The sequence below is a fragment of the Emys orbicularis genome, chromosome 10 (assembly GCF_028017835.1).
Source record: "Emys orbicularis isolate rEmyOrb1 chromosome 10, rEmyOrb1.hap1, whole genome shotgun sequence".
Lineage (NCBI taxonomy): Eukaryota > Metazoa > Chordata > Testudines > Emydidae > Emys > Emys orbicularis.
Window position 1 is genome coordinate 86,847,183 of NC_088692.1, and position 124,804 is coordinate 86,971,986.

The 124,804-nt window shown below is 42.3% G+C and overlaps 2 protein-coding genes across 7 annotated transcripts; one reads left to right on the top strand and one right to left on the bottom strand.

Annotated features, from left to right (window-relative positions):
- Window positions 1-13,831: 13,831 nt before the first annotated feature.
- Window positions 13,832-98,474, top strand: PIAS1 (protein inhibitor of activated STAT 1). 6 transcript variants are annotated; one of them, XM_065412134.1, is made up of 16 exons: window positions 34,601-34,656; window positions 35,623-35,715; window positions 36,465-36,662; window positions 52,783-53,227; window positions 78,179-78,263; window positions 78,952-78,999; window positions 80,388-80,478; window positions 81,398-81,532; window positions 84,715-84,820; window positions 87,245-87,318; window positions 92,791-92,951; window positions 94,352-94,482; window positions 94,880-95,057; window positions 96,474-96,616; window positions 96,960-96,997; window positions 98,011-98,474. In XM_065412134.1, the coding sequence occupies exons 4-16, from the start codon at window positions 52,786-52,788 to the stop codon at window positions 98,302-98,304; spliced, it is 1,926 nt and encodes a 641-aa protein (XP_065268206.1). In that variant the 5' UTR covers window positions 34,601-34,656; window positions 35,623-35,715; window positions 36,465-36,662; window positions 52,783-52,785; the 3' UTR covers window positions 98,305-98,474. The 6 variants fall into 6 exon arrangements, with proteins under 6 accessions (XP_065268205.1, XP_065268208.1, XP_065268204.1 ...); XM_065412135.1 differs by lacking the exon at window positions 36,465-36,662 and adding an exon at window positions 39,658-39,735; XM_065412131.1 differs by lacking the exon at window positions 36,465-36,662 and having other exon boundaries at window positions 34,600-34,656.
- A 7,410-nt stretch (window positions 98,475-105,884) lies between these two features.
- CALML4 (calmodulin like 4) lies at window positions 105,885-111,974 on the bottom strand. Its single transcript, XM_065412623.1, has 2 exons — window positions 111,827-111,974; window positions 105,885-105,982 (listed from the first exon to the last, which is right to left on the bottom strand). Exons 1-2 carry the CDS (start codon window positions 111,972-111,974, stop codon window positions 105,885-105,887), a joined length of 246 nt encoding a protein of 81 aa, XP_065268695.1.
- Window positions 111,975-124,804: the final 12,830 nt, after the last annotated feature.

Genomic DNA, 124,804 nt, shown 5'->3' on the forward strand with positions numbered 1-124,804 from the left:
CTTGTACAGTTTTTTTTCCCTGTGCAAAGTGGGTATAAAATACTATCCTGGCAGAATAGTACTGAGTTTGCACTGGTTTAAATGACAGCACAAGGTGCTGAGAAATGATGAATCAGGACCATCATATGACCCAGGGATCTCTGGGTGCCAGCAGGCAGAAGACACAGAGGTTGTATAGGGGTTTTACAGGGATCCCCTTGGTCAGATAGAGTAGTTCATAGTACTTAATACATACGTATATAGTAGTTCACCAAAGGGGGGCATGTGAGGTCTCTAGGGAGAGCCAGTAGCCTACTGGTCATCATAATCATTGCAAAATGGATAATATTTAAGAAGTTCTCTATCTATAATGAAAACTGTGTTCTTAAGGTCTTGGAGTTAAGGCAGGTCACCAGGAAGTGACATGTCCGGGGCAGGTTCCTTTCAGGCAGGAGCCAACAGACATTTACCTCCATGTCTGGTCAAATGTATATTGTCTGCCTCCCCCTGGAGGGCTATTTGCAGACCGAGTCCAATGCCAGTCAAAAGGCTGAAATATCTACAGAAAGAAACAAAACAGAATAGGGGGAGCGTCCGATTTATGAATAAAGACAATGGATAAGACTTGTATATCTTGGGAGGTAAAGGAATGCACTGTGTCCTTCACCTAGGAGATAAGCTGACAGCATGTCTGTCTCAAGTCTAGCTGCAAAACCCTGCAAGGACTTTGGGTGAGCAATACCCTACAAACCATGAGAATATCGAGGTAATTAAGTCTAGGCTATAGAATATGTTTTGATTTTGTTTTATTCGTAACCGTTTGTTTCTAATACTTCTACTTGCTGTTACTTGAATCTCTGCGCTTTGATAAATAGGCTTATACTTGGTTTCACTATAAACATATCTAAGTGCTGTGTGCTAGGCGGAGCGGTGATTTGAAGTGGAACTGATAAATTGGAGTGTGCTGTTTCTTTGGAAGCAGTGAATTTGGGAATAGTGTGACAGTCCAGTGGACCAGAGGTTGGATGCAACAGGGAGAGGATTGGAGTGGGCCTGTTGCTAACCTGAAGAGAAGAAACAGGGCCTGTGTAGACATAATGGGGAGCGCTTACGTTTCCCTTGGCCGGTGGAGTTTGAGAGCAGATGTCTGGCAGGCACAGATAAGGCTTCCTCACACTAAGGGCAGGTGTTAGCAAGGTGCCTCACAGCCCTAGGTACCTCTGGGAAGCATTACATCATACTTCCCAAACTAAGACAATTCCCTCAATGTTTCAGCTAAAATCAGAGGAAACGTCCTGCAGTTTTCCACACTTCTTTCCTTGCAACTTCTTGCTTGTTCCAGGACAATTCCAGTCCTCTGAGCCATCCAGTCACCTAGTTTGTATTGAGTTTTGAGACTCATACTCCACTGTTCATCTTAAACCTCATTGTAAATTGGTTATGGCCCATAGCAATTGTTTCACATTTATCCTTCCCCTTTTTTTCTTGCGTTACATCGATGGTATGAGACTCGATAATAAAACAATGATAAAAATCACATCTAGACATTTGCAGCCCAGTGAAGCTGCATGTTGTTGACAAAAGCTGGATTCAATCCAGCCAGAGCAGGAAATGCTCTTACATGTATAACCAAATATCTCAAGAATCACTGCTCGTCCTTCCTGAAGAAAACGTTCCTAAAATTCTTCCTAAAAAGTGACTCTTTCCTTGTCAGAGCTAATAAAAGCCTGAGTTATGAACCCTGTAGAGGGCTAAATCCTTATTATATCCACTCACCAATGGGAGTTTTCTGGAATAAAATCTGAGTAAAACCTATCAGCCTGCAGGATACAGCCCATTGTTTTCTCAGCTAGTGCTGGCAGGAAGTGATTTATTCATCTTCCTTGTCAATGGAGAAGGCAGTTACCCTGTAGCCTGACGTCCATCTAGTACAAATAGTCTTTGATGAATTGCACAGATTATGGACCCTATACATTAAATAATTAGTCAAGACTTTTGTTTTCCTTTGCATGGAACCCCAGTTACTTGTCTACAAATAACCCTCCAATCTCTTTCCTCTTGTACATGGGAACCTTTTTTTTATGTAGAACAGAGGTGTGCGAGAACTTTCAAGGAATCAATCATTCAGAAGCCAAATATGAAGATAATCGCTGGGGAAGGAGGAGGTGTAGTTGACAAGTATACTGGCTTTTTTGGGAAGACCTGTCTTCAAAACCTGCTTTTGGTCCTTACCGACAATGAATTTGGGGGCCTTATCCTGGTCTATTTTGTTCAAGACAGGTGTAAAATAAAACGATTATGGCCGGTCAGGCCTGAGGGACACTGGCAGAGCCATGTGAGTGAGCTTGCAAGGCACTGACCAGGTCAAATCAGTGCTAATAGTCACTTTCATAAGCACTAAATTCACCCATGTGATATTAAGGGGAAAAAGAGGCTAAACAAATAATACAAAATGGGCTAATTGCGCTTCATGTAACTCTTGTCCTGAAGCAGTAATAACTTGTGCAGCAACAAAGTACTCCAGGAGCTGGTTGATTGGAATCGGAATGCCTGTAATTCAGGCAGAGAAAATATTAACACACACAAAGCATTCAAGTAACATCAACAGTGTGATTAAAATATGCAAAAGTTACAAAAACAAAAATAGAGCTGAAAGCTTTTTCTTTTCCCATTGCACCTTGATGGAGCTCGGTTTGGAGTCTCCTTGATGTAGGTAGGTTTGGAGTCTCTGGCTTAACAAAATATAGCTACGCAAAAAAACGATGTGAAAAGAACATTAAGTTGAAGGAGGAAGGCCCAAAATGAAGGTTGCACATATGACCTTGTAATACATTCTCACAAGGGACCAGAATTACAATAGTCTTTAATTACATGCTCGGACACTACACCCTTCTCAAGTAATGCAATATAAAACTTTTTCTACAACCTTACATACACATATGCAGTGCCTTGCAATATTTTTCACTCTTGTATATTTACATTATTTTCATTGGCAACATGGTCCAATATATCTTAGCTGACTTAGGTTTTTTATATGGTAAATTCTCTGTCATGCTTTAATAATTTAGGCAGCAGCCATGGATTGAATGTTCTCTTTTTCAACTAGGAACGTACCCTTCCTTAGCCCCCGTGCAGGGGATGAGGCAATTCACTCATTTAGTAGTGAACTTAGCTGGTTTGTATATGCCAGCGAAACGTCACTATTAGTCCTATGTGGTTAAATCTAAGCTGTAGCTTATTGTGGAATTCCACATGTACTTTGTATATAAAGACTTGAATGGACTTGGTTTATCTGACACAGTGACTGGTTCACAGATCTGCTCGTGTATCAAAGCAATTTTCACCAGAATGCTCTTCTACATACTTCTCAATAACACCTATTTCAATGCCAAATTTTAATGTCTATATGCCCACCCATTCCAGCTGTTAGAAAAATAAGTTGCAATTGTTTGTTTCTAATGGGAACCAGATTGAGTAAAACAAAAAATTCTCAAAAATGGACTAACTGGTTTTTACTTCATCTTTGGGCAGAAACCAAGCCTGGAAAATGAGAAAGGGGACAGTGTCAGGAACTCCTAAATTGATCAAAATAGAGTGTTAGAACGGAGACTGGGAGGCAACCTTATTTATAATGGTCATTCCTACTACAATATGCTGCAATCCCAAGGCTTAATATAGGGTGAGTAAAAGGAAGCGCAGGAGCGTTGCCTGTGACTTTGCTTGCTGCTGTTGGTGGGCTAGACTAGAATGTGACCTGGTGTGTTAACTGTCTGCGTAATATTCCCATCTCTCACTAGTGTGGGGGAGCCTGATTTTCCCCTCTCAATGGTTTTACAACAGTGTAAGTCTGTTAACTTCAGTGGAGTCACTACTGATTTACACTGGCATGAGTGGGAGGAGAATCAGGCCTCCAGCATAGAACAAACCTGATGCTCACTGGGGAGAGCCCAGAGGTCACCTATGCTAGCCACTGTGGATCTATTATATATACCTCTGCAGTGCTCCCATCTCCCTGAGCAGAGCACAGGGGTAAGTTACCTATGTCACTCAGCTAGCCCTATTGACCTACCATATCATAGAATTATCATAGACTATCAGGGTTGAAAGGGACCTCAGGAGGTCATCTAGTTCAACACCCTGCTCAAAGCAGGACCAATCCCCAGACAGATTTTTGTCCCAAATCCCTAAATGGCCCTCGCAACGATTGAACTCTCAACCCCGGGTTTAGCAGGTCAAAGCTCAAACCACATATATACTCACCGAGCTTATCTATATTACAAAATGTTGTGTCTGAATATGATTTTCAACAAATGAGTCAGATGATACCCTGCTGACTCCACCTTAGCGGTCAGTGTAGACCAGCACACATTTTCTGCAGGGTGTCAGCTGATTAAACCCAGGATATATTTATGATGAGTCAGTTTATGATGGCGTGCACTGAAATTGTATTGATCCTAAAAAACAGCATAACTGGTTTTCAAGAATCCACTTTTTTTACTCTCAAAAATGCTTACAAGTAGAGCTGCTTGGAGTTTTTGTTGTCTGAAACATTCTGATGAAAAAAGTCTTTATAGTAAAAAAAAAAACACACCTTAATTTTCATGAGAAGCTGTTGATTTTTTTAAATTTCCCAGTTCATTGAAACTAAACCTAACTTTTCAAAACTTCCTCAATGTTGGGGGAAAAAATAGAGTAGGAAAGAAAAAATTAAACTAACTCTGCTACTGTGTAACTTTTACAAAGCTGAGAAAGTTGGGAAAAGAAAAGTTTCGGAGTAGCAAAATGTTGCGGGGGGGGGGTAAGGGTGTACTCTGGATATAATTTTATTGCACTATCGCAATAAGAAAAGGAGGGGAATGAACATTCAAGATTTTGAGTGTTTGAAATTTCTAAAACATGATTTTTTTTTTTGGAATTTAAAAAAAAGAAAAAGAAAAACAGAAGAAAAATTGTTCCATTTCTGAACCCTGAAAAATGGAAACCATTTCAAAATGAACAACATTTTTTTCTATTTGTTTTGACCAGCTCGGTTTACGAGCCACTTGCAATATCAAAAGTGCAGGTCTAAGGACATGGAGGTAAAAACACCAATGGCTAGTCTACACTAGTGCTCCACCATTAATACTATCAGTGGAGCTTCAGCCATGTTAGAACAACCATGCAAGAATCTCTGAAAATCCTCAATGTGTAGACAAAGCCTTTTCTTGCCCACGAATACCAACTCCTAAGTCTGAGGGGGAAAGAGGAGCCCAAATTAGTTGTATATAAACAATCCTTACCCATATATTAAAAAAGAAACGTTTTTCATTTATACTCCAGTATATATGGTATCTGTAATACTAAAATGTAGTTATATTAAGGCCAAACTGAGAAATAATGGATCTGTATCAGCTTTGTCTGCAGGAGGACTCAGAGATACAAAAGGTGTCAGAAAAGCTAAATACTTTGGTGTAAGTAGCAATTTGTTATGTTAATGGTTCAGCTGCTTGTCATTTCAGAAAGGGTTGTGCTTTCATTTAACACTGTATAACACAATATCCCCCCACCTCCATCGGTCAGGATGAAGTGATTGTTGCAAATTCTTTTACTGGGTATTACAAGTTTCAGAGTAGCAGCCGTGTTAGTCTGTATCCTCAAAAATAACAGGAGTACTTGTGGCACCTTAGAGACTAACAAATTTATTAGAGCATAAGCTTTCGTGGGCTACAACCCACTTCTTCGGATGCATTCCGAAGAAGTGGGTTGTAGCCCACGAAAGCTTATGCTCTAATAAATTTGTTAGTCTCTAAGGTGCCACAAGTACTCCTGTTATTTTTGGGTATTACAAGAAGCTCTGGCTTATAAGGTTTTTTTTTTTTTTTTTTTTTTTTAATATAAAGTCAATTGCCTTTTCATTGACAAGAGATCAACACATGGATATAAAAAGGTACAAAGTACACATGAATATACTGTATTCAAGGATAATCCCGCGTTTTGGCATTTAAACTTTCTTCACTCTTCCATTTATACTTGCTTCCTTTCTTTCCTACAATTGCGGAAGCTCCTCATACAGGCTATAGTCAATACACTAATATTAAAAGCAAGGTTGCATGTCTTAAGAGAGGACAATAAGCAGGTTTTGGCTCCATCTCAGGCTTGATGGCATTATGCCCTGATTCAGCAAAGCACTTAAAGCACCTGCTTAAAATCCAGGGAGTTCAGTGGGAAGCTAAGTGTGTGTGTGGGTGAGGGAGGGACAAGCCTCTAAAGACACAAGCCTTGAAAGAGGGATTTGCATGTTGCTGATGGACTCGGCAAATGTCTTTTGAAAGAAACAAGTGACTGGATTATATATAATTCCTATGTTTAATGATTTAATTATATAATAACCCTTAAAATAAGGGACTGCAAATGGGGCTGGTTTAGTCCACTGAAATAGCTAACTATGGAGAGGGGACAATGGTACATCTGGATGGACAGGTCATCTCCTGAATTTGTTTTAGGGCCTTGTCTTCCCATTTTCTTCAGGGAACCACTGTTGAGTGATTTCTAACTGAGCAGGGCATGCTGTATTTGGCTAGATAGGCTGCCTTAGGGTCTGTCTACACAGCAAAAAAAACCAACCCCAAAACCCATGGGAGTGAGTCTCACTCATAGCCTAGATCAACTGACTCATGCATTGTGGCGCTCACGCTGCTGAGCTAAAAATAGCAGGTTAGTTATACAGGCTCAGGCTGGAGCCTGGGCTCCGAAACCTGGCGAGGGGGGCATGGTTTAGGGCATGGTCTGGAGCCCGGGCTCCAGCATCTACATGCTATTTTTAGCCCTGCTGCACCAGCCTGAGTCAGTTGTCCTGGGCTCTGTGACTCACTGCTGCGGGGTGGGTTTTTTTTTTTTTTTTTTCCTGTGTAGATATACCCATGGAGACCTAAAGTGTAAGGCCAGAAGGGCCCACCAGATCATGTAGTCTGACCTCCTGTATACCACAGGCCACCAGTCAGCACCCGCCCACTAAACCCAACAACTGAAATAAGACCAAAATAGCATAGCCTACAGGAGACTCAACTGTTTTGTGCCTCATTTGCTCTAGAAGTCATAAGGTGTGCCGAGAACAAGGCAGGAGCTGCAGCAGGAAGAGAACAGATGCTTTTGTGGCTGGCACACAGGATTCAGTTCTATCTTGGCCTCTAGGACGGTCTTCCAATGTGATGCTGAGCAAGTAATTTATCCCAAAACCACTAATTGTTCCTCATTTTTCTGGGAGCCTGACCCAAGACACCTGGGTGCTTGATGTGGAGAAAAGCCAAACAATCAGAACTGCAACTGAAGACAATGGGAGCTGTGGATGCTTAGAACTTCTGCAATAAGACAGTGAGGTCTGGAGAAATGCACATTATGTTGGGAAAAACCTCTTTGAAGCTGGTGAGTGTAATAACTGCCTTCCATTCAGTCTAAATGAGGGGAAAATTTAAGGCCCCATTGTTAGAGATGTCTGGAATAATAGGAGTCACCACCCAGCTCTAGGCACCAGCAAAGCAAGCAGGTGCTTGGGGCGGCACATTTCTAGGGGCAGCATTCTGGCGTCAGCCATCATAGACACCGACTCCGTGGCATGGAGAAAAAGTGCCCCCGCTGCCCCAGCTCACCTCCGCTCCGCCTCCGCCTGCTCCCCTGAGCGCGCCGCTGCCGCTCCACTTCTCCCCCCTCCCTCCCAGGCTTGCCGGGCACAAAACAGCTGTTTCGCGTAGCAAGGCTGGGAGGGAGGAGAAGCCGAGTGGCGGGGCACTCGGGGGAGGCGGTGGTGGTGGAGCGGAGGTGAGCTGGAGCGGGGAGCGGTTCCTCTACCCCCCCCCCCCGTTACTTCCTGGGCCCCCCGGTTACTTCCTGCGCCCCCCACTCTAGTTCACCTCCGCTCCATCTGCTCCCCTGAATGCGCCACTGCTCCGCTTCTCCCCCGTCCCTCACCTGAGAGGGAGGGGGGAGAAGCGGAGTGGCGGCGCGCCCGGGGGAGCAGGCGGAGGTGAGCTAGGGCGGGAGGTTGCGGGGGGGGCTGCAGGAAGCAATGGGGGGGAGAAATGCCGCACCCCCGGGGGAGGAGGCAGGGCCAGGGATTTGGGGAAGGGGTTCGGAAGGGGCGGAGTTGGGGCAGGGCTGGGGGAGGAGGGGCACGAAAAAAAGGGGGGGCAGTCAAAAATTTTTTTGGTTGGGGCAGCAAAAATCCTAGAGCCGGCCTTGCTGGCTGAGCACTGCAAACTCGATTCTTGCCCTGGATGGCGGCACTCAGAAGCAGTCTAGTCCACACAGACTCCAGGAGGCAGAAAGGAGGTGATTCTTCTCCCAAGAGCAGTATATTAAGCTCTGACTGGGGAGGGGGCCATTCTCTAGCACCAAGTTATAAACTGTACAATTGGTAGTATAGTATTGTACAGTAATAGTCTGAAACACTACAGCTTCCAATAATTTCTAAAGTATCAGGGATTATGGGTGCAGGATGTTTTGTTTTCATAAAGCCAAGATTTTCAGATGATCAAGAGGGGAAATGGGTAATTTATACCCATATTTTCCATTCACAATTAAAATCCTTCTTTGGAGGGCCCTGCAGTGAAAAAGCACCTCCAGTTACCATGAGCTCCTCCCTGTGACCTCCATGCATGAGAGGGGCCTCCACTTCCCAGAGACTCCTGTGGCATACACATGCCCTAGCAGGTAGATCACATCCATGTCTGATCATTTTCTCGATATCACATAGAAGGGGGCCATATGTGGTCTCTACTAAAAGCTAAGAACTAGCTCATTGTCATGGTTATTGCCAGGTGTTTGTAAAGGAACCAATTTTAGGATGTTGTGTTCCAGATCTGTTTGGAGTGAAACATCACCTGAAGAGGGGGAGTCTGGGAGCCCAGTCAACATGAGAACAATGGACAGGGGCCAGTTTGTATTTACTGTCTGGGGAAGAGGCAGCCTTACCCTTAAGCATGTTTAAAGACACAGGAACCCCAGGAGAGTTCTTGGAAGAGATGGCCCATAGGGCAATGAGCCAATAGCCTGTTTACTACCTAAGAGAAAAATGACTGATTATCCATTACAGAGGAGTGGCAAGAGGTTGGCTCATGAAAATTGAATCCCAGCTTTTGGGACTGGACACGTGCTGCAAGGAATGACCTTTCGGTGAGAGAGACACTCCTGTCTAATAAGTATCAGGGGGTAGCCGTGTTAGTCTGTATCTACAAAAACAACAAGGAGTCTGGTGGCACCTTAAAGACTAACAGATTTATTTGGGCATAAGCTTTCGTGAGTAAAAAGCTCACTTCCGAAGAAGTGAGGTTTTTACTCACGAAAGCTTATGCCCAAATAAATCTGTTAGTCTTTAAGGTGCCACCAGACTCCTTGTTGTTTCTGTCTAATAAGGTAACTTAAGTAGAGGCTATAGATTACATGTTTTGTTTTACTAGTAACCGTATGTTTCCAAATCATTTTACTTGGCTTTATTTTGAATCTTTATCTCAAGCTGTTAAATAAACTTCAGTTTGATTTTAGCAGAAGCCTCTCTAAGCGCACTGTGCTGAGAAGGGTGTTGAATGGGGGTGCACTGCTTTCTTGGACGCCGTGGATTGATGTGCATAGTGGGACTAGGGTGACCAGATCACCCAGGTCAAATATCAGGGCGCGGGGGGGGCCCAAAAAAAAAAAAGGTGGCAGAGCAAAAAAAAAAAAAAAAAACACAACACCCCCCCTCCTCCTCCCTCCACAAGCGCTGGAGGGAGGCCCCGGAGACGCAGGGGGAGCACGGGGCCGGGGTGAGTGAGAGTCCGGCCTGGCCCCGAGCGCAGGCAGGACTCAGTTGGGCGGTACCTGGAGGGAGAATTCGTTCCCCTGTGGGACCCGAGCGGGACGGGGGGGCTGGAGCCTGCTGCCCCCACTCCGGGGCCGCCCGCGGGATTGCACCAGCTGGGCAGCCAGCCCAGATGCGACTGGCCAGGGGCTGGGCGCAGTGTGCGCGCTGCTGGGTCCCCGCAGCAGGCCCAGGCTCGGGGGGTTCGGGCCCGGGCACCAGAGCCGCAGCCACCGAGCTTGGCCATTGGCCGCTTCCTCCCCCCGCGGCAGTGGGAGCTGCAGCAGCGGCTGCTCCCGAGTCCCGCTGCCCAGGGGGGGAGAACAGCCGCCGCCTGGCCCCGCGGGCCGCCCCCCTCCTCTCCCTCCTGGTACCGCCCGACTGAGTCCTGCCTGCGCTCGGGGCCAGGCCGGACTCTCACTCACCCCTGTGTCTCCGGGGCCTCCCTCCAGCGCTTGTGGAGGGAGGAGGAATGGGGAGCCTGGGGAAGAGGCAGGGATTCGGGGAGGGAGCCAATGGGGGGGGGGAGGGGGCGGAGTCGGGGTGGGGGCGCGAGCACTTCCGGGCTCCGGAGCATTTCCTTGTTTGTCCAGTGTCCCGACCTAACATTGGTCGGGACGGGGGACAAACAAGCAAATATCGGGACAGTCCCGATAAAATCGGGACATCTGGTCACCTTAAGTGGGACGGAAATTGCTAGCCTGCACTGGAAAAGGGCGAGGCTTGTGAAGCCCAGAGCAGAGAGCTCGTGTTGCCCAATAACCCGTAATTGTAATGAGGTTTCCCCTGGTGGGCGCATACAAGGCTCCCTCATATTATAAGCAGGTTGTAGTGATTTACCACAGACACCTTGGGTAACCCTGAAAATCATCACAACTCCTCAATAGTAGCAGGACTTAAAATGGGATTAGCTTTTACTTTCACATTGAAACTCGGAGTGCCCCATTTGGGTGTATGCAAGAGTCTCCCAGGGGTGTCAGGGCTCCTGTTTCAGCATTCACAGGCAAAGTTTGTAGTATCTGTGACAACTTCCGCCAGCCAGATGACAGCTCATGTCAAAGGCCCAGGACAATTCACTTGAGTATTGGTATAGATCAGGGGTGGACAAAGTTTTTGGCCCGAGGGTCACATCTGGGAATATAAATGGTATGGCGGGCCATGAATGCTCACAAAATTTGGGTTGGGGTGTGGGAGGGGGTGAGGGCTCTGGTTGGGGTTGTAGGCTCCAGGGTGGGGCGGGGGAGGTGAGGTATGTGTGGGGAGGTGAGGGCTCCGGCTGGAGGTGGGGGCTCTGGGGTGGGGCTGGAGATGAGGAGTTTGGTGTGTAGGAGGGTGCTCTGGGCTCCGACCGAGTGATTCAGAGGGCGGGGGGGATCAGGGCTGGGATAGGGGCTTGGGGTGTGGGAAGGGGTGTGGGCTCTGGGCTGGGATTGAGGAGTTTGGAGGGCAGGAGGGGGATCAGGGCTGGGGCAGGGGGATGGGGTGTGGGAAGGGGTGGAGGCTCCAGCTGGGAGTGCAGGCTCTGGGCTGGGACTGAGGGGTTTGGAGGGCAGGAGGGCGATCAGGGTTGGGGCATGGGGAGAGGCTCAAGGGTGCAGGCTCTGGGCAGCATTTACCTCAAGCGGCTTCCGGAAGCAGTGGCATGTCCCTTCTCCGGCTCGTACACGGAGATGCAGTCAGGTGGCTCTGCACACTGTCCCATCTGCAGGTACCGCCCCTGCAGCTCCCATTGGCTGCGGTTTCTGGCCAATGGGAGCTGCAGGGGTGGCACTTGGGGCAGGGGCAGCGTGCAGAGTGGAGGCCCCTGGATGCCCTACATGTAGGAGGTGGGGAGAGGCCATGCTGCTGCTTCCAGGAGCCGCATGTAGCGGCCCCTGACTTTGCTCCCTGGCTGGAGCGCCGGAGCGGGGCAAGCCCCAGACTCCACTCCCCAGTGGGAGCTCGAGGGCCGGATTAAAACGACTGGTGGGCTGTAGGTTGCCGACCCCTGGTATAGATCAAAGTGATTGTTAAATGTACGAGTGTATTTGGTGTTTAAACTTCATGAAAACTAATAGGATGTTACATGCAGTGTTTTCACGTATCTATATCCTGTTCTAATGTACTAGCAAACATTGACGCTGTATAGACCCCCGTAGCTAAATAACCCATCCAAGGAAAAAGAAGCCTTGCAGAATGCAAATGAAAAACTTGAACAGAAAAGTTCTTATTTCAAAGCAAGTGATCATTGTGTGTGATGATTAGAGGTCAAACACTCTCAGTGCATTCCTCGCTCTGCCATCAAAGGAAAAACCATGTGGGTAGTGACCCTATCAGCTTGTTTTCCATGAGAAGAAGCTATATGTATGGATTCAGGGAAAGATTCTTCATCTTTGGACTTAACTATTACAGGGAAGCATAACATGCAAAGCAGAGATCCCCCAGAGACAATCTGGGAACCCTGAAAAGACTTTTGGGAAATTGGCAGTTTATTATATCACTGCCACCATTTGGAATTACAAACTGTGATTTATTCCTGCATATATTTTACCTGCTTTAATCTCTCAATAGCTCCCACTTCTTCTTAGCTAATAACCTTTAGTTAGTTTACTATAGAACTGGCTACCAGTGTTGTCTTTGATGTAAGATCTAGAGTACCAGTTGAGCTTGGGTAAGTGACTGGCCTCTTGGGACTAGGAACAACCTGATGTGCTGTGATTTTTGGTATGTGTCCTTTTATCATAACGTCCAGTTGGTCTGGGTCATAAGTAGGGCCCTACCAAATTCCCGGCTAGGAAAAATGTGTCACGGACCGTGAAATCTGGTCTTTTGCATGCTTTTACCATATACTATACAGATTTCAGGGGGGAGACCAGCGTTTCTCAAACTGGGGATCCTGACTCAAAAGGGAATTGCAGGGGAGTCACAAGGTTATTTTTTTGGGGGGGGTCACAGTATTGCCACCCTTACTTCTGCGCTGACTTCAGAGCTGAGCGGCTGGTGTTGGCTGGGCACCCAGCTCTGAAGGCAGCGCCCCGCCAGCAGCAGCGCAGAAGTAAGAGTGGCAATACCATACCATGACACCCTTACTTTTGCAGTACTGCCTTCAGAGTTGGGCGGCCGGAGAGTGGTGGCTACTGACTGAGGGCCCAGCTTTGCAGGCAGCAGCGCAAAAGTAAGGGTTGCAATACCATACCAGGCCATCCTTCCTTCCTTCTGTGCTGCTGCTGGCAGCGGTTCTGCCTTCAAAGCTGGGCTCCCGACCAGCAGCTGCCGCTCTCCCGCTGCCCAGCTCTGAAGGCAACGCCGCCACCGGCAGCAGTGCAGTAGTAAGGGTAGCAGTACCGCAACCCGCCCTACAATAACCTTGTCACCCTCCCCTACAACTTTCTGGGGGTCAGGACCCCTACAATTACCACACCGTGAAATTTCAGATTTAAGTAGCCAAACACATGAAATGTTCAGTTTTTAAAATCCTGTGGCCGTGAAATTGACCAAAATGGACCGTGAATTTGGTAGGGCCCTAGTCCTAAACTAGACTGACAGGAGCGTCTAAGGCAGAGGTGGGCAACCTTCGGCACGCGGCCCATCGGGGTCACGCGCTGGTGGGCGGCGAGACATTGACCGTCTGCAGGCACGGCCCCCCCCGCAGCTCCCCGTGGGTCTTCCCTCCTGAGGACTGTTCAGGATTTAACCCTTTCCTCCTCCATCCCCGCACCCCCTGCCCTGTCTCCCCAATACCCCTCCCCCATCACCTAGACCATCCCACCCCTGCCCCCCCCGTGTCCTCTTCCCCCCCCCCCCACATGCGTTGCCCCCGGCTCGGGCTGCGGGGCTGTTGCACTGCGGGGTAAGGGGCCGGGCCCTGGCCCCCTCGCGGGCGGGAAGAGGCGCAGAGCTCCGACTCCGGCCCGGCTGCGGGGGTCCAGCTGCGGGACAGACACGCGGCGCCCCCCGCCCGCCAGAGCCGGGGGGAGGGGGGGCGGGGACAAAATGGCGCCGTGTGATTCAAACGCAGCGCGGGGCGTGCGGGGCGGGGTCCCGGCGGGGTTCATTGCGCCTGCGCCCGGAGTTACAAGATGGCGGACAGTGCGGAACTAAAGGTAAAGCGCAGCTTCAATTCCCTGCGCGATCCCCCCTCCCCGCCCCGCTCGGGTCGCCCGCGCCGGGCCCCTCTGCGGCGCCGGGCTCGGCGGGGGGCGAGCGGCCCCCCGGGCCCTGCCTGCTCCTGGGGAGGCTGCTGCCATCGCACCACCCCCCCCCAGCAGCAGGGACTTGAGGGGCCAAGTCTGCTGGGGGGACCGGTCCTTCGTCCCCGCCTGGCTGGAGCTGCTCCCCCCAGCATCGGGGGAGGGGGCTGCCCTTCCCCTCCCCTCCCCCATCTGCCCCCTCAGCAGCTGCCTTCGGCCTCCTCCGCCTGTCCCCACAGCCCGCTCCTCTCAGGGTGGGGAGCTGCCCCTCCCCCGCCCCTCCTCAGCAGGGGCTGAGCCGGGGGGGGGGGTAAATCTGTCCTTTGCCCCTGACCCGGTCAGAGCTCCCCCCCTCCCCAGGCCCCCCTCTTCTCATCGGCCGGGAGGGGTGGCGGGAAGCTGCCCTGCTCCTCCCCTCAGCACAGCAGCAGGGGCCGAGGGGGCTAGGCCAGATGGGGGGGGTGCTGTCTTTGACCCCCAGCCCTCTCAGCTACTGCCCTCCCTCCCAGCGGCCGGGGTGGGGGGAAACCCGAGCCCCAGAGACCGTGCCCCCTGCGCTGCTGCACAGCCAGTTCTGCCCCCTAAGCCCTCCCTGGGGTGGGGGTCTCGAAGGGCTGGGATAAGGAGGAAGCTGGGGCTCCCCTCACCTAGGATTAGTGTGTCCGTCCCCTCAGCCACAGCCCCCAGGGTCCCCACTCCCATCGTGGGGGGCCGGGGGCGGATTGTGTTGTTGTAATCACATTGTCTTCATGCTCCTGCTGCGACTTTCCCCCTCCCCCAAATAGATGCAGTGTCTGAAGGAGGTAGCTTATCCCTGCACCCCAAATATCTAGCTCCCAATGGGGAGGAGAGGGAGACCATTTAGTGCTGTATGAAGGGCTATAGACATGGGGTAGAGGGGCTCTGCCTCAGGAAGTAAACACAAGTGGTGGTGGTGGTGGCGTGTAGTAACGTTGGTTGTATTTTCCTGGAGGCTTTGCTCAGCTAGAATGCAAATAAAAAGGCTAAAGAGAACCAAGTGAGTGATTTAGTAGTGATTACAGCAGGGTGCCTCTCTCTCTTTCAAGTATCAGAGGGGTAGCTGCGTTAGTCTGTATCCACAAAAACGATGAGGAGTCCGGTGGCACCTTAAAGACTAACAGATTTATTTGGGCATAAGCTTTCGTGGGTAAAATCCCACTTCTTCAGATGCATGGAGTGAAAATTACAGATACAGGCAGAAATACTCTTTCAGTGTCTCACTGGGGAGGGAGGAGGCTTGCCAGTGCCATAGATCCTCCTCTCCATGCTCACCCTTCCCCCATCCCTGAGCACTTAGAAAAGTTTTTAAATGGACCCCTATGGAGAGATGCTTTAGTTAGTACAAGAGGGGGAGGGAATCTGGGGGATTGGATTGCTACGTATGTTATGATGAGGCTGGAAAAGGAACTGTCCTTTAATATCCCTGAATTGGCAGCCTCCCTTGCTTTAGAATTAAAGTCCCCAATTGCTCTCAGAAAAGGGGGGATAGAAGGAAACCAAGGTAGTGGGTGTTCCCTCTCTTTAGGAGAGGAAAGAACTTGGAGAAAGTAAATAAGGTGTTGTTTACTCATAACCCAAAAATAGGGGTCACCAAATGAAATTAATAGGCAGCAGGTTTAAAATGAACAAAAGGAAGTATTTCTTCACACAATGCACAGTCAACCTGTGGAATTCTTTGCCAGAGAATGTTGTGAAGGCCAAGCCCATAACAGGGTTTAAAAAAGAACTAGGTAAATTCATGGAGGGATATGTCCATCAATGGCTATTAGCCAGGATGGACAGGGGTGCAAATCCATGCTCTGAAGTGTCCCTAGCCTCTGTTTGCCAGAAGCTGGGAATGGGCAACAAGGAATGGATCACTTGATGATTACCTGTTCTGTTCATTCTCTCTGGAGCACCTGGCATTGGCCAGTGTCGGAACATTTGACTAGATGGACCATTGGTCTGATCCAGTGTGGCCGTTCTTATGAGAGAACCTTTCCTCTCTCCCCTCACTTAGATGTGCCTGTCTCTGAGTTTGATAACTTGAATTAGAGAGATTATTTAAATGAGAGTTTTAAAGTCTCATTAGAATGCATATTTGCAACCAATCCTTTGAGAGATTTCTGAAAAATCCGCTCCAAAATGAATCCTAAAATGAGGTACTTGGTATGGGTTCAAGTATCAGAGGGGTAGCTGTGTTAGTCTGGATCTGTAAAAAGCAACAGAGAGTCCTGTGGCACCTTTAAGACTAACAGACATCATGTGTGGGCATTCACCCACAAAAGCTTATGCTCCAATAGATCTGTTAGTCTTAAAGGTGCCACAGGACTCTCTGTTGGTGTGGGTGGATCCTCTCTCAACCCCAGTGCTGTGGTCAGTCAGAGATCATCATAGGTTTGAGGAGACAGTATAACTTTATTTGTACAACACATCCAACCTGATATTTGTAGTAGTAACAAAAGAGAGAAACCAAACACCTTGCTCACAAACTTAGTCCATTTTTTGTATTATATCAAGTTCTCTCAAAAGCTGCTGTTCACTCTGACTCTTTAAAATAAAAGTAAAGTGCGAATAACTTTGAGGATCAAAATGGAAATCTTATATGTTATGGAATGTATATGTATTTGTTTTCCCCTTTTCTTTCCTCCAACCCCTATGTATTTCTGATCAGCATGAAGCATCATGAGGTCCGCAGTAAGAGGTTTTAGAGTATATAACATGTAATGTTTATTATGTGTCCGAGGGAATTCCCTTTCCTTAAAATGTCTGTCTTTTCCCTCTTAGTGTCCATCTAGTTTTTGGGTGTATGACCCAAATACATATACTATATGTATATAGTAATTGTAGGAATTGTATGCATTGTCAGGTTGTCAAGAGTTTTTGTGTTTTTAACATTCTGTGCCTGTTCAGGAAGGCGATTAGCTTCTTTGGGGTCTGTGTATGCAGTGATGGTGATTCTCTGTGCCTGTTGAAAATGAATGAATCCTGTTAATATCCTCCACTGCTTCTTGTTTTCAGGGGGATCTTGCGGGTGATATTGCATGAGACCTTAGGAAGCCCTCCCCCCCAACCTTCTACAAATTATGCCATCTACATAATATTAAAGATAAAAGGTTGAAGTTTGTTTTCCCTGCTTAACTACTTAATTCATCTTAGTGTAGAAAATACAGGAGTGCATGTTGCTGACTGACTCTAACAACAGTGGGCTTGGTTGATATGTTTAGTAGTGAATGTGAATGTTTTTTAGGTTGGTTGATTTGGATGGATTGAAAAATTTGCCAGCCAGCCAGAAACTGATACCCAAGATTTTTTTTTGGATGGGTGAGAGGTGGCAGGGAAGGGGGGAGGAGGACTAGGATACCTCAAAGGTCTGATACATTTGACACTCCCATCCTTTGCCATCTCGGAGCCTCCTGAGACTGTGTTTTTGGAGAGATGGAAGGGGTGTTGTTTTAGCTGCTGAAAGAAAGGGTAGGAGGACTTTCCTACTGTTTCTTCCCTAGCTTCCCAGTTGCTGTCAGCATAGGGCTGTATTTGTATCCATTATTCTTTCCCATCTCCTGTCTTCTGTGTCTATTTTTGCCTTCCTCTCTCTTTCCTGTTTGTTGGCCTTTTCCCATGCCAGCCTCTTCTGCTGCAGATCATTGCTTTCCCAACCAGCAGCAGAAAGAAATTGAGAAGATTCTTTTCAGTTTCACTGCTGCCTTAAGGGTTCTGAATGATAACTGTGAAACTGACTAGTGGCTTGTTAATTTCACTCTGATGCTGCTTAGGAAGGCCAGACCTGAGAGGGCAACACTGCATTGGTGTACATTTGCAAGATTATATTTGTAGCTATAAGGGTTAATGTTGTAATTTATAAACAACACCATCTTATAGTCTTTACAAATTGAAGGACTAGGGGCTCCCTATTTGCCATGGAAAGCTTTCCATGTGCCAAGGTCAAATACATTTTTTTTCAGGCTCTATTCTCCCCGTTCATCTTTTTCTTTGAATGTTGTGAAACAAGAAACATCAGGTGATATCAGATCTGTTTACTGAGTTATGGGTAGATTACACCTTGGGTTGTAACCCTCCTGAGAAATCCTATTATTTAAAATGCTAGATGGAGCAAATCTTTACAGGAAGTGTGTTAACAGTAAGGTGTCATATGTTATGTTTGAAGTTAGGTGAAATAAATATATTAAGTAAGAATATACCCCAAGAAAACAGTTTTCCTCATTCTATATTTGAAGTTAAAAGGGGATTTACGTGAATGAAAACTCTCAACCAGAATTTAAGACACAAATTAAAATTTCTGTTTGTGAAGTGAACAATGAGTTCCTTTAGCATTTTATTTTTATCAGGCAAAATTTTTGTCCTTTTCTCTCATCCACAGACCAATTAAAGGACTACCATCAACTTGAAATCTAGTAAACTTAAACAAAACACCAACTTAAGTAGTTGCAAGGTATCTGCCTCTGAGCGTCTCATACCAATTTTTGTCTTGAGATAACATTTTCCTGTCTTGTTTGTGTGAAGGATCTACAGAATTATACAGAGAAAACAGTGACCTTGATTAAATATTTGGCAGCACTATATCTATAAAGTAAAATTGGAAAAAAATTAGAACTATTTTTCTCAGTCACTTTTACTTGTAATAGGTACAATTTTTAGACAAAAGTGTAAAGCATACATTGATGTCCTATTTCCTAACTAAGATGTAAAGGACTGAAATATTCTACATGACTTGACCATTTTTGTGTTGTTAGGAAAAACATTCATATAACATCAAATGTCTTTTGCAAATCTTGGGCATAGGATTACCATATTTCTTGGTGTATTAAAAGTTCTGAATAAATTGAACCAGTATTTTGTTTTAATCCCTTCTCTATGAAACATGGTGGCTTTTGAAAGTCTATTCTAGTCTGTTTTACTTCCCTAACTCTAAGAAGAGATGTGTGTGAATTTTCCTATTCTTAACTACCCGCCCCCCCATCTCCCATACAACTGCATGCAGACTCTAATTTATCTCAAGGTATGCTATTTAAAGCTCTTTCTAATTGGAGGATGTATACTTGGGTGATTAAACCTTTCCTTCAGTATTTCTTCCATCTCTTTAAATTGGTTATTAGATTGTTCTGATCTTTGCCTGGTACTCAAGTCGTTTGGTAACCATTACACAGTTTTGGATAATCAATTGTTATACAGGGATCAAAGAATAAAAAAGAAAAGCTTGTACTTTAGTATTGTCTGTCTTGATGTTGTCCTAAGAAGCTGGTTTGGAAAGCGCATGCTGGGAGGTTTCCTCCTTTGTTCTCTCTCATTTTTTAAAAGTGCCTTTGGGTATTGAACAGATCCCTGGTGTGTTCCTTGTTGGATACGATTTCTATTTTTAAAAAAAGTGAACCAAGAGTTAGAATAAAATACATAATAGCATTAACACAAAAAATTGAGTGGGTACAAACTGATTTAAAAAAATTCAAATAGGAAATACTCTTTTGCTACATGTAGGGAATGTTATAATGGGGACACATTAGTAGCATAGCTTTCAGGTAGTAATAATAATGATATACGGGTTTCCTAGCAGTGGAAGTGCTGTATGGAAGTTAAGTTAAATTGCATTGTCAGTGCTAATAAACATAAGCTACCTATTTCAATGTTAGATTAGAATTTTATGTACAGAATGTTTTTATGACCGGCATCTTTACTTTATCCTTTTATATTTTGGCTTGCACGCTTCTGTGCTTTTAAGTTTGTCTTTCTCACTTGTGAATCAATAGATCACATTATTTTCATACTGTACTTAATTTTGCCAGCGTCAGTAATGTATTTGAACTGGGTATCTTTCTTTAAGCTTTTACTCACACTGGAACTGCAAAGATCAAATGAATAAAATGGGCGGCTGTGCATCGTTGTTCCACTGTAAAAGTCCACCCACAGCATTTCATTATATTGCATACGTATAATGTGCACATACTTGTGAAGAGCTCATACTTCAGTAGAGGCCATCCTAAAGTATTTGCAGAGAGGTATATTATTAGATTCCAAGGGCAGAAGGGACTGTTGTGATCATATAGCCTCACCTCCTGTATAAAAGAGGCCAAAGAAGCTGCCCAAAATAATTCTTAACGCATACCTTTAAAAAAAAAAAAAAAAAAATCCCTGTGATGGAGAATCCACCACAACCTTTCGTAAATTGTTCAAGGGCTTAGAAACAGAATTTTTATTCATGGACTTTTGAGGGAAGGAGGAGGAAAGGTGTAGAAGCCAGTCATTATTTATAGTAGTTTAATAAATGCTGATGAGTTATTTTTTTGCATGAAACTTCTAGTTTATTTCCCTTTCGATTGTACAATCAAGATATCAGGTGCTATGGTAATACAAATCATATGATTATTAAAAGATTAGAAGGTGTTTTTTTTTTTTTTTTAAAGTACAGGTAAAAGATATCTCAGTTAGCCTTACTCTGTGGGTCGGGGTAACCAATTATTTTTTGTCAAGGTATTGTCAAGGTCCATACAAAACAATAACAATAATAAATAAATAAAAAGATATCGCAGTCTGTTCAAAAGTGTCTGGAGGTCCGGGTCTGGCCCATGGTCTGCCTATTGACTACCCCTGCTCTAGGTTGATTTTCCCCCTTCCCTGACTTTTTTAGAGGACAGAGAGAGGGTTCCAGCTTATTTGGCCATTTGTGAAAAAGGTTGTGGGACAGACATGTCAGGGAATCTTTTTAAAGGGTATCCCATAAAGCAGGATGTATACACAACAAATAGATACTATGCCTCTTCATTCTTAGCAAAAAACAGGTATTTGTTAGTCTTTTAATTTGATTTGTGTGACATGAACTCTGACCTGCCTTTATGTGAAGCGTGAAGATAAGTGCAGACTTGTCACAACTGTGTTTAGCATGGTTGTTTTAGTCCCTGTAACCTGTTTTTATAGAGCCCAACATTTTGATTAATATTTTCCTTAGCACCAAACCCCCAAACTTTTCAACAATTGAGGTTTAAGTATTTTGTGTAATTATTTTGAAATACCCTCATCCCTTCCATTCCCTCTGAGTTGTTGGCCTCTCTATTTCCTTAAGTATCTCTTGTAATCCCTGTTTGCAATAATGCTTATGAGTCCATAGCAGAAACTACTTTTCATGCTGTGAACCAAGGACTTCAAAAGGGTTATTTTGTGGGGGAGGAGAAAGCACTCTGGAAGTTGAGATCACCCAAGATCCCAGAGCGTTTGTGACGGAAACCGGTTCAGCGCTCTACTTTCCTTTCACCTCAGAATACTGGTATTCAGCCCTTTGGCTCTGTTTATAGGCAGAATTTTTTTCTGCACTTAAACTTGTATCAGAAATGCCTGTGTCTCTCTTTTGCCTGTTACTGCTGCGCTTTGGGTGCTGTGGCTCCAATGCAAGACATTGAGGTGCCTTTCTGATTTGAAGGCTCCTCTGTATCTGGGTGTATAGAAGGGAATCAAGACCTTATGAGAACTACAAGGCTGATGTAGAGTGTAAATGTGGTTTTGTCTCATAAGGGTGCCACTGAGTACCTGCTATACCTTTCATACTTCAAATGCCTGACCTACTGCTGTTCATTGTGAGTAGGAACCTTGATTCCGATTTTTGTAGACACATCTGAATTTTAACCAAAGAGAAGCTTTCCTTTTGGGAAAGTGCATGGTTTGGCTGGCTACTTTGACACGTGCTTGCACAGTGGAACCCTAAAGAATCCTCTTGATAAAACTCAGAATTTGCCTCTGACTCTCAACCGTTACAGCTCTCAACAGTTGTCTACTTTTGGAATTTCAGTCGTCTTCATCAGTCGACATAAATTAGTCTTTTTTGGCTCTCGTGCTTAAATATAATGACTGCCAAAAAACTTGATTAATGCAGAGTTGAGGTTGTCTAGTGCTGTCTCAGAACACACAGGATGCTAAACTTAAACCTTTGAAAACAAAAAAAATACAGTTTAAAGCAATGTCTCCCATGGCATGTCTCCACACAACTTTCACTTTCAAAGGGGTAGCCGTGTTAGTCTGGATCTGTAAAAAGTGACAAGGAGTCCTGTGGCACCTTATAGACTAACAGACGTATTGGAGCATAAACTTTCGTGGGTGAATACCCACTTTGTCAGACGCATGTGGTGGAAATTTCTAGAGGCAGGTATAAATCTGCAGGCAAGAATCAGTCTAGAGATAACGAGGTTAGTTCAATCAGGGAGGATGAGGCCCTCTTCTAGCAGTTGAGGTGTGAACACCAAGGGAGGAGAAACTGCTTTTGTAGTTGGCTAGCCATTCACAGTCTTTGTTTAATCCTGAGCTGCTGATGTCAAATTTGCAAATGAACTGAAGTTCAGCAGTTTCTCTTTGGAGTTTGGTCCTGAAGTTTTTTTGCTGCAGGATGGCTACTTTTACATCTGCTATTGTATGTCCAGGGAGGTTGAAGTGTTCTCCTACAGGTTTTTGTATATTGCCATTCCTAATATCTGCCTTGTGTCCATTTATCCTTTTACGTAGGGAGTGTCCAGTTTGGCCCATGTACATAGCAGAGGGGCATTGCTGGCACATGATGGCGTATATTACTTTGGTGGATGTGCAGGTGAATGAACTGGTGATGATGTGGCTGATCTGGTTAGGTCCTGTGATGGTGTCGCTGGTGTAAATATGTGGGCAGAGTTGGCATCGAGGTTTGTTGCATGGATTGGTTCCTGAGTTAGAGTTACTATGGTGCGGTGTGTGTGGTTGCTGGTGAGAATATGCTTAAGGTTGGCAGGTTGTCTGTGGGCGAGGACTGGCCTACCTCCCAAGGCTTGTGAAAGCGAGGGATCGTTGTCCAGGATGGGTTGTAGATCACTGATGATGCGTTGGAGAGGTTTTAGCTGAGGACTGTAGGTGATGGCCAGTGGAGTTCTGTTGGTTTCTTTCTTGGGCTTGTCTTGTAGCAGGAGGCTTCTGGGTACACGTCTGGCTCTGTTGATTTGTTTCCTTATTTCCCCGTGCGGGGACCGCATTTGCTCCAACCGCTCAGACAGAGACCAACACCTACAAGATCTTCACCAAGCATTCTCAAAACTACGATACCCACACGAGGAAATAAGGAAACAATCAACAGAGCCATTCATGTACTGCTGTGCATCCTCTGCTCTGCATTGTTTACTCCTGGGGGAATTTTGCACCACTGCACGTACGCAGAATTCACGTCCCCTGCAGATTTCTTTGCTTCCTTGCAGAAAAATGGCTTTCTGACAGGGAATCAAAGGGAAGCTGTAAGAGCAGTCACGCACCATTCCCTAGCAGCGCAGGTACATCGTTTCAGGCACCTGGAGCAGCCGGTGGAGAGGTAAATCACCTCAGGGCTGGGGACACCCCAGCCACTGGCTCCTACCCTGAGCCGGGATCAGCTGCTAGTCCTGGCTGGGCTGGTGGCAGAAGAGGATGGGACTGTGTGCAGAATTTTTTAAGTTTTTGGTGTAGAATTTTTAATATTTTTGTGTAGAATGCCCTCAGGAGTAATTGTTTATCGGGGGGAGGTTCTACCAGTCTGCTTGCACACATCAGAGGGTACCACAGGGCTCAGTTAGGGAACCAAAGGTGATGCCTCAGGGAACCCTTAGGCCAAGGATGAACAGGTATTAACATCTGGCAAGTCTTTGGGGGTTTGTTTGGAGTAAGTGAAGTGATCGAGTGGAGGTTAGGCGTAGCTAGCTTGTGTTCACTTGGCCCATCCTAAATGTGATTTTTATCCTGGACCTCTATGTGCTCTGAAAGGAAACAGTTTTGTTTTCTCTGACAGATGAGTTGGGGCAGAGAAAAGATTGTGTGTGGGTGTGGTGTGGGAAACATTAGCTTAATTCTCCTTCCTGGTTTTCAGAGGTTTAAGTTTAGCCACCTTCCATGTTCTTAACACACATGAGGCAAGGCTAGACAACCTTAACTCTGCATTAATGAAGCTTTTTTTTGCAGTGAATTTCCCTTTTTTTCTGAGGCAGTGGCGGTAGTGAAGGGAGCATGACTGAGGGACACAAGGGGAATTTCTGACACATCACTTATCTGTCAGGTATGCCTTCCTCCTGGCCCCACCATGCCCCTACTAAGCCTGCAGGGGCCACTAATGGGAAGGAAGGTGGTACCGATGGGCTGTGAGGAGTTTATCTGCCAGGAGGAGACAGCGAGGGAGAGGGGAGATGACTCATAGCTAGGCATGGCAGAACTTGATTTTTATATTTTTTTAAAATAATTTTGCTGGATAATACCGATTTTTATTTTTAATCATTTTTCTATTTTTATCTTTAAATTTTCACAGTTGCAGGGAATTGGGGGGGGGGAGGCAGACAATTATTTAATGACAGTAGGTGTTCAGATTCAAAAAGTTAGTTTTAAAACTTAAAACACAAAGTATCAACATCATGCTAAAATATACAAAGTAAATATCCTTAACTCAAGCGTTTAGTTATCAAGCGATATCTTTCTTACTTTCCCTAGCTGTGAATTTCAGTTATCGATGGAAATATCCTTTTGGTCTGTGTGTGTGTGTGTGTGTGTGTGTGTGTGTGTTGAAATTGATGTTTATCAGCACTTTTACAGATTAAAAATCTAATCCTTCTGAGCCTACTCCTAGTCCTCACTCCATTTTTGGCTGGTGTGTGGGAAAGGCTGCAGTACACCTTTCTGCAGAATGGGAGGCTCACAGAGGTATGAAGTATTTCATTCATCTCAGTAGGGGTTCTCCCTCCTCCCCTGATCTCATCACTGAATGCCTGTTCCCAGCTCCCAGCACAGACCTGATCCGTCATGCCTAGCAGGAGAATTGATCCATGCATAGCAGGAGTTCAGTGAGCCTCTCCTGTCACAGAACTGATTTGTCCTTGCTGGGTCCTCTGTGTTGGCTTCTCTGGTGTCATTTTCAATGTGGTAGCTAGTCATACTCAGGATGCTGCCCCACACCACCATGTCACATGCCATACTAACCACCAAACTCCAAGGGTGAGACTTGGGCAGATGCATTGGGCATACAGTTGTGGGATGCTGAACTGCCTCCGAGTTGCACACACTACTCAGGCTTGCAAACGGAGTCCAGTTGTGGCCCCAGACACCGAAAAAAGGTGGGTGGAGAGCACTAATGTGCAAAACGTGCAAATCTCCTGATGAGGATTTGAACTCAAAGGACCTTCAGTTCAAGGGGCAGTACCTGTTTTCACCTAAAACACTGTGTATCATGCATAAAGAGTTCTTGAAGAAACAGTAGCTCGTAGAGGGGCAAACATGGTAAGCAGGGTTAGTAAGAGTTTTGTAGTGTAATATAGAAATATTTCAAAACTGGTACCATTGAATAGCTGAACTCAGGGTCATGCGTCTGACGAAGTGGGTATTCACCCACGAAAGCTTATGCTCCAATACATCTGTTAGTCTTAAAGGTGCCACAGGACTCCCTGCCACTTTTTCAGATGCATGGAGTGAAAATTACAGATACAGGCATAAATATACTGGCAAATGAAGAGGAGGGAGTTACCTTACAAGTGGAGAATCAGTGTTAACAAGGCCAATTCAGTCAGGGTGGATGTGGTCCACTCCCAATAACTGATGAGGAGGTGTCAATACCAAGAGAGGGAAAATTGCTTTTGTAGTGAGCCAGCCACTCCCAGTCCCTATTCAGGCCCAAATTGATGGTGTGAAGTTTTTACCCATGAAAGTATATGCCCAAATAAATCTTAGTCTTTAAGGTGCCACTGGACTCCTCGTTTTTGTGGATACAGACTAACAGGGCTACCCCTCTGATACTTGTATGTCAGGAATTTCTTGACCACGTGACTCCAAATTTTATAACACAGAATCTATCCTTGTTGTCAAGTATCAGAGGGGTAGCCGTGTTAGTCTGAATCTGTAAAAAGCAACAGAGGGTCCTGTGGCACCTTTAAGACTAACAGAAGTATTGGGAGCATAAGCTTTCGTGGGTAAGAACCTCACTTCTTCAGATGCAAGTAATGGAAATCTCCAGAGGCAGGTCTAAATCAGTATGGAGATAACGAGGTTAGTTCAGTCAGGGAGGGTGAGGTGCTCTGCTAGCAGTTGAGGTGTGAACACCAAGGGAGGAGAAACTGCTTCTGTAGTTGGATAGCCATTCACAGTCTTTGTTTAATCCTGATCTGATGCTGTCAAATTTGCAACATATCCTTGTTGTGGCATGCCAGTTTTCAAAACAGTCGTCTTACACGTGTAGATTATAGAGCACTTTGAGCAAACCTTTTTGTTTAAGAGACAGTTTTTCAGTCTTAATTTGGGGACTTACAAGTGCTGCTCCATAACATAGCCTGCACTTCGGGCAATATTTCCTGAAGAACTTCTCTTCAGTCTGAGTGTCTGGTATGCACAGTACTATTCTCAGAAATCAGCTGAGGGCAGGATTTGTATTCAGTCTTTGGGTAGTGCTCAGGTACAAGGGCTACTGTTTGCTTCCTGGCGGGTAGGGTTTTTTTTTTTACAGTGAGCTAGCCAACACATTAAAATCCTAGTGTAGGTTGGGCAAGTTGTAGTTTTACCTCACTGTAGCTAATCGAGGTGGTACTTCAACTCAACCAGTATTATTGAGGTAAAACTGCAGCCTGTTCTGTCACTGCTAGGGTGTTAATGTGTTAGCTATCCCATTGAAGACTAGGGGTGTATTTACCTAATCTAGACCTGGCCCACATACGTGTGTTATGAATTGAGCTCCTTTACATGGTTGACACAGTGCACTGCACCTGGTTCAAGATGCCCCAGTCTCACAGTACGTTTGTGATGGGATGCCCTGGGTGAGTTGTCAGCAGTGGGGAGCAAAGCTAGAACCTCTGGATCTAAAACCATGCGACTCTTCTGCCGGAGTTAAAGACCCAAGTTTGTTAGCCAAGGCCGCAGCAGGCCCAGCCACCATTAGAGTGGGACAGAGCACCGTAGTCCTGAGACATGTCTGTCTTCACCCCACCCCTTAATCTGATCTCTTCCCCCTGAGAGTCCAAGGTCTGGTCAGCATTGCGGGTCCCTTCCTGCTCTCTTTCCCTCCAGCCCCATCTTCTGAGGTGGTGGATGGGCCCTCTTCTCAAAAAGCATACCCTTCCTTAAAAACAGTCTCTTATCCCCTTTGGTCATGTACCTACACTGGGTAATTCCAATTCCAGCCAAGAGAGTCCCCATGTCAAGAAATCCATTGTCCCCCGAAGTGGGCCAGTGGAGAATTAGTTGATGGCCCTTGAGGATACTCTCATTGGTGATCGTCACTGGGGTGTCCCACACTCTTCTGTGGGAGGGCAGTGTCTGGAATAGACTGACCTTGACTTTTCAACACTGAACGCCAAATGGCAGTTAGCACACAAAATGGGAGATCGTACAAAAGTGGAAATCACAAAACAAAATGGAGTTCCCAGTTTGATGGAGACCTGTCCCTTTCTTTCACACGCATCCCACTCTGTCACACAATGTACCGAGGCCAAATTCAATTGGGTAATCTCAATTTTGTCCAGATCAGTGCCATAGTCTGTGCCACAGAAATGTGCAAAAATGTTATATGGATGGGAAAAATGTACTGGCTGGTCCTCCCTATGCGCTGTATCTCAGGAATCCCTTGATGAAATGATCCCAGATTTGTATCAGCAGCTCTATCCCAGCCTCTGATGAGAAATAGCAGTTTGCAGGACTACTTGAGTAGGCATGTAGATTCTTGAGCATTTTGAAAAATTGGCTGAACCGGAATCTCTGCTCGCCCTCTAACTGTGCATTGCTAGCACTCCATGATTCTGTCATTTTTTTGCAAGTACTGCAGAGGAAAGTTTAATTCTAGAACTTTTCATTGGAATAAAAACAAAACACTCTTTATCCTAGATTTTGTAAAACCTTGGAACCTAGGTTGACCTGGCAGCATCTCTTCAATTAATCTGCTGAAGCATCTTGCTGATAGTTCACAAAAAGCTATCAGAAGATGCTACAATTTCAGTTTTGTTGCAGGCATTTCGAATAGGGACCCCTATAGTTGAGCTTGAATAAGTGTTTTCATTCTAAAGGGTTATTTTCAATTGCTTGTAACTTCAGTCTTTTTTTTTTTTTTAATCGTTTTCTGGCTGAAATTTGAGATACTTTTCTCAGTTTAGAGTAAATTTTTTATGAACACTTGAGTCAATTGTTCAGTAGTTTTGGAGAAATGGTGAAAGAAAAAATACTTTTTATTTTAAACAGCTCAAGCACATTGGTAATAGATGGTAGCAACTTGAAATTTGGCAGAGTTAGGCATATATGATTTGGGGACTTCTAGTGCTCTGGTTAAAGCTAGTGATTTATCAAAACAATAAGAGTATATACTTCATGCCTGCACACTGGCTTTTGTAATCTTTTAGTGGCATGCTAACTTTCTATTTTTGCACATGCATGTGTAGCTTTGGAAAGTTTAATAGGCAGTACTGTGTCTTACTGGTTAGTGAAGGTGTTTGGGAAAGAGGCAGGACTCAAAAGGAACTAATTGAATATTAAAAAGTTAATAGTATTTATTTAATACAGAAATGCATTATAAAAATGCTCAAGTCACAAAGTGAAGGATTTGAGCAGAAAGTGACAAAGTGAAGATTGCTTGTGCTATCTTTATTTGTCCCCTTGTGCCTATGATGATATGCTTTTTATCTCCTTCAGGACTGTCACTTTCTGTTTGCACCTGAGTAGTGTTGTGTGGTGAATTGGTTTAAGTCCAGAGCGTCATTGTCTTAATCACAGTGAAAGGTGAATGTGACAGGAGCTTACTATAAGAGGATGAATGGACTTGTGGCAACAGAAACCCAGGAGGTTTGAGTTCTGTTCCTCTCTCTGCCACAGTCTCCCTGTGTGATCTTGCGCTAGTCACTTAATTTCTCTGTGCCTCAGTTCTGCATATGTGTAATAGGGATGTTGTGGGGATAAATTAATTAATGTGTCTGAGCCACTCAGCTAATACGTTGATGATCACTCTGGAAAGATTTATTAAATGAGAAATCCTTATTCAGTGCAGGATTTGGATGTGTACGACAAATGAAGTAGGGACCATACGCTTAACAATAAATATGAGAAGAAATACTGCACAGCTGTTTCATTCACTGAGCACCATCCATCTTGTGCTCTGAATGAGGCAGGGATCTGGGATGTTAAAAATAGCATGTGAGAGTAGAAAAAGGCTTACTTACAAGGGGCCGAGTTAAAGTTGCACAAGCCATCATAACTTTCTAATTTCCCGAGTGCCTTACTTTGCACCCTTCACATTTTTGTAATGTAGTTTTTGTACTTTCTCTTTTCTATGGAAAGCTTGACCAAATAGCTTTGATGTTGAACTATGACCTTCTTAGACTGCTAGTTTGTAGCAGTCATTAGTGTGGCTAAAGCTGAGCTAAATGCAATATCTATTCCAGGGGTGGGAAAACTATGGCCCGTGGGCAGGATCCAGCCCACCAGCCATTTTAATCCGGCCCTTGAGCTCGCGCTGGGCAGCGGGATCTGGGGCTTGCCCCGCTCCGGTGCTCCAGCCAGGGAGCAGGGTTGGAGGGCGCTCCACGCAGCTCCCAGAAGCGGCCATATGGCCCTGCTCCGGCGCTCTAGCCGGGGAGCAGAGTTGGGAGCCACTCCATGTGGCTCCAGGAAGCTGGGTTGGGGGCCACACCACGGCCCCCTGTGATGTTCCCCTCTGGTGTTACCTGGACTGGTGATCTGCTTGGTCACTCCAGTCCTCGACTCTGGGAGCCAGCCTTACCCTGCTCTGCTGTGAGAACCCCCACTCCTGGGCTGTTCACGCACAGCCTCTGGCATGTAAGCTGCTCCTTGGATTGTGCAGCCGAATGACACTAGCCAAAATCTCCGATCCCAGATACAACCCCAGGAACCTCCGTCTTGCAGTGTCCCGTTATGCCCCCTGGACGCTGCGAGCTTATATGAGTTCATCAATTTACCAAAGAAGTTTTTAACAAAGCGAGTCTCTGACACGCTTCAAACCAAATGCACTGCTTCAGGTAGAATAAACAAACACATTTATTAATTACACAGATTTTAAGTGATTATAAGTTAAAGCACAATAAGTCGGATTTGGTCAAATGAAATAAAAGCAAAACACATTCTAAGCTGAACTTATCACTTTCAGTTCCCATACAAACTTAGATGCTTCTCACCACAGGCTGAATGGTTGCTCTTCAGCCAGGCTGTTCCCCTTTGATCAGCGCTTCAGTCACTTGGTGGTAATGTCTGTAGATGGAGGTGGAAGAGAGAGGAAGAGCATGGCAAACGTCTCTCCCTTTTATCATGTTCTTTCTTCCCTCTTGGCTTTGCCATACCCCCTCACCCCCCTTCAGTGTCAGGTGATCATTACCTCATCGCAGTCCCAAACTAACCAAAGGAAGGGGGGTGACTCACTCGAGAGTCCAACAGATCCTTTGTTGCCTAGGCCAGTGTCCTTTGTTCCTGTGAGGCTGGGCTGGGTTTGTTCCATACGTGCCCTGATGAGGTGTGAACTGCCCCTCTGCTCTTGGAGAGTTCTTGCTTTAAGCCATGAGGACACATAACTAACATTACTATAACAACAATGCTCAGTACATCATGAGCCCGCCGAAGACACCCGACATGACAAACTTTGCATTAGATAGCACACAGTCATATTATAAGGATGAACATGGGAGTGTAGGGTGTTCACATGAGGTACAGAACGTCACCTCCTCCCCACCCCCCCGGCTCCTACGCGTAGGGGCAGCCAAGGGCCTCCGCTCTGCACGCTGCCCCCGCCCCAAGCGCTGCCCCTGCAGCTACCATTGGCTGGGAACCCCGCAGCCAATGGGAGCTGCAGGGGTGGTTCCTGTGGGCGGGGCAGTGTGCAGAGCAGAGTCCCTTGGCTGCCCCTATGTGTAGGAGCCAAAAAAGGAACATTGAAACTTTTCACAGGGGAAAAGACATTCCAGACCTAATGTGTTGTATGAAACGGGAAACTCAGGCACACTACCATATTGCTTTCATGGCTAAATGCTAAGATTCCTGTACTATGAACAACATTAATATCTACATTGACTTGATGTTAATTGGGTTCCAAACATTTGCCAGAGCTTGTATGGATAAAGTAGCTGTTTTCTTTAGCTCTTGGCAAGATCACATGAGACATACAGGAACCATGCTGCAAGAGCAGATCCAATCCACTGTTGTTCTAACCAAGTTTTACCTTAAGTTTGTAAAGAGATTCAATCATTTTGTTGAACATGACTTTGATAAACCATTTATTTTATACACTGGTATGGCTTCTAACCCAATACTAGCTGTAGTGAAACAGACCCAAGGATGGGGAGCTCTTGGGATGCAGTCAGTGATGTTTGTGTCATCCCTTCCTGCATCAATTTTGCGTTGGGGGTGTCACGTTATTGATTTGAACTGGGACCATATAGAACATGGTTGCAACCAAAGTCCTATGGTGGCACCACATCTTGTATAAAGGGGGTCAAATGAGGTGTCTAAGACAAGGTTCTGGGTTGCTGGTTATGATTATGCTGTCTATATGTGTGTATCAGTTTTGTAGTTGAAGTTATGAATATTGGCTCTATACTGTCTGTATTTCAAACTTATGCTATGCTTCTGGGAGACCTCCCAGAAAAGTTGGTGTTCGTTCTGCCTAGCCTGCTTGATGGCCCATTAAGGACCATCAGCTATACAATTGACCCATTGAGAGAAGGCAGATACGCCTTGTAACTCAAGCGCTGCCCGGAGCCTGCACCCTTTTCCACACCCCAACTCCCTGCTCCAGCCCTGATACCCCTCCTGCCTTCCAAACCCCTTGGTCCCAGCCCAGAGCACCCTCCTGTACCCCAAACCCTTCATCCCCACCCCAGAGCCTGCACCCCCAGCTGGAGCCCTCACCCTCCCCAGAGCCCCCTCCCGCACCCATAACTCCTCATTTCTGGCCCCACCCCGGAGCCCGCACCCCCAACCAGAGCCCTCACCCCCACCCCAATTTTGTGAGCATTCATGGCCCGCCATACAATTTCTATTCCCAGTTGTGGCCCTCAAGCCAAAAAGTTTGCCCATCCCTGATCTATTCTGTAGTCTGTTTTTAGTGATTTTTAACTTGTGTATTTTAAATTTGGCATATAATTTTTTAGCTAGAATGCAGAGTTTATTTCCATTGGGTAGAAAATAAGTTAAATTAAGGTAATCTTTTCTTTTTATTATGAAATAAATGTAGTGTTTGAAGGAGGGAATGAGGGAGTGCCAGATTAATGGTGCTGAGAAGTGAAATACTCCCTCTTCCTGCAGAACAGCTAACCCTAACTTAGAACAACCATCTTTATGGGCATTGTCTGTAGTGGGGGTGGGGTAGGGAATGAATGCATGAACATGTAAACAACGTTAAATGTGATTTTTTAATACAACACAACTGTCTTTGTCCACTCTAAGGCAAAATCATATTTAAAGCTGTTACATTAGTTAAGATTTTTCTATTTATGGGTTAATATACTGCACTTTCCTAAAAAAACAGGAGTACTTGTGGCACCTTAGAGACTAACAAATTTATTAGAGCATAAGCTTTCGTGGGCTACAGCCCACTTCTTCGGATGCATCCGAAGAAGTGGGTTGTAGCCCACGAAAGCTTATGCTCTAATAAATTTGTTAGTCTCTAAGGTGCCACAAGTACTCCTGTTATTTTTGCGGATACAGACTAACACGGCTGCTACTCTGAAACCTGCACTTTCCTAGTATAGACAAGGCCTAACGATGAGAGGATGATTCAGTCCTTGCCTCCTACTGAGGCAGCCAGCGAATGAGATAATGTGAAAACATGAAATAAATGTCTGGTATATTTTTCAAGTCCTTTTCGGCAGCAAGTACTTGAAAAATATACTAGACACTTGCTACTCAGAGCGGCTGAGACATAAGATGTCAAAGGCATCCACACGGTCTGGGGAGGGGGAAATGCTCTTTGGTCAGAAGCCCCTCACCCCGAGCTGAGATCCTTTGGACCTTGCTCAGGGAAGGGAATACAGCTTCTGTTCCATTCAATGGCTGATTAGTTTCTGATAAATTTGAAGGCTGCTTTCCTTCCTTCCTCCCCCTACCGTTGGATACTGGAAAGGAGAAGCATCTCTAGGCTCCTCACCCCTTATATGCCCTTCAACCCAAAGTCTCCTCTTTTTTTGGAGAAAGGAAGGGGGGAGAAGCGAATACTCTGCTGGCTACTGTGAAAGTGTTGGGTCACCACTACGCTTCCTACCCCTCCGTTTCATTTCTTAACCTCTCGCTTGCCTAGTATACAGATCTAATTGCTCGATTGCTGCACATTCTGTTTTCAAGTATCAACAGACTGAAATTGGCATGATTCTTGACAGTTTCACTGCTGCCTTAAATAGTTGAATAGCAATCCTAGAAGTGACCAGTGACTTGCTAATTTTAGTAAATGGGAAATCTGTGCGCAGTGCCAAAAGCACTGGAGTTGTCTGCAGACTTTCATTTCACTGTCTTGATTTACTTTCGGTTTGAAGGTTTTTTTGCAACTAAGGGTGAAACCAAGACTTATGACTTATGATTTTTGAGTGCCTGAATTTTAGAGGATTGGTGCTTAGCACTTTGTGAAAATCAAGGCCTTTTTAGGTATATCAAGTTGGTCATTCAAAATCACTTTTTAAAATTTTGGCTTAAAATTGTCATTGAAGGAAGAGCATAAACTCTGCATAAATTGATGGCTTAGTCCTTTTTCTCTCTTTCACCAAGAACATGTTTTCCTCCCAACAGTTGTGGGTAGTGTAACTGGGCCTCAGTGGGCCACAGCTGAGGATGCCAAATTCAGGACAAACTGTTGAGAAATAGGGCAGATACACCCTAAGACTCCTGGCTAATCCCCCATAGGATATACCAAACCAGCAACAAAAGTGTAAACTTCTGCTTCACCACACTAGCTAAAAAGAAGTCCTAAAAGCAGTTTCCTTAGGCATTCCAGTCCTTGTATTACCACCGAAAACACTAGACTTAGAGATGAGGGGTTCTTTAAAACCAATCTTTTCAAAGAAAAGGTTCTTCTGATCCCAAAGAACCGGATCCAAGTCAATATATAACTTAGATCTTCCCCAAAAATCACGCTGATGCCAATCCTTTAGTATCTAAAATCTAAAGGTTTATTCATACAAAGAAAGAAAGTTGAGAATTAAAATTGGTTAAAGGAATTAAATACACACAATAATTGCAAAGTTCTTGGTTCAGGCTTGTAGCAGTGATGGAATAAATTGCTGGCTTAAGTCAAGTCTCTGGCTGCTTCCAAATCATTGGAAGGTCCTCAATTCCTTGGTTAGAATGCTTCCATGAATATAAGTTCATAGTCCAGAGGCTGGAGCAGAAAAGAGGCAAAATGGAGGGTTTCCAATGCCTTTTAGATCTTCTGCCATGTGGAGGGAACCCATTACTTCAAACAAAGCCCTCAGCACAGCTAGTGGAAAATTATAGGTGATAAGATAGTGATTGGAGTCACATGGGCAAGTCACATATCAGGCATGAAGGTGTGGACACCGTAGAAGCCATTACCTATACTTCACACAGCACGTTTGCAGGACAGTCCATTCAGTGTAGATGGGCGTCTCCCATGGTCCATTGTCCGTTAAGTGTTTCTTAATGAGCCATTTAATTTCCTTGTTGTTTAATTTGAATAGTCCCTCCAAGATGTGCTGGCTAACTACCTTGTGGGCGTTACCCCAGGAGCAAACATTTGAAATCCAGGTATAGATTTCAATATTCATAACTTCAAATACCAAAAATGATATATGCATACAGACAGCATAATCATAACCAGCCAATCATAACCTTTTCATAGACATCTTACATGCCACAGTTTGTACAAGATTTGTTGCAAATATATAAAAGTGGTTGCAACAATGATCTATATGGTCATATTTTAATCAGATAACATCACAGGTAGGTGCCACCCCTCCCATCCGAAGCCCACTGGGAATTGTACTGATTACCAACAGATCTTATAAACACTGAAATGGCTGATAGTGCCCAGTGCCTATCATTTTGAACTAGATTTGAACAAGTGACCTAGAAGCGAAAGGGGCTTGCATCCACTTATCAAATCTATTTTATGCTAATGTTTAATACTGGAATATTTAAATACATTTCGTTGTTTGGCTCAAAATCAGCCATGAGAAGTTGTGATTTTTTTTTTTGAAAATTGTGTTACATGTTGATATAGTAAAAACAGGAGCATTTGGAACACTGGATGGCATGGCTATGATATTGGGACCTTAATATTATGGATATTGGGTAAGATACAGTGTATTATGCTAACAACATGGAAGTGTGTAGATATGAATAATGTTAAACATTGAAAGGGCTGGGTGATGATGGCAGCAAGGTTGGAGGACATGGAACGACAGGGAGGTGTGAATCGCTGTTACTTTCACTCTGAAAGTGTAATAGATGACTGGGAACCAACTTGGTCTTGGTGCCTGGACACTTTTTCTGGCAGTTAGTGAGGGAGTGATGTTGAGAAACGGTAGAGACCACAACAGTATGTTACTGAATCAGGACCATGCTGGTGTCCTGCCCTCCTGCTGTCCCCAGTCATCTCTGGGCTAAAACCTGAAATCAGCTTTGAGACAAACAGTGGAAATTGACATTTCTCAGCATCCTTGGGGTTAGTCTTATTATGTGCTTATATATTGGCACTTTCACTCTTTTTAGAACTGTGAACTTTCCAAATAAGACTACATCTGAATGAGACTTCTGCCTATGAGTGTCTGGATCCATGTACATCCTGGTAACCGTCATTACAAAGTCAGTAAAAAGGTTTTTGTTTAGGTTTGTTTCCTGAAAGTTACGTTTTCAAAGGATCAATTATAAAATTCCATATTTTATTTAAAACATTGGTAATAGTACATAGTTCATTAGGGTTTCCTCCCCCCCCCCCCCCACCGGTTCTCTTTCCAACAGTAAGTCTAATTTAAACTTTAATATGTATTTAGGAGCAAGGGAATAGCTAAACTGGATCAGACCCATAATCCATCTGCTCCAGTATCCTCTCTCTGATGGTAGTCAGCAAGAAACCCTGCAGTAGGCAGATATGGGATAATCTGCCAATCTAATAGTTCTTGTCTCCCTTCTCTGAACCTCTCTGTAAAGTGGGGGTAACAATACTTCTGCATCTCTCAGGGTTGGTATGAAAACTATGAAGCATTGATACTGTACTGAAAACTGTATGAGAAAATTAATTGGATCTTCATAGCAGTAAATAAGGCATGGGTCCACATGTTGAAAAACAAAATATTGCTTACCTACTCTCTAAGTAAGCACTGTCCAGGATGGGTTCTGTTTAAAAAAAAAAAAAAAAAGTATGTGCTCCTGTAATTAAAGACTGTATCATAATGCAAGAGGGGGGTGGGGACCTACAACCTTAATTCTGTCCTTTCTTAACTTTTGAGTGCTTGATTTTGCAACTGTAATGTCTTTTTAATGGAGGGTTTGTCTTGGGTGCCTAACATCCTGTTTTTTTTTTTTTTTTTTTAAACGCAAACTGAAAAAAACAGAAATTCCATTGTGTGGCATCCTATTGACACTAATATGATTCATCAGCTTGGTTGGAACCTTTGGATCCACAATGCAAACTTCTGCCACTTGAGCTAATGGAGGAGGATAGCATGTTACTGCTATGTGGACCAGCACTAGCGGGATATGGAAAACTTTGACAATGGGTTTCACAGATATATGCTAATAGCAGAGAAACGGTGAGACTCAGAATTCTTGAGTTCTGTTCTAGGCTCTGTAGGGGACTACGCTCTAGTGGGCATAGATTCTTCTATGTCCCCACTCTGCCCTGTCTCCTTCAACCTGTCCCAGTCCTTGCTCTTCCTTACCTAGCCAGTCCCAGTCTCCACTCCTCAGGCTTCTCATCACAGTCCAGCCTCCTCTTCCCACTCACTGTCCCAGTCTCCTTGCCCAGCCAGTCCCAAATCCGTGCCCTCCGTTGCCCCAGCTCCTTGTCTGAAATCTCTCTCGTTCCCTACCTTGGCCTCAGTAGTGGAACCACAAATGTTATTTTGAGTCATCCCAAGGAAGTGAATGTCAAAAAATATTTTCATCATGCTGTATATTGTACCCAAACTAAAACACTTCTCACATCTTTTTTTTTAAAAAGATACATTAGAAAAATCTGTTCCACTTTATAAAGATGGGTATTTTAAAAAATGTTACATGTTTGAAAAGGGGTAGCTGATTAAATGGCTTAATTAGAGGTAACTTATCATGCTTCTTGGAGATCAGAATTAGTGGTGACTTGGTCCCTCCCCTCTTCACCCCCCCCTCTCGGATTATCTCATTTGAATAGCTATGCCTTTACTAGTGTGGCTGTTTTTGTGTGTATTACATCTTTGTATGGTGGAACTGGCTTCTTTTCATTTAAAATATTTAGAAATCACTGTTTTTATTTGTGTAGTTTTCTGCTTTGCAAGAACAGGTCCTACTGATGAATAAAACAAATAGATATTTAAGACTTCCAATAGGTCTTTTGAAATGACTCTTTGGATAATCTTTGATTTAAAGGAATACTGACAACTTAATATATAGTCCATTTTAATAGGTTTAAAAGTGGTTACTGGTACTACACCTGTTCTGCCCCCGAGTCTCCTTGCCAATTTTTATACATTTTTAAAAAATTCTTAAATAGTTTTTCCCCCCTCTCCTCTGTTGTGTGAAAAACCCAAGGGAAATTGACTATACAGATGCAACAGAAACTAACACTAGACAGTGCTGTCAAATGACTAATTATAGTAATCTTCCTTGTGACAAAAGTTATTTATTTTTAAGCTAAGGGTGAGGTTGTCCCTAGGGAGTATTTTGCCTACTGGAGGCTCCACATTCATGCAGTGGAAACACTGAGAATGGTATAAGCAGTAATGTACTAAAGGGCTGTAATATTAAAGAAAAATGCTTCTCTGTCTCATACAAGATATACATGCATGGGCAATGCACTTCCCCCTCCCCCCCCAGAAAGGCTTAATTAACTCTAATACTGTGTGGCTACTGTAGTAATGGTACTTTCTAAGTTGGCTTTGTCAGTGCTGTGAGCAGTGTCAAACAATCTCCTACATCTGGCAGGGTGCGTGAACGTTCTTGTAAGATCAATTGTGTATTTTTATCCCATAGTACTTGGTTCTGCCTTAACAAAGCACTTGGGTATGTCCATACTTGGTGCTATCCCAATTAATTCCATATGTGGGCACTCTTATTCTGGAATAGTTAATCAGAGAACTCCATGTGTAGACAAGCCTTTGACAAATTAGAAACACTCCCTTTTGTATCCCTATTGGTGAAATCACAGGGGGAGGGAATTAATATTTCAGAGGGAGGAGATCTTGTGAACAGGGATGCCACAAAAAGCCAGAAAACAATTCTGTCACTTATTTTCTTCTTGGGCTGATAGCAGCGAAGGAAATGAACATCTGTTTGCTCGTGTCTGTCACCCACCAGGGTATAGGCATGGTTACATTGTGGGGGTGTGGCTTCAGAATGCAGTTCAGTATCTAGCATTGACATGAACTTTAGATACTGAGCTGGAAGCAGAAACTTGTATAGATATCTCAAGTAATGAATGACAGTGCAGTCTGCTGCTATCTCCTATGGCGTTGCCTGGGAATTTGTGACCATGGAGTGCAAAGTCTACTGTTGCAAACTTTAGGTGCCTTTTGGTGTGTCTTATCCTCTTTCTAGCTGTTTGCACAATTTACACTTTTATTAAAATTACTGTTTCATTCCATTTCATGTTAAACAGTAAGCAGTAAAAAATTCAATATCCTGCTCTGATTTGTAAAGGATAGAAAAGTGTATACTCTTCAGGGGATGAAGAACTGATCGCTTTGCAGCTCTCTAAAGTAAAAGAAAATATTAAAAAAGATGTTGAATTTTTCTTTAACTTGAAGGGGCATAAACATCTGTGCTACGGAAACAAACTTCTTTACTCAAAACAAACACTTAATTTGGCCGACAAGGCTGAAGAGAGGGACATGTCTATTGGAGTTTGAAGAGGTTTAAATGACTGCTATCAAAACCAAGTAGCAACAAAACTGAGTGCAAAAATCGTCTTTACCTTGAATTGCTTTAATTCTTGCACTTAACATATTCCACAAACAACTTCCGGCGGTCCTCTCTTTCCTTCCCCCTCCTCCCCCAACACAGTATGAGTACATTAATTAAATTCCACTTGCATTCTATTTCAGTATAAGAAATCTTAGTCCATCTTTTCTTTTAAAAATTGACTTCTAAAAGCTACTTGGGTATATATCTTCTGCACTAGATGATACTTACAAAATAAAAACACAGCTTCCATCTCTAGCCAGTGCTGTAGTCAAGAGTTCTTGCTAAAGTGGCACCTCTTGTTTCATATATGGGATTTCTTGTTCTGCAAATCACAATTGAATACTTGTAGCTGTGTATTTGGGCATTAATTTTTCAAGTGTGCAGAAGCTTAAATCTGGAAATCAAAAGGTGGAAAAATGGATGCTTGTCTTTTTTGCTGCATTGTGATTTGTAAAAGCTACCACTTTGATACTTTTTGCTGGTTAGACTAGAAGGGAAAATGGGATAGACAAAAGTTTGAATTTTGAATGCTCCATAGATGACCAGACTACTAGGCGGCTTGATTTCACAGATACCATGGAATAGTTTCCCCATGTTATCCTTCGATATACAGTAATTTGGTCAAGGTCCAACCAGTTGTGTTTGTAGCCCTAGGTGGACTCTAGTGAGGCTTGTTACACATGAATTAAAACCGTCCCATCAACCAGCTGGAGGACTTAGTCAAGGGTAAGAGCATTTTTAATAAAAAACAAATTTGTCTGACAATAACCCTATCCCAAATCCTTGAAAGCATGTCTTATTTATTACCTGCCTCATTTGTCTTTACCTATAAAAGCTATTTTATTCTTGTCACAGACACACCATTGCATATAAAAAAACTGTTAAATTAGTTTTTTGTAATTACTTGTCTTTAACATTATATTAATGAATAGCACTATAAAACAAGTCCCATCTGCAAGACTAAATACACTGGGGAAAATTAAGCTCAAACGCCCTGGGAAGAAAATTTGAGTTTCCTACAAATAAAATAAAGGTTACCACCATATTGTACAACCTTTAATGCCAGTAGTAATAACTTAATACACCTAGTGAATAAAACCTCTTGAAGATAAAGCTTCTGGAGTGGATTAAAATCAAACGTGACTTGTATTAACTGAAGTGCAGCTTAAATATGGCTAAATGGCGATTTTATGGTTGTATGGCATAGCAAATTCCACAGATATCTCTGAAAATCATGGAACACCTTTAAAGATGTTGGGAGGGTGGCCTTCAGAGTCCTAAACTTTTGGCAGATAGCAATGGCAGATAGTCATTCACTGGAAAGAAAATGTATTTTATCACATCATCATATGTCTTCCTTGCTATCAAGTGAATGTTGATATTTGTTCTCAGAGTGGGCTTTCCCGGCCAGGGCTTTCCACTAGTTTTGTCTCCAGCTGGTGGTAGGTGTCCCTAAAGATCTGCAAGTCAAGTTATTGATATAAGATTAGATATGGTCTCCTGGGCCCAGGGAAACAGCCCTGTGTGATCCTAAGTGCTGCTAGTCTCTTCAAAATTCTCCCTTCTGTGAACTTGGAAAAACTGGAATTGCTTTAGGCTGAGACTAGTACTACTACTACGTGTGAGTACTGATTACTCTAAGCTTGATCTTAATTATTTTCTCTGAATCCAATGCAATATATAGACTTTTGCCTGTTTCCAAGCACAGCATGTTTATATCCTTTTATATTGGCGCTAGTTGTTCCACAGATGTCAATTGAGAGCTGATGGAACTTGCTACTTCCTGGTTATGGTGTATTCTGTAAAGGCATCAAATGAATTAGATACAGAAGCATAATAGTATTAATGGCAAGTTTTAGGGCCTCCTGTGCGTACTCACTTTTGAAGTAAAATGCTGCTGCTTAGAGGTTCCCTTTCAGTGTCCAAGGCCTTCTGTTAAGTATGGTTAGAAACCAGTCATCAACTTATTTCCTCACTTTTGGGTAGGTTGATTCAAGGATCATAACATCTTAGAAATTGTTTTCTTCAATAAAGGAAGCTTTAAAAAATGTTCTGGCTTCAAACAACTGACCACACAGAGATGATCTTTGAATAACATTGAGCATATCTATTAGTGAGAAGAGATTCCAGACAGAATGTCAGAGCACCTTTTACTTGCAGCACAGTTCAGATGGAAATAGAAACAGTCATTCCCACATATATCCATCTAGGTACCTATTTGCCCCTATACTGAAGATCATTTAGGTACAGGTGAGTGTGTCCTACCTTAGTCCAAACAGCGTTGAGGCCAAGATTTTCAAAAGTGACTAATGATTTGTGTGTGACCTACTTGAGGCACTCTAAAGGGGCCTGGTTTTCAAAATATAGATGCTTGGTGCTTTCTGAAAATCAAGTCCTTTTATGGTGTTGTGATGGGGTGTACCAGGCCTTTGTGGCCCCCTGCTGGAGGCCCTGTGGTGCTACTAAACCCTGCCCCAGAAAAGAGCAGTGGAGGAGAGAGGCCTCGAGGAAGCGGCTAACTAGAGCCCAGCAGGCTTAGATAAAAGGAGCTGCAGGGCCATAGCAGGTTAGCTGGATGTAAAGGACCCAGAGGTGAGGCTGATGCACTGTGTTGAACTATTTGCTACACCGGAAGTGGTCCATTGCTCACTGTGTGATTTTTAACTGGAGGGCTGAGCTACTGAAGACCTGCCTAGCAAGGTTGGCAACTTGCAGAGGGTGCCAGGAGCAGGAAAACAACTGCAGTACCACACCCAGCAACTAGCAGGACTCAGGAGTGAGTGCCCCTGTCTCAGGTTTCTTAAGTTGGGCATTTGGATAACTAGAAATTGCTATCAAGTATCAGGGGGTAGCCGTGTTAGTCTGTATCCACAAAAACAACAAGGAGTCCGGTGGCACCTTGAAGACTAACATTTATTTGGGCATAAGCTTATGCCCAAATAAATCTGTTAGTCTTCAAGGTGCCACCGGACTCCTTGTTGTTTTTTTGTAGAAATTGCTAGTGACACTTGAAAAATCTTGGCCTTAAACCACCACCTACACAATAAGTTGGGTATTTTCATTTGTTTATTTTGATTTATTTTGTTTGTTGGCCAAACTGCGCCCCCCCCCCCCCCAAAAAAAAAAAAAAAAAAGGTTTAGAGGCTATTCCATTACTATCCACACTCCAGTAATATATTGACAATGATGTACTCCCATGACATCTTGGAATTTTCATTAGCTGCTGGGTCCGTTATAAACAAGACCACAGGTTCTAGACATCAAATACAGCTCATTTCTGAGACCTTAAAACAAAATGATGGGAGTTAATCTATAATAAATCAGTAAGCCACTGTGCAAGAAAGATGTTTTTTCTATTCTTAGATGTCCAAACAGAATTTTTAATAACTCTGAAGTGCTAAAACTGTTTTTTGAACTGATATATTAAAAGGTTTTCAGTGGTATTATTAGCAAGAAAACTGACAGGCGTTGTGTGAGAACATTATACAGTAAATGGTATTTGACTTTTGAAGCTGTATGTCATACTTTTGCCACTGGAGTGAGAAGCCTAGTACAGTATTAGCAAATCAGAACCATGAGCTAGGTGGTGGTACATGTGAGCTGCTTAAGGTGACTGATTTAGAAGAGAGGGAACTAGCACACTGGATCAATCCTAGTTTAATTTTTTCCTTGCAGTTGCAGTATGTTGAAATCACTTGGATAGCAAATTATTTTTAACAATAAAATAAGGTTACCTGAAACTTTTTATTTGCAAATTGGACCAGTGAATGAATGTGTTTGTTCAAAATGAATGATTATGAACTGTTCTTCTCAGGGCATAAATACATAAAATAAGGTTTTCCTCAGGTAAGGATGCTACATCATCACCTGTGTATTACAGGAATATCTAATTGGCACCTACTTATTATTTTTAGGGCTGTCAATCGATTAAAAAATTAATCACAATTAATCGTGCGATTAATCGTGCTGTTAAACAATAATAGAATATTTACGTGCCAGATGTGCTAAAGATTCATATGTCCCATGATGCTTCAACCACCATTCCAGAGGACATGCATCCATGCTGGTGATGAGTTCTGCTCGATAACAATCCAAAGCAGAGCGGACTGACGCATGTTCATTTTCATCATGAGTCAGATGCCACCAGCAGAAGGTTGATTTTCTTTTTTGGTGGTTGGGGTTCTGTAGTTTCCACATTGGAGTGTTGCTCTTTTAAGACTTCTGAAAGCATGCTCCGCATCTCGTCCCTCTCAGATTTTGGAAGGCACTTCAGATTCTTAAAGCTTGGGTCAAGTGCTGTAGCTATCTTTAGAAATTTCACATTGGTATCTTCTTTGCATTTTGTCAAATTTGCAGTGAAAGTGTTCTTAAAACGAACAACATGTGCTGGGTCATCATCCAAGACTGCTATAACATGAAATATATAGCAGAATGCGGGTAAAACAGAGCAGGAGACATATAATTCTCCACCAAGGAGTTCAGTCACAAATTTAATTAACGCATTATTTTTTTAACAAGCGTCATCAGCATGGACATGCATATGTCCTCTGGAACGATGGCCGAAGCATGAAGAGGTGCATGAATCTTTAGCGCATCTGGCACGTAAATATCTTGTGACGCCAGTGCCATGTGAATGCCTGTTCTCAAGACGTGGGCAGCATTATCTCCTGTAAATGTAAACAAACTTGTTTTCTCTTGGCTGAACAAGAAGTGGGACTGAGTGGACTTGTAGGCTCTAAAGTTTTACATTGTTTTGTTTTTGAGTGCAGTTATGTAACAAATAAACTACATTTGTAAGTTGCACTTTGATGATAAAGAGATTGCATTACGGTACTTGTATGAGGTGAATTGAAAAATACAATTTATTTTATAATTTTTACAGTGCATATATTTGTAATCAAAAATAATAATATAAAGTGAGCACTGTACACTTTGTATTCTGTGTTGTAATTGAAATTGATATATTTGAAAATGTAGAAAAACATCCAAAAATATTTAATAAATTTCAATTGGTATTCTATTGTTTAACAGTGCGATTAATCGTGATTAATTTTTTTGAGTTAATCACCTGAGTTAACTGGGATTAATCAACAGCCCTAATTATTTTGTACATTTTTTTTTTTTACACCACTTTGGGAAAACATTGCTTGGGTAACACCAGAAAGGAGCTGAGTTTTTCATTATGAATAGCAATATCCTCCATAAAGGTTATAGTGTGTTGTATATTTATTACTGTACTTTTCTGCTTTTGCCTCCCTTCCATATTGAATTACTGTAACTTCAGCCTTTTAGTGTTCTGTATGCATTAGACAGATGCAGGAAGTTACAACCTGTCATGGAGGGGCTTGAGGTTTCCATGAATTTTTTTGGTCTTACTCTCTCTTGCAATTTTTCAATTGGCTGATTACAATTTTTATAGTTCTATCTTAACAGCATGCTAGTCTTACAAATGGGATTTAAGATTAGGGAATGTGGCTTCATACAGAGAAGGAATATGTTGTTCTTCCCGACATCCTTGCTAATATTTTCATAAATCTTACTGTGATCCTGGAATTCCAGTAGTTTAGTCTGTAAAATCCCTGAAGGGATGAACAAATCTTAGCCATACATGAGGTAAAACCTCATCACCTGCAATCGTAAGATTTTACCAGAACACCCAGAGAGACTCTTGTTCCTAGGGTCAAAGAGCTATCTGGCAGTGAAACAATGTGTTAATACTGCTGGATGCTGTAGGTATAGTGAGATTAATGGAGACCCTTTCTGTACTATGATTTAATCCTTTAGTATGGTTTTCATTGTGAACAAGGATTAATTTTTGAGGACCTCAGTTAGAACCATATTTTAGAACCATGCTATAAACTTGTTAGAGTAGTAGTTTATAGCTTGAATCACAGAAGAAGAAAAAATGTCTGTCTGTATTTGTCTGGGAAACAATTGTAGAACTCTGCTAACACTAAATGTGTCTGAATCCTTAAGGCTCATCTAAACAATAACTGCCAGTTCTCCGTATCTATTCTAGTCTAGTCTACATCTAAAACTTAGATCGATCTAGCTACAGGAGTGTGAAAAATGTACACTGCTGTGAGACATAGTTAAGCCGACCTGAGCTCCGGTGTTGGTATCGGTAGGGCGATGGAAGAATTCTTCCTATAATCTGTCTACTGCCTCTCAAGGAGGTCGATTTACTCTAGACAGAAAAGCCCCTTCCATTGCTGAAGCAAGTGCTTATACTACAGCAACAGTAGTTGCATGCAGCACTGCAGCTGTAAGGATTGTAGTGTAGACTTACCCTCAATACCTCTGTGATGGAAGCCCTTACAAAATCTTAGTGTAGACTGGCCCTTGCCTTCCACTCTGCGCAGAGTAGAGCAAAGACCGCTTTCCTTTTTAATTTTTGTTTTTGTAAATCATTAATTATTTAAATGAATATACAGATAATGTCAGAGGTTCCTGCTTACAGCTAGCATAACTTGGACTTTTATAAATCAGGCTCAGGTCCTCCAACTTTTAAGCATATAAGTAGTCCCAGGTAAGTCAGTGGAGCTACCCAAGTGAGTAAAATTATATATGTGCATAAGTGTTTGCAGGATCAGGTAATAATACAATAAAAGTCTTCAACTTGGTATCTATACAGATACCCCAAATTATTGATGTCTTGTTTCTCATGCCAGTAATAAGCACTAGAAGCTATTCTGAGCCTTCTAAAATCCATTTATATGCCATTGGGACTTTGTGTGACTTCCATCAGTTATATATTTAAAAGAAAACTTTGCATTTCCTTGGAATCAGCACCAGGGCTGTTAGCTCTGATGATTTTCTGTTATTAACTGTGTATTTCCTGTTGGAAACTCAATAGAAATTCTGCAGCGACTATGATTTATGGTTTTGGAGAGGCTTTTGTTGGGTGTGTGTGTGTGAGAGAGAGAATAAGTTAACATTTAAAAAAAAATTAACTCTGAACGGGAAGGAAGAACCACCCCAGGAAACAAACTTGTGTTCTCTTTCTCTTCCCCCCCCCCCATCCTTGTTTTGGAGACATTTTATAACTATTGCCACTTGTTACATTCCTGGCAACTTAAAACAAATTCTTTGGGATTTTAATCTTTGATTTTAGGTGGGAAAGTTCTCCTAGTGGTGGTACCTTTCCCCTCTTCCATTTTTTCCCATGCTGTTGTTTTTTCTGCTACTTCCCTGTCACTTCTAGCTAATCTTTAAGGTTATAGTTTTCCCCCCACTTCCACTCTACCCTTTGTCTTTATCTAGCTTCCCCCTCCTTTCTGTTTTAAAAAAATATATATTTACTTCCTTTAAAAGATGAATAAGGTATTCAGCTTCCTTGGTACTGAGTAAGACCTTTTAGAATAATGGGTGGAGCATCATAAAGGTCTTTGTGTGGCTTTAGGCAAAAAGTGTGGTTTGGTGCCCATCCAAATACATATTTAAAAGTGTCTGCCAATGCAGTAACATTCCAGAGAAGGGTCACAACTTTTTAGTCCGCATCCTGGACTAATTTGTCCTTCCTGACTTCTCTAAGTATGCCACTTGACCAACTACTGTGATGTAGAAATACTCATTTGCTGGGTTGTGTCTTTCACATATTGAAATGAGTGTGTTGGCCAATGTGGGAGCTTTAGGCAAAAATCTCCTTCCTTGCTCCTGCCCTTAAATGCACCTAGATGTTATCTTTTTGCCTTTGGTGCTTGTACAATCTTTACTTCCAGTGTTTGCTAAAACTCTGGCTTAATTTAAAAGTAGTTATTTGTTTGGAAAGGATTGGGGAAGACAGAGACCTGGAGGCAGCACAAATGGAAGAACATCCTTTCCTGTTAGGAGGGAAATAGATGTGTGCAACCATGTCAGAGTTGGGGTGGAACAAGTCCATGAGAGTCATAAAGCCAAGAGGGCAAATTTTGAATAATACTTGTAGAGTGCTCTTTTCGAAGTGTTTTAGTCTGCACATCACTCACACTGAGATACAGAAATTAAATGACTCGCTCAAGGCCATCAGTGCATCTGTGTCTTAAAGTGAAAAATGAACCATGAGATACAGCACCGGAAGACCAGGGTGAGATTTTTATACGTAAGATAATTCTCCTTCATGACTAATGCTCCACACTATTACACAGGAGCATATATTTGTGTGTTATGTAGCCAAACAAGAAATATCAGATTTATATTTTCAGGTTAGATCTAGCCTCTAGTGTTACAAGGTCATGACTAATGAGTCAAAATACAGATACTTTCCTTACAATGCTTGTTTATCATCTTACCCTGATATTCACTTTGAACAGCCCTTAAGCTGTCCTAGGCCCTTTGTGTTTTTTGACTTCGCTGCTTATACTCTGCTTTATGACATGTACTATATTAAAATGTGTCTGTGCTAAAGGAGTTTTGCCTGTATAGCCATATCAGCAAAACATTGAAGTGTAGATGAGGCTGGAAAAAATCAGAGAATTATTTTTTCTGATTGTTTACTTTGCTTGACAGCACTTGGTGTATAGTCAGTGTTTCCTCACTATAGTTTGACTATATCTACACTAGGAATGCTTTTCTGGCAAAGGGCTCCTAGTGTGGATGCAGCTTATACTGGCAAAGCTGGGGTTTTCTTGCATAGCTTACTCCACCCCCTCACCTCCCAAGCAAAACAACCTGTACTAGTAAAAGCACAGTTTTGGAGGTGTAACTCCATCTATACTCGGAGATTCTGCCAGCACAGTTGTGTCAGTCAGGGCTCAAACCTCTTCAGACCCCTAACTGACAGCTAGCTTGGTGGAATGCTAGTGTAGATGTGGCCTTAGTGAGTTCCCATATTTTTCCTGTAGCTCTTATGCTACAACAGGGAAGGAGGGATAAAATCAATAAAATGGGAAAACATCATAAAACTACAAAAATCAATAAGAAAATACCTGAAATCTAGTTTGTTTCAAAAATCAACTTTAAAATAGTTTCAAGTTGATTGAGTACACCTGTTTAAGGGAACACCATGTCACTTTTAGCTTCTTAATGTTGCAAGTATAATCCAGTGAAGAATGTTATTTATTTTGGTTAATGAAGTTTGTTTATGCTATGGATCATGCTTTCATCATATCAGTACTTACTACAAATTTTGGGTGCTTAACCTTTAAGGGGAAAATGCCTATTCATGGGGTGTCTCTCTAGTTGGAAAACTTCCTTATCCAGTCTGGGTTTCCCCAATGTTTCCAAGAACTGAATCTGTATATTCTTACCAAAGCAAGAAAACTGCAGAATTATGAGGGATTCTAGCCACTGAGGAAATGGTTATAGTAGTTGTTTAAACCCTTCAGCTTAACAAATGGGTCTCTTTAAACACAAGGAAGATTTACATGTTGTATTTCAGTGTCTCAGATGTACTTAAATGTCACTTTCTCTCTCAGTTGTCAACACTATATTGTGAGTGACTGAAATGTTCTAAGACACCCTCTCTTTTTATGAAATAGCTCATCTGCTCTACTTAAGTAAATCCATATAAAGAAATACCCTTTAGCTAGAAGAGGAGTATAGAGTAGCTGCACGTGTAAAAGATGCTAATAGATCTCTCAACTGAGCCTAAACCATGTGTACTCTGCACCGAGCTGGCCCTAATTTCTGCAGCATGGTCCTTGGTTCGTATTTGTCTGTTGCAACCCCATGGTCTGGGCATCCCTAAACCTCTGACTGCCAGAAGCTGGGACTGGACGACAGGAGATGGATCACTTGATAATTGCCGGGTTCTGTTCATTCCATCTGAAGCATCTGGCTCCGGCCACTGTCAGACAGGATACTGGGCTAGATAGACGTTTAGTCTGACCCAGTATGGCCATTCTTATGTTAACAGAAATATAGAAATTCTGTGACAACTTTATTTAAATTAAAATGAAGGTATTTAAATATTAAAATGAATTATATAATCAGTACAGTAGCTAATTTTTTTTATATTGTGTTCCTTCGGTTTTTAGTCCACCACAGACTCTTATATTGACAATACCTACCCACACTGTAGAAGATTTCATGCAGAAAGCTGGAGGTTTTAGGAGCTGGGTAGGGAACATTTCAGACTCTTGACATCTAGGGAGTTGGGGAAGATTGGTTGGGTTTGTGGAATAAGCATGTTTCTGCTAAAACAACAAGTAGTGAGAGCTCTCTATAATATGGTCATATTTTAGGTTTCAGAGTTAATTCATTAAGTGAGTGAGGCAGTATACATATCAGAACTATTGTTTTGGTGGTTTGAAGAGTTTGGGAATACAGCAAAGCATCATTTTATACTCATTTTGCATCTCAAGTTACCTTCATAGCCATAGGTCGCAACATCTTTTTTTTTTTTTTTTTTTTTTTTTTTTAATGGAATCTTAGATTTTTCATTATACTAAGGCAGCAAATGGTGGTAAGGAGTGGACTCCACAGCAGTTCCCATGTTTGTGGAAACTCAGAAGCCTGATGCTACCTGCCTACAAAATATAGCAGTTATTTTAGGCCTCAACTTATACTAATTACTCCTCAAACCCAATGAATATTATCTTGAAATTTATCATTGTAAAATGACATCAGAAATACTGAATAATAAAGGTAGGGTTTTAGAAAATTCCATACAAGAAAAAACAGGTGGTCATTTTGGGACTATGGGCTTTTAATTTCCCATGCATTTCCAAAATTCCCCTGCAGGAAAATCCTTCAGAGTGGGGTCACATTGGTCTGTTGCTATTCTGAATAGAACTCTTCCCCAGTCATTGGCAGAGATTCCAAAGAGAAACTGACCAGAGCCTTGTTTAGAACTTTGTTTCTACTGGGGCTGTAGGGAAGTACTGTATGCACAGAGGATTCTCAGTTTCATTTAGTACACACAAGTCCTCTCGGTTCCCTAAGAGAAGTGAAGCAATCTAGACTTGTCATTGGTTTCATTCAGCAGGCCATCTTGGGAAATAGAAGGAGAGACTATGCAAGAGTAAAGAGACCAGAGGATACAATCATAAATGGAAAGGAGAAGCCTATATATAATGTTTTGAGTGTTTGAAAAGGAAAATAGAAGTGAATTGCTAATTTTAGATTGGAAATGGCATCTGAAAAATTCATAGTAATTCAGCTAACAGTGATGGTCAATGCCTATGGCCCTACCAAATTCACGGTTCATTTTGGTCAGTTTCATGGCCATAGGATTTTAAAAATAGTCAGTTTCACAGTTTCAAATGTTTTACATATGAAATTTCATGGTGGTGTAACCAGTGTTCCCTCTAATTTTTTACGCCCATGTACGGAATGTATTTTGTTATGTGCACCAATATGGAGGTGACGTGACACACATCACCTTCATATTGGTGCACATAACAAAATTCATGTAGTGGGGGTGGGGCCAAGGGGTTCGGAGTGTGGGAGGGGGCTCAGGGCTGGGGCAGAGGGTTGGGGTGCGGGGCGGGTGGGCTCTGGGGTGGGACTGGGGGGTTTGGGGTGCAGGCTGCCCCGGGGTTGCGGTCAGGCGAGAGGACTCTCCCCAGCCCTCTCGTTGCAGCAGCTTGGGGCTGGGGAGAGACACCTCTTCCCGGCCGCGGCAGGTCCGGAGGGGCTCCTCTGCCTGGCAGTTCCACACTGGGGCCGGCGGGGAGGGGCGCCTCTCCCCCGGCTGCAGCCCTGGGCCCGTGCCTGGGGTTTAATAGGCAGCTGTGCAGCTTAGAGGGAACTTGGGTTGTAACCTCACCCAAAAGGGAGTTGTGGGGGTGGGAGGTTGTAAGGCTATTGTAGAGGGGTTGTGGGATTGCCATCCTTACTTCTGCGCTGCTGCTGGCAGGGGTGCTGCCTTCAGAGCAGTGTCTGCTGGCCAGATGCCAAGCTCTAAAGTCAATGCCAGTGCCAGCAACAGAGCAGAAGTGCGGGTATGGGGGGATGGGTTACTATATGTCTGGGGTTTTCCCTGCAGCCTCTCTGCCCAGGTGGGGGGCTGACAGTTTGGGCCTTGGAGCTTCCTGCAGGTGGGGGAGGTTTCTGGAGGTGAGTCTGACCCAGGATTGAGAGCGGCCCCTGCAGGGGAAAAGGAAGTCCTGTCCCTCCTCACCCTGGGTTGGGACTAGCAGCTGGAGCCCGGCCCATGGTCTGAGCTCCCGGCTGGGGCCCCCTGAGCCCTACCCCTCCCCTACAATAGCCAGATTTCACAGGGGAGATCAGATTTCATGGTCCATGACTTGTTTTTCACAGCTGTGAATTTGGCAGGGTCCTATCGATGCCAAATGAAATAAAACCTCCTCTAAGTATTTTTGAAACCTGCAGCTTTTTTCCCTCCCCCCCCCCTTTGCCCCAAATGCACACTCTAGTTCCTCTTTGCCATTTGATGTAAGTTCTGTCACGCCTTTTGAAAATGACAGTATCACCAAACTTAAACACTGTCAAATGATTTGGCTCTCTTTTTATCCACCTTGCGGGAGGTTTTCTTTACATGTAAAAACTCCCACCCCAAAAAATGAAGTCCAGCACCAGGTAATGCTTTTGATGTAAGTGGCTAAGAGAAAATGGATCTTGAGGCAAACCAAGGTGATATGTCCTTCAGAACACTTAAATGGCTTAGACCATAAACACATGTACTTGTTAATTTTAAAAAATAATATACATTTTATTATTCATTCCTGTTTAGAGGAGCCACTTAAGGTAAACAGCGTAAACAGAATGCATTTTAAAAAACATAGTATTTGAAGTTACCTCGATGAAATGTAAGATTTTTTTCAAGTTTGGAGTATACTAGTCCTTGATAGCTGCTAGCTATGGTGGCTAAGGTAGCTGCATCTTATTTTGCCTTCACTTAAGTTCTCTCTCTTTTTAGTAGGGATGTGGGGGAGAGGTATGACTGACATGGGGGTTGAAAATTGACTAGCAGAAGTGGAGAAAGAGGGGTGAAAAACAGTGACAACAAAAGAAACTCACGGTTAAAAGCAATACACGGACTACTTCAGTAATTTCTTCTTCTAACTTTAACATATTTTGACTATGCTCAAGTATTATGGTGATAGGCAGCAGTGTACAGCCCTAAGACTAGGAATCAAGTAAGATTGTGGATAACAAAATATCCTTCCAAATAACTGTCTTGAATACAGTGCAAGCTTTATGCTGAAGTTATTTTATTAGTATAGTCCATTGTGATAGTTGGTACTTGTCAGTTAACGGGCTCTGAATTTTAGAGATGGTTTCTCTCTCTCTCTCTTTTTTTTTTAAATTAACGGATTTATGCTCTGCTGTTTCTTTTTGTTGTAAACACTACTCTAAATTTCCATGTAGCACAAGCTAATTCAAAATGGTGTTTTAAAACTTGTGTCCTGCACTCCAAGCACTCCCTAACATTTTGGTCACATTAGTGGAACCAAAATTATTAGACCATAAGTGCATTTACTGAAATGTACAATTAAAAGAAAAATATTAAACTTCTGAATAATATACCGGTATCTCACATTACAAATCTTCCCCCTTCTCTCCCTCGCACCTCCCGGGTCTTTTTCTGAAGCTGGTCTGCTTTTTCCTAAAATTTTCACTCCTGCCATGATGGTCTTGGATCATACTTAGCAAATGAAAGTTCAGTACCTTTAAAGTAAAAAGGCTGTTGCAGACTTTCTAGATCTAGATTGCTACTAGTACTCAATAAACACAATCACATTTTAAGTTGTGTTTTAGATAGTCAAGGATGGGATAGAAATGTCAGCTTCTAAATAAGCTATGATGAAAAAGATTAACAGAAAAGTATTAACGCTGCAGAGGTGGTAACTGTAATACTAATATTTATGAATTTTGTTTGTCTTCAAGCAAATGGTTATGAGCCTTAGAGTTTCTGAGCTGCAAGTACTTCTGGGATACGCGGGGAGGAACAAGCACGGACGCAAACACGAACTTCTCACAAAAGCACTGCATTTGTTAAAAGCCGGCTGCAGCCCTGCTGTCCAAATGAAAATTAAAGAACTCTATAGGCGGAGGTTCCCTCAGAAAATCATGACACCTGCAGACTTGTCTCTCCCCAGCGTACACTCAACTTCCATGCCAGCAACTTTGTCTCCATCTACCATTCCACAGCTCACTTACGATGGCCACCCTGCAACGTCACCATTGCTTCCTGTTTCTCTTCTGGGACCTAAACATGAACTGGAACTTCCCCACCTAACATCCGCGCTCCACCCTGTCCATCCAGACATAAAGCTTCAGAAATTACCTTTTTACGACTTGCTGGATGAACTGATAAAACCAACTAGTCTAGGTAAGGCTATAATGTTGTTAATTCTATATTTAGCATATCTCTTCAATAATAATATGGGGGTGCGGGGGGGGGGCTTCAGCTTCTAGCATATAAACTGGCTTAAATGTTAAATCAAGGCAGGATTTAGAGAACCAATATTTCTAGATACAAGAAATGATTGCCTCTTGGGACAGCTTGTTCTGTAGTTCACAAGAACAGACACATCATCTTAAGTAACACCCATAAGTTGGTTCAAATAGTAACTATAGTTAAGACACTAAGTACTGCTGCCTCCAGTATAAATAAATTCAACATCCTCATTGGAAGGAATGGGCAAAAAAACAAGCACTGTGGCTCTAAGCTTTAGAAAATGGAACTTAAAAATAAGGAAGTCTGAACAAGGAAGAGCAGGTGGTTAAACCAGAAAGTTGCACAAAAACTTGGGCCCAGCAAAAACAAAAAAAATTCTATGGTCTGTGTTATGGAGGAAATCAGATTAAATAATCATAATGGTCCCTTCTGGACTTAAATTTACTAACCTATGAAAGATCTGCAAACTTTTGTATTTAAACTGTCTTGTGGTTATAATCTATAACATTTGTGTAGCTGACTAGAATAATTTGGAGTCTTACAGAGGAACACAAATTGCTATGTGCTGCTGTTCTGGTCCCTGGTTCAACAAAGCACTTTCTTAACTTTATGTGCTTACGTGGTCCCATTAATTTCAGTAGGACTCCTGGCATGCATGTGAGAACCAGTCCTTTTGGTTTCTTCTTATAGTGCAGGGTAAATAGTAATTGTCTAGTCTTTAGCAGAACTGACTACAGGCGGTATGGGGGCATTTTGAAAAAAAGCCACAAATAAGAATGCATACTAATGCTTTTTTATGTCAGTGAGGAAAAAACCCACTGGTTTAGCAATTGGTAGATGTAAACACTTGATTCAGCTTAAAAAAAAAACACGTTAAAACTTTGAAAAGACTTTAAGTAACTGGGTTACAAATAGGTAGTTCTAAATCAGGGGTATGCAACCTATGGCACGCGAACCGAAGGCGGCAAGCGAGCTGATTTTCAGTGGCACTCACACTGCCCGGGGTCCTAGGCACCAGTCCGGGGGGGCTCTGCATTTTAATTTAATTTTAAATGAAGCTTCTTAAACATTTTAAAAACCTTATTTACCTTACATACAACAATAGTTTAGTTATATACTGTAGACTTACAGAAAGAGACCTTCTAAAAATGTTAAAATGTATTACTGGCACGCAAAACCTTAAATTAGAGTGAATAAATGAAGATTCTGCACACCACTTCTGAAAGGTTGCCGACCACTGTTCTAAATGTAAATACAATTGAGGACCTGCCTTCCTTAACAATCACTGTGCCACTAACTACGGTATAGAAAAAGGCTGTGTATTAATTTCTCTACTTTATTAAAGTAAAATATTTGTTTTATGCTATTGGGTACATGGTTGTTTTTGTTAATGTCTTAGGTTATTTAATGGATGTTTGCCCCAAATGATTCAGGTATCCCCTTCATTGTTGCAAGGAAGTCCTCCCTCCCCCTCAAAGTGTGTTAGTCGTCTACCACTTGCTTTGTCTCCAAATGGCTGATGCACGTTCCAGGCCGTAGTGATTTCTCCTGTTTTAAATACAGCCTGCACTGTTGTCTTTTGGTTTCTTTTATTCCTTGAACCATTTATAGGTGAATAGGAATTTTTTGATTTCATCCCCCTTTTCCCATGATGAGACCAGCCTGGAGACTTTAATTGGGATTCAGAATGACTAGCTCCCTGCTTCTCACAAATGGAACCTGTTGTCAGTCTCTAGTACTGGTCAAAGACTTTTCTTGAGTTCTGTGCACCCTAATTTATTTAGGTTTCACTTAATCCTTTTCAGAGTAGTTACTCGGTTACATATATTCTAGAAAAGGCTCAGATCTTTTGTTTATCATTCCCAAAATAGAATTATACCCTTTGTACTCAAATATTGTAGGTAGCCAATGTGATTACCAGGTAGGCAAATGGAATTTACCAGCCATTTTTTCTATTGTCAAGAACAAAAGAAGGCAATGGATGTAAGTCTCTTGTCACTTGTTTCCTCAGAATGTAGCTCCAGACTGTTAAAATATCTTCTAATGTAGAGTAAACGAGACCGCGGGTCAGGGAAATAACCCACTCCCTTCCCTGATAAACCCACCCATGCACCTATTCGCTACACCAATACTGACTTGGACTCTAAATACATTCTATGGGTGGTATATCTGAGATCACTTATTCATTGACGCTTTGAAAACTCCCACACCCCAATCTGGATCTATGCTGGTTATCTACTATGTATGTATCTTGTGAACCTTGTAAGCGATACTTGTAATCTCTCATCACTCAAGCCTGACCCCAGATGTACAGTACCTTCGTTCTTAACTTGTGTAGACTTGATTTGAAACATTAGCTTTAATACAAGTTTTTATGCCTGTAAAATGGGCAGCATTGATTAGAAACTGGAATGCTAATTACTTCCCCCACAATTGAAGACCTTCCATTTAGAGTAGCTGCAGCAACTCCTGGTGCTATGTTCTCTGTGACAGACAGCCAAGGTTAGAGGGCTATACAGAAGCTATTCAATCACTGTTTACCTTCTCTGGGCTTGTAATATACCATATAGCTTGCAGTAGTGAGCTGTACCAGTGCAGGGACAGTATATTCACAAAGCAACATTGGACTTGTAAATCTCAATCTACATGGCTAGTGTTTTACACTAGCTGTGTGTGCTCTTTTTGAGAACTCAAAATAGCAGACTCCACAGCACAGAGTAGTGGAATTATCATTTCCTGCCATTGCTCTATTCAATTGCAGATTCTCTCATTTTCCTTTCAGAGCATTTCCAGTGCACAATTCTTGTTTAGCTTTTCCACAGCCCTGCAGTTAATAAAAAAAGATTATGGTTATATTGTCTGTTGCATTGAGACTTGAAGGGATTTACAACGTCCCTTCTGGCCCCAAGAGGGCTGCCTATAGGCTTGTGGAGGTTTGTTTTGTTTTTGTTTTTGTTTTTAAATGAGAAGAGGAGATGTCTGGTCCCAGCTCAGCAGTATATGGAACACAGTTGATTTTTAATAATGTTAGGTGTTGTAAAGTCAGGAAAGCATCTGTATTGGACGATGCACCTGATGTAAACCGATTAGTATAATCTATAATTAAATGTGTTCTAGCAGTGCAGATTGGTCATGAGTAGGCTTAGAAGGATTCGATTTTTGGTGAATGTCAGTAAGCATCAGTTTCACTGCACATACACAAACCAACAAAAATATATTTCTATCAATGATCATCAAAGTTACAGCTAGGCAAAGAAAGAAAAATGCTGCTTGATAACTTGAGTCAAAATCCAGTCATTTAAAAATGTTTGAATTAGGCTCGTTACAAATGGACTAGTGAATGAATAGCAAAAACGGGGATGATTTGATGATTTAAGGATATTTACTTTCTATATTTTGACATGTGATGAGGGCAATTTGTATGTAAAGCGTTGACTTTGAATCTCAATGTCTCCTGACATTAAATAATTGTCAGACCTCCCATTAATAATTTCTCATAACTGAACATTTAAATCAATAATTTTTTAAAAAAGCTTAAAAATAATCAATATTAGCTGTTGAAATTATTTAAAAAAAATACAAACTTAATTCTGTCAAGCCTAGTGATAAGGCTTTACACCAAACCCTCAAAAGCATTGTTCTGTAATAAATCCCAATTCTTATGTCCTTGTGACATACCGTGGCACAATCTCGACTAATGGGGGCCATGTCACCCCTGTCCTGTATCATGGGGTGCCCTTTACAATGCCTTGCTGCTGTAGCCACCAACCTGGACTGCTGACAGCTTCCAGCATGTAAGTTGCTCCCAGCTAGGACTGTGTGTGCTGCAGCCAGCCAGCCAAGTCTCTGCCCTTACCAGCCAGAAAGATTAGCACAGGGTGACCTCAACACTCCCAGTCCCAGATTTTCCCCTAGAAATGTATGTCCTGTACTGCCCAGCCCTCTCCTGGACAGTACAAATATATTAAATCTGTTATTCCTTTAAGGGAATAGTATACACACTGCTTATTACCCCAAATGGAGTTACTTGAACACTTCAGGTTGTGCACTGGATTAGTGAAAACAATTAAACAAGTTTATTAACTGTAACAAAGAGATTTTAAGTGAGTACAAGTAATGAGGCATACAAGAAAAATATAAAGTCCTTACTAGTGTCTAACTTAAATTATATTAGATTCAAGCAATTCTCACCACATACTTCCAGCAAGATTACTGACAAAACTGTTCAGGTCAGGACCCCTCCCCCAAAGCCCAGTGGCTGTTTCCTTTTGTTCTCTCTGGTGCAGAGAATGTGATGGGTGGGGAGTGTTTTGGGGTGTCTGCCCCTTCTTTTTATAGTCCTGTCCCCCCTTTGAGAAGCATTTACAGCTGGGAGCAAGGTCACAGGCAGCCTGGTGAAGAAAGGAAACTTCATGCTGTTTCTTTGCTCAGATGTAGATTTTTGTCCCTGCCCCCTTCCTTGCCAAAGAATGGCCACTTAGCAGGTAATGGTCCATCAGCTTTGTTGCTTGCCCTTTGTCTCTGAGGAACTGGTTTAGCCACTCCCTAGACTTCTCTGAGGCCTTGGCTACCCTGGCGCTGTACAGCGCTGCAACTTGCTGCGCTCAGGGGTGTGAAAATGCGCTGGCGGCGCGACTACACTTGCCAAGTCCTGAGTGTAGCCAAGGCCTGAGAAGCATGCTTGAGTCATCCTTTCAGCTTGTATTCATAACTTTGCATATAATATTGCTATGTGTATTTTGCCATGGTATTATTGATCAGCAAGTTGAGTTTTTGAATAATACCTTGCAAGGCATAACTTGTACAAACATTATTAGAAGTTTCAGAGTAGCAGCCGTGTTAGTCTGTATCCGCAAAAAGAACCGGAGTACTTGTGGCACCTTAGAGGCTAACACATTTATTTGAGCATAAGCTTTCCTGGGCTACAGCCCACTTCTTCGGATGCATATAGAATGGAACATATATTGAGGAGATATATATATATACACATACAGAGAGCATGAACAGGTGGGAGTTGTCTTACCAACTCTGAGAGGCCAGTTAAGTAAGAGAAAAAAAACTTTTGAAGTGAACTTTTTTCTCTTACTTAATTGGCCTCTCAGAGTTGGTAGGACAACTCCCACCTGTTCATGCTCTCTGTATGTGTATATATATATCTCTCCTCAATATATGTTCCATTCTATATGCATCCGAAGAAGTGGGCTGTAGCCCACGAAAGCTTATGCTCTAATAAAATTGTTAGCCTCTAAGGTGCCACAAGTACTCCTGTTCTTTTTGCGGATACAGACTAACATGGCTGCTACTCTGAAACGTTTAAAGAGTGCACAGTTTTTGTGTTATATTGGCACACCTAACTATGTGGAAATTGTTAGGCTGCTAGCCTGTTTTTGGTCTGTCAGAATAACTCTAAAATACCTGAATATATTTGAAAACTGTATCAAAGGCTTTTTAGCTTCAAAAGGAATCGTATCAGGTCATGTGAAAGAAGCAGTTAGGAAAGGTTATGAGGAACTGATCTTCGTAACTTTATAACACGGAAAAGTGGATGTCTGTCAGACTAGTCAGATGTGTGTGCGCACAAATCTTGCAAAATTTTACTTTGTTACTACAATGAATACTGAAGAAACACTTCGGAATAAAACGCTTTTTATGCAGATAGGCAGGTAATTGGTGGTCATCCCATTTTCACAATTGATTTGGTAGATCTGAAAATAAGAGAACATGCATATGACAAACTAATCTTTGCTTTGAGGCTTAAAACTGACACACATGAAACTGAGAAAATGGAGAAGTTGATGTGATGTCAGTTACAAATGTCAAACCCTTATCAAACACATTAGGCGAATAGTGCATCAGCTATATGCTCTTAGTGTGCAAAACAGCTGTAGTTTGTGATGTAAAAGCTAAACTTTAAGCCATTTACTCAATTAAAAAAACCCTAGGTTTTTGTGGTAGTGATTTTAGTATATAATAAGCTGTCAAAATCGAACTGTAACATGAAAGGACTAATGCTGAAGCCGTATATTAGTAGTAGTGGCTCAAATTTGCCTGCTGGAGATCTCCCTGCATATAACAGGGCTATGTGGTTGACCAAACGTTATTTAATTAGTTCTGAATTAAAGAAATTTATTTTAATTTGAACTGATGATCACAGGACTTACTGTAGAATGTGATGGTTGCATTAAACGTGATTTTTCAGGGTTTTTCTAATTAGATCTTAAATTTAAATGTAAGCTGATTTCTGGTACACTAGGATTGACAGAATCCTCACCAATCTTTAAAATATATTCACTTTTCAAGTTTAGTAGTTTTGAGAGTTCAAAACCTCAAACTGTGCTTGTTTAATAAAATCCACATCATTCAAGATCAGGATTAGAAGTGGAGAATAAAATGCAAGAACTGAAGACCAAAACAAAATTATATCGAACTAGAATGTTGTTGTTAAGTCAGCAAATGCAGCCAGATCTGTGCTACAGAGGCATAGCTATTGCACTGTATCTGTGCTGCTGTAACCCTGTAGTGTAGATGTAGATTACTGCGATGGGAGGGATTTTTCCATCGCTGTAGAAACGACACCTCCCTGAGTGACAGTAGCTAGGCCAATGGAAGCATTCTTTCATGGACCCAACTGTGTCTATACTAGGGGTTAGGTCAGCATAGTGTAACTCACACACCTCCTGGGTGGGGTGTTCTGTCCCATCTAGTGGCACTGAGACCACTTAGAGAGAGAGAGAGACATATTAATGAGTCTGCTCTACAGCCTTAGCTAACAGCCATATGGCTTTTAGCTCATGCAGTAGAGGCTCATGCATGAGATCCCAGGTTCTGGGATCCGCCCTGCTGACGACGGGGATCTGTCGGTGTTACAATAGCTCTGGTGCTCAGGGGTGTAGGCCTGTATTTTGAAAAGTTTAAAGTGTGTGTGTGTGTGTGTGTGTGTGTGTGTGTGTGTGTGTGTGTGTGTGTGTGTGTGTGCGTGCGCGCCATTGATTAAACTATGGGGGTAAAATCTTGACCCTATTGACGTTAGTAGGAATTATTGACTTGAGTAGAAGCAGGATTTTCCCCAGTATAACTACCCAATAAGCTATCAAATGGGTAAATACTGTATATACTTTTTGTTTTACCCCAAGGTTAAAGAGTGTACGTTTCAGTGTGCATACTTTGGGCCTGATCACTCAAGTACTGAGTGCCCTCAAATCAGGATAACCAAATTTGAATTCACTCAGCAACAAGTTATAATGGAAACAATAGTTAGCCTTTTTGCAATTACGTTAGCAATTATGTTTGAGTATTTAAAGTATTTGAACTATGAGCGACCTAGATATTTCTCTCTAGAGTGATTGTGTGTGTCTATCCTATTTGAAAGGCAGTTTCTGGGATTCTAATTGCCTGTTTTTATGTTACATTTAGAATTTATTCCCTATGCTAAGGCTTACAAACTAGCTCTTTCTGGTGTTTAGCAGTGGGAGATGATTGATCTTCTATAACTTTGTTGGTGCTCAGATACCATGATGAAGGCCACATTAGAAATAGCCACGTCCATTTCTTACAACAAGAAGATGGTATTTATGTGTGTTTGTAACTGTGAATTTTGAACTTGCTTTTTACGTTAAAAGGTAACAAGTACTGTGGGAGGTTTTACTCTTCTAGAACTTTGCTAAATAAAGTGGGTTACCTATCATATAGCTAATAATTATGTTCCGCTATAAACTGGCACTTACTGTATCCTGATGTAAAAGATACTCTAGATATAAGCCATGTACATTTTGATTTTGAAATCCTTTACATAGGTACAGGGACATCATCAAATGCTCTGTTCTTCTTCTGTCTTTCTCTGCTGGAAGGCTATGATTTTGTCTACCTGTCCTAGCCTTACAATGGGGGAAGACCGAAGAACAGAGCTTTTAGTGATGTCCCTGTACCTATGTAAATAGGGTTGCCAATCCTCCAGGTTTGGCCGGAGTCTCCCAGAATCGGCATCAATCTCCCGGTGACTATTGAAAGCAATCCAGGAGATTTTAATAGGATATTTTAAGAAAATGATGTTGGGGGGGGGGGGAGAATCTCCCAGAATAGCTTCTGTCAGAGTTGGCAACCCTACACATGGTGTTTCTTGGCTGCCTGGCTCCAATGATTCCTGTCTCCAGCAAGTGGAAGGGACTTCTGCTGGCTGCCCTAGCTCTCAGTCAGACCTAGGGTGACCAGATGTACCGATTTTATAGGGACAGTCCCGATTTTTGGGTCTTTTTCTTATATAGGATCCTATTACCCCCCACCCCGGTCCCGATTTTTCACACTTGCTGTCTGGTCACCCTAATCAGACCCAGTTCTTTTCTTTGGTTGAATTTCCTTGGGTGAAATCCTGCCTCCCTTATGTCTGCTTTCTGGAAGCAGTTGGGAGAGTGGCACATCTTTTGTTTACATTTACCTAAAAAGTAGCCATTAAAGGGCGTGGTTAATCACTGTTAAGAATTCAGCTGACCATGGGCATTCAATGCATTTGAGAGTAGATCATACCACTGAACTACAGTCCTAGTGAAGTTTTTTTGGTAAGACTGGCTGCAGTCAAGACTATTCACTAGACAAATTTGTACACTTAGAAATCTAATTTTGAAGCTGCAAATACTTGACTTAGTAGCGATTGCTGCCTTTCATATATTGGTAGGCAGACACATTGCTATGCATAACCAGGGTGAGGCTTATTAGGGAAGTTAAACTTTTACTATCTCTTTTAACAAGTGAGAGAAAGAAAAGGCACATATGTTGATGTGCTTTGTGGGAGGAAGTTCAACAAAACACCAAGTTCTTTCAGCTCTGCTGTGAGCTTTCTGACTTCCGGTTTTGCAACTCTTTTAGTAATGCAAGGGTGAGCTGCTAATTTTTCTTTCTTGTGGTTTGACTAAACTAGAAACACAATACATTAATTTCTTGTATTTTTTGTTTTCAACTTTTATTTGCACTTGGTATCCCTTAAATACAAAAAAGCAAGCTTTCTGTAGTCTAGGGTCTCCATATTTTCAAGTCTAGTGTAGTTTCTAACCAACCTGTTAGTTTTTCAGCTGCAGGAGATGAGATTTAGTTTTTCAGTTTACAGTATAGCAGATAGCAAGGCAGAGAGATTGAGCAATCTTCAGAACTGAAATCTCACCTCTTACAAGGCACTTCAGTATGGAGTATGCATGTCTTCAAAGGCATCTCTGCTGCTCCCTCTGAATGGGTCCAGCAGTGGCTGTTTGTTAGATGTTGCCTGTCCAAGATCAGAGTGGGATTTTTATATTTAAAAGTGAAAGCTTGTGCCAGAAGGAGCTATGGCCCCAGTTTAACAAGCACTTAAGCACACGGTTAACTCAAAGCATATGAGTAGTCCCATTGTCAAAGTAAAGCATATGCAGAAGTGCTTTGCTAAAGTGTGTGTGTGTGTCTTCCCTTTAGGTTGTGTACACATCTAAACACAAAGATTTGGTGGTTGCCATTATAGGGCTTGGTATTACCCTGAATGACCTAGCCCTCAGGCTTTGTTTGCATGTCTTAAGAGGCAGATTCCCAAGCGAAATGGAGCCTTTTGGCTGCCCCAAACTCTCATGCTTGTTATAGAATTTCAGCCACTTTCATGTCCTTATAGGCTGGAAATATACTTGACTTCATGAGGCTCCTTTAACCAGCATTGTGATATTCCTGTAAAGGGTGCCTTGATAAAAGTAGTCATTTAGGGCATGGCTACACTGGAAACTTCATAGCGCTGTGGCAGTGCTTTGCAGTGCAAGTGTGGTCACGCGTGTGCAAGTGTCGTCGTGCGTGTGAAGTGCAAGTGTGGTCGCTCCTGGTAATCCACGAGGGGATTAGCTCCGAGCACTGGGAGCGCGGCTCCCAGCGCTCGGAGCCTGTTTACACTAGTGCTTTAAAGCGCTCTGACTTGCTCCGCTCAGGGGGGTGATTTTTCACCCCCGGAGCCAGCAAGTCAGAGCGCTATAAAATGTAAGTGTAGCCAAGCCCTTAATAGCAGCTAAGTAATCCTTAAGGGTATCAGTGCTGTAGGGGATAGAGACCAAAAATTTCAATCCAGATTTAAGTCCTAAATAAATCAAGTGGCTCGATTTCCCCCCCCCCCCCCCCAAAAAAAAAGAAGATGCTGAACATCTGCAGATCCCACTAATTTCAGTGGGATTTGTGAATGCTCATCACTTCTGGAAAAACCAAGCTACTCATGTTTAGGTGCCTAAATATAGGTTTGGGAATCTAACTTTAGGCACCCAGGTTTGAAAACTTTGGACAGAGTTTAAGGGATCCCTGCTTTAGTTGGCCTCTTAGAAAGGGTGTTCAGTGAAGAGCCTGCGTTTCACAATTATTTAGCGGTAATGCCAAGGGGTATCAGTCAAGTTGAGGCTCCATTGCACTAGCATTGTGCAAACGAGCGTACCATGTAAAAGACCAGATCTAGCTGGTGGAAGAAACAAACAAATGGAGTGTTGGGGAGTGAGGAGAGGAGGATGGGGTAACAAGTATCAATGGTGATGTTCATTCTTGACCTTGGGGAAGTTTGCATAGGTTGTATTCATTACTCAGAAATACTGTAATGCGTGCTTTAAAAAGATAGTGTAAATAACTGTTTATCCAGTTGCATGGAATTTCCATTGCTTTCATCTGTATATAAAATAAGTTATGGAAAGTTGTAAAATGTATAATGTTTACACAAGTTAATTGTAGCCCTTAGTCTTTCCTGTCTGTCAGTATCATATACATTTAGGCATTCGTTCAAAAAGTGGTTTTCTTTGTTGTTAAATTTAGGGTTTTTTACTTTAAACTTTTAAAAATTGATTGCTAAAAGCTCAGTATATATAAATTAATTTGAGATTGCAACAAACTGACCAAAACTTGAAATATTGAACTTTAGTGACAATGTATGTCTTGCAGTTATAGTTAGGTAAATGCTTTGTAACTGCACAATGACAGTGTCGGAGAATAACACAGTTCTCAGAGCGGTAGCCGTGTTAGTCTGTATCAGCAAAAACAACGAGGAGTCCTTGTGGCACCTTAGAGACTAACACATTTATTTGGGCATAAGCTTTTGTGGGCTAAAACCCACTTCATCAGATGCATGGAGTGGAAAATACAATAGGGAGGTACTGTATTTTCCACTCCATGCATCTGAAGTGGGTTATAGCCCATGAAAGATTATCTAGTTCCGTTTCATAGCAGCCCAGACAAATGGGATTACCTTTCTCCTCCAGAGAATCTGGGCAGGAACCAGAGGTCAGTTTCCATGAGAGAGAAGACTGATTTGCACGTTCCTTTAGCAGCTTTCATCCAAAGACCTCAAAGGACTTCACAAACATAAGCTTCACAATATCCATGAGAGAAGTGTTACAAGACTCTCTTTACAGCTGGGTAAAATGAGGCACTCAGATTAAATGATTTGGCCATGGTGTTACAGCGAGTCTGTGGCAGAACAAAGAAAGGAATGTAGTTTTGATTGCCAGTTGCTTATTAAGTGCTAGACTGTTCTGTTCCTATTCTTAGAGCCAAGCTATCATGTGTTCTTGCCTTTCTTATGTCTGTGCAATGTATATGGCTGCATAGAATGCCCCATTGTTTCTATTCCTAGAAGCCAAGTATTCATCTGTTCAGGTGTCCAGTTTGCTCTGTGGACCCTTGTGATAGACACCATAGCGATTAGTGGCATCCTTTCCCTATAAGTGGTTGCATTCTTCTATGGCAAAAACAACGAGGAGTCTTGTGGCACCTTAAAGACTAACAAATTTATTAGAGCATAAGCTTTCGTGCGCTATGACCCACTTCTTTAGATGTATGGAGTGAAAATTACAGTAGGCAGGCTCCATACATCTGAAGAAGTGGGTCATAGCCCACAAAAGCTTATGCTCTAATAAATTTGTTAGTCTTTAAGATGCCACAAGACTCCTCGTTGTTTTTGCTGAAACAGGCTACCCCCCTGAAACTCTTCTATGGCAGTGGTCAGATTCCAATTGACTTTCTCCTATGTTCTGTATTATATGTAGGCATTTAAATGGTTATGGAGAATTAAGTGGAGCAAAGGATAGAACATTCAAAAGGTGCTGCCTCTAATACTTGTTTCTCTGATTAGAGAGGAAGGGAGAAGTTTAGTGCTAAAAGAGGGGTTTGGTGATAGTGGTGGGTTAGCAGGAGGGAAGTGTATATTGTATGCAGGATGTCGAGGATTGCGGTGGTGAAGCTGGTTAGGGATATCTTGTTGTATGTTGGTCCTGGTTAGGATTCATTCTTTTCCTGCCAGTCCCCTAGAATGATTGCATGTGGCAGCCTTTCTCTAGTACACTGGACTGGTACAAGAGAATTTGGTGAAATCAAATTGAGAGAAGCAACGCATATTAGCCTTCACTGTGAATTTCTGTTGATTTATGTTGCATCTTTAATCCTGTACCAAATACTTTCTAAATAATGTTAATTTCTTATAAATGAGCTTTTTTTGTGCTTGCTTCTGGATCCAATGATGCATGCGTTAATTTGGAGCCAGTGTGTCATTTTTTTCAATAGTACTCTTTGCATCTGCCTATAAAAAGGCTTTATAGTGTGAATGTATTCTCTTCCCTTCCCCCCTCCAAGCCCCCCCCCCCCCAAACAAAACAAAAAACAAAAACAAAATCCCTACAAAATTACTTGGTAGCAAACTAGATATTTTAATTTTGGGGAGGAACTAGCTAAGCAGAAACAACTCACCACTTACCCTGTGAACTTCCACCATTTGGATTTTCTAGATAATATTTTGAATAATCGTCTATAGTTGATCAGAATTGCTCATCACTATGGCTCAATGAGTGAACAATCAAAGGTCATTCATTGACCTTGGCAAAACTTTGCTAAAATGTTGTACTGTCTTGATATGGTTGCTTTATGTAATACTATATTTCTGTATTCAGAAATTACCAGTGACTTCTAATAACTGTTTATGAGCCAGTTCAGTAATGACTTTTCTTACATTCTAAATTTCTGCGGTTGTTCTAGTATAACACTTGTAAGACTAATAATTTAGTCAAAATACAGTAGTGTATAAATGTTAGCTCTTAATTATTTAGTAAGATGGAAAGCATTTTTGACTAAATAAATTAATTGACAATCTGATGTCTAACTGGTTACATCAGGAAGTATCACACAATCTTAATGAATATACCCTTTTTATGGATGTGATAGTATAGAATTCATTAAAGATTTTATGGGATACATTCCTGAACCCCAAAGAAGACTACTAATAATACTTAGCATTTTATATTTTTCAGAGTACTGTAGAAAAATTAGAGCAACCTGCAGAGGGATAACATTTTCTGCAAATTTTTCTTGATCTATATACTTAACAATATGTCATTTGTGTGTGTGTGTGTGTGTATATGTATCATACACAGAATAGAAATTTGTGTCTTGCATACTTAACCCAGACCAGATGCAGTGGATGACCAAAGTAGCAGGTTTATGACAATGAGCAGCGTTTCTCAAACTGTGGGTCGTGACCCAATTTTAATAGGGTGGCCAGGGCCAGCATTAAACTTGTTGGGACCCAGGGCTGAAGCTGAAGCCCTAGGTCCAGCCCCACCTGGGATGGCAGGGCTCAGGCTGTGGCCCCCTCTCCACCACACCCGGGGCGGCGGGCTCAGGCTGCAACCCCCTCTTCCCCACACCCAGGGTGGTGGCACTCAGGCTCCGCCCCTCCTGGGGTCATGTAGTAACTTTATCAGAAGGGCATCACGGGGCAATGAAGTTTGAGAATCCCTGCAATAGAGAAACCCTGCAAGAGAAACCGATTTGCAAAGAGAAATGTATTTTTATGCAGACTCTCTACAATTTTTGTTGTTGACACCTATTTATTTAAGACCAAAAAAAAGCTCTCTGTTAAAGATTCAAACCTCTGCCCTTTCTGATAAGGGCAAGGAGAGTTCCTAATCCATATCTAAATCATCCAGTAAGTCATTCAGCAACATGGGGAAGATGAGACTTGAGGTTCCTGATATTTCTAAGGACTAGTTTGCACTACAAAGGCATTGCTGGTATAGTTGTACCAGCAAAGCTCCCTTGCAGAGACGAAGCTTACACTGGCAAATGGACTCTTCTTTTGCTGGTGTACCTGGGGGTGGTTGCTGGCGTAGCTATGTAAATTAAGAGCGTCAACTCCTCTCACCCCTCCTTCTGACCTAGCTGTGCTTCAGAGCTGGCTGTGTGGGTGTATATGCATTATACTTACACACATGCTTTATATACATTTTTTTTTAGCTTCTGACGTTTTATATCATTTCCCCCCTCTACAGGCTACTTTTAAAATAATCAAGCTGTACACCATTGAGCCAATGCCCCAGCATAGTGCACTGTGCTAATGGTGAGATGTAAAAACAAAGGCCCTAATCTCTCAGAGTCAGGGGCGGCTCTATGTATTTTGCCGCCCCAAGCACGGCAGTGAGGCAGCCTTCGGCAGCATGCCTGCGGGAGGTCCGCTGGTAACGCGGATTCGGCGGCATGCCTGCGGGAGGTCTGCCGGTCCCCGCGCCTTCGGCGTACCCGCCGCCGAATTGTCGCTGAAGCCGCGGGACCGGCAGACCTCCCGCAGGCATGCCGCCGAAGGCAGCCTGAGTGCTGCCTTCACAGAGACCGGCAGGCCGCCCCCTGTGGCTTGCCGCCCCAGGCACGCGCTTGCTGTGCTGGTGCCTGGAGCCGCCCCTGCTCAGAGTCAAGCAAAGACCACGTGACAACTTTCACTTGTGTCCTGACTTGAATTCTCCCTTTTAGTATCAATTTAAAAAATCATTTTTTTTTTTTTTGCTTTCCCTTTGTTAGACAATAGCGCTGCTTGCATGGAATAGCTGCCACACTTCACTTCAAATGTGAACTATATTTTTATGTAATAATAGCGAATGGTCTTTGTGATGGGAGGCTTGGAGGGCCGGGTAGCCTGGTGGTTAGTGCACCTGTTCTCCAGCCGCTTGTCTTACTGTCGGGGGGCAGTAGCAGTGCCTGGTCCCTGCCTCTAGGCTGGCAGTATTTGGGCCTCCCCACTGTGTCTGGGGTCTTTGTCCTTAAGCATGGTGTGGTAGGAGGACCTGGGCCCTCCCACTCCACCAGGGCCCAGCCCAGGGCCCTGTGGGAAGTAACAATGGCAGGATCCTCCCCTTAGAGAGCCTACATTTGCCACCCGTAGCTATTTCTTGCCTATGTGCCCCTTCATTTTGGGGCATAGCACCTATAGTCTGAACAGTCAATAACTTCACAAAGTCCCAAGTGAGCAGGGCTTTGCAAGACCCGCTGCTGCTTGAAGTGGGTGATGGTTGCGGGTGGCATTACCTGCTATGTGTAGTCAGTCCCCTCTTAAGACCAACCTTCTGACTGGCTTCCTTGGGGAAGGATTCTGCTCTCCTGCAGCCTGTCCATCATCCCTTGCCTGGGCTCCTGAGCTCCTTTTCATCTGCTCTTCCTGCTGGAGTATGCCCAGCTGGCCTGTAGGGGTGCGGTAACCTGGGCCCATTATTGCCTTTTAACCACTTTGGGCCCTGTGTGCCCCAGCACAGTAGTCTTGGACTGTAAAGGTGGATTATGATTTCAGTTGTATCAAGACTTGTTCATATCCAGCAGAAGTATAGGAATTGTGTAAAAGGTTCAGTTCACGAAGGTGGTAAGCTTTTTATCCATTTCTAATTTCCTTAAATCCAATAATTTCTCACTAAGGAATGAATATTCTCTGTAATACTGATACTCTTATAGTATAAATGACTTTGAAAGCTCAATCCCTGAGCTAGAGCTAGCAGTATTAGCTAGGGTCTTTATATTAGTCTCAGTTAATAGCTGGAAGTATTTGGGGACTTATTTTTTCCTTTAGACTTATATAAGCATTAATACTTCGAATTTTCCATTTCTGGTGGTACTGATTGTCTCGGTGTGACATTATCTGATTAAAATATGACCATGCAGGTCATTGTTGCTACCACAAAGTATGTCAAGTAAGGTGTCAATAGAAAATTTATGATTTGCTGAATATGATTTTGCTATTTGTATACATGTATCATTTTTGTATCTGAAGTTATGAATATTAACTGTGTACCTGTATTTCAAATGTTTGCTCAAGTGGTAACATCCACAAGGTATTTAGCCTGCACATCTTAAAGGGATTACTCAAGTTAAATGGCCTATCAAGGAACGCTTAACTCACAATGGACCATGGGAGACGCCTATCTACTCTTAATGGACTTCCTTTGAACATTCTAACTAGGGTATGGATGATGGCTTCTACTATGACTAAGCGAAGCATTCATGGACATGACATGTGACTTGCCCATGTGACACCAAACACCCTCTTGTTCCCTGTAATTTTCCACAGTGAGAACAATCGGTTTCCCTTCACTTGGCAGAAGCTATAAAAGGCCCTGCAAACATCTGCATTTTGCCTCTTTCCTGCTCAAACCTCTGGACTATGAACTTATACTAATGGAAGCATTCTAACCAAGGGACTGAGGACCTTCCAGTGATTTGGAAGCAACCAGAGACTTGACTTAAGACACACAGGTACAGGGCTAGCTCTGCTCTGTCCCGTCTTCTGGTCTTATTGAGTGCTCCCTCTCAGCTGTTTAGGCCTCTTGCTTTTACCTGTCAGTGGAATCCTGCCATTCTTAGACTTGGCCCTAGCCTAGAGTACCTTGTGCACTAACACAGTGATTACTCATAAGAATGGCCATAGTGGGTCAGACTAAAGGTCCGTCTAGCCCAGTGTCCTGTCTTCTGACAGTGGCCAGTGCCAGGTGTCCCAGAGGGAACGAACAGGTAATCATCAAGTGATCCATTCCCTGTTGCTCATTCCCAGCTTCTGGCTAATAACCTATTCTCCATGAATTTATCTAGTTCTTTTTTGAACCCTGTTATAGTCTTGGCCTTCACAACATCCCTTGGCAAAGAGTTCCACAGGTTGACTGTGCATTGTGTGAAGATGTACTTCCTTTTGTTTGTTTAAAACCTGCTGCCTATTAATTTCATTTGGTGACCCCTAGTTCTTGTGTTAGGAGGAGGAGTAAATAACACCTCCTCCTTTACTTTCTCCACACCAGTCATGATTTTATAGAGCTCAGCCATACCCCCCCTCAGCAGGCCCAACTCAGTTTGGAACCTTTATTAATAAAAATACTTTATATTGCCATAGCACCTAGGAGCCCCAGTCAAGGACCAGGACCCCACTGTTCTAGGCACTGTACAAACGCAAACCGAAAGGCCTGTCCCCAAAGAGTTTATAATCTAAGTATCAGAGGCACCACACATGGATACAGACAGATGGGAGAGTGCAAGGAAACAGTGAGACGTTATTGGTCAGCCTGATAGTCTGATCTGTCTGCACACCAATGACCTAACTGTTGTTAGGTTTTTTGTAGGCATCACGGCAAAGGAGAGTTTTAAGGAGGGATTTAAAGAAGGATAAGGAGGTAATTTTGCAGATGTTTACAGTGAGGACCCCTCAGATGTGAGGTGGGAGAAAGCAGGAAGGTTCTTGTTCAAAAACTTAACAAGTGGGTGTTGGAGGCTGGCCTTATGGGCCAGTTGGAGGCAGGAGTGGTCTCCAGTACTGAATGCGAGAGATGAGAGGTTTGATGGGCCTGAAAGTGCAGCCAGGCACTTACGTTTGATGCAGTGGAGAAATGGGAGCCATTATAGTAGTGGTTCTCAACCTGGGGCTGCTTGCAGCCCATTCAGCACACAGCTGTGGCCCATGTGACATCCTCAGGGCCATACAGGTAGTGTGTATATATATTGTGTGGATGTGGCCCACATAACACAGAGAGCCCACAATGATAAATATGTTGAGAACCACTGCATTAGGATTCAGAGAGGGGTAACGTGGTAGAAGCGCTGGGCTAGGAAAATTATCTTTGCTGCACCATTCTGAATCTTTATGAGCGGCACAAGAATACATTTCTCAATGCCTGGGAAAAAGATGTTGCAGTAATCAAGACGCACAGTGATGAGAATCCTGTGACCAGACTTTCAGGAACTGTGACTGGTGGTTAATACAGTGACCAGGCAGCTTTCTTAAACCAAACTATTGTTGAATCTTAACAGGAACACAACAAAGCATAAAAGAAAAAGAACTTTAAAACATTAAAAGGTCTATATGCATGTCTGTTTTACCTAGAAGCTTGCTATGCCCTGGCAGAGTGCCTAGGCAGGTCCCTATTTACTCCAGACCTCTAGCCTCTGGGGTCTGTGAGAATCACTTCTGATCAGCTGTTCCCAACTACCACTATTCCCCTCCCTGGAGAATCTCACTCCCCCCCCCCCCCAATTTTTTTTGCTTCCAGGGCTTTTGGTTCTCCCCTGTCTAGTAAGGGGATCCTAGTTCATAAACTGGGCTTGATAGGGGTTTGGAGGTGGGACTGGATTGTCCCTAAGATCTGGGTAAATGGGTAGTTATCTGAAGCTATTGTCCTCTTTCCTGCCCAAATGCAGCAAACCCCTTCTTGAATTAACCCCTTGTAGTCATCTGTTACATCCTCCCCTTATAACTGTCTGTCAGACAAACGGAACATAATATTCATAAGTTATTACAGAGCATCTCCAAATCAGTCTCACACTTCATATCTATTTGGTCCCTTAGTAGTTATTATTTTGTATTCTTCCCAAGCTCACTAACTAGGAAAGGCAAAGTCTCAGTAATCTTGCACCTTAAAATGGGGGCTGTCCATAAAATTACTTAACACATTTTTTTGGTGAGTTTCAGGACCTACCCAAACCCTTGTAACATTTTGTAACACTGAAACAAACACTGTCATGCAATGTTAAGTACCCACCCATCTCCTAATGTGTTAAGTAATTTTATGGACAGTATCTTGCAACCAGACTGAACAGAAAACACAATTTTCACCTTACTTTTCCTTCTGCACCTTTGAGTCAAACACAGTTGTGAACCTTAGAGAATGGATTACTTACAGTACAAGCTGACAAGTTAACCACAGTGTGTTGACGACTACTAAATATACACTGTTTATTTACAGAGTATTTAAAATGTTTCAATCACTGGATTCCTTCAGAATTTGGCGGATGTTATTTCACTAATAGAGTGCAACCACATGCAGCTAGTTGTCCAGTTCGGAAGCTGACTGAGAAGTGAAAAGTTGTGTTAGATCATCTGTTGACTTTCTTATAATTTTTTTTAAAGTGATGCCTTAATATATCATAACTCTGTTTATTCATGGTGTTTTTTGTACAATGTATTTAATATATTTTGTTTATTATAAGCTGATTCCACATGGTCTTTTTTTATTCTTGGTTCACTTTTTAAAATATGTTATGTCAAAAGCAGAACCAGTTAAGACAAATTAGTAAGAAAAAGAATATTATGAAGACTTACCAAATGCATAAGTAGAATGAGGAGATCCAGTTACTGATGAAACTCAGAGGCACGGCATGGCACATAACCACATTTTGAGTTCATACAAAGGTTTTGCAGTCTGAAATGTGAAGAGCTGAGATACAGTGAAATAGTTCAGAAGGAAGAAGTTAAAATTAATTTAAAATAAAATTAATTCCTGTATTTTTTTTCTTCATATGTAAGGAAGAGAGTTTGAAAAGAACCAGCTACAGACATTAATGCTGAGCTTAGATGCCTGGGTACACAGGTGCAGTTGGTGGCACAAAGTCTCAAGTCGCCAACCACGGTGATATTTTGAGGCAGGATTGACCTGCTTCAGATCTTGCACTTGCCCTTCCTCAGAAAAATGTGAATGTGGTAAATCTAAATGGTTTAAATGAATATCTTGTGTGACGGGATCCCTAGGGTGCAGCCTGGGATGGTGGGACAGCTGTGCCCTCTTAACTCTCCAGCCTGGGCCGTCTCTCACAATGCCTTGCTAGTGAGAAGCAGCAAACCCCTCCAGGTGCCGTTATCACTCAGCACAAGTGCATGTGGAGCCCTACACCTAGCTAGATTGCATGAATGCTCCCAGAACCACTCATGAATCACACCGAGAAAGGCACCAACCGAATCCCCCCAGCTCCCAGCCTCGTACCTCAGGAATATACCGTCTTGCACTGCTCAAGACGAGCAGTGCAACTTTATTAATTGGTTCACCACTTTATCAATGGAAAGTGGATATACAACAACCTTTGCAAAACCTGAGCAGATTTACCAAACATTTCAGGCAAACCCACTGGTAAAGATAAACAGTAAAACAAGTTTATTGACTACAAAAGATAGATTTTAACTGATTATAAGTGATAGGCAGAAAGTCAGAGTGGTTACCAAAATAAAATATAAGCACGCAGTCTAAACTCTCAACCCTATTAGACTGGGCAACATCTAGATTAAGCAGTTTTTCTCACCCCCCCTGAATATTGCAGTTCCTAGTACACGGGTTTCACCCCTTGAAAACTGGGCCAGTCTCCTCTGTTGGAGTCTTCAGTCTTCTCAGTGTCCTTGTTGCTTGCAGCATGGTGTGGGGGTGGGGGTGGGGCGGGGGGCAGAAGAGGCCCAGCATGGGGCCCCTGTGTTCTGTTTTATACCCTTCGTCCATGTGCTTGGAGAACACAAGTCCAGGCATGTCTGGTGGGCATTGCTGAGTCCCCAGGCAAGGTTGAGCAATTCCTTTGGTGCGGACTTATGCCAGGCGAGTCATTGAGTTGTAACTCCCTTGCTGGACAATGGTTGTTGATGATTGTTTGATGCCCACCTGGGCGTTGGTTATTTCCCTTGCTTTTGTCTCTGGGGAGCTAATGTCTGGCTGATTCCCCAATTTACAGCATGTGTTACTGACAGCCATACACACAATCTCATAACTTCATGTGCACTAATGATATACATATTTAGATAGAACAGTGACTTTCAGCAGATCATTACCTTTTCCCTGATACCTCACATGGCATGCTTTATATGCAAGATCACCATTATATATAAATGATGAATATGGGGGTTACAGGGCGCTCCCCCTGAGGTATAGAGTGTCGCATCTTGTTTAAAGCTCTCTTTCATGCATGCATACACAAAACACCCAGTTGGACATTCTAAGTGTACATGTATTTGAACTTAAACACTTCCTAGGTTGTTAAGAGTTCAAGACAATCGCATGTCATTTAAAAAGTGACTATGACCTTGAGATTACAAAGTAATATAAATGCAAATATACAATTGTGGTCTTTGTTACCTATTAGAATATATTAATTTTACAAGATTAAATTCAATTAATAGAGTGCACACTGAATTGTACACTTTGACATAGTCACACTTAAATGCTGTTTTTCAGATGGACAACCTCCTTACTAATAGTATCAGGCACAGTTTTGGTAGGTCACATCCAAACTAATATTGGCTTTAACCAACATACTGAGCTACAGTTTCCTGCAGATGGTGATGACAGTGATGACCATTTGCTTACTGCTTTGTCTGACTAGGATTCTGAAATCTTTTTTTAAGGTGGATAGACTTATTTGAAATGGCTTCTGGATCAACTTCCCTTCAATTCATAAGGACTCTTCCTTTCCATTTGCAGTTGGGTAACATTCCTTTGATGACTACAGCAATTACTTACATGGAAAAGCAATATTTGGACAATGTTGTTTTGCACCTGGGAATGGGGAGAAGAGCCTGCAGCTTGTGATCAAGCACATCGTTGTAGAATAGATCACTGAGAGTCTGAAGCCCGCATTTTGGGTACTACTGGTTCATCCAATGCTGCTTTCTGCTCAGCTATTGGGATGGAGTGGGTATTCTCTCGGTTATCAATTGGAGAAAAAACTCATTCCATGTTTTCATTGCAGTTATCTTGGAATATAAACTAACTATGATGGTTTAAAAAAGCAAAAGCAAAAACAAGCCTAATTTTTTTTTTCTTATCCCTTTCAGTGTATGTTTAAATCTAGGCAATGTTCTTTGATTAAATAAACTAATCCTAAATTTAAAAAGGATCATTTAAGATTTTTATGATTTAATCAGATATTTTAAAGGTTATATGAATTTGAGGGATGATGGTTTCCATAAAATAACATATTTTGGAACTAAATCAATTCAAGCAAAAGGCATCCATTCTTTTATAAATGCGCCATGGCTATAGCATATGGAGAAGTTCGACTTATGGAATCTCCCATGTCAGCACAGAAGAATGTACTTCTACATTTTAAGATGGTAACAGTTTGGCGGAACTGGGAAGCACCATGAAATTGTACACAGAGGATTTGAAGTTACTTTTCAAGGTCACGGGCCTGTGTATTTTTGCTTAGTAAAAAACAAAACAAGCTGTTGGATTAAAAGAGACTTGCAAAGAAGGGGGTGGAAAATTGAGTCTATGGTCTTTTGTTGTTGTTGTTTGTTTTATTATGTAGAACTGGGGGGGGGGGGGCAGAAAGAGCGTGTGAGAGAGAGAGAGTTTTTAAAAATGCTTTTTTCTGTTAGGTTCTTTCACCCATATTCTACATCTAGGTTTCCCATAGACTGGTGGTGCTGCAGGAGCCAATCAAGTTGAAAACTGAGCAACTGAGAGGAAGAGATTTCTAGCCAGACTGTTCTAGAACTTTGTTTTTGCTAACACCTATTTAACTTCACTGAATAATTAAATGTTGGATAAAGGAAGCCTTTGTTAAACATTCAACACCTTTGTCCTTCAATTAAGGTGTTGCAGCTTACAACAAACATCCCTGAGACCTTCCAGAGCTTCTCTAGCAAAACCAGACTTGAAATTTCTAAGGTAAAAAACAAGCAAGAAATTTAAAAATCAAAACAAGAATTCTTCAGGCCACCTTTCGTATCTTCAAAAACAAAAACAAAGAAGAGAACAAATTCTTCACTCCCTTCCCCTCTTTTTTTTTTTTTTTTTTTTTTTTTTTAAAAAGCATCTTTTGAAGGGCAGTATATTAGAATGATTGGCTAGTTTATCTTGGGTTGAACACAATAGATCACTTATTATTAAACTGTTCTTTTATATCTGGCTGTGGGGTGTTTGTGTAATATACATGGAGTATACAAATGTTTTGTTTATATTGTACGTTGTGTGCATTGTATTTATACTTTTCCAAAATTCATAAATTGTCATAGTTGTGATTGATTTGGATCTTGGTTTTTGAACCAGAGTGTGCTATCTCTAGTTTGTCAGAGGAAGAAATAGTATTCTGATTTTTAAAAAGAATAAACAGCATGAGTTTGGGGTTGGTAGGAATGGTTAGCAGGGATAGTTAGCTGTTAGCTTGATGTTATGTGCTAGAACCCTAATCCTGATTGATCTGTGGGCGCTACCATAATATAAATGTTTATTAATAAACATTGTCCTACTTTACATAAGTTCCATCTCTTTAACCAGCCAGGATATATCCTGGGTGATATCTATTAATGAAATTGATTTAGTATAAATGACAGGAAGGTAGATAAACACACAGTTTTAAACACACAGTTTTTTCTATTTAAATAGTCCTCCTCTTCCCTCCCCCCCCCCGCACAAAAAAAAAAGTTGTTACTGGCATGTTGTCTACTTATATCCATATGGCTTTATTGGTTTCCTGCACACAAATGTTAATAACGCAACAGTTGTTATCCCTTATAAGTACTGTTCATGGTATGTATTGACCAAAGTGACGGCTCAATAAAATATCTTATACATGAGCTATTCTGCATGTTGTCGGTGCACACTTATGACAATACCCAACAGCTGTGATATTGACACAAAATAAAGATCTGAATGTAGTTTAAAGGTGTCACTGTGATGTTTAGAATCCATCAAATACCTGCATAGTATCCATTTGATAATTGGATCCAAGCTGCGGATATATTGTTGTCTTACTATGGGTTGATCCTTCTGGTCTCCTGTTAAACATCCATGGTTCCTCAGGACTGAGTTGGAAGTGCATGGTAGCAAAGTAGAAAATTATCAAACTGGTAGGTGTTTAAAACACAAAGCAGGAATTAGTCATCATCATGTGATACAAATGGTTAGAAGTAATTAAACTGAATGTTCTTTTTTTGTTATAAATTGTCCTCTGATACCATGGTGATCAAATTTCTTAGATGGATTTTTTTTTTTTTTTTTTTTAATTAAAGCAAGCAACTTTTAGTGCTCAGGAAAGGTACCATTTTTAATAGCTTTGCAGTTGAAAGTACTTTATCCACAGATTGTACGGTCTGTGACAACACAGTGATCCTTGCAGTATCCTCATGCAAGGGAGAAGTTGCAGGCACAAGCCTGGGTAGCTTAGAATTTCGTTTACTCCTTCTTCCCCAACAGGTGTGTTGATACATGCATAATGTTTATTTTTTGATGGATCCGATGTTGAAAGATTTATATTTTAATAAATTAAGCACAACTGTTACGTCTGAGTTGTACATCTCACAAAGCGTGAGTGTATAACATATATTGTTAAATGTATATTGTGGTTTTGATGGGAGCTGCTCATCTCATTCAACTGTAAATTCTGCATTTTTCTCATGTATATAATTACTGTACTTTTACAGACTAATTCAGGAACGTATAATGAAAATGAGTCGAGAAAAAAATGTGATCATAAAGGCTTCTTTGAAAAGCATTTTCGCTCATTTTGTACTTAAAGCCAAATAATAGTCTTGACAAAGTTAACCTTTTTTTATTTCTCGGAGACTGGTAGATAGAAAATGCTCTTTCTTCAGTTGATTTGTCACTGCCTTAATATTATTTTCATGAAAATGTTCAGTTATTTTCTTTAGCTTTTATAAAAGCTTTAATAAAGGTGTATATCTAGGTGCCTTTGAAATAAGTTATTAAAACAAACTACTTGCAGATACTTTTAACACTATATCATGTGTGATATAAATATATATTAAGATATTTTAGTTTTATTCCAAAGCAAGGAACCATGCTACATATACTTTCTATATTGCTGTATTTTATAGTGACGCTGTCTTGTTTTTTTTTTTTCTAGCATCAGATAATAGCCAGCGATTTCGAGAAACCTGTTTTGCATTTGCATTGACACCGCAACAAGTGCAGCAAATCAGCAGTTCAATGTAAGTGCATTTCCATAAATCCTTCAGGGTAGTATTTCTGAACTCTGAAACTGAACCAGTTTACAGTATCTTCAAAAAAGACCAAAACAAACCAAACCCAAATCTGTTTTAATAATAATAGGCGCTTCACAGAATACATACAAAAGACACAGGCCCTGCCCGAAAGAGCTCATAACCTGAATTTTAGTGATGTGACGAGAGTGACAAAGGGTGGAGGGGGAGGGGATGAGCATGATTGTGTTTTCTCCTTTTAAGCATGTGAACATGCTTGTGGAAATTTTTCTTCCAATATATAAAACCAAGGAAGATACAGAGATTGAGAATATTGATTCAGTTATTATGGTCAACATGATAGAGATGAATAGTTCAGAGCGTGATAGTTTGACGGACCAGAAAAGGAAGGTGGTCCATGAATAATGGCGAAGATGCAAAGTGTAGAGATAGTGGTGAAATAATGGGCCACAACTACTGGCAAGAGGCTTAATCCAATGTCCTTTATAGTCAGTGAGCATTTGATGAGTCCTCAGGTGAGCAATCTGATAAATCTCAATTTTGGAGGAGCGTGCCTAAACAAGAGATGAAGTATCCCAGATTGTGGTAGTGTACTCACTCATCAGAGCTTTGCTTTTCAGGTTTTGTTTTTACTATGTGCCATATTTTTAATTTGTATTTGTCCTATCTTTGCTAGGGACATTTCTGGGACCAAATGTGACTTCACAGTACAGGTCCAGCTAAGGTACAGTATTCATACAGTATAATCTTGGGGCCAGGGGATTTTTAAATACTTGGGAATATAAACCTTATTATGCCATCTCTTTCTAATGTGTATGCTCCCTAGTAAATCATTATTGCTCTTTCAGGGGCTATGAGGGAAGAAATAAGTCTAATCCTGCTGTATTCCAGCAGTGGGAGAAGGAAGCATAGGAAGGAGCTGACTCCTGCTAGAAATCCCAGCCTGGGGCTACTGCAAAAAGAGTAGACTACAGCTATTTGCCCTTGCTCTGTGCAGCTTTCCAGAAGCTCCTCCTGACTCTCCATCCAGTCTGTCAGCAGCCCTAGAGGCACTCAGCTGTGACCACAACTTCCCTCTGTTTGCTGTTGTAGGTTGTGCTTGTGCTCCCTGCCCCCACTTCACATCTGTTGGATATGGGTGCCTGGGCCTCCCTCAGCTAGATCTAGAGAGGAAGCAGAGAGGGCTTTCCAGCATGATTTCGGTGGGGTGCTATCCACTTTGTTCAACTGGTGCAACTGCCAAGCATAGCAGCTCCATGCCCTGTCTTCAACCAGGGAGACAGGAGGTGGGGAAATGATAATCAGTCTGTTTTGGGTTTACTGACAGACTTACCATAATTTGGTTTGGGCCTATTAACCTCTTTATTTTAGTGGTATTTCTGAATGGATAGTGAGAGTCCCCTAGCAGACATCTAGAGGAGCTAAAAGGTTACTTTTAAATCTGGCCCATCAGTAAGGCTGGCAAGTATGAGGTCTTGGGGATCTACAGTCATCTCAGAGGACAAAAGAGGGTCTGTCTTCCAGCAGCAAACATGCCTTCATAATACTGAGATTAGCATTATCAGAAACTGTCTGAACTGAGGTAGAAGATCTGACCTTGAGCATCAGACTAACACTGGAAGCCTTAGCTGCTGCAGCATGGCCTGCTTATCTTAGATAAAGGAGGAATAGTTGGAGAGGTAGCATGTATTCTCTCCTTTGCAAAAACCTTGGCTTTTAGTAAGTTGAGATCAGGCAGAGATCCAGGGAAGAGAAACTGGGCAGACACTGAAGGATTTTGGTAACAGGGACATGCTTTGTCTCATAGTGAGCAAGTCATAGAAGCAAGACACACCTGGAGGAACCTTGAGCCCTCTTCATCCAATCAAGTACTCGTGCTTGGGGCTTTTCTGCTGATGGTCACATGGCAATACAGAACAACCCAATAATTCCAGACTTCTCTATCAGAGCTAAAGATTTAATTCTACATGCTGCTCAGACCCTCATCTGAATCTTTTTAAACACACATACATCATTCAATAGCAAAAATACATTTCTAGTAACATGAAGTCCTTTAAAAACTTCTTTAAGACATTTTAAATATGAAAGGTGATCAAAACTCTTTGCATTTAGGTTTTGTTTATCAGAAACCAGTTGTCCACAAGAAGATCACTTCCCACCCAATCTCTGTGTGAAAGTAAATGGGAAACCATGTAGCCTTCCAGTAAGTAATAGAGATTCTTTTGATTTGTATCATGTGAGTAGTTCAGCTAAGGATATATGTTTGCCTGAAATATCATAAGAATAGTGACTTTCATGTTTTTTAATGTTTGTTTTGACATGGCGGGGAGGGTGGGGGGGACTCTGATGGTTGGGTGAATGAACTGGATAAAGAGTTAGGCTAACTGTTATTGAAAAGTGTAACCCTGCTGTGTAAGGAAAAGGGCTTAGACCTAAGAACCCCAGTTGTCAAAGGGTATGTCTACACAGCAATTAAACAGGCGGGCCCATGTCAGCTGACTCGGGTTCACGGGGGTTGTAAAATTATGGTATAGATATTCAGGCTCTGTAATTCTCCCACTTGCTGGGTCCCAGAGCTCGGGCTCCATTTTACAGCCCTGCAGCCCAACCGCTGTGAGCCTGAGTCAGTTGACCCGGGCCTGCCGTGGGTTTTTAATTGCTGTGTAGACATACCCTTAGTGTCCCCATAAAGATAAATATTTTAAACTAAATTTATAAGCCTGGTTCTGCAGTGTTGAGTTGGTTCCTAAATACCTGTCTGTGACTGTGTAACTTTTATCATGATTTCTAGGAGTTGTTACTATGACTGTTGCACAGTGTTCCGAGATTTACTATGGCAAACCTTCAACACTAACTGATGTAGAATGGCTAGCATAAAATTCCCTAAATCTAAAAATTTGCATTGGGAAGATGAGATTGATTTTTATGTAGTTTTCAAATTGGAATGGTGTTAGCAATTCCAAGATTTAGATATTGGCTACTGATTGCGTTTTTAAATACGTAGGGGGGAAAAAGCAGGTTAATATCCCTTCAGAAACTGTGTGTGGTGTTTTTGTTAGGAAAAATGAGATTAAAATATGTCTTGTAAAGGGAAAAATGAAAAAATAATTGTTTCATTTTAGGGCTATCTTCCACCAACCAAAAATGGTGTTGAACCAAAGCGACCTAGCCGACCAATCAATATTACCTCACTTGTCAGATTGTCTACAACGGTACCAAACACCATCGTCGTTTCATGGACTGCAGAAATTGGAAGAGTAAGTTACTATTTGGTCAGGTCTATGTATTAGAGAAAAGTTTTAATCATCTGTACTTCAGCATATGTTAGAAAGCTAACAAGCAAGCTTAATTGGTAAGAAAAACACTTATGGAATATAGTAATGGGTAACGAAGGATTTTTTGTTTCCTCTTCCCCCACCCTACCGCTTTATGCCTGTGTGCTATAGCATGTTACCTTAGATCAAAGAGATTTGTAATGCCAGCCTACCAGTGCATAACACGTTGCATGGGGGAGTGTTTCTTAACTCTGAAAATGCAGAGGTAAATCTTTTAAAGTCTGAAAACTCAGTAGTGCATGTGGGGATTTAAACTTGCCATTTAACGCTTCAATTCTCACAGCTGTATTTTATCCACATACTTTATTAACTGTACTGTTTTGTCTTATAGCATCTTTGGGGTGGGGGCGGGTGTAATTACTGTTTTTAAATGATTGATGTTCCATTGAAATTCTATCCATCTGGAATAGCCTGTGGAAAGTATTTTTTAGTTAGTCAGTCAGTCAGTCCATGAGACGCAATCCTTTATCAGTGATCAGTGCATTGAGAATTTGTGTGTGTATGTTCACGATGAAAGCCAGATATGCTTAACAAAATCAATGAGGACTTGAGAAATGCTGATCAGATGTGGCTTTGCTACCAGCAGCCATTCTATTTCTCTAGAGTCTGAGAATTAGCCTGAGATGTAGTATCATCTATTCCAAGTGTGGACTAAAACTCATGATTCATTGAAACAGCGTAGAAAAATAGTTATTGCCCATCTGTGCACAAGATTCAGGTATACAATATCACTCTTGTATTTCCCCCCTATCAAAATGGATTTAAGTTGAAGCACGACAAGATCTCCAGTTAGATTATGGAACAGATGCTTGCTGAATGCTGTTTTTAAAACTACTGGCTTTTTAGGGAAGAAAAAATAAAAAAAAAACAAATGAAGCTTCAAAATGTCAAACAAGTTTCCAAAAAAATTCACCTGCTTTAGTTTACTGCTAATTATTTCTCTGTTGGAGATCCATTGAAAAATCCAACACCGTGCTGCTTTTTATAGTGAAGTAGCTGTTTTCACAAAGCTTTCTGGGTGTAAATGGACATTTGCTATAACTTAAATTGCATAGCTGTGTCTTGGAAAAGCTTTTGAATTTATAGTCATCAAAACTAGAAGAGTAATGGCAAATAAACTCAGTATATCTAACAAAAATGATTAGTCAGATCTTTTCCCCACAAGAAATAATGCTTCCTAATTCTATTTGAGATCCTGTCAATAAATCAGTAGAAATTAGTTTTATTTTATGGACGTGCATGGTAGATAAAAATTGGGCATTTGTTCTTTTTAAATGTTGGGTTACATGTCTCAGCTGGTAGAGAATACCTTTAGTGAAGTCCTAATTGTGGTTTCTACACAATCTGCTTTCCAAAGACTTCTGTGAACGTTGCCTTGGGCAAGTACCTAGCTTTGTAGATTCAAGCTGTCAGTAAATAATTTCACAATGTTAATTAGCATTTCCCTAACTTCTATCCTAATTGAGGCATTAAACAAACACGTTAAAGCAGTAGAGGTTTTTAATGATGGAAGCATCTCTAGCAAGAGTAAAATATTTAAAATAATGTGGTGTTTCTGATATTTAAATGGTGAAATTTTATGGTATATATTATTATTGAAATCACAGGTGGCTGGTAAAAATATCCTTTTAGGGGGGCGCTTAGGCCACCCCATGCTCACCATGCAGGTGGCTGCTTCTGTGCTGTGGGGCTGGGTCCAGTTACCTCAAGATCGTTCCCCAGGGATGCTCACCCCATCCTAATAAAACTTCCTGGGAAGTGCCATTTGGGAGCCAGCGCTCTCAGCTGGGGCTGAGGAATCGAATTCCACCTGCCAGGAATCCAGCACTCAGGCAGGGCCATCTCTACACCATTCCCCAGCCTGTTTCTGGCCCTGGCTCAGTCAGATGTGAGGTTTTTCCTGCTGAGCTGGATGTGTGTGCAGACATGGGGTGGCTCAGAAAATACATTTTTGGGGGACTGGGTCCCCTCTAGCCCTCTCCACCTGCCAATTATTGTTGAAGTCCTTTCTCATATTTATCATTATCTTAAACAAATAATGTGAATGGCTTATGGATCCAGAAGTGGGGGATTGCCCTCCAAAGAATTTTCTTAGTTTATCACAGAAAACACATGCTATTTAAAATAACCTGATTATTCTCTATTTTAAGAAAATAGTTGTTAATCGTGCTCAAGTTTAGAGAGAGAGAGTAAATTTTATACCAAATGGTTTTGAATGTGGTCCTACCATGCAACATGAGGACACAATTTTTTTTGCCCTTGGGGTTTCTGCTTGTACTGTGTGGTTTCATAGCCTATTTTAAAAAAGACAATGCACTTTCTTATGATATGATATTGTTAATATGAAAACCCCAAAATAACTTTAAAAATCGAAAATCTTCATAACTGTACAGTTTTAGTTTGTTCTCTCGGCTCCAACAATAAAACTAGTTGTGGAGTTCTGTAATCAACTTCCCTCTCAGATTCTCATGTGTCAGGGCAATGCCTGTAGAGATTGGGTTGTAAACACTGCAGAGAATACAAAGGTTGGATTGTTTTGTTTTTTTTAAAGACCACTTGCTTCAAATGCAGTTAAATGAAATATGTTCATGGAAGCATGTCTACTGGTCTTAAGTTTTATAAAAGCTTATTTTTCAAAACTTGAACTTTAGACCACATTTGACATGACTGTTTCCCTTAAATGTGTGTGCACTTTGCCTTAATGCTATTTATATGAAATTATCCTTTATAAATTGCTTGTCGACAAAATGCCCCAAGTTGCAGATTTGAAATTTTCAGAAAAGTTATAACTGTGTTGTTAGAATAGCTGAATGTATAACTTCCCTTGCAACTGGCTCTAATCTCAGTGGAACTTGTGATCCGCCTTGCTGCTTCTCTACTAAAGACTAAAATCCTGGTCCTGAGAACTTCCTAGTACCTACTAAGAACATAGACACAATGGATTTTCTTTAGTCTGAAAATGTTATGCCATCATTTTGTAGCGATGGTTGAAGCCTAGGTCCACCTAATGGCTGAGATTATAAATTTTATATGGTGTTTGTGCAGATTGATTGTTGTTTTTGATTATATCAGCTGAGTTGTTTCATTATATGTTTGTTTTCCAGAATTACTCTATGGCAGTTTATCTTGTAAAACAGCTGTCTTCTACAGTTTTACTACAGAGGTTACGAGCAAAAGGAATAAGGAATCCTGATCATTCTAAAGCACTAAGTATGTCTGATACATTCAAATTCTTGATCTAAATATAAAGGAACAGCTTTTGTAAAAAGATTTTTAGCACTGGCCTCTGCTACTATACGCAAGGCTACTTTTTGTAAATCTAAATTTTTGAATCATGGGAATAAGGAAGGAAAGAAAAAACCTCCTGATCCCTTCAGAAATTAAATCTTCACTAGCAGAGTTGTTTATTCTGTATCACTGCACTACTGTGATAGTTACTGCTCTTTCAGGCTTTCACGCAACCCATGGTGTAACTTTGCAACTCTAGCCTTTTATTTTCCCCGCAAATACTTATCATTGCTTAACTCACCCTTCGCAGGAAAAAAATATAGTGAACTCACAAATTTTATAAAAAGAGAGAATCCTAGAATCCATTCATTCCATTGATGGCTACCACTGAAGTCTGGTCTAAATCTGAGTAATCAAAGGCCTTTGCCTGCATTATGAGCCAGCCCAGTAAGACCATTGCCACAGTGGAGTAAAAATGCAAGAGAATTTTTGGCCACTCAACTAATCCGGTTTTAATTTGTTAAAAAACAGTAAACTAATTTCACCTGGCATTTTGCTCCGAGTTCCTAATGTGAACTCAGTGGCTGACGTTGTTCCCTGATACCAGCATACTGATATGTTGACCATGGTTGACAACTTAGCTCCTCTGGTACAATGGAAGTTTCTACAATAAGGGTAAAGCTCAGCTGTGCAGGAGACAGTGATTGGCTGGGGGCTGGCCCAAGACTGTGGGATGACCTTCTCCACAGGACCATCCCAAACCTCATCACCTTCTTGTGTAGTGCAAGGTGTGTTTCTTTGATCTTGCCTTATCTAATACAAAGATACAGCAATGTGTGTGTAATTACCGGTAACTTCAATAAAAGGAACAAAAAAACAGAACACGCTGCTGTGCACATTTTTTCCCAGGGAGAGGATGAGGGAGCAAACATGTGACAGATCTTAGTCATGTTGCTTCATTTACTTCTGGAAGGTACCCAGGTACTACAGTGATGAACACAGTATCAGAACCTACATAGAATAGAACACCACTAAATGCCAAGTACAAAAATAATATTGAACAGGCATGTGTATGAAACTATGTCAATGTAACATTATGATTTGACATTTAAGGGCACAAAAATCAGGCAATCCAACAAAGTTTCCTGAGCCATTCGTCTCCTCCTCTCAAGGACTTTGTGCTTGGCCACACCGCACTTACAAGGATACACATTAATGAAATACCCACTAAGAAGGAGCAGCTAAGGGTCATGTAGCAACTGTGGAATTGCCTGATTTCTGTGCATTTAAATCTCAACTATGTTACTTTTTATAACTCTTTTTATAGACAAAAATGGAGGGTGGAAGGGAGGAACCAGGGCCTATATTTGTTTATATATTTGTCATGTTGCTTCATTTACTTCTGGAAGGTACCCAGGTACTACAGTGATGAACACAGTATCAGAACCTACATAGAATAGAACACCACTAAATGCCAAGTACAAAAATAATATTGAACAGGCATGTGTATGAAACTATGTCAATGTAACATTATGATTTGACATTTAAGGGCACAAAAATCAGGCAATCCAACAAAGTTTCCTGAGCCATTCGTCTCCTCCTCTCAAGGACTTTGTGCTTGGCCACACCGCACTTACAAGGATACACATTAATGAAATACCCACTAAGAAGGAGCAGCTAAGGGTCATGTAGCAACTGTGGAATTGCCTGATTTCTGTGCATTTAAATCTCAACTATGTTACTTTTTATAACTCTTTTTATAGACAAAAATGGAGGGTGGAAGGGAGGAACCAGGGCCTATATTTGACTGCAATCCTTACAATGCTAATTCTATAAGAGTGCCTGCCTGGTCATGCTCCTCCTTTTGCCTATCAATTCTGCAACCTTTGTTGCATTTCCCTTGAATCATTAGAGCCCCCGACTACCTATTTCAAAGAGGCAGGGCATTGCCAGCCTACATGCAGGATTTAACAAAAAAAATAATAATAATGTTTAATGTGCCTAAATCCAGCAGTTGACCAAAGAACTTGATATTGCTTTATTAGAGAGCTTATCACTTTAAAATGCTTACCCATAAAAAACCTAGTATTTTTATGCAGAAACTCTTTTTTTAGAAATGAAATATTGTGTTTAAGAAGTTTCTCCTTTCATGGTGCTCCACTGAAGTTTTAGGAGAGTAGAAACTGCATAGGAACTACACTCTACACGTGCACACATGAATATTTTACTTCAGGTTTACAGACTGCAGGAGTTTGGGACAATATAATCAATGTTGCTCATTCCCAATAGACATAGCAAACTGCAGGTTTAAAGCAGATTGTTTTATGCATATGTATTACTATATTATCCTTGTGAAGTGTGTATAACAAACCTTTCTCTGTTTGTTTTTCTTCCTTCAAATGGCAGTAAAAGAGAAACTGACTGCAGACCCAGACAGTGAAATAGCTACAACCAGTTTAAGAGTATCTCTTCTCTGTCCAGTAAGTGTAAAAGTAACTCCTCAAAGTTGGTTCTGATGAAACTAAACTGGCTGTTACGGGACAATTTTTAATGCAAGTTAAAAGCTGTGTTCACTTATATGTTAACTCTGTGAGTTTGGGATCCAGTGCCTATGCCCCATATCCAGCAAAGCACAAAAGCACGTGATTAACTTTGAGCATGTGACTAGTTCCATTCACTTCACTGGGGCTATGCAAATGCTTTAAGTTAATCACCTTTAAGTGTTGATGGGTTGGGTCCTAAAAGGGGATAGTTTATCTAGATATTGAACATAGCTTAACTCCTGGGTGCTTGGCCATGGTACGACCATTATTAGCAATAGGATGAATGTATCCGTGTATACATGCACAGAAACAACTGGCTCCTGGAGCCAGAGTTAAATTCTGTAACTGAAGTTGATAGGTATATATGTACACTTCAATGATAGGCTTTTATTGTTTTCAATTTAAAAAAAGAGTCAATAGTCCAAAGGACATTTAAGCAAATAAAGGTTGCTGCAAAATTTGAAATAGACAGGATTGTTTGCTTCCCATACCAATCTGTGCAACTCACAAATGCCTTTAATTATTAGTCCCATGGAATTTGGAAATGAGATCAGATACGTTAATCAAAACAGATTTATTGAACTGTTAACTGAGGTAAAAGGAGCTGGAAAATAAGAGGAATTAAACAATAGTTTGTACATATTACAGTTCTTATCACCAGCTGAATTACACAATATGAATAATTGTTATAAACTTTATTTTGCATCCTGTATACCCTTAGTTTTCCCATGAAATGTAACATACTTCTTCATTACTGTGTGCTTAGTCATTGGTCAACAGAGTGTCTTAATTGCAGCTAAAACTTAAACTGTGTCAAGAATAAGGATGCATCTGTTTCCTGATTTGTCTAGATCCACTCAAGCCTGACGCTGAAAGTTTTCAGTTTTGAAATGCGACTCTCAAGAATAAAGCTGACTTAGCTACTTACTCTGTTGCCTAGCAAAATTGGGGCTTATTTGTAAGGTTATTAAATGGTCTCTTAGATTCTGACAATGGAAAGATATTTTTGGATACAAAAGCTCCACCTTGCAAAGAGCACAATTCACTTTGCTGACTCTTTTTCATAAAAATATTTGTTAGGCAGATTATTATGTGTTTATAGCTGTGCTGGATATTTTAATATTTAATCTTCATTCATAAGGCTTTTTGGTATGGCACATATTAGCTATAATAGTATTTAACACTTATGTCACCAGATAAAAGTACCCTTTTTATTAAGTGCAGGAGTATTGGTTTTATAAAAAGTGAAATCCTGTTCTTAAGAGGTTTGAGAGATGTAATACAAATAATACATTAATTTTAAGGTCAAGAACACTCTTGTATACATAATATTATTAACTTGATTTTGTTGAATCTTTGCATAGTTAAATTTTTGTTACGTACTGTTGGAACCTCATTACCTTAGGAAGTACTAGTACTGTGCTGTCATGGTTTAATTCTTTAAGTACAATGCTCTTATTTCCTAAAGTTAAAGACTATTTAGGTTCCAATGAAAAGCAATAATAGGAATTCATTTACTAAATCCAGGAACTGTCTAATTTTTAGGCGTTAACAGTGCTAATATAGTAGCTCAGTCACTTAAATCCTTGTGCAACTTTTGGAGTTACAGATGTTTACTTCAGTAGCAGCTGATTGCCTTTCATTGGTACTTTTGGCAATTAATAGTTTTTGCAACCTTTTGGTTTTGGTTTCCTGCTGACCAGTTTTCTTAAACAATACATCTGTTTGTTGTCCTACTTGTCCCTGTTTATAGAGGGAAAGAACAGTCCATCAGTTTTACTCTTAAACATACCTAGAAATTGATCTAGGAATAAACAAGCTTACAGGTGTTTTTTTTTATGTATAGAAATAGGAAGAGGTTTTTTTAATGCAACTTGGGGTCTCATAATCTGTCCTTTTAGCTAGAGCTTTTTAAATGTTTGCTTTTTGGTTCAGATGAATTAATATTAGAGCAGGAAGGACTTCTACAAGGCAGTCTCCGTGGCTGCAAGCTTAAAGATAGCTGAATTAAAGTTAATGCAGAAATGAAAAATTAAGTTTTTAGTGATGTGAAATACCCAAGCTAGCATTGAGAAGTAGCTCTTGTGGAATAGTGTTTATTGCAGTCTATGCTTCCTCTTTCTCTTTAAGCCTAGTCTCTTCCAATAAACGGAAAGGTTTAGAACAGAATATTTTAGGCATGTTTTTCTGTATCATCCTGGTGATGTGTATGTAACATGCCCACACTTTGGGAGTCATCCTTCAGTGTGCCCATTGTTTAGTGCAGTCTAGTTTAAAAGTGCTTCACTGTTCCTCTTTCACTATTCTGTCATTGCAAAAGTTTTTAAGGACAGATATCATATCTTCCTGCGTGTCCTGTAAAGTGGCTTTTGCAATATAAACAAACTAGGATGGTGACTAATCACATACTATTCATGGTCGTGAACACAATTCTATGACACAACCCTTGTTTTCATTTGCTAATACATAACTTTCAGAAACTGTCAATGCTTGGTCTCAGACGCAAGGTAAATTTTCCTTGGGAAAGTTTGAAGAAAATCGCTTCCGCTTTTTGAGAGTAAAGTCTCATCTTTTTTTCTTAAGTGTTCTTAATCGCCAGTAATTCAAGTACCAGAACCAAAGAATGTAAAGCATGGCGTGTATTCAGCCCTAAATGATGAAAAATGGCTGCTAAAAGCCCCATCCTGCAGCCCTTACTTGCAGGAGTAATTCTTGCTTATAAAAGTAGTTGCAAGACTGGGCCCTAAATTTGAGAGGAGAAAAATATAAAGGTTCTAAGAGGCTGAAAAATCACCTCTGAATATGTTCTGAATTGCCTTGTAAGCTGCTTTTGCAAATAAGCCCTACCCCAACTTTGTGAAATTCAAGCCAGCACCTGGAAGGAGCTGACCCAGGATTCAGCAAGCAAAGGGGCTGCATGAGGAAGTTTGAAAGACTGTGTGTGTGTGTGTGTGTGTGTGTGTGTGTGTGTGTGTGTGTGTGTTTCCAAAAATAACCTCAGCCTTGAGGACAGGAGTGAATAATTGACATGAATTCCCCCCCAATCTGGCAACTATTGTGGTTCTGCAATTTTCTGCACATTCTTAACTTCCTTTTTTTAGTTTTTCGCTTTTTATTGTGACGATAACTCTATTATATACATTGACAATGTATTGGGGGAGGGATAGCTTAGTGGTTTGAGCATTGGCCTGCTAAACCCAGGGTTGTGAGTTCAATCCTTGAGGGGGCCACTTAGGGATTTGGGGCAAAATCAGTACTTGGTCCTGCTAGTGAAGGCAGGGGGCTGGACTCGATGACCTTTCAAGGTCCCTTCCAGTTCTAGGAGGTAGGATATCTCCATTAATTAATTAAATGTATTAGGCTAAATGATGTGAGACTGCAGCCAAAAATATTGGATTTGAACCTTTTATTGTTCCTTTATGTAGTGTGTAAAGAGGATCTGTAAGTTTTCCATCCCCTCGGCATCTTTTACCTTAGTAACATGAACACAGCTTGGCCAAACTGAAGGATCTAACCCAATAAGTTTTCATGCCAAAGCTGGGAAATGAGACCATCATTACTTGTCCACATTGCACACACTGTATTTAGGTATCCTATTAAGTCTTAACTAGTACTCAGAAATTATATGTGCAATGTGGTAATGGTATTATGAGAAGAAAACTTCTATTTCTTGATGGGTGTGGCATTGCATTCTTTGGTGTCGTGTATTTAAGAATGAGTTCAACGTCTTATACCGCAAATCTTGTTACAATTCTCATTAACCTGTTTTTTCCTGGGGAGTTTTGTGTCACTGCTCTGCTGCTGCTATTGGTTTTTATTTTGCATCATATTTAAGCATCCAGGTTCTGGAAAACAAAAGGTCTTCTGTTTCCAACATGCTTAATCAGGATACCGATTGTAGTTGGTGAACTTGTATTGTGCCCAAAAGACACATGAGCCATTGACCTACCATCTGGGAGATATGAATTTAGAACAGACATGGATCAGGGGGACTAGTACTGTGTGAAAGAAATCATATGCTTGGTCATGGGTATTGGGGGAAGGGTTGCCAAACACATGGCATGCATAGCACCTCCTGCTGACTGATCTCTATACCAGCATCACTGCATATTCCTCTGGGAGATGTGAGACTCCCCTCCCATCTGTAGCTGACTTGTGTTAGTGATTGAAAGCCAGAGGGAAGAAGAATAAACAAAATAAAGATAAGGGTTAGAAACTACTGTAGGGATGAATGTTGCTGAGAATGGAAGCAGGTATTTCAGGCTGCTTAAAGGTTAGGGTGACCAGATGTCCTGATTTTATAGGGACAGTCCTGATTTTGGGGTTTTTTTCTTATATAGGCACCTATTACCCCCATCATCCCACCCCCTGTCCCGATTTTTCACATTTGCTCTCTGCTCACCCTATTAAAGGTTGCTGCAGAGAAGCTTTGGGAAGGAAGTAGTTCACTGCAAGCAGAGCCTTTGTTCTCTTTTGTTGGTGTTTTTAGCTTCTTTGATGTTTTGAGAGCGAGTGCCACCCTGTGGCACTAGTCCTGTATTGCCTGTTAGGAGTGTACATGACCATGTAGCTTCTGAAACATCCTGCAAACAGTTCCATTCGGTATTTTACTTAAATGAGAGAGCTGTAATATTTTTAGGCTCTGGATTGGTTTTGGACTGTATTTTCTTCGTCAAGATTTTTCTTGTCTAAATCTTAGGCTGAGCCCTCTCTCTATCTGTAGTATGCCGTGTGAGTGTGATCATCTACATTGCTTAGACACTGTTCTTTTGGAGTAGATTTTTCCATTTTGGACATACTTCAGGTGGGCAGTTGTTGATTTGGAGGGTGGTGTTGGCCAGGATCCCCAGTGATGGAGCAGAGCCACATTGTGGTAGGTGCTGAACGAACAAACAGAACAAAAAGACACTTCCTGCCTCAAAGGCTGGGAGTGAACGTCGTCATCTCTTATATAGTCTTCCACAGTATGTCTGTAGATACTCGGCAGTGCTGAAAGAGACTCGGTGTGGTAGTGGATGGCAAATTAGCTGTAGCTTCCAGTACACCAATGAGGGAGAATAATTATTTTTCATATTTATTAGTCTAAAACACTATGGTAAGTGATAAAAGGTAAATTAACTTTGCATTTTGGGCCAGCAGTGTAAAAATGAAGTGGTCTTCCATTTCCCATGTCTGAACTTTGTTTAACAAAAATCTATTTGTAGCAGGACTTGTTATTGATATTATCAGGTATGCAGAAAAGCCAGAGCAAAGGTGTGTGACTTGAATATAGTAATCAGAACTTGTATTTCTCGAAATACTTAATGCTTAGAAACTGAACTCTAGCACAGTTGCATCTTCCTGATTAAAACAGGTGAACAGTTGTTTTTCAAAAGAGGCAACAGTTTATTTTTTTTTCTCCTTCTAAAGCTTGGGAAAATGCGGCTAACTATCCCATGTAGGGCCCTGACTTGTTCACATCTGCAGTGTTTTGATGCCACTCTGTACATTCAAATGAATGAGAAGAAACCTACTTGGGTTTGTCCTGTTTGTGACAAGAAGGCTCCCTATGAACATCTCATTATTGATGGGTAAGTAACATTTGGAGCAAAATACAGTGCATACTTTGTAATTGCGGTGTACCGTGTCTGGGAATAGTTTATAAGCAGACATTCCTATCTTCAATTTTATGCACATTCCACATTTGGAGTTGTTACATGTATTTATTTCCCTGATGCTACTTATTAAAAAAACCCCAAAAACCTAAACCCCCCCCTGAAAGCAAGCACCAGGTTCTCTGCACACATGCAACATTTGGATTCAGTGCTCAGCATTCGTTCTGCAGATCCCAGTCCACCTGGGCAGGAATTTGCCTCTCCAAAAGCAGTGTGTGTGTCCTGGGGGGAATGGGGAAATTATCATGTGGTTCTGTTCAGGAGAAAAAGCTTAATTTTCCTGGGCAGGATCACTCTTTCCCAAGTTGAAACGTATTTCCCAATGGTAAATCTCTATGGATTGCTACACTTGAGTCACCAAACAGCTAATATCCATAGCTCTGTTGGTAAAGAAGATATATCAAGGTGATGATGCTATTTTAACTATCCTCTCTCCTAATCCTTCCTCTAGATTTTATCCCTCAGCAGTAGGGATCAACATAGAATATTATTTTACAGAAATAAGAGCTAATTGTACAGTCAATAGAAAATTCATTCCTTAAAGTAGTATTGTCTGGCCACCTCTTTTGAGGGATTTTGTATTTTACGCAGTGGCCCTGTCCACTTTACACATGAAATAATTGCTGAGAGCCTGCTTCAGAAATGGCTGCCCCTCAGACAGCTTTTAGGCCAGCTGTGTTCACAGCCAGTTTAAGGAAGCTTTGTGTTTAATTTATTTGTTAACATTACTGCATCCATAGTGGAAGGGAGCTTAAGGGAAACAAGCAACAACTGATGGTTACCCAGACAAATTGAGGTGTGCAGTTATGAGCAGTGATTGTTCCTCACTGTTTTGCCTTGAAATAAATGTGCTTACTTATCAATTTGTGCATCATTTCTTGATGCAATGTACTAGAGTCCATTTGAGTTACCCAAATATTTGGATTCCTAGAAAATACATTATACCCTTGATTATCTAAATGCCAGGGAAGTCATTGACTAAATCTGGATAAATAGGGGAATTTTCGTCATAATATGCATAGCGGGGCACGAACCTGTTTTGGCCAACAAGGAGTTCAACATATTGAGGTTTGGACAATCGAGATTCTACTGTATCGTTAAGTGAATGTGCAGGTTATTATTTTAAGTAATATTTTAAAATTTCAGTTTCCTTGTTGAGAACTTATACTGAGGAGAGAAAAATGCCCAAAATTCTCAAATAGGACTAATCCTTTCAAAAGAGTGGTTCTAATTTACTTTAATTTAATCTAATTTAAAGTGCTTCTCCAGTTCCGCTTTATTTTTTGAAGATGGATATTAAGATTTTTGTTTCACAGGTTGTTTATGGAAATCTTGAAGTACTGCACAGACTGTGATGAAATTCAGTTTAAGGAGGATGGGTCATGGGCTCCCATGAGATCAAAAAAGGAAGTTCAAGAAGTAACTGCGTCTTATAATGGAGTTGATGGTAAGTCTTCAATTTTTGAAGGTACAAACTAAATCCCTTATTGTTAACCCACATTGTTTAAAATATTAAAATGTGGGTTTGTTTCTAAAAGAGTACTATAATTCTATGAGCAACGGAACATGAAAGTTCTCTCTGTGTAGCGGTAGCTTTTTATTGATTAATCTGAAGTAAGATGTTTGAGTAACATTAACATCCATGTGAGCCTGTCTGTATTTCTGAAGCTTTGTTAATGCTTTTTTAAAATAGTTTTCTTTTCACTTTTGTTTTGGCTTCTAAGCTTTATTTATGGCAAGCATGTGTAATTTTAATTTAACCAAGTGATGGTTGTCTTCATTGTAATGCATATACAATATAAATTATGACTTGAATAACTACCTTATTTCTTAAATCTTTGTAGGATGCATAAGTAGTTCTTTGGATCATCAGGTGTCTTCTCACCATCAATCAAATAAAAATAAGAAAGTAGAAGTGATTGATCTAACCATAGACAGCTCCTCAGATGAAGAGGAGGAGGAACCGTCTGCCAAGAGGAGCTGTCCTTCCATTTCTCCTGCATCACCACTAAATAATAAGGGGTAAGAATAAAGTGGACACTATTTTTAGTTAAGATGAAAATATGTTCACGACAAGCAATGGTGAAAACAAATTTCAAGTGAAATTTAATTGCACCTGGGAAGTTCACTATTCAAAGTATGTCCTGAGTTTATTACAACAGAACTTGATATCACAAACTATGGTTTGATCTCAGTAGCTCATAACTCACAGAAAGACTGGGAGTTCAAAACATGGTGGTATGCTAGCAGAAGTGAATATTTGTCTTGCTGCAACTTCACAGGCTGAACTTTATGGGTTTTACTACAAAACATAGTACAATGATGAAGCATTTTTTTTAACTGACCTGTGATAAAAAAGGAAAACATTGAAAAAGGCCTTGAGCTACTGTGTAGTTTAAGAAACAAATATTTTGAGAGGCTTGGAAATTAATCTGTGCTAGTAGAGAATTGTGGAAACAAAGTACACAACTCAGAACAGCAGCAGTATGAGAAACTTACATAGTATGGTGTGGGTGTGTTGTCTGTTTTTGCCAGACTACCACCAACAAAGTAGCTATATAGAATAGCAGAATAACCAGATATAAATAAAGAGCGATGCTGTTAATAGAGCAGCACTGGCGAAACATGCATGGATGAAAACATTGGGTCTATACAAAGGGATTGTGCCATTGTACCGATTATTATCTCAGTAATAAAAGCCACTCAGTGATCATGTGAGTCTTGTCAAGATCTCCTTGGCTGTTGCTCCATAGGAAATGCCTCGTGTGGCATATAGAAATATTTGTAGGGATGTTTATGTGGACTTTTAACTATATATATACAACTCTTAAATCCTCAGTCTTTTTGTCCTGACTCGTGATGGCTATTCATACTTTTATTAAGATAGGCAGTGCTACCTCTGACTAAAGTTAAAGTTGCTTAACACTTTCCATTATAAGACCTGTTTTCATATCTTTATAACTTTGACAAAATGTAACCATGGGGGCTGAAAGTTTCCATGCAGATGTCTGCCTCAGACTGTTATTTTATGTGTCTGTGCAAATGATTCAGCCATTTCTGAGAGCAAGATTAGAGAAAAATGTGGGTTTTCTCCCCCCTCCCCCACCCCGGTTGTAAAAAACTTCTTACAACTGTTATTTGTTGAAGTTCTAGACCGTTACGCTTTGGAACAAGACTTTGAAATTTGGCGGGGGCTGTCCCCTATGGTGTCAGGGATATGTCTTTTGCCTGAGTGACATGTGCTTTTACTGTAATGCATGCCACATTTTGAATTATGTCTTCAAGACTAACTTTGGTTTTTAAAGGTCTGTATGATGCATGTGTTGGTATTTTGGGTTTTGTTTTTTTTCCGCAAGCAGAAATCTGCAGTCTTCAAACTGTTCTAACATTTAAACCAAACATGTTTACAAAGTGTGAAAAACATTCTTTCCTTTGCAGCATTTTAAACCTACCCCATCAAGCATCTCCCGTTTCAAGAACTCCAAGCCTTCCTGCTGTTGACACAAGTTACATGAATACATCACTTATTCAGGACTACAGGCATCCATTCCACATGACACCTATGCCTTATGATTTACAAGGTTCGGCTTCTCACTGCTTTGAATTGCACATAAAAAGTTCACGCTGTTGTGAAGGAGTGTAAACATACAATTGATTAGTGGTCCAGTCATACACAGTATTATTTGGGGGATCATAGAAGATAATTGTATGCATAACTCAGGTTAACTCTTATTTGAAGGGATAAAAACACTGACTCTCTCCTACGAACTGTACTTCACTGTCAAGGTATAATTAAGAGTTAAATTTCATGATCATTCACATCGCACTTTGGTTAAATTATTTGATTTTGGGGGGAGGAGGGGAAAGGAAGAGGGCAAGGTTCTCTTGAGAAACTGAAACCCTTTTTATTTTCACTTTCCACAGGATTAGATTTCTTCCCTTTCCTATCAGGAGACAATCAGGTAAGTGGTAGAAAAATGAGTAATGCAGCATAAGTTAATTTTAAGTAAATCCCTTCTAAAGGGATTCCAGAGAGTCAGAAATTGAGCCAGTGTGTAGGTTTTTATAAAGAAGGCTTTACAAAACTTGAATGCTAAGAGAAATTTTTCTGGAATAATAAAATAAACAGGAATGGAAATTCTTCTGAAATAATCATTGCCCTGTAGTTTTGCATGGCAAATATTGCATCATTGCATTAGTGTATGTGTAGCAGGAAGTGAACCTGAGAAGTCTGCTTTCATTGTGAGGAGAAATGCAAAATGGAAACCACTGGCAGAAAGATCAAAATGCAAATTACTTTTAAATTATTTTAAAAGGATCATTGGCAACTAGTATTTCTCGTTAATGTCATTTTAAAGCTGAAAGCTCACTTCTTTCGGGGCTTGCCTGTACATTTAAAAAAAACAAAAACCAAGAACGGTACTGCTGGGAACCGTGATAGCCACCTACTGATTTTAAGCACACTATTCCTATATCTGTTTCTTGAGTGCAGTACGAGAGGTCTTCCTACGGTAAAAATAAGTATCTCGCTTTAATGTCATGGCAGTGGGTGGTTGTGTCTCTTAATTTTGGCCAAAAGATTCCATTGAAGTATGAGTAGTTTCTTTCCAATAGATGGGGTTTTTTTGTGGGGGAGGGGTAAGAAAGGGAAATTACACTGCTTCTCACCATCCCAAATAGTATCTCATTATAGTTTGGAATTGTGAGAGATTGCTTACTATCCAGTAGGAGCAAACAGCACTCATTTTGTTTCCAATTTTCTTCTGGCTTTAGAAACCAAGGTCTTCAGTCCACTTGCTTGTACAAATTGTCTTACAAAGTAACACTTGGACAACACAGAGTAGACAAATGGTTGTCAGTTTCTAGAATTCACGAAGCTTAGAATACACAGATACTTTCTACTTCCTTTGTGCCTCTGTGAAGAAAACCTGTGGAATCAGAAGTGTAACTTTACAATGTTGTCTTTTCCCCACAGCATTACAACACTTCCCTTCTCGCCGCTGCAGCGGCGGCAGTTTCTGCGTCAGATGATTCAGAACTCTTGCACCCTCGTTTTTTCCCATACGCTTCATCCCAGATGTTTCTTGATCAGTTGAATGCAGGAGGCAGCAGTACTCTCCCAGCCACTAACGGTAGCAATAGTGGCAGTAACAGCAGTCTTGTGTCCTCCAACAGCTTGCGAGAGAATCATGGCCATCCAGTTGCAAATCGAAGCAGCACAGACACGGCATCTATCTTTGGCATACCGGACATTATTTCATTGGACTAAATGAACTGGTCAGAAAAAGAGATCTTTGTGCTTGGTTTTATCTTACTCTATTTAGAAACGTAGACAAGGTGTTTTTTCCTTTTTTAGGAAAAAAAAAAACTTAAGACATGTACAGAGAACAAAACTATATTTTCAGTTTTACTTTTGTATATAAACCTAAGATGGCCTGACTGGTAAAACAAAACAAAAAGAAAAAAAGTACAAAAAGGAAAAAAAAAAAGAAAGAAAGAAAGAAACTTCAGTTCATTTTTCTGGATGCTGAAGATTTTACACTTATGCATTTGTCCGGTGAGTTACTTATTTTAGTTTGGACACACATGGCATTATTTTCTTCACAGTAATGTTAATGAAAAAGGAAAGGAATTTCTGAAGTTTTACGTTGCAGGAAGTTTTTTCTTTTGGAAACACCATTTACAATTGATGGCAGAACTGAATTCCTCTTAACCCCTTTTCAGCACAGATTTATTATGCTTAAAGTGATATAAACCCTACTTGTACTGTTCCACCACATTCCTTCTATAGTGCAGGATATGGGAGTGTGTTTTAAATGTCATTTCTGATTCTGTATGGCTGTATATTCAGTTGGCATGTGGAGTACCAGCTCTTTCATGAAACGTGTTGCAGGCTCATTAGTGTGTCAGTTACTCTTATGGGTTAGACTCCATACAATCTCAAGCTGAAGTATTGTTTTGAGACAGGACAGTTTTATAGAATCTAGCCCCATATAAAAGCCCTGACACACCTTCACTCTAGATTTTTATTTCCAACCTCCAGTATTAATCCTTGAAATAATTACGGTCCCGATCAACAAGGTACTGAAACGTGTGTTAAATTTTAAGGTGTGGAACTACTCATGTGCTTTAAAGTTAGCAGTGTGCTTAAGTAGCTTACTGAATTGGGGCCAAAATGGCTCTGTCAGTGAATACCTACTTTTGGCCACAATAGATTAAATTTCTGCTAAAAACAAACCTGTCAAACAAAGAGAAGGAAATAGGGTTTAAAATGCACTATTGCATGGTTTGTGCTGCTGTCAGTGGTAGTGATCCATCATCTTCTGACTTCACATGCATCAAAATTTAGTTAATATTGAATGTTAGACATTAAGCTTAAAAAACAAACCAAAACCACCACCCAAACCATAGCCCACTCACTTAACTGGGCCGGAACGTCTGTCTGTAGAAATTCATTAGTGGTCACAAATTGGATTTTTCTCTTTTTGGCCTCCTAGTTATTTTGAGTGATTCCCTGTTTTTAAGTATGCTTATATTGAACTCTGAGAGCCATATCTGCTCTCCAATTCCTGTTACTTTTTTTTTTTTTTTTTTTTTTAAGACATGCATGACATAGGAAAGTCTTTTTTAGAACCGATGGATCATTTGGACTGATCCATTCTTATTAAATAGAGAAACATGTAAATAGATAGAAAGCAGTTTTTCAGAAGATTCTTTAAAGTAAGAGTTGGGGGTGGGTGGGAGAGGGAGGTGATTCTATTGTGTCCCAAAGTCCTCACCAGAGAGAGCGACTATATCCTCTGGTGTGAAAAATATTTTTTTAGCTAGTTGACAGTGCAGGTAACAAGCTTATCAGGAAGGATAGGAAGAAATACCACAATTAGCAGATTCCTGTCCAAATTTTTATGTCCCAAACAGTTGATATCAGCTAGTTTGAGCATTGACAAGGGCCACCTTTCGCTTATAAAGTTGTCTCTTTAAACTTTGCATTGATTTAAAAAAAAAAAAAAAAAAGACTTACTTTAATCCAAGTAGAATTAGGCATTGCTGTAAGATCAGTTGAATGGTAAATTGACAGGTTCACATGAATATGTGGCATCAAAATTGTTTTTAGAGTTTTTACAGCATCCCTCCGCCACTGAATAGTTGACTTGAATTTTGAAAACAAAATGTTTGTGTTTATATGTAAATGTGTGTGTATATATGTATTTATAGAGCAGTGTGTGAGTCAAAAGTGAGTTAAATAGTTTTTCCCATGCATGTGTATTCCATACATATCTGGCTGATATAGCTATATATTTCACCATACACCCGTTTTATAATTTATTAAATGTCAGTTTAAAAAATCAATAAAAGGAGAAAACAGGAAATATTTCATTTTTAAATTCAGTCTGAGATTGAGGTATTTAAACCTTCATTAGGAATTTAACTAGTTTATAAATTTTAGTCTAGCAAATCCATTGGGTTATTAAATTGGTAATTAGAGAGCAGATGCTTCACTGTAATACCTAGTATAAATCTGAAGTGACTGATTCCTCCAGACTCGCACCAGTGTAACTGTGAGCAAATGTGGCCCCGCCTTCTAAAACTGGTAAGAAAATGAAAATTAAAGAATGAAATTCTGAGGAGTTCATGGCTATTTTACATCTGAGTGGTGGCAGTGTTCATACCGATTCTGCTGTGTTAAAGGTGAGCTGAAAATCTGCTTTTAAAAACAAAATTAAAAATTTAATTAAACCTCGGCAACCCTGGAGAACTGAATGTGGTGAATATATTGTAAAAGAGTTGGGAATCTTTCATCCTTAGCTTACCTTCCAAAAGCCAAGGTCAGCCGGTGATCCCCCAAACCAGCTAAATAAGAGCAAAAGGCTTTTCAGTTCAGCTTCATGTTTTAATCTCATTGTTCCACATAGGAGAATCAAAGGTTTGCTGACCTATGTGGTATTTATTCTGTATGTTTTTTGTGGCTATTTGTTTCATTCTCTGAGCTTTTGTAAGATTGATAACTTGCTGGAACTTTGTATCTGCCTACAGTTAACATTATTTAGCAGAAGTCTGTCTGAATTCTCCAGGAATTCCTTACGATTTAGTTTAAAAAAAAAAAAAATCACTCATTGCATATTTATTAACGACGCAGTAAAGTAACTCCTGCTTTTGGCTGGTTTGCAGTACTGCTAACCTGACTGTAGATTACTGAATCTGTGTAACCCTTAGGCTGTGGGGTACCAATTTTTTCCTTTGTCCTCAAATTCTTCCACTAGAGTGCGTGTCTGTCTGTCTTATGTATATTACTGCATGTGTGTATGTGTCTGTACACACAGATCTGAGTAAATAGCTGTTATTTCAATAGCAGGGCTGAAGTGGTTTTGAATCACTTGTGGGCATTATTGGACGCATTCTTTTAAAAAACAAAACGCAAAACAAAATCGGAACTATGCTAAAATCTAACATACTGAGCGATTAAAATACTTCATAGTGCTTTCATTAATATAGGCATTGTAGCATTTCTATGCCTGTTCGTTACCCTTCACGGCAAGGATTCAAAAAGCCTCTCAGGGGTGGGGTGGCTTGTAGATTTTTATTGAACTGGCTTGGAGCTGCCTTCTAATTTAAAGCTAAGAACTGTGGGGAGAGCATATCACAGAGAATCCTTCTTTGCATTGTCATTACAGGGTTTTAAAGCACATTTTAACATGTATTCAGAAAGGATTTTGTTTTATCTATGTAAGTGTTCATTTTTCTTTTTTTCTTTTTAAACAGAGCTTAGATTTCTAACAAGGGAGAATAGCTGGTGGTCCCAGAAAGTGCTGCTGTTAATTGTTTTAATTAACAAAGGGGAAATGTATATAAGCAGAATATTAACAAGTTACCATTAATTCCATGAATTTAAATCTGTGATTCATTGCCTTAAAATTTCTCTTAGTTTCCATACGGCATGCCAAACCAGTAAAATGGCTTTTAAAAATGTATAGTAGACCAATGTCAGTTTGTATAAAAGTACCAAGTGAAAATATTTATTACATGCATTGGAAAAAATTGTTTACCTATTGAATGTTACCTGTTTATGTAGAAATCTTTAGATGTAATAAAAAAAAAAAAATCCGTTATCTTGTCTTCTCCAAATGAAGTAATGCTGGATGCTCCCTGTGGAGTGGGAAACTCACAGGGATGTAATTTGCACAGGCATGCTTCCTTGATAAATGATGTTTCGTAGCATGGGATGTGTCATTTTGTATCTGAATTTAAGTAGAGCATTCAGCGCACGAGTCTCCTCCTGTTCTATCAGTGGCGCCATGTTTGTGTGAGAGTGTATAAAATGCACTGTCCCCATTCTTGTCTAGATTTCACTTGGGAAGTGTTTATACCTGGCTGGTAGAAACAGGCTGTTACAACACATTCTAGATTAATACAAAGTGTTTGATCTGAGCAATGTCCATGCTTCATCAACGCCTTTTATATCAATTCTGTCCGAAAGCATTTGTTTCCAGTAGTCAAATGTGCTGAACAATGAGAGAGATTGTCAAATGGCTATCTTGGGCCATTGGTAGTTGGCAGCTAATACAAATGAGAAAACCTATTTCACTGCTCTGAACAAGCTACTGGCACACTCCTCAAAAGGGACCAGTGAACGTAATAAGTAGCCTGTCCTCACTTGTAATGTCAAGATATTTGTAGAACTTAATGGTAGGGGAGAAAAGGCATAATTTGGACATTTAAAAGCAAGAACTATTTCCTTACTGGAGTTCTCCGCCCTCTATCTTCAGGACCTCCCTCTTCGTTATTGGAGGGGTGCTTAAATGTTAAGCTGCTGGTAAGATTTTTGTCTAATTTTTAGAAGTCCATGGAGTATTTTTGTTGGATGGTGGAAAGCTCAAAGATGATAAATTGAGTGGACATTGTAGACAGATATGTGACAGGGTAGGTAGATCAGATTTATGCCTGGCAAGGGATAGTGTCCCCTCAACACACAGCCCTTTGCCGTTTAAAAGACTTAAAAAAATAAAACCACCTCTCAAGTATTTTGTAGGCAAGGATTTGAGTTCATCATGGTTACCTCATGATGGCTGATTATGGCCTGGGAACGGCAAAATCTGCAACTCAAGTCTTCATGAGTAAGTGAAAGCAGGAAATGGACAAGAAATGGCAGTGGGGTGAATGACAGATCTTTGGATCCACTCCCATCTCTTGCAAGACTTTGGGCAAGTCATTTAACCCTTTTGTGTCTGTTTTCCATATCTAAAATAGGGGGGAAATGCCTACCTCCAAGAGTGTTGGGGCCCAACTTACTGTTTGAAAGACCCAACAGGCCTGTCCACAGTAAAATTTTAACCAAGTTTTTGTGGTCAGTTACTGACAGGGTTGGCTCTAAACACTGTGGCCACACATGAAATATGACCAAAACTAGAGTCCTGAATCCACAGCTGGCTGTGTGAGTGGATCCCTACTACCTTTATTGGGGCTATGTGCAGACTTAAGGATGTGCTTGCTTGGCATCAGTTGTCACCTTGTGGTCATGATTATTAACCATGGTTGGTTGGCTCTGTGTCTTGCCCCTGCTTGAGGCCTAGACTCTCACATAGTTGTCACCCAATAACCACTTCAACACTGTTTTGCAACATGAGCAGGACCCAGTAATGATGTTCACGTAATTGGTAATCCTCCTTCATCCCAGCTCTGCAGTAATATAACCCAGTGTGCATGGCCCCTGATGCTATTGTCCATGTCCTCTGGACATTCTGTGTCATGGGGAATCTTTATGAGAGAGCTACTAGAACGCATTGATACAAATGTGGTTCGCACGGCAGGTGGGGATTAGGCTGACCAGATAGCAAGTGTGAAAAATCGGGACAGGGGGTGGGGGGTAATAGGCACCTATATAAGCAAAAGCCCCAAATATCGGGACTGTCCCTATAAAATCGGGACATCTGGTCACCCTAGGTGGGGATTCACAAACAAGGTTTCTGTGACTGATTAACAAAACCCGGGGTAAAAGTTGTATGTAGAAGGCCTAAACATTGTGGGCGCTCTTTAATTTTTCATGAACTGAAATGTTCCAACCAAGTCAAACATGGATCCAGCCCATTTGATATGTTTAGATGGCCTGCATGGAATATTCACGTTCTGCGGAATCTTTTTAAAAATGAAAGTTTCTGGCTTTAATAGCTGAAGAAAGAACTTCTCAAATGTGAACAGCATAAATCAATAAACTGAGTTTTCCTGAGTCTGCAGGCAGTCTGAAACAATGACGTCTCCCCCATCCCATCTTAGATACATTAGGGAATTAACTCTACAGCCTAATGCGGATGTCTACATTAACTACTTCGTTGCTGATCATCTGACAAAGGGAATGAGAGGAGGATGGGAATTGCAGAGTTGCTGCAGGGAAGAAAGGAGGAGTGGGGAGGAAGAGCACCAATGGACAGAAATAGCAGTGATCCTAGCAGGGAGTATATTATCTTGCTAATGTACTGAAGAGAGAACAATTACAAGTTCAGTTACTAGATAAAGACCATAGTCTGTGCCAACCTCCCATTGACAGCAGATCTGCTGGGCACCAAGATGTTTATGTAGTCCTAAATTTATACCCGGGTCAAGGGACCATACTTAAGGCTGAAATTCAGCCCACTCCACTGAAAGTTTAATCACCCTAGTTTACAACCCTGACCAGGTTGCACATTTCTGCCATCACAACTGTATTGTTGTGTGCACACTGCCGAAGTGTTTTTAGGAGTATGTTCTGGGCAGCTATCCCACAGCGTCTCAGCCAAGGACTATGGCTCTCTTTTCTGCATAGGATTGAGATTTCTTATGCAAAGCCCATACTCTCCTGCCTCAGGAGTCGCTGTGGGTATCTAACTTCACGGAGAGACAACGTGGGTGACATATTGTTTATTGGACCAACTTCATGGAGAGAGACAAGTTTTCAACTTCATGGAGATTTCCTATGGCATTGCATGTTGAAGTAGCTTCCTGATTAATAAAAGGTCATAAGCATGGTAGTATGGAGATCTTGCTTCTCTTTGTCCTCCTCTCCCCAAGAATCTGGATGAGTAAAGTTATGCTGCATAGGGAACCCCTTATCATGCTTGAAGACTAATAGGAGGGCTCATGTTTCTCGCAGTAAGCCCGGTAACTACTGTTGCTGTGATTCTGTTTGGAAGAACTCACATCTATCTGCCTGACCACTGTCCTCATCCAGATAGCCAACAGGGTTCTGAGCTCCCCTTCCCACTGGCGTGTTGGCTCGGCTTCTCCATAACACCAAGATTGATCAGTGGGTTGTGTGTATCCGGGCACTGGTGTGAGCGATATGCATGGTCATTCCAAACTTGTCAAAGTTTATGGGTAGCATAGTCAAGCACCCTAGGATACCTTATACACAGGGAATAGTTGGATACCACTGGCTCACAGAGTCAGACCAAATAGCTGTTCGTTCTTTCTTTTACTCTCAAGAAGAACCATCTCCCTGTGACATTAAGGTAGGTAGCTGATTTTGCTCTTCAAAAACTGTCCCCTTTAAAGTATAACATGTTTTAAAAATGCTAATGACTAATGAGTGGGTTTGTAAGCACGATAAGCTTTATGCAATGTAACATGGAATTCAATTCATTTAAAATAATACATCCAGTGTTTGACATGAACACTCCATTCCAACTGACAAGGAAGGTGTGGCCAGGCCTTGCAACGGGAAAAACCTGTTCAAATAAATATTTCACTCTAAGAAGGCAAAATATTGATCCTTAAAGGCAAGCAGTGCTGATTCCAGTGAGCCCAAAAGTGACCCAGGAAAACGTAAGCTGGAAAAGCTTGCCTGTTTCCCTACCCGAGGCAGTCTTGTCATTCTGAAATTCAGTAGTCTGCAGCAGGAAGGGTGATGGCGTGGATGAATTCTTCATATTTCACCATCCCATTTGGTGCAATTTTAGCTTCTCTTAGAAGGTCATCCACTGTAAATAACAAAATGTAACAATCTCAGTTCAACTTATTTTAGGTATTGTCATCTTCCTTCAATTTCCTTTATTTAAATATGACTTAACAATCTGGCTTTTGTTGTTAAATCAAAATTTGAATTAGTTACTTCAAATATTAGTGGCTGATCTATACTGAGTTCAGAGTTTGGAATAGACAGGTGGACGCTAACTGGGAAACACAAGCACAGAGGGTTATTCCTCAGCTGACGTAAATTGTAGTTCTATTAAAGCCCATGGGTTCAGCGACTTGCCCCAAGTCAGGTTCTGACCCGCAGGCCTTACCTACATAGGAAACTTTCACCAGTTTAACTTCAACCAATTTTTAAATTGGTGCAATCCCTGTGTGGACACACTCATATAGAATCATAGACTTTAAGGTCAGAAGGGACCATTATGATCATCTAGTGTGACCTCCTACACAATGCAGGCCACAGAATCTCATCCACCCACTCCTGTATCGAACCTGTGTCTGAGCCATTGAAGTCCTCAAATCATGGTTTAAAGACTTCAAGGTGCAGAGAATCTTCCAGCAAGTGACCCGTGCCCCACGCTGCAGAGGAAGGCAAAAAAAACCCCAGGGCTTCTGCCAATCTGCCCTGGAGGAAAATTCCTTCCCGACCCCAAATATGGCAATCGGCTAAACCCTGAGCATGTGAGCAAGACTCACCATTTCAGCGTGAGTGGCTTATTTGAGTTTAATTTAAACTTACTCCCTATTGACTTAAACTAAACCACACTTAAACCAAAATAAGTGTCCATGCCGAGGATTGCACTGGTTTAACAAAATTGGTTTAAATTCACACCTTAGAAATGCCAGTGCTGTTTTGTCCTATGGACAGGCCCTCAGTGTTTGAAACCAAGAGGAATTTCATTATGGCTTTAGCATTCTGGTTATAATATAACTCTAGCAATGCAATAATGAACTGGGTGCTAGGGATAAATTGCCAAGCCAATGTCTTCGGGGGACAGTGACAATGCTGATGGAAGGAAGTGCCAAGGAGAGGGAGGCGAGCCCAGTTACATAAAGGCCTCGAGGCAGGGAGACCTCTGTTCCCCTCAGGTCCTGGGGAGAGGGCCAGAAAGCACTGTTGGTGCTATAAATAGACTGCTGCACAGGGATTGTTGTGGAAATAACAAGGGTATGGAGAAGGCACCACTGCTGGAGTCCATGTCGTTTCTGGGGGAAGAAGGCAGGAGAGGAGCCGTGCCGTGTGATGGAGGGGGAGGGATAGCTCAGTGGTTTGAGCATTGGCCTGCTAAACCCAGGGTTGTGAGTTCAATCCTTGAGGGGGCCACTTAGGGATCTGGGGCAAAATCAATACTTGGTCCTGCTAGTGAAGGCAGGGGGCTGAACTCAATGACCTTTCAAGGTCCCTTCCAGCTCTGAGAGAGAGGTATATCTCCATATATTATTATTATGATGGAGGGATTGTCCACCTGGATTCCACTCATGGGGGACGTCTACACAGCAAAGAAAAACCCTCTGGCTTTGGGGCTATTTCACTGCAGTGTAGACGTCCAGGCTCAGACTGGAGCCTGAGCTCTAGGACCCTCCCACCCCACAGGGTCCTAGAACCTGGGATCCGGCAGTGAAACAGCCCTAAGAGCCCGAGTCAGCTAGCACGGGCCAGCCGCGGGTGTCTAGTTGCTGGTCAGACATACTGTTCGTGTGCATGTGCCCCATGTGCCTAGGATCAGATTCTTTGGGCCAGCAGTGTCTGCTGGGGCCACACCTGCACCCCCCCAACCCAAGAGCAGAGTGGGTCCAACTGTCCCTCTGTTCCTTCTTACCTCCCAGGACTGCAAGAGTGGAATCCATCTGGACAACACATCTTGCAGAACCATAGTTACTGTAAGGTAAGTAACTGTTCTTTGTGTGATCAAGAGATCTAATACTTCTACTTTCCAACAAGAGACTATCCTCATGGTAACTATACACCTTTAAAAAGGGATAAACTTCAAACCCACCCCAGTCTAAGCAGCGCAGCATTTTAAATACTGCACCAGGGTAACGTTTGTTCATTCCTGTCTGGAAAATGGAAAACAATATTTTACTGGAGAGACGAAGGCTTTAAAAGCCCACTTTAAGCGACACCACAAGTGAAGCCACATGCCCGTAGTTACTGAACATAGCGGATGCTTTTGAAATCGAGTCTGTTGCAGCATGAAATATTTATTGCAGTTTAACAAGCTGGAGTTCATTGTGTCAAGACAAGGTCTTGAGTGGATTTCTTATTCCGCTGCTTTCATTAAAATCTATAGTGCGTTGTAATTCAACTGGCAAACTGTGTCTCTACTCAAATGAATGCGAAGTGCCCCTCACTATAGATAAGCGCAGTACTACCTAGGATGTTTTTAATTCTGGCTAATGCCTCCAGGATTTTTTTCACTATTTTTGTTCATCTTTAACAATAACGTGTATTATAACTAACCTGTTTTAGATGCAAAAACGTGCATGAGCTGCTATTCCACAATACTCTAACTGGGCTACTCTAAAGAGGTGCTGTTTTGTTGAGACATCTCCCTGAAAACTGATTTAGTTAATGATGGTAAAGGGAGGGAGTGTTGCTAAACCTGCACCCGTTCAATTTAAATTGCACTTTAGCATTAATAAGGGCAGTTCTTGTGCCAGTGAAGAGCCTGGGGATGTGCACACACAGTCTGTTGACTTGGGTTTTAAGCAAATCTTACCAAATCTGCCAGACTCTAGATGGGTCTTTCTAAAGTTCCTAATATGAGAGAATAGTGAGGCAGAGTGGCCTCCCTCTGGACTGGCGAGTGAGGGAGCACTACACTCCCCTTGGTGGGTGGAGCCAAACTCACCCCGCCCCCTCACCGGAAGTACTAGGGTGGGGCAGGAAGTATAAAGGGAGGGCTCTGCAGCTCAGTTGGGCTGGAGCCAGCGGAGGAGACAGATGCCTCTGCCTTGCTGAGGCACCCGGGACGGACCCAGACGAGGAGTTGCCGGGACTACCGTTGGCTGTGTAGCCTGAGGACCGGTGGAGGCCAGAGGTACCAAACCCCGGGGAAGTAGGAAGTAGCCCAGGGGCAGCTGCTGACTGGCCGGCTACAGGGCTGACCACGTCTGGGTCGGCGTGTTGCAGCTGGATCCCCGCCGACCCATGCCAGATTCCTCTGCTACTGTTAGGGCCCTGGGCGGGGACGCGGTGGAGTAGGGCGGGCCTGCGTCCCCCTGGCACGCCAACCCCGGGGTGGCCAACTCTCCACCTTAGGCCAGGAGGCTTGTGCTCCGTCAACACCCCTGCCAGCACCCTAGCCTGCCTGCTGGGTGCTCAAACCTTGTTGGAGCCCCCTAGACTGTGTGGGCGCTCACCCTTACCTGAACCCCGAGACGATGTGCGTTTGCTGGCTGCCTGAGCCCCAAGCTCTCTGCTCTGCCCCGTCCCAAAGGGCTAGAGCTATTGATTGTGTTTGCTGCCTGCCGGAGGCTTAGGCTACAGCCTGCTATCAGCCCGGCCCCGCCCCGAGGGCCAGGGCCCACACGGTTAATTGGTATCGCTAGAGACGACGTTGGGCGCTGTCCCGCCCATGGGCAGGGGCAGGAGCCCCAGACTACTGTGGTGTGCTTGCCTCTGCTAGACGGGCCCAGAACCACAGACTGCGTAGGCCTCGGCCCCGCCGGTGCGGCCCGAGCCCGAAGACTACTGCCCCAACAATGAGGCAGTGGGGCCTCCCTCCCCACTGGAGAGTGAGGGACCACTACAGAGAGGGATTGAATAACTTCAAAGCTAGAGAGCCTCTTTCCGGGAATATGGCAAAATGCGCTGGAGTTTTGAGAGAACAGCAGCCAGGTGTGAAGTGTGCAGCGGATCCATTTTTGAGTGATCAAGTATCATGAACATTTGAACTATCTGGTGGTGATGGCATTTGGCAAATTTCGGCTTGTCTGATTTCTCTCAAACTTAGACCTCCCTCCCCCAAAAGCTTCTGTCCACAGACAATGCATATGACATTTGAAGCAGAAAAAGCTTTTCAGAGGATTGTAAAAGGCTGAGGCAAAATTCTTCAGATCATTTTTGACGCCCCCTGAGAGCTCTTGTAATTGCTGGAGGCAGATTTTTGACTAAGGATTGTGGCAAGGCACCTCCTTCATCTGGCCAGATTTAGTTCTTCCCCCTCTGGCGATGGCAGGCCTGGGATAATCAGCCCCACTCACGGCAGGGTTTGCCTTCCCCCTTCTGTGCTCCCTTGGTTGTACTTTAAGGGTAGGCCTGAAGGTTGGCCTAAGGGTTGATCCTCCACCAAACAAAAAGGAAACAGTCTCATAAACAAAGAAAACCCAGGGGCGTACCTTTCGCTGCCTCCGCCCTGGTGCAGGGTGTCGCCCTGTTGGTTGCCCTGGGGTGTCAGTCCTTCCCACAGCAAGCCTCAGGTTTGGCAGCTTCCCCTATGGGAGGGAGCCCAGCCTCCCACCCTGGAGAAGGTTATTTTCCTACTGCCACTAACCTGGCAGCAGTTTGTCTCTCTCTTCCCTCTTTTCTCTCACCAGAGGAGGGGTTTTAAAGGCCTCAGGCAGGCCTTAGTTGGAATCAGGTGTTCCTCATTGACCTGAGGTAACCCCGTCTCAGCTAGTAGGGAAGAGGGCCTTTAACATTCTGGGGCTTAGGCCCGCCCGCTTCCCAGCACCCAATAAGAGCACCCTCATGCAGCCTTCCAGCCTGACTTCGTCACAGGATGTTTTTTTTTAAAAAAAAATCTTTTTGAGAGCAATAAGTCAAAATGAGCCCTCTCTATGCCTCTTTCTAAGCTGGTCTGACCCTTCCTCAGAGCAAACAGAATTCCCTGAGAGCATCCAGACGCCCTTGGGTGCGGCTTGGAGGATCTCTGGATGAAGCTTTCCCAGGACCCCTGTGGGGACAAGGACAGTTTATCTTACAAAGAATAGTTGTTACTTTCAGGAGACGATGGGCACCTCTGAAGGAAAAGAATGATAAATGATCTCTTCTTTCTTCAGCGTGACTCTGACCCCACACCTTCTGATTACTGCTACAAAGTGCCAACCTCTGCCCATTTGGGCCCCCAGTTACGCTGGTGTGAATGGAGAATAACTCACCTAGAATTACTTCCGATTTGCACTAGTGTTAATTTAAAGCCCAGACGATGGCATAAAATATTCTTCCTTTTTCTCAAAGAGCATTAATGTGCCTAACTAAAGGGTTTATCTTTTCTGCAGGTGTATCCCAAGAGTGTGGATCTGTTCTGACTATCTGCTGCCAGGTAAGTAACTCTTCTCTACTTCTTCCTTGCCTCCAGCCAACTTTAACTTGAGATGAATAAAATATTTATGGAGAATAAGGCAGCAGCTTGTTTATGATTTAGATCAAAGCCTTAGCTTGGGGCTATGAAGCGGTATGTGGCCCTTGTGATTTGGGTTGGCTCTCCTCTTCTGCCTCACGTAGGAAAGGTACGGATGACTAGCTGGATCAGAAGGCAGTAAGAAGAGAAGCAAAAGAATACTGTGTGAAGCTCCAAAGAGCAACTCAGTGATACCCTAATGTTGCAACAATGTGTGGCATTAGTGTGATGACCGAGAGTTGTGACAACACCATGTCATAATACAAGCCTCATGACGCAATGTCCGCACACTGCGCCGTGATTGGATCGTGACCCCGTGACTTTGCTCTACCATGAACTGTGTGCCCCAGCCCTTCTAGGTTCAAGATCACTGGCGGAGGCAGGTAACATGGTACCCACCCACAGGTGTTTGTGATCTCATATCTGACTCCAGTGGGGGTTGGGTGGAGGGAGAGGAAGCGGGTTAGAAAGGTGTTGAACTTATGCTGCCATTTGATGCTGTACCTTCATCCTCGGAGAGCTTTTCTCCCAGCCTGGTGAGTTTGGCTCTCAGCTCGGAAGCGGTGATGAAACCCTTCTTCTGCTTGTCCGTCATTGCCAGGGCTGTCAGGATTTCCTTCTCAGGGTCTTCCTGCTGCATTTGCCTGTACATTATGGTCAGGAAAGTGGAAAAATCCAGTTCTGCCTTTCTGTCTGGAAACATGACACAAAACAACACATGTTCTTGTTTAGCTACTGGCATATCTGTGCCCCATCAGCCCAGCCTCCTCCGGCCTTCGCTCTTCCCCTTTCCTCTGAGAGTTCGGCCTACTTCCCTGAACTAGATTAGCTGTCTCTCCTTGTTTGTATGCACCAGATCCAGGCAGTTTGTCTCTCACTGAGGCCCTGCCTTGCAGGGCTGTTCCACAGACTGATGCGCTCTCACCCCTTGGCAAGCCTCATCTTACTAAATAGGAATTGCCTTGCTTCCCTTGTGAGATCCTCACGCTGTGCTAGGCCTTTGCCAGGTCAGTGAGGTGAGATGCCTACCTTCAGGCTGTTAGCCAGGGCTTGCCTGCATTCTACCAAGCTAGGAGACTTCTCAGCGTCCTAGCTAATGGCAACGCCTTTGGGTCCCACCATGTGGTGATAAGGATCAGGGTTGTGTAGGGTTAATTGAGAGTCTGGTTCTTCACAGGTCTGTTGGGTAGGGTGACCAGATGTCCTGATTTTATAGGGACACTTCTGATTTTTGGGTCTTTTTCTTATATAGGCTCCTATTACCCCCCCACCCTTGTCCCGATTTTTCACACTTGCTGTTTGGCCACCTACTGTTGGGTGTTTAAAACGAGTGTTAAGGGCACCCAGAGTTCGGGGCGGGCGCTCCCCTTGTGCACAGTATGAATTGAAAGAATAATTAAAACTGGTGGCAATGCTGAGTACATTACTCCGCCTGAGTACACTGCCAACTGCCACCTTGTAGGGCACTTCTGGGGAGTAACCTTTGTCCCAGGACAAGGGTCTGAACCAAATTTCAGCTCATCCGTGTATGGATGCTTCCCCCGGTCGTTGGAGGAGCCCGGTCTTTAGCTATAACAATTCTGTAGCCTTGTCAGACACTCAAAGCCCCTATCTCACAATGGTTTGGTGCAGACCACCTCAGTTCATGACTCTTCTTTGACCCCCATTCTGTGTTTTTTTTAGAGACATCTGGAGCTGAAAATGACCTTTTTTGTTCCCTTCCTAGCCTGGTTTGATAGGAGACTCTGATCTCAGGAGGGCTGCAGCTCAACACAACTGTGACCGCACAATTTTCTTAAGTGTGTGTCTCCTTTCCCCACTCCTCTTGATGTCCTTATGGCACCATTTTGATACCTGTGCTGGACTTGTCTGTGAAGTCTTCTAAATGTGCCCTTCAAATCCATCATCCGGCACATCTGACCACTCTTATGACCAATTTCTGGTTATCCTGTATTGTCTGGGCTGTCTCATCTTAGATCCAAATCTACCTAGATTCCTGCCTTGCTCATTTTTATTACTATTGTGTCTCGACATCAGAAAAGTTGAATCTTAACAAATACCATCCCATCCAACTTCTTCCTCTTCTGCTAGTTTGCGTGGGGTCCTCCTTGTTGAACATTTTAGACCTACTTTCCACTTGGTTATTGTCAGATTGAGAGCTCTATATGTCATCTGTCTTCTTTTAATAATCCTTGTGGTCCGGATCTAGTTTACTTACCAATTTTATGCACTTGAAGATGTCTCTCTACCTCTCCCGGAGTTGGGCTGGTTCCCAGGCACCGCATCACTGTGATCAGGTCGCTGGCATTTATCTTGCCTTTTTGTTTTTTATCGTATAGAGAAAAGCATTCCTTGAATTCTAGTTTAAAAACAAAAACCGATGTGTGTTGCCATCCAATATTGTCTTCGTTTGAAAGTGAAATTTCCCCGCAGTCTACTAGTCAGGAGGAAAAAGCAGCTAGACTATTTAAACCTGCAAAATGACTGATTGACTTGGTCCAAGTTTTAAGCTCTTCCAGCATTTCATCAACCCTTGTAGCTAAAGCATCAAATGACTACCTGAACTCTGTGTTGGGGCGTGTGTGTGTGTGTGTGTACACATACATACTAGACCTCTCCAAAGGGGAGAAGAATAGAGAAAAGGAGCAGTTGGGGCTTGTCCTTACATCCAGCTCCTGAACTTGTGGTCAAAGTGGTGGATGGCCTTTTCCTTCTAGTAGAAATGTGAGGCTGGAAGGGACCTCGAGAATCATCAAGTCCAATCTCCTGCGCTGAGCCAGGACCAAGTAACCCTAGACCATCCCTGACAGGAATTTGTCCAACCTCCAGTGAGGAGGATCCCACAACTTCCATGGGAAGTCTAGTCCAGAGCTTAAGGACCCTGAGAGTTAGAAAGATTTGCCTAATATCGAACCTAAATCTCCCTTGCTGCGGACTAAGTCTGTTACTTCTTGCCCCACCTTCAGTAGACATGGGAGAACAATTGATCACTGTCCTCTTTTTATAACAGCCCTTACCATATTTGAAGACTGTTCTCAGGTCCCCCCTCAGTCTTCTTTTCTCAAGACTAAACATGACCCAGTTTTTTAACCTTTCCTCATAGGTCAGGTTTTCTAAACCTTGTATCATTTTTGTTGCTCTCCTTGGGACTCTCCCATTTGTCCACAGCTTTCCTACAGTGTGGCACCCATGACACACAGTACTCTAGCCGAGGCCTCACCAGTGCTAGTAGAACGGGACAGTTATCTCCCGTGTCTTCCATGTGACGCTCCTGTTAATACACCCCAGACTGCTATTACCCTTTTTTGAAACTGCAATACAGTTGACTCGTATTCAATTTGTGATCCACTGTAACCCCCAGGTCCTTTTCAGCAGTATTACTACCTAGCTAGTTACTCCCCATTGCGTATTTGTGTATTTGATTTTTCCTTCCTATGTGAAATACTTTGTACTTGGCTTCACCAAATTTCATCTTGTTGTCTTCAGACCAGTTCTCCAGCTCGTCATGCAGAGCATCAGATATCAGCCTGTTGGCCAATCTTCTCCACTCTGCTCCCAGGGCACTCGACTCGGAGGAGGGAGTAGCTTGTGGAGTGGCCCCAAGGGTGCCATGTGCCCCTATGCAGCATTGTTGCCTTCCGGGGAATGGGAAGAGGATCGCTATGGGGGAGGGAGCAAAAAAGGAATAGAGTAGAAGGAATAAAGAATAGGAGAGAATGCAAGAAAATAAGATGGCGGAGGAGAGAACAGATGGAGGACAGAGCAGCACGTCAGCCAGGGAATGGAGAAGATAGAAGTGCCAGGGTATGATGTGAGTTGATTCTTAAGCAGAGTAGGCGGTGCCAATCCATCCCAAGGTTGGCTGTGTAGGGAAGTGACTGTCCTAAATTACCAATGTGCCAAGTCACCCATGGAGCTGCTTCTCCCTTGCAACAGGGACCATCTTACAGCATGGTAACACAAGTATGTAGGGACAAAATTAGAAAGGCTGAGGCACAAAATGAAATGAAACTAGCTAGAGACAAAAGGGTAACAAGAAAACATTCTACAATACATTAGAAGCAAGAGGAAGACCAAGGACAGGGTAGGCCCATTACTCAATGAGGGGGAAAAAATAATAACAGAAAATGTGGAAATGGCAGAGGTGCGCAATGACTTTTGTTTCGGTTTTCACCAAGAAGGTTGGTGGTGATTGGACATCTAACATAATGAATGCCAGTGAAAATGAGGTAGGATCAGAGGCTAAAATAGGAAAAGAACAAGTTAAAAATTACTTGGACAAATTAGATGTCTTCAAGTCACCAGGGCCGGATGAAATGCATCCTAGAATATTCAAGGAGCAGACTGAGAAGATATCTGAGTCATTAGCGATTATCTTTGAGAAGTCATGGAAGACGGGAGAGATTCCAGAAGACTGGAAAAGGGTAAATATAGTGCCCATCTGTAAAAAGGGAAATAAGGATACCCTGGGGAATTACAGACCAGTCAGTGGTTCTCAGTCTTGCTGGAAGGGCATAATGAGTGGGGTCCCGCAGGGATCGGTTCTGGGTCTGGTTCTGTTCAATATCTTCATCAGTGATTTAGATAATGGCATAGAGAGTACACTTATAAAGTTTGTGTACAATACCAAGCTGGGAGGGGTTACAAGTGCTTTGGAGGATAGGATTAAAATTCAAAATGATCTGCACAAACTGGAGAAATGGTCTGAAGTAAATAGGATGAAACTCAATAAGGACAAATGCAAACTACTTGTAAGCAAGACATGAAAAGTAATTCTTCTGCTCTACTCCACGCTGATTAGGCCTCAACTGGAGTATTGTGTCCAGTTCTGGGCGCCACATTTCAGGAAGGATGTGGACAAATTGGAGAAAGTCCAGAGGAGAGCAACAAGATGATTAAAGGTCTAGAAAACATGACCTATGAGGGAAGATGGAAAAAATTGGGTTTGTTTAGTCTGGAAAAGAGAAGGCTGAGTGGGGACATAACAGTTTTCAAGTACATAAAAGATTGTTACAAGGAGGAGGGAGAAGAATTGTTCTTAACCTCTGAGGGTAGGACAAGAAGCAATGGGCTTAAATTGCAGCAAAGGAGGTTTAGGTTGGACATTAGGAAAAACTTCCTAACTGTCAGGGTGGTTAAGCACTGGAATAACTTGCCTAGGGAGGTTGTGGAATCTCCATCATTGGAGATTTTTAAGAGCAGGTTAGATACACACCTGTCAGGGATGGTCTAGAATACGTAGTCCTGCCATGAGTGCAGCGGATTGGACTAGATGACCTCTCGAGGTCCCTTCCAGTCCTATGATTCTATGATTCTGTAACCAGTGCTGAGATGTTAGGGAGTCGCTAGATGGCGCTGGGAACAAACCCGTTTGCAGTAGGAGTACAGAACAGTGAATTCCATGAGCCCTAGCAACTCAAGCCTCCTTTAATATATTCAGACTAATGAGCTATGGAGTTCTTGAGCTCCTAAACATTCATCAGAGCGGCAAAGGATCTCTGCTTGGGAAATAGCTTTTTAAACACTTAACTGTCTAGATCTACTGGGTGGAATACTAATGAAAAGAGGACTGTGGTGTTGAAACAATTGACCGACATTCTCTGAACAACTAAGAGAAACCTACAGAGACAAACGGCCCACTTCCCTGACTCCTTTTCCCTCGGATTCCCAAAGGACCCATGGCTGGATGACAAGCCTAAGGAAATGAACAAAGGGAAAATAGGGAACTAGACACACAGGGCTGTGATGTCGTCATTTTAAACTGTACTGACAGAAATCAGTCGTGACGCTGCGACCTACTCCCAAACCAAAATACAATACTGTGGGATAGGGGTGATCTCTGTGGTAACGTCCGTGTTTTTTGTTCGTAGAGCATCTACCATAATGAGATTCTGGTCCATGACCCAGGGCTATGGCAAAACAAATATATGCGCTAGTCTCGCTAACCTTTTCCCCGCCCTCTTCCCAATCTTCTCATGATGGAAACGGAATTCAAGATTAACGCTGCCCTGAGATGAATGGGAGCAGTTCTCCTCAGCTTTGCCGTGTATGGAGACTGGCAGACATTCACTGCGTCGGCTTGCATTCGAAGGTTACCCTGACAGCTTTAAGGGCTAGAAATAAGAGTTTAGATTCCGTGGCAGGGGCTGGAGTAAAGGTGGAAACTTCACAGCCACGGAATCGTAGGAAACAGATGGATGGTTTGAGAAGATGGTTAAAACCTTGCCACAGCTCTGTGAGTATCTGGCTAGTAGCAGATTTCATTAAGATGACTGAGACAGTATGGACCTGTCTCCGCAGATTAGGCTAAAGAACAGTCAATTTGTCAGTGAAGATGGATCCTGAATTTCTAAAGGTCGACTCCTTTATTTAATAAAGTAAGTCTGGATTTTTAACTAGTTGGGCTGATGGAGCAGGCCAGTGCTTTAGCAATAAGCGAGCTTCCTTATTGTTTTCCAGCAGCCTGATCTCGGTGCTTTCTGTTGCGCAATTAGGTGAGCCCGTATTTTTGCAGGCCGGTTACTCTCTGCTGTTAATTAGGATCATGTGAATTGGGGCTATAGAGTGCAGCTGGACAGATTTTGAGCCAAGTGCAAAGACTGAGCAAAAGTAAATTAACTGTCTTGGTACCAGTGGGTCTGTTGCACCCACCATTAAGAGTTCATTCCACAAAAGCAGTGTCGCGGGGGAAGCTAAGGGACTAGAGCCAGCAGTGAATGGCTCAGTCATGGTGCAGTGTACAATGCATGAGGTGCGGCTAGAACACTTCTCGCACTTCACAATGGAGGGTATTGTCCCCCTTCACCGGGGTGTGGGAGGCGGAGAGGAATGGAAACACACAGAGATCCGGCTCCCTTAACAGCTGTTTCTCAGCAAGTCCATTGCAGAGATTGGGGATAGAAGCCAGCTTTCAACTCCCAGACCTCCGCCCAACCACTGGACCCATTGCCTTTGCCTACCGCGTATAGACCTCCTCGGCACCCACTGAATGGTTTGTTTAGGGTCAAGTGAGGGGAGCCGTCTCTGCTGAAGCTGCAGTCAGAGAGAGCAACCTGAGGGGGGTGGGCCCGCTGGACCCAAGTGCTGCTTTGGGGGAATAGTTTTAGTTTGTGCAACCGGGCTTTTAAATATGGGCTGACGGGGTGCGTGTGTGAGACTCCCTGTCAAAAATCTCCCCTGCTGAATTTCACAGCAGCAATAATTAGTGTCTGTGGGGCTCGATTGGTAGCACTCTAGCCTCTGGGCTGGAGCGTCCTTAGTTCGAGTCTCTCACCAGGATCAGAGCTCGCGCCCATGTGGCCGGGCCGTCCTGTGGGGACGGGGAGGATATGCGCCGTGTTCAACGCCCGTCCTTTGGATGAGATGAGGACTCTCGTGCCCCATGGGGACTGTGAAACTCGCTCGCTGAGTGTGCGCTTTGCAGTGGCCGATGGGCCATGCTGCTCTTTCCAATGTGCCTTCTGAATTCGAACATTGGCGCGGATGCCGTTTTTCCCCAGGAGAAGAAAGAGCGGAGGTAGGTTTTACACTTGGGCTATGCTAGTCAGGCCCCAGCAATGGTCTAGCCCATCCCACGTGGGGGGTTTAGCCCACCCAATCCCAGGCCAAAGGTGAGCCCAGACCCCGCCTGGTCTCTAGAGGTGAAATCCTCTTCGAGCGAATGGCTAACCTGCCCTTGACTTCATGGGGCTAGGATTTCACCCCGAGAGACAATGCCAGCAATGCGCTTGGTGCTGGGCCATTGTTCTGAGAAACGCAAGGTGCGTCACACAATGGGGACCTGGTGGAAACGCGTCCTCTTTAGTGCTTCTTACTGCACTCACAAGCATTTGGAGGCCTTGCCCTGAGACTAAGCGATAAGAAACGGCGCTCTACTGACCTAGGCCAGTCTCCAGACAGAACTAGTGGCTGCTGCCAGCCCTAGAGGACACCTCTGAGCGACCTGCTGTCGCGTGTGCGCGTTAGTTCTGCTGTGTTTTGTGAATTGCATTCTGAACTACAGATGTTTTAATAAAAATAACCTTAGCAGCAGATCCCGCTGTCCCGGGCAGTGGGAGCTTGTGGGCTGTCCTGTTTGCCGTGCTACTCGGTCCTGACACACACCAGCATTAGACTTATTAATTTGTACAGTGCCTTGGGGGCCCAAGGGGCTATGTGGAACCCAACCTCTTTCTATCCTGCGAATGCTGGTGCTGGGGGTTGTATTGTCACGAGCCCTTTCCTGGAGTTAAAGGGCAGAGTTTTGTGAGGGGTTGAGCAGACAATGCCGCGGCGGTACCTTCCCTGAGACATGTTCCTACCAGCTCCAGCTAAGAGACACGCTCCAAAGGGCAGGAGACTGTACCCGGGGTGTAAGGAAGCCTGTCCTAGTTGTAGCTGATTCTCCTTTCAAAAGACGCTTCCGGTAAACAGCTCTGGATCAACTGACTCGGCTCAAAGGCCAAAGTTTGGCGTGCCCCGCCCCCAGGGCTTTCCTGGTGTGTCGGGATGAAGAATTAAGTGGCGCAGGGGGACTTGCTCAGAGATGAAAGATTTCCAGCACTTCTCAGGGCTGGCTCTGCAGCTCCTGCATAACCTGACTTTCTCCCACCCTTATGGATCCCTTTCCTATCCCCCTCGCTTGCCAGCATTGTGCAGGGCCAGCGGCAGCTGCTTGCTGCATGCCATTCGCTCCCCCAGGTATCCCCTGTCTTAGCTGTCTGCCTACCTCTCCAAACCAGCACCCTCCATTCCCTGGGCCTGCTTCCCCTCTGGGTTCATATCAAACCAATGGTTCTATTTTGCCTCCCCTTCAAGAATCCCGCTGCTCTTTCCAAGCGGTTAATAAGGCAGATCGCTGCTGTGGCCATTTTGAGAGAGGGAAACACAGAGAGGTGGTAAGTGACTTGCCAAGGGTCACGCAGGAAGAAGTGGGAATTAGAACTCGGCTCTCCTGACGCCATCCTGGGCTTTGCTCACAAAACCAGCCTTCCCCTGCCTTTCTAGGGGTTTGCGTGAGGGCCAAAGCTTTACAGTACTGCATCAGTATCTCAAATGATTGCTTTAAATATCCTCTCTCCCTTATTTGTCCAGAGATGTAATGTTAAAGGGTTGGGGGCGGGGAGTTAAACCTCTTTCCCCGTGAAATCCAGCGTTCTTAGGTTTTAAGAACAATACATACAAATGTTTTGTACGATATTCTAGTTTCTTGCTCCCTTTCCTTTGCTAGCCCAAACCGCACCCCATCTCAGCAGCCGACTGCAGAGAGGACGTCTCCGGCTGACTGCATCTAATGCTCTCTTTTAAAAAACATTAGCTAGCAGAGACAGTTCACCTCAAGAATTACGAGAATGTTAAACAACGAAGTAAACTCCCCAGAATGAGACCCTTTAATGAGAAACGCCGTTAGCCGTAAACTTGTTAAACTGATCCTGCTAATTAAAAAGCAACTGTACATACCATTAATTTGATCCTGGGACAGAAATTTTGCCTGTAGCAGAAAAAGGAAGGAGGGGAGGGAAAAAAATGTTCAATTTCTGAAAGTAGCACAATAAGGCCCATTTCAAATAGATCAAAAACGTTTGTCACTCACCATTTGCTAAGGAATCTGCCCCCCTTTGTTTTATATCTGGTGGTCAGAGAGTCAGTCCCTGTGTTCTCCTACTTTTCTATTTAATTAAGGGCTAAAGTCTGCCAATCCTGGGTGGAGAGTGGTAGGAACTGTAATAAATACCCTGCTGCCATGGATACAAGACCTGATCCATGCTGGGGGTTGGATTCCAACTACCAGCAACAGCTGTTAATCAGATAGGCACACACACTAGTTCTAATAAAAAGATTTCTCCTGCAACAAGCTTACCGTTTCAGAATTCTCGAAGGAGCGTTTGCACAAGAAGGGTTTATAAAGGAGCAGGAAACCGGGGGCAGACTCTTCCTCTGTCTAATTTGAGGTCGCCTTCAGCCTTAGGTCAGACTCAATAATGAAACCACTCCAGGTTGAGTATAAAAGGCTTGGTAATCCCCAATAGATTGCAATGGACCTCATGCTGTGCTTAAATACCAACACTTAGAGACAAGCCCACAGAATCACTAATATCTAAGGAGGTTGTTTAGAAGGGACAGAAGGGGGTATTTATTTATAATAATTCACTCTTGATAGGGTTTTGCTGCTGGGCAAGTGAGGAAGTTAATTTTTGAATTGTGCGCTCTATGAGCAAATTGCAACAGGTTTTGCTCTGTAAAAGATGTTGATGTTTATATCCCGACTGGCCAGTTGTTCAAAAGGTGACTAGAATTAGTCTTGTCTGCTTTTATGGTGTATAAAGGAGGATTGAAAGATGTGCTTGGTTTTGTTTTGTTAAACCTTGCAAAGGCGGCAGGTCTTATCTGCCTGTGGAAGTCTGGAGAGTTAGTAGATTTGACATCAGAGAAAGGGGAAGTGATTTTGAGACTGTTTAAAACAGACAAGAGTTTTAATATTTATTTAATTAAACCACTTGGAGCAAACATCCTTCAGGATTGAAAGTCCCTTTCCCAGCTCTCTGCTTAGGAAAACCCATAGATATATTCCTAAGAGAGAAATATATATTTATAATATGAGGGGAGGGGTCAGAAAAAATATTGAAGGGGGGGGGGGAATCTATGTCCAGGCCTTTACTATACATTGTAAAGAAACACACAAAGCTACAGTCTCAGGATTGGTTGAAAAACAGGAATTACTTTCAACAAAAAAGTTCAATTTTTTGTTTTTTCCCAACTTTTTGATGAAAACTTGAAACCAAACATGTATTTCTGTTCAAACCGGATGGAATCAAAAGGCAAGTTTTTCCATGTTTTGTCCCCCTCCAGCGCCAGAGAAGGGCAAAACCCCCATATTTAAAATGATTAGTTTTTAATTGATCTGTGGAAAAATGGGAGTTTGAAGGATACAGAAATCGCCTGAGACGCTATTTTGTATTGTTCAAAAAGCAGTTTTTTGTTGAAAAAACTTAAGCAACATTTTCAACTGGCTCTTGGCTACACCTTCCCCCCCCCCCTTACACTTAAGTGATAAGGAATTTAAGACCTCGAATGTGGCTGGTCTTTATCCATCCAGCTAAGATTTTCAAACCAGTCTAAAGGAACCCTCAGAAGCCTGATGTTTCTAGCATGTCGGGCTACATCCAGCATTGTGTGCAGGACCTGAATATACTAAATGGTTTGGTGTTTCACCTGCAAAAGAGTGAATCTGAGCAGCTGCCTCTCCCTTTGCCTATATGTTACCCACTTACATTGTAAGACTCTCAGGCCTGGTCTACACTGGGGGGGGGGGGATCGATCTAAGTTACGCAACTTCAGCTATGTAAATCATGTAGCTGAAGTCAACGTACTTAGATCGACTTACCGCGGTGTCTTGACTTACCGCAGTGAGTTGACTGCTGCTGCTCCCCCATTGCTTCTTGTCCTATCCTGAGGTTGACGAGAACAATTTTTCTTCCTCATCCTTGTAACAACCTTTTATGTGCTTGAAATCCATTATCGTGTCCCCTCTGTCTTCTCTTCTCCAGACTAAACAAGGCCAATTTTTTCAATCTTTCCTCCTGTGTCATGTTTTCTAGACCTTTAATAATTTTTGGGGCCTTCCTCAGGACTTTCTCCAATCTGTTCACATCTTTCCCAAAGTGTGGTGCCTAGAACTGGACACAGTACTCCAGTTGAGGCCTTATCAGTACTGAGTAGAGTGGAAGAATTACTTCTCATGTATTGCTTACAACACTCCTGCTAATACAGTGAGGTTCACTTTTTTTGCAACAATGTTACTCTGTGGACTCATATTTAGTTTGTGATCCACTATGACCCCCCAGTTCCTTTTCTGCCGTACTCCTTCCTTGGCAGTCATTTCAATTTTGTCTGTGTATTTGTGCAATTGATTATTCCTCTTTGCCTTTGTCCTTATTGAATTTCATCCGATTTATTTCAGACCATTTCTCCAGTTTGAGATCATTTTGAATTCTAATCCTGTCCTCCAAAGTGCTTGTAAGTCCTCCCAGCTTGGTATCATCTGCCAACTTTATAAGTGTATCTCTATGCCACTATCCAAATCATTTATGAAGATATTGGATAGAACTAGACCTAGGACCGATCCCTGGGGGATCCCACTTAATATGCCCTTCCCGCTTGACTGTGAACCACCATTGTGTGTGCTTTTTCCAACCAGTTGGGCACCCACCTCCCATAAAGAACAGAACTAGTTCAATAACTACTTCCAGCCATATGCAAATGCTTTTATTTTGGGGTTCGTTTTGTGGAGAACACTTCATTTTACACTTGGGTTGTGCCACACTAGGGTGTAATACGATGTGACAGATATAAATAACAAAGATTTAGCCAAAGAATTCCAGGAGGTAAAAACCAGCTTTTAGTTCAAAAAGATTCTGCACACATATTGCATTAAGTGTTCACTACCTGAGTATTAGAAGAGAGTTAGTGAGTTGTGTTACAAAGGACATAAGGAGCTACCGACACCAGACTGGATGTAGCATGCAAAAATAATGGAGGAACGTGGGTGATTCACCAAAGTCAAGTATATTCTACACTTACATAGACACTTTCCACTCAAGGGGTCATTAGATTGTGCTTGACAAGCTGCCAAATTCAACTGAAAGTCTGGCAGTCGCTGAACAGGCCTCATTTCAGGTCGCCTGAAAAGAAATGCAGAACCTGGGAGCTGCCAGGTACAAGAACTGACTTCTGCGTCTCTGATTCTTGCAGGTTTGCCCACTTAAAATCACAGCGTTATCTGCAAGCTGCCCCGCCAGCAAAATGAGTCTTCCTTCAGCTCTGCGGAGCAAGGACGCTGCAGAGACCGACCCTTTGGTCTTAATCCTGCGCGGCGCTGACGATCACCAAGTCTCGCCGCTACCAGTGGATGTGGATGGCGCTCAGAACCTGGCAGGATTGGCGAGCCCCGTGCTGTGCTGAGAGGCAGGGGAATATGCTGAAGAATTGGCAGATATGCATCGAAGTCCGTCTCGGCTGCAGGTAGGTTAAAACCGGAGCAGGGCTGGGTCATTCCTGCTTTATTTAGTTAAAGGCTTCCAGGAAGGGAAATCAAAGTCTGCATTAATACTGTATATCCTGAGAGTGAGGAAACGAAGGTAGGAATTTGGGTGGGAGGGGAGATTAAAAGGATCCCTGGCCTAGCCCTGGCTACTCCGGTCCTGTCCAGAGACAGGAATCTAGTAAAACCTATTGGTGAAATTCTCACTGAGTCGAAGCGACGCACTTGGCCAGCTAATGTAGTTGTGACTATCCTGACAAGTTACAGAGGGCTACGGGGCAGGCGTTTCCTCAAACCCAGTACTGTTTTTAAGCCTATAGTGACGTATTGTCCGTGGGGAACAGCTGAAGGGCACCTGTCAATCAACACAAGCAGAGTAAGCAGGCAGCAGTGGGAGAGGGGAGGGGTGCAGACAGAATCCTGCTGCAGCACCAGTTCCCATAGTAGGTAGGACCTTCAGCCCC

What these genes read in the sequence shown, in the direction of transcription:
- PIAS1 (XM_065412131.1), top strand. Translation starts at nt 35,656, where the DNA reads ATGAGACTTCTGCCTATGAGTGTCTGGATCCATGTACATCCTGGTAAC. An exon ending in GAGTATCTCTTCTCTGTCCA is followed by an intron (nt 87,319 to 92,790) that starts GTAAGTGTAAAA and finishes CTCCTTCTAAAG; the next exon opens with CTTGGGAAAATGCGGCTAAC. An exon ending in GAACATCTCATTATTGATGG is followed by an intron (nt 92,952 to 94,351) that starts GTAAGTAACATT and finishes TTTGTTTCACAG; the next exon opens with GTTGTTTATGGAAATCTTGA.
- CALML4 (XM_065412623.1), bottom strand. Translation starts at nt 111,974, where the DNA reads ATGTACAGGCAAATGCAGCAGGAAGACCCTGAGAAGGAAATCCTGACA. An exon ending in AAAGCTCTCCGAGGATGAAG is followed by an intron (nt 105,983 to 111,826) that starts GTACAGCATCAA and finishes TGTTATTTACAG; the next exon opens with TGGATGACCTTCTAAGAGAA.